General features: G+C 44.7%; 1 protein-coding gene across 3 annotated transcripts; it reads left to right on the top strand.

Moving 5' to 3' along the window:
- The first annotated feature begins 70,122 nt into the window (after positions 1-70,122).
- On the top strand, positions 70,123-121,431 carry LOC143816805 (retinol dehydrogenase 7-like). 3 transcript variants are annotated; one of them, XM_077297659.1, is made up of 5 exons: positions 70,123-70,231; positions 90,294-90,613; positions 98,887-99,145; positions 110,112-110,275; positions 120,870-121,431. In XM_077297659.1, exons 2-5 carry the CDS (start codon positions 90,301-90,303, stop codon positions 121,064-121,066), a joined length of 933 nt encoding a protein of 310 aa, XP_077153774.1. In that variant the 5' UTR covers positions 70,123-70,231; positions 90,294-90,300; the 3' UTR covers positions 121,067-121,431. The 3 variants fall into 3 exon arrangements, with proteins under 3 accessions (XP_077153774.1, XP_077153773.1, XP_077153775.1); XM_077297658.1 differs by having other exon boundaries at positions 70,123-70,261; XM_077297660.1 differs by lacking the exon at positions 70,123-70,231 and adding an exon at positions 81,475-81,540.
- Positions 121,432-129,522: the final 8,091 nt, after the last annotated feature.

Below are 129,522 nucleotides of genomic sequence, written 5' to 3'. Positions count from 1 at the left end.
TTGGGTAGAAGAGAAAAGGAATAGAAAGAATAGAGTTTTGAGTTGTGTATTACAAAAATATATCCTGTGAGCGGCCACCACCGTATAATGGTGCCTCAGAGCCATGTGGTAAATGTAATGGTCGCCATTTTGTTAATGGCCAATGTGTTAAATGTAATAGCAGCCAAAATGGTGGCTCAGAGCCATGTGGTAAATGTAATGGTCGCCATTTTGTTAATGGCCAATGTGTTAAATGTGATAGCAGCCAAAATGGTGGCCCAGAGCCAGGTGCTAAATGTGATAGCAGCCATCTTGGTGGTGGTAAATATAATTCTGACGGCAGCCATCTTGGTGGTGGTAAATATAATTCTGATAGCAGCCATCTTGGTGGTGGTAAATATAATTCTGACGGCAGCCATCTTGGTGGTGGTAAATATAATTCTGACGGCAGCCATCTTGGTGGTGGTAAATATAATTCTGACGGCAGCCATCTTGGTGGTGGTAAATATAATTCTGACGGCAGCCATCCTGGTGGTGGTAAATATAATTCTAATGGCAGCCATCTTGGTGGTGGTAAATATAATTCTAATGGCAGCCATCTTGGTGGTGGTAAATATAATTCTAATAGCGGCCATCTTGGTGGTGGTAAATATAATTCTGACGGCAGCCATCTTGGTGGTGGTAAATATAATTCTGACGGCAGCCATGTTGTGGATGGCAAAGGTGTTAATTCTGAAGGCAGCCATGTTGTGGATGGCGAATGTGCTGCTCCTGGTGGTGAACATCTCAGATTAAGGCTACACGCCACATCACCAAATCCTTGTTACCCAGTAATGACCACTAACGGCCAATACTATATTCCTTCGGGAAGTGAACAGGCTTTACCCATGTTTCCTATCTCTGTTGTTTCCAATGGGGCACCAACCCTTTCCTCTATCACTCCTGTTGTGAATCCAGCAGTCCTCCCACCTGGATCGTCCCCAGCACCTACCCTTTCTACTGTCACTTCCACTGCCAATTTAGCCGCACACCCACATGAGATGCTCCAAGCAGCGGCCTCTCCTCCCAATGCTTCCACAACAGCACTCTCATGCAGCCTACATAACCCTATGCCCAGTACCTCACAGGCTGTCTCGCAGCCAAGCGCACACCTGTATGGGACGGTGGCGACTGTATCAAGGGGGGGGCTCAATGTGGGAGGGGGATACCAATAGCACAGGAAGCACAAAGGGGAGGGAATGTTGGCAACCTATTTTTGAAAAAGAACTTCCTGAGGGACCCTTGTTAGTGGTGGGAAAGGGTGACATAACAACAATGGAGACAGACGCTATTGTTAATGCTGCCAATTCTCGGTTAGAGCACAATGGAGGTGTAGCTAGAGCTATAGTGGAAGCAGGAGGGGCGACTATTCAAGCTGACAGTCAAATCATTGTTGAGTCACGTGGTCAGATAGCTGTTGGGGACATAGCGGTGACTAAAGCTGGCAATCTTCCATGTAGAATGATCATACATGCTGTGACCCCTACTTATGACCCTATTCATCCAGACATTAGTGCTCAACAACTTCGTGCAGCAATAACTCGCATTAATGAGGACAGGACTGTTAAAGCTTTTAAGACTGCCTGCGTCACCTGGAGCCCATACCATGATACTGGAGCTGCCCAAATAGAGCCCTTCATTCCAGGACTGTTACCTCCTCCGGCTCCTCATAAACAAGGGATTACATCTGTACTCGCGGTGCCATCTCTACTCCCGCCTCAGGTGCCACCACCAACAGTGCCAATGCTCATGTCTGAGGAGCCCACCATCTATGTCAAGTTTACACCCCAGCAAGCTGCTACTCTGTTGAACCAAGTTCTAGATCCAGAAAAACAGCCGATGCCTTTCTACAGGAGCATGACGAGACATGGGACTCTGGTGTTGAGTTCTGCCGAGAACCTAAGACAAGGGCCTCGGATGAGTTGGCTGACCTATCAATTATTATTGTTGCCAAAGGTTTCCAGATGCCTCAAAGCTGATGCAGCCATTGTACGATGACCTCAAGACGTCAGCGTTTCCACTATATACTAAATCCGTGGAAGCTTTCTACGCTCTTAAACAGGCCATACAGTCTGCACCAGCTCTTGGAATCCCAAATTATCAACTACCTTTTTTACTTGTTTGTCAGTGAAGTAGCAGGACATGCTTCCGGAGTCCTAGCACAAAAACATGGGGGAAGAACAAGACCAATCGGCTACTACTCTGCCCGCCTGGACTCTGTGTCTCAAGCTTCCCCGACTTGCCTCAGAGCTGTTCATGCTGCACATATGCTTCTGGACAAAAATCCTGATATCATCTGAGGACATCCAGTTCTCTTAATGGCTCCACACGACATAATTGCTATTGTTGGAACCTAAACATCTGTTGGTACAGCATCATATGAGACTCCAATGTTTGCTCTTGGTTCCGGACAATGTCACTCTTGTCCGCTGCAGCATCTTCAAACCAGTCCACGCTGCTTCCTCTTTCCAGGGGGGATGTGGATGATGATACTGATGCTCTCGGAGAAGATGCTCCTACACACTCAGAGGATCATGACTGTCTTGAACAAATGCATGAAGAAGTAGCCTCCCAGAAAAACGTGTCTGAAAACCCACTCCCACATGCTGACCTGACGTTCTTCACTGATGGTTCCAGATTTGCAGATAAAACAGGAAGGTTCCATACGGGATATGCCATGGTTACACATGACCAGGTCATCTCAGCCGGATCCCTACCATCGCACGTCTGCACAAGAAGCGGAACTTAAGGCTTTGAAGTTGGCTTGTCAGGAAGCGACGGAGAAGGTGGTCAACATCTACACGGATTCAAGATACGCTTTTGGAGTGGCTCATGACTTCGGCAGTATCTGGGCAGCCAGAGGATACCTAACGTCCAGTGGAACTCCTGTAAAACATGCTGCTATCATACAAGAACTTGTGGCCGCTCTAGATCTACCTTTGGAGGTTTCAGTAATCAAGATCAAAGCTCACGGGAGACTGGATTCTCCAGAAGCAAGGGGGAACTTCTTTGCTGACAAAACAGCAAAGACCTATGCTGTGGATCCATTTGGGAAAGAAAAAGCAGCGGTGTACGTGTCACAAGACACTGAAGAAGGGACTAAAGGCTCTCTTATGAGGATCATCCATCTACATCAAGACAAGACATCAGATGATGAAAAGAAGTCATGGCAAGAAGGAGGAGCTAAAAAAAGGATGAAGATGGAGTCTGGAGGGTGAACACAAAGGTCTACCCCGTAATCTGTACCCTTCAGTGACAGAATGGGCACACGGTATCACCCACAGAGGCAAGAATCAGATGAAGGACCTAATTTGGAAGACTTATATGGCACCTGGAATCTCTACTGTTACCCAAAAATATTGCAAGTCCTGCCTTGTGTGTGCAACATGCAATCCAGCACCGCCTCAGAAAGTTACTCAGAAACATTTGGCTAAACCACTTTATCCCTTTCAGAAAATTCAGATTGACCACATTCAAATGCCAAAAGTAGGGAAGTTCGAGTATGTACTGGAAGTGACTGACATGTTCTCAGGATGGCCCGAAGCCTATCCAGTAACCAACATGACTGCCAGAGTGACTGTTAAGAGACTGGTGACTGAAGTAGTAAGCAGATATGGGGTCCCAGAGGTAATTGAGAGTGACCAAGTACCTGTGTTCACTGCAGCACTGTCTAAGGAACTATGGACATTGGTGGGAGCTGATTTGGGTTTACATACTCCATATCACCTACACAGCAGTGGGAAAGTAGAAACACTGAATGACGCCTTCAAAATTAAAATACTGAAAGCCAGTTAGGAGGTCAGACTTGGACAGACATTTTGCACGTTGCCTTATACTCAGTCAGAAACACTCCAAGGGGTTCCACTAAACTCACACCATACGAGATTCTTTTTGGGGGGCCTCCAAGATTGGGTCAATATTTTCCACAACAGCTAGCCTTAGGAAGTGATACTCTTGTAAATTATGCAATTGTTGTTACTAAAGAACTGTCAGTAACACATGTACGAGTTTTATCACCCATTCCAGGTCCAGATTCCAGTGACGGTACCCATACTTTCTAACCTGGTGACTACATGCTGGTAAAGAAGTGCATCAGAAAAGACATTCCTGGAGTCGAGATTTAAGGGTCCCTACCAAGTGCTCCTGACTACTCCTACTTCGGTCAGGGTTGCTGAGCGCCTCCTGGATCCATCTCTCACATTGTAAACTTGTTAGACAGTTAGGGACAGAGTAGGATCTGACCTGCTTGTCAAAGTCCAGCTACAAAGGGAGGTTTTCCACAAGGGAAAACATGTCTCAAACTGGTGAAAACTCCAATTCCCCCTCCCGGGCAAGACGGTCAGATCTAGGATGTGTACATCAGGGTTAGTCACATGTGTATTTTACTGTAAGTAACCATGGAGATGGGAGATTGGAGAGTAATAGATCCAACAGGTAGGGAAGTCCCGAGGACATGGGTAATGCGCACCAATATACCTCCGCAGTATACCCATAATTGGTCACACATTATCTGGTGTCAGTAGCATCCATATTGTCATGAAGCTTCTGATGTCATAATAACACTTAACATCGGTGGGTTAGGGAACCACGGTGGGATCAAGATAAAAGAAAAGGTTAATAAAGTATTTAGGGGGGACTGTTGAGGAGAGCCATAAGATCAAATACTTAATTAACCTCAACACATAAGGTAATTGAGAGAAATAACCCATAACATGTATTGTTTAACCTTACATAAGTTTTCCTCAGACAAAGTAAGACACTTAAGATGGCTGCCATCTCCTCTACCAGAGCCGTGTGCTCTGGTATATGAACAATGAAGACACTGAAGATGGCTGCCATTTCCTGTCTCAGCAGACCATGCGGTCTGGTATCCAAGATGACGCCCACTCTGATGACCTCATGGATCCACCCACAGCGACGCCCACTCTGATGACCTCACGGACCAACCCACCTTGATGACCTCATGGATCCGCCCATGGACTTGCTCATGCCCAACCCACTAACCAATGGAATACATCCGATCACTCCCATTTTAGAGCTAACCGAGCCCCCTTACAGGAGATATATAACATTGTGTTTGACTAATAAACTGCCCTTCTTGGAGCTGAGCCATACATTGATCAAGGAGAGTTACAGCTGACTGTGTCTGGTGTATTTCTTTAGTGCACATGATCAATATATACATTAGGCCAGGAGTAGGCAACTAGAGAATTGAACATTTATATTAATTGTTCAACCCTAATAATACACTGACACTATACACTGTATACTATATACTGAGGTCCTGTGTATGTCACCGGTGATCACTGTATTACCTATACACAGACGCTGCATACTAAGTACAGATCTCCTGTGTATAATGGCACTTATGGTGATAGTATTGTGGTTTTTTTTATTATTGATCAGTATTGTAGTATTCAGTCACTATGTGGTGGTAATATGTGGTCTGGTCATGATGTTGTGGTATTCGTTCCTTGTATTTGATATTATTCGATCACTGTGGTGGTAATATGTCATCTGGTCATGGTGTGGCGGTGTTTGGCCTTGCAGGCCGCCGCTCTGCACTCTGATTGGCTGTCAGCCCATATGGCTTTGGACCAAGCGTCATTTTTTCCTTTTGGTCCGCTTTAAAGCACTTTATAATTCCCGTTATTGCAATATTAGTGTTTCTTCAAGTGTTTTGCAGGGAAACACAAGTTTTCTAAGTAAACGTGTTGTTGTGAATATTAAAGAGTTATTGTTTTCTTTCAAAGTTTGGAGGGGGGGGGGGCGCCGTCCTGCAGTCTCGCACAGGGCGCCTTTTGGGCTAAGTCCGGCCCTGGTTGCTGCAATAGCCGTATGCAATAACCGTATGCTTGGATACTGAGTTGTCAGATCTTCTGAGCTTGTTCTCAGCAGTTGTTGTTTCACTATACTGTCCTCATAAACGTTAGCAGGGTGTGCAGTGAGACATGTAGTTAAGCCCCCTGTCTTAAGAAAAAGGCTGTAAAGTTGTAACCTTCTTGTATTAATTGTAGATGTGACAGGAAAGAGTGAAACTATAAGATGCAATAACAGGAGAATTTCAGAATGTATAACTGCACAATGCATAAAACACAGATAGTCTGAAATACACAGTAACATGAGGTATTATACAAGGTGATGATTACCTATTTAATGCAGCAAACATTCTTACAAACACAGGACTGTACCATAGATAGTGACTCACCAACTATGCTTAGAGCAGGCTGCTTACAAGGAGCATGTAGAAAAAAGAGTGATCTGGTTTCTAATACAGGAACAATGGCTTCTGTTCCCTTCACAGTGTCATAATAAGACCACAATGTAACAGGAGCAATCCCACAATGCCCTAGGAACTTCCTATAACATATTGCAAACTAAACTAAAATGTATAACTCAAAACCACCAGCAGATGGTGGTGTTACCTTACAATATAAAATTACAAGACTGATTAATATACACAGAAAATACATTGTGATAACCGAGACACAAAAAAATAACTAAACTTTTATACAGCAATTATATTGCTGGACAGAACAGTAATCACAGGAACACTTTTCATTTACGTTTTCAACTGGCTTATTAAAAATGTTCTGCACAAACCAGTGCAATGTTAAGTAACACACGACCCTTTTGGCATAATGGGAAAACCAAAATAACATACAGCATAGTCTGTGTGGCTGCGTGGGTCCACCCGCTCAGGGGAAAAAAAACACGCTGTTCAGTTCTCTTTGACTTGAGCACCACTCTGGAGCTCTCATCTCCAGACACACTGAACACTGAATGAGTCCAAAGACTCCATATTTAGCTTCTGAAACACACCTTGGGGTGGAGATATGGTGAACATCCTCCCACCCACTCTTCAGCTATTCACTAAATCTAGCCCTTACTATGGCTAATTAACCCCTCTCAACATTAAATGCTGGAGCATTTTCCAAGGTTTACATCACCGAGGCTAATATTCTGAGACATATCTCCCCTCCAGTATTTTACCAGTGACCATCTCTGTTGTGATTCGGTTCGTGGGCTCCCCCGGTGGTCTCTTGTGGTACTGGTGTCCTGCAAGCTTTGCCTTCTCAGTTCACCTGTTCCTATCAGGATGTGGGAGTATCCTATTTAACCTTGCTCCTCAGTCATTCTAATGCTGGCCATCAATGTATCCAGAGTGATTCTGTTGCATGTTCCTGCTCCAAGTTTTCTGCTCAGCTAAGTTGGACACTTTAGTCCTTAAGTCTATTTTTGTATGTTTTGTCCAGTTTGCACTTATGTGAATCTCTGCAGCTGGAAGCTCTTGTTGGGCTGAAATTACCACTCCAGTGGCATGAGTTGTCACATGAGTTAAGGTAATTTCAGGATGGTGTTTTGAAGGGTTTTGCAGCTGACCGCGAAGTCCTCTGTTGTATCTTTCTGCTATTTAGTTAGCGGGCCTCTCTGTGCTAAATCTGCTTTCATACTACGTGTGTCTTTTCATCTGCTCTCACCGTTATTATATGTGGGGGGCTGCTATCTCCTGTGGGGACATTCTCTGGAGGCAAGCCAGGACTGTGTTTTCTTCTACCAGGGGTAGTTAGTTCTCCGGCTGGCGCGCGGCATCTAGAGACAACGCAGGAATGCCCCCTGGCTACTTCTAGTGTGGTGTGTAGGTTTAGCATCGCGGTCAGCTCTAGTTTCCATCACCCGAGAGCTTGTCCGTTTATTCTATGCTTCTGATGTTTCCTTGCCATTGGAAACCATAACAGTATGGCCAGCCCGAATGTTTAATCTATAGGCTGAAGCAGGAGAGAAAAGGAACTGTGTGAAACTTTTTTTTTTTTTTTTTTTCCTTCCTCTGAAGTTGCACTCCAGCTCTAATTGCAGTCTCCGGTTTTCCTCTCCTCTTAACCCCTGAATGGCTCAGACTTTATCTGTTGAAATATGGATCCCCAGAGTCTGGCTACCAATTTGAATAATCTTGCCTCTAAAGTTCAGAATATACAAGATTTTTTGTTACATGCTCCTCGGTCTGAACCTAAAATTCCTATACCGGAGTTTTTTTCTGGAGATCGATCTTGTTTTCTAAATTTTAAATACAATTGTAAATTGTTTCTTTCGCTGAGATCTCATTCTGCTGGAGATCCTGCCCAGCAAGTAAAAATTGTTATTTCTTTACTGCGGGGTGACCCCCAAAATTGGGCATTTTCATTGGCACCAGGAGATCCTGCGTTGCTCAATGTGGATGCGTTTTTTCTGGCTTTGGGGTTGCTTTATGAGGAACCAAATTTGGAGATTCAGGCTGAGAAAGCCCTAATAGCCCTCTCTCAGGGGCAAGATGAGGCCGAAATATATTGCCAAAAATTTTGAAAATGGTCTGTGCTTACTCAGTGGAATGAGTGCGCTCTGGCGGCAATTTTCAGAGAAGGTCTCTCTGATGCTGTAAAAGACGTCATGGTGGGGTTTCCTGCGCCTACTGGTCTGAATGAGTCCATGACAATGGCAATTCAGATTGATCGGCGTTTACGGGAACGCAAACCTGTGCACCAGTTGGCGGTGTCTTCTGAAGAGGCACCACAGAGTATGCAATGTGATAGCTTTCTGTCCAGAAGCGAACGACAGATTTATAGGCGCAAAAATCATTTGTGCTTCTATTGTGGAAATTCTACTCATGTTATATCAGCATGCTCTAAACGAACAAAGAAAGTTGATAAATCCTCTGCTATTGGCACTTTGCAGTCCAAGTTTATTTTGTCTGTAACTCTAATTTGTTCGTTATCTTCTATTGTTGCGGATGCGTATGTGGATTCTGGCGCCGCTTTGAGTCTTATGGATTGGTCCTTTGCCAGGCGCTGTGGGTTTGATCTAGAGCCTCTGGAAGTTCCTATACCTTTAAAGGGTATTGATTCTACACCATTGGCTAGTAATAAACCACAATACTGGACACAAGTGACTATGCGTATGACTCCAGACCATCAAGAGGTGATTCGCTTCCTTGTACTGTATAATCTACATGATGTATTAGTGCTGGGATTGCCATGGTTGCAAACTCATAACCCAGTCCTTGACTGGAAAACAATGTCTGTACTAAGCTGGGGATGTCAGGGAAATCATGGGGACACATCTTTGGTCTCCATTGCTTCATCTATTCCCTCTGAAATTCCTGAATTTTTGTCTGATTATCGTGAGGTTTTTGAGGAATCTACTCTTAATTCTCTTCCTCCTCACAGAGATTGCGATTGCGCCATAGATTTGATCCCTGGCAGTAAATTTCCTAAGGGTCGTCTATTCAATCTGTCTGTACCTGAACATGCTGCCATGCGAGAGTATATTAGGGAGTCCTTGGAAAAGGGACATATTCGTCCTTCTTCGTCTCCTCTTGGAGCGGGGTTCTTTTTCGTAGCTAAAAGCGATGGTTCTTTGAGACCTTGTATTGATTATAGACTCTTGAATAAGATCACAGTCAAGTATCAGTATCCTTTGCCATTGCTGACAGATTTATTTGCTCGCATTGAGGGGGCGAAGTGGTTCTCTAAGATTGATCTTCGCGGTGCGTATAATTTGGTGCGAATTAAGCAGGGGGATGAGTGGAAAACCGCATTTAATACGCCCGAGGGCCATTTTGAGTATTTGGTGATGCCTTTTGGTCTGTCAAATGCCCCTTCGGTCTTTCAGTCTTTTATGCACAATATTTTCCGTGAATATCTGGATAAATTTATGATTGTGTATTTGGACGATATCTTGATTTTTTCGGATGACTGGGAATCTCATGTTCAACAAGTTAGGAGGGTTTTTCAGGTTTTGCGGACCAATTCTCTGTTTGTTAAAGGTTCAAAGTGTGTTTTTGGGGTTCAGAAGATTTCTTTTTTGGGGTACATTTTTTCCCCCTCTTCTATTGAGATGGATCCTGTGAAGGTTCGGGCTATTTGTGACTGGACGCAACCGACTTCTCTTAAGGGCCTTCAGAAATTTTTGGGCTTTGCTAACTTTTATCGTCGATTCATAACTGGTTTTTCTAGCGTTGTCAGGCCTTTGACGGATTTGACTAAGAAGGGTGCTGATGTTGCAGATTGGTCTCCTGCTGCTGTGGAGGCCTTTCGGGAGCTTAAGCGCCGTTTTTCTTCTGCTCCGGTGTTGTGCCAGCCTGATGTTTCTCTTCCTTTTCAGGTGGAAGTTGATGCTTCCGAGATCGGAGCGGGGGCGGTTTTGTCGCAGAAAAGTTCAGATTGTTCAGTGATGAGACCTTGTGCGTTCTTTTCTCGAAAATTTTCGCCCGCCGAGCGAAATTATGACGTCGGTAATCGGGAGCTTTTGGCGATGAAGTGGGCATTCGAGGAGTGGCGTCATTGGCTTGAGGGTGCTAAACATCAGGTGGTGGTCTTGACTGATCACAAAAATTTGATTTATCTTGAGTCGGCCAGACGTCTGAATCCTAGACAGGCGCGCTGGTCGTTGTTTTTCTCCCGGTTTAATTTTGTGGTTTCGTATCTGCCGGGTACTAAGAATGTGAAGGCGGATGCCCTTTCTAGGAGTTTTGAACCTGATTCCCCTGGTGATTCTAAACCTACGGGTATACTTAGGGATGGGGTGATATTGTCTGCTGTCTTCCCAGACCTGCGACGTGCTTTACAAGAGTTTCAGGCGGATCGGCCTGATCGTTGTCCGCCTGGTAGATTGTTTGTGCTGGATGAGTGGACCAATAGAGTCACCTCGGAGGTTCATTCTTCTGCGTTGGCAGGTCATCCGGGAATTTTTGGTACCAGAGATTTGGTGGCTAGGTCCTTCTGGTGGCCTTCCCTGTCTCGGGACGTGCGTACTTTTGTGCAGTCTTGCGATGTTTGTGCTCGGGCCAAGCCTTGTTGTTCTCGGGCTAGTGGGTTGTTGTTGCCCTTGCCTGTTCCTAAGAGGCCTTGGACACACATCTCTATGGATTTTATTTCTGATCTCCCTGTTTCTCAGAAGATGTCCGTCATTTGGGTGGTGTGTGACCGCTTTTCTAAGATGGTTCATTTGGTGCCCTTGCCCAAGCTGCCTTCCTCATCTGAGTTGGTGCCCCTGTTTTTTCAGAATGTGGTTCGGCTGCATGGTATTCCGGAGAATATCGTTTCCGACAGGGGATCCCAGTTTGTGTCCAGATTTTGGCGGGCGTTTTGTGCCAGGATGGGCATTGATTTGTCTTTTTCATCTGCATTTCATCCCCAGACAAATGGCCAGACGGAACGTACTAATCAGACCTTGGAGACTTATTTGAGGTGTTTCGTGTCTGCTGATCAGGATGACTGGGTCTCCTTTTTGCCGTTGGCTGAGTTTGCCCTTAATAATCGGGCCAGTTCTGCCACTTTGGTCTCCCCTTTCTTTTGCAATTCAGGGTTCCATCCTCGTTTTTCATCTGGTCAGGTGGAGTCTTCGGATTGTCCTGGAGTGGATACCATGGTGGATAGGTTGCATCGTATTTGGGGGCAGGTGGTGGACAATTTGGAGTTGTCCCAGGAGAAGACTCAACGTGTTGCTAATCGCCATCGTCGTGTTGGTCCTCGTCTTCGTGTTGGGGACTTGGTGTGGTTGTCCTCCCGTTTTGTCCCTATGAGGGTCTTTTCTCCTAAGTTTAAGCCTCGGTTCATCGGTCCTTATAAGATTTTGGAAATTCTTAACCCTGTGTCTTTTCGTTTGGACCTCCCAGCATCCTTTGCTATCCATAATGTCTTCCATCGGTCATTATGGCGGAGGTATGAGGTACCACTTGTGCCTTCTGTTGAGCCTCCTGCTCCTGTGCTGGTTGAGGGTGAATTGGAGTACGTGGTGGAGAAAATCTTGGACTCCCATGTTTCCAGACGGAGACTTCAATATCTGGTGAAATGGAAGGGCTACGGTCAAGAGGATAATTCTTGGGTTACAGCTTCTGATGTTCATGCTTCTGATTTGGTCCGTGCCTTTCATAGGGCTCATCCAGATCGCCCTGGTGGTTCTTGTGAGGGTTCGGTGCCCCCTCCTTAAGGGGGGGGTACTGTTGTGATTCGGTTCGTGGGCTCCCCCGGTGGTCTCTTGTGGTACTGGTGTCCTGCAAGCTTTGCCTTCTCAGTTCACCTGTTCCTATCAGGATGTGGGAGTATCCTATTTAACCTTGCTCCTCAGTCATTCTAATGCTGGCCATCAATGTATCCAGAGTGATTCTGTTGCATGTTCCTGCTCCCAGTTTTCTGCTCAGCTAAGTTGGACACTTTAGTCCTTAAGTCTATTTTTGTATGTTTTTGTCCAGTTTGCACTTATGTGAATCTCTGCAGCTGGAAGCTCTTGTTGGGCTGAAATTACCACTCCAGTGGCATGAGTTGTCACATGAGTTAAGGTAATTTCAGGATGGTGTTTTGAAGGGTTTTGCAGCTGACCGCGAAGTCCTCTGTTGTATCTTTCTGCTATTTAGTTAGCGGGCCTCTCTGTGCTAAATCTGCTTTCATACTACGTGTGTCTTTTCATCTGCTCTCACCGTTATTATATGTGGGGGGCTGCTATCTCCTGTGGGGACATTCTCTGGAGGCAAGCCAGGACTGTGTTTTCTTCTACCAGGGGTAGTTAGTTCTCCGGCTGGCGCGCGGCATCTAGAGACAACGCAGGAATGCCCCCTGGCTACTTCTAGTGTGGTGTGTAGGTTTAGCATCGCGGTCAGCTCTAGTTTCCATCACCCGAGAGCTTGTCCGTTTATTCTATGCTTCTGATGTTTCCTTGCCATTGGAAACCATAACACATCTCACACAGTTAACACAGTTAATACTTAGGTGATTTAATCCATTGATTCCTCTTGTTTCACTAATGCCTCCAGAAAGTTCTTTTCTATCCAGGGACCCATCAAACAACATAGGTTCAACTGTGGCACTAACTAGCGGTGGACACTGAGTCACACCGGAGCAACACGGCACTTAAGCATCGTGGGAAACTCTATATTCCCCTTTAGGACCGGACAGTCACATTCTACTTATAACCACCGCAGAGAAGGTGGTATTTGCTAGACTCTGTACTGAGTAGCGACACATGCTGCTTTCATAAACTGAAGTACACAACTAAGGAAGGTCTTTCAGACCTAAACGTTTTGGTACTACAATAAATATACGGAGTTGCTTTACACTTAAGTTGAGTGCCATGTTCTTTGTATCTATTACACATGGTGTGGGAACCTACCTGTGCACCTTTGGAGTAGTGCTCACGTCTATTATTTTCATGTCCTGGGTCGGTGTCTGATGTTCTCCTGCTGAGCCTGTGCTACGCCTGAGGCCTGAAAGAGAGGCCGTCCTAGTAAGCCTGTGCAAGATGACCCTGGACTGCATCAACCTGTGATGACCCCTGTCATCGTCTGACGTCTGTCCAAGGTCGGTGTCTGATGTTCTCCTGCTGAGCCTGTGCTACGCCTGAGGCCTGAGAGAGAGTCCATCCTAGTATGCCAGTGTCAGATAACCTTGAACTGCATCAACCCATGATGTCCTCCTGCCTTTGTCTGTTAATCTGAGACGTGTACCCTTCCTTGATGTGCGGAATCGGAATCCTCGCATCATTATCTTTTATACATATTAGTCCAATAATTAAATTTACAAAGAGCACATTCAACAAAATGGTACACAAAAAGAGGCCTCCCAAGTTATTAAACAGGCCACAGAATGTTCAGTTCAAACATATAAATTTATTTATGACAAATGAGATAAAAAATTCATCACTTCAACATATACAATTTCATAATGTAAAGAATGCCTCCAATCCAATAACTGGTTTCATATGCGGTACAGATATTTCAACAATAACAGCCTTATAATAGATAGTAAGGTAAGTCACTAAATAACTTATTCCTTAATTATTGTTAGCCCAATTAATAGGTATTATGTCAAAATGAATTGCCTAAGAGAAAGACCTACTATATTAAAGTGCCAGTGTGCATAGATATATTAGATATATAACTGACTGTCCGAGCAGCCTATAAGGCTTGTATGATAATATACACCTAAGTTAATCAATCATAAATGTGGCCTAAACCACAATATACTGTATATCTATATATATAATTGTCTAAGGGTTTTTCCGTCTGTCTGTCTGTCTGTCTGTCTGTCTTTCTGTCTGTCTGTCTGTCTTTCTGTCTGTCTGTCTGTCCTGGAAATCCCGCGTCTCTGATCGGCCTCGACCATACAGAGACGGGCACAGCATGGCGACGATGATGTCATAATGGAAATCCCGCATCTCTGATTGGTCGAGGCCGCCAGGCCTCGACCAATCAGCGACGGGCACAGTATCGACGTAGATGTCATAATGGCTGCCATGGCGACGATGATGTCATAAAGGTTGCCTCGACCAATCAGCGACAGGCACAGTCTGCCGCGAATTCTGGAATCATCATTGTCCATATACTACGGGGACATGAATATTCTAGAATACCCGATGCGTTAGAATCGGGCCACAGTCTAGTTGTGTATAAGCCTTAAAGTTTTTAATGCTTGCAAAATTGCCAGGCACGGTCTCAACTGTGGCATAATCATCTATATATATAATTGTCTAAGGGTTTTTCCGTCTGTCTGTCTGTCTGTCTGTCTTTCTGTCTGTCTGTCTTTCTGTCTGTCTGTCCTGGAAATCCCGCGTCTCTGATCGGCCTCGACCAATCAGAGACGGGCACAGCATGGCGACGATGATGTCATAATGGAAATCCCGCGTCTCTGATTGGTCGAGGCCGCCAGGCCTCGACCAATCAGCGACGGGCACAGTATCAACGTAGATGTCATAATGGTTGCCATGGCGACAATGATGTCATAAAGGTTGCCTCGACCAATCAGCGACAGGCACAGTCTGCCGCGAATTCTGGAATCATCATTGTCCATATACTACGGGGACATGAATATTCTAGAATACCCGATGCGTTAGAATCGGGCCACAGTCTAGTGAGATCATAATTACCTCTGTACACTCACACAGGACCAGTGAAAACCGCTACGCACGTTTTGATAAGTTCTTCTTCCAGGGGGCAATTCATTATTAAATGTAAAGTGGGCAGTCGTGAATGGATGAAGTTTTGTCCTGGTCTCCCCCTGTACAGCTCCCCTATACACAGTATGATGCTCTCTTATACACAGTATAATGCCCCCTCACTGTATAGTACCACCCACACAGTATACTGACCCCTTAGTAGCCCCCAAACTGTTTGATGGCTCCAACACTGTAATCCCCACACTGTACGATGGCTGTTGTGAATTCTGCTCTTGGGCTCCCTCCGGTGGTTATAAGTGGTAGTGCTGCTGTCTCTGGATTGCACTATTTATCAGGTGTTTCCACTTTTTGTAATTCTGACTGGGCTATTTAGTCTTGCTTGACCCTTTAGTCAGTGCCAGTTGTCCATTGTTCTTGGAGGATTCACATCCCTGCCTGGTCTCTTCTGCTTTGCTGTTCATTTCAACACAGATAAGTTCTGGCCTTGATTTTTTGCTGTCCACATTCTGTGGGCCTTATTGTTCAGTTCTTTTCCATGTTTTTGTCTAATCCAGCTTGGTCTGTATAAGGATTTGTTTAGCCAAGCTGGTATCTCTGGAGATGCAGATATACCCTCCATATCTTTAGTTAGATGTGGAGATTTTGTATTTTCTGTGGTGGATATTTTCTAGTGTTTTAATACTGACCGCATAGTACTCTGTCCTATCCTTTCTATCTAGCTAGAAGTGGCCTCCTTTGGTAAATTCTGATTTCAGTCTGTGTATGTTTTTTCCCTCTCCTCTCACAGTCAATATTTGTGGGGGGCTGTCTATCCTTTTGGGATTTTCTCTGAGGCAAGATAATTTTCAGTTTCTATCTTTAGGGGTAATTAGTCCTCCGGCTGTGTCGAGATGTCTAGGGAGTGAAAGGTACATTCCACGGCTACTTCTAGTTGCGGTGTTAAGTTCAGGGTCTGCGGTCAGTACAGGTACCACCTTCTCCAGAGTATGTCCCATGCTGCTCTTAGGCCACCAGATCATAACAGTACAACTGGCCAACAATGAGTTAATCGCATCTCAGAAGAAGGGAAAGAAAGTGCTGAGCCATTTTTTTTTCTGTAGTCTGTTGTGTTTTTTTTTTTCCTTCCCTCTTTACCTCTGGGTGGCTCAGGAGTTTGGCACTGGCATGGATGTTTAGGGATTGGCTTCTCGTGTGGATCAACTTGCTGCGAGAGTACAGGGTATTTCCGATTATATCATTCAGACTCCAGTTTTAGAGCCTAGAATTCCTACTCCTGATTTGTTTTTTGGGGACAGGTCCAAATTTTTGAGCTTTAAAAATAACTGTAAACTGTTTTTTGCTCTGAAACTCCGTTCTTCTGGTGATTCCATCCAGCAGGTTAAAATTGTTATATCTCTGCTGCGTGGTGACCCCCAGGATTGGGCATTTGCCCTGGAACCTGGGAATCCGGCTTTGCTTAATATAGACTCCTTTTTTCAGGCGCTTGGGTTATTGTATGATGAACCTAATTCAGTGGATCATGCTGAGAAGACCTTGTTGGCCCTGTGTCAGGGTCAAGAAGTGGCAGAATCATATTGCCAGAAATTTAGAAAATGGTCTGTGCTGACTAAATGGAATGAGGATGCCTTGGCAGCAATTTTCAGAAAGGGTCTTTCTGAATCCGTTAAGGATGTTATGGTGGGGTTTCCCACGCCTGCTGGTCTGAGTGATTCTATGTCTCTGGCCATTCAGATTGATCGGCGCTTGCGTGAGCGCAGAGTTGTGCACACTATGGCATTGTCTTCCGAGCGGAGTCCTGAGCCTATGCAGTGTGATAGGATTGTGTCTAGAGCTGAACGACAAGGATTCAGACGTCAGAATAGGTTGTGTTTTTACTGCGGCGATTCTGCTCATGTTATTTCTGATTGCCCTAAGCGTACCAAGAGAATCGCTAGTTCTGTTACCATCAGCACTGTACAACCTAAATTTCTGTTATCTGTGACCCTGATCTGCTCATTATCATCATTTTCTGTCATGGCATTTGTGGATTCAGGCGCCGCTCTAAACTTAATGGACTTAGAATTTGCCAGACGTTGTGGTTTCCCCTTTCAGCCTTTACAGAGTCCTATTCCTTTGAGGGGCATTGATGCTACACCGTTGGCTAAAAATAAACCTCAGTTTTGGACACAGCTGACCATGTGCATGGCGCCAGACCATCAGGAAGATTGTCGTTTTCTGGTGTTGCATAATTTGCATGATGCTATTGTGCTGGGTTTCCCATGGTTACAGGTGCATAATCCGGTATTGGATTGGAAATCTATGTCTGTGACTAGTTGGGGTTGTCAGGGGGTTCATGGTGATGTTCCTTTGATGTCAATTGCCTCCTCCCCCTCTTCTGAAATTCCTGAGTTTTTGTCAGATTTCCAGGATGTATTCAATGAGCCCAAGTCCAGTTCCCTTCCACCGCATAGGGACTGTGATTGTGCTATTGACTTGATTCCAGGCTGTAAGTTTCCCAAGGGCTGACTTTTCAACCTGTCTGTGCCAGAACATACCGCCATGCGGAGCTATGTAAAGGAGTCTTTAGAGAAGGGGCATATTCGGCCATCTTCTTCACCATTGGGAGCAGGTTTTTTTTTTGTTGCCAAGAAGGATGGCTCCTTGAGACCCTGTATTGATTATCGCCTCTTGAATAAAATCACGGTCAAATTCCAATACCCTTTGCCTTTTCTTTCTGATCTGTTTGCTAGGATTAAGGGAGCTAGTTAGTTTACTAAGATTGACCTTCGAGGGGCATATAATCTTGTTCGTATTAAGCAGGGTGACGAATGGAAAACCGCGTTTAATACGCCTGAAGGCCATTTTGAATACCTTGTGATGCCATTCGGACTCTCTAATGCTCCATCTGTGTTTCAGTCCTTCATGCATGATATATTTCGGAATTATCTTGATAAATTCATGATTGTATATTTGGATGATATTTTGATTTTTTCAGATGATTGGGAGTCTCATGTGAAACAAGTCAGGATGGTATTTCAGATCCTTCGTGATAATGCCTTGTTTGTGAAGGGGTCTAAGTGCCTCTTTGGAGTACAGAAGATTTCTTTTTTGGGCTTCATTTTTTCTCCCTCATCTATAGAAATGGATCCGGTTAAGGTTCAGGCCATTCATGATTGGATCCAGCCCACATCCGTGAAGAGCCTTCAGAAATTTTTGGGCTTTGCTAATTTTTATCGCCGTTTCATTGCTAACTTCTCCAGTGTGGTTAAACCCCTGACCGATTTGACGAAGAAAGGCGCTGATGTGACGAATTGGTCCTCTGCGGCTGTTTCTGCCTTTCAGGAGCTTAAACGCCGATTTACTTCTGCCCCTGTGTTGCGTCAGCCGGATGTCTCCCTTCCGTTTCAGGTTGAGGTTGACGCTTCTGAGATTGGGGCAGGGGCCGTTTTGTCTCAGAGGAATTCTGATGGTTCCTTGATGAAACCGTGTGCCTTCTTTTCTCGAAAATTTTCGCCTGTGGAACGCAATTATGATGTCGGCAATCGTGAGTTGTTGGCTATGAAGTGGGCATTTGAGGAGTGGCGACATTGGCTTGAGGGGGCCAAGCATCGTATTGTGGTCTTGACCGATCATAAGAATCTGATTTACCTCGAGTCCGCCAAACGGCTGAATCCTAGACAGGCCCGATGGTCCCTGTTTTTCTCCCGTTTTGATTTTGTGGTCTCGTATCTTCCGGGTTCTAAGAATGTTAAGGCTGATGCCCTCTCTAGGAGCTTTTTGCCTGATTCTCCTGGGATCCTTGAGCCGGTTGGCATTCTGAAGGAAGGGGTGATTCTTTCTGCCATCTCCCCTGATTTACGACGGGTCCTTCAGGAATTGTAGGCTGATAAACCTGACCGCTGTCCAGTGGGGAAACTGCTTGTTCCTGACAGATAGACTAGTAAAGTGATTTCTGAGGTTCATTGTTCTGTGTTGGCTGTTCATCCTGGGATCTTTGGGACCAGAGAATTGGTTGGTAGGTCCTTTTGGTGGCCTTCTTTGTCACGGGATGTGCGTTCTTTTGTGCAGTCATGTGGGACTTGTGCGCAGGCCAAGCCTTGCTGTTCCCGCGCTAGTGGGTTGCTTTTGCCTTTGCCGGTCCCTGAGAGGCCTTGGACGCATATTTCTATGGATTTTATTTCGGATCTTCCGGTTTCCCAGAGGATGTCTGTTATCTGGGCGGTTTGTGACCGGTTCGCTAAGATGGTTCATTTGGTACCTTTGCCTAAATTGCCTTCCTCTTCTGATTTGGCTCCGTTGTTTTTTCAGCATGTGGTTCGTTTGCATGGCATTCCGGAGAATATTGTGTCCGATAGAGGTTCCCAGTTTGTTTCTAGGTTTTGGCGGGCCTTTTGTGCTAGGCTGGGCATTGATTTGTCTTTTTCTTCCGCATTTCATCCTCAGACAAATGGCCAAACCGAGCGAACTAATCAGACTTTGGAAACTTATTTGAGATGCTTTGTGTCTGCTGATCAGGATGATTGGGTGGCTTTCTTGCCATTGGCTGAGTTTGCCCTTAATAATCGGGCTAGTTCTGCTACCTTGGTTTCACCCTTCTTTTGTAACTCTGGTTTTCATCCTCGTTTTTCTTCAGGGCAGGTTGAGCCTTCTGATTGTCCTGGGGTGGACTCTGTGGTTGACAGGTTGCAGCAAATTTGGGCTCATGTTGTTGACAATTTGGTGTTGTCTCAGGAGGGGGCTCAGCGTTTTGCTAACCGTCGTCGGTGTGTTGGTTCACGGCTTCAGGTTGGGGATTTGGTCTGGTTGTCTTCCCGTCATGTTCCTATGAAGGTTTTTTCCCCTAAGTTTAAGCCTCGGTTTATTGGCCCTTATAGGATTTCTGAGATTATCAATCCAGTGTCTTTTCGTTTGGCCCTTCCAGCCTCTTTTTCCATCCATAATGTTTTTCATAGACCTTTGTTGCGGAAATATGTGGTGCCCGTTGTTCCCTCTGTTGATCCTCCTGCCCCGGTGTTGATTGATGGGGAGTTAGAGTATGTGGTTGAGAAGATTTTGGATTCTCGTTTTTCGAGGCGGAAGCTTCAGTATCTTGTCAAATGGAAGGGTTATGGCCAGGAGGATAATTCTTGGGTTGTTGCCTTCGATGTTCATGCTGAGGATTTGGTTCGTGCCTTTCATTTGGCTCGTCCGGATCGGCCTGGGGGCTCTGGTGAGGGTTCGGTGACCCCTCCTCAAGGGGGGGGTACTGTTGTGAATTCTGCTCTTGGGCTCCCTCCGGTGGTTATAAGTGGTATTGCTGCTGTCTCTGGATCGCACTATTTATCAGGTGTTTCCACTTTTTGTAATTCTGACTGGGCTATTTAGTCTTGCTTGACCCTTTAGTCAGTGCCAGTTGTCCATTGTTCTTGGAGGATTCACATCCCTGCCTGGTCTCTTCTGCTTTGCTGTTCATTTCAACAAAGATAAGTTCTGGCCTTGATTTTTTGCTGTCCACATTCTGTGGGCCTTATTGTTCAGTTCTTTTCCATGTTTTTGTCTAATCCAGCTTGGTCTGTATAAGGATTTGTTTAGCCAAGCTGGTATCTCTGGAGATGCAGATATACCCTCCATATCTTTAGTTAGATGTGGAGATTTTGTATTTTCTGTGGTGGATATTTTCTAGTGTTTTAATACTGACCGCATAGTACTCTGTCCTATCCTTTCTATCTAGCTAGAAGTGGCCTCCTTTGCTAAATTCTGATTTCAGTCTGTGTATGTTTTTTCCCTCTCCTCTCACAGTCAATATTTGTGGGGGACTGTCTATCCTTTGGGGATTTTCTCTGAGGCAAGATAGTTTTCTGTTTCTATCTCTAGAGGTAATTAGTCCTCCGGCTGTGTCGAGATGTCTAGGGAGTGAAAGGTACAGTGGGGCAAAAAAGTATTTAGTCAGTCAGCAATAGTGCAAGTTCCACCACTTAAAAAGATGAGAGGCGTCTGTAATTTACATCATAGGTAGACCTCAACTATGGGAGACAAACTGAGAAAAAAAAATCCAGAAAATCACATTGTCTGTTTTTTTATCATTTTATTTGCATATTATGGTGGAAAATAAGTATTTGGTCAGAAACAAAATTTCATCTCAATACTTTGTAATATATCCTTTGTTGGCAATGACAGAGGTCAAACGTTTTCTGTAAGTCTTCACAAGGTTGCCACACACTGTTGTTGGTATGTTGGCCCATTCCTCCATGCAGATCTCCTCTAGAGCAGTGATGTTTTTGGCTTTTCGCTTGGCAACACGGACTTTCAACTCCCTCCAAAGGTTTTCTATAGGGTTGAGATCTGCAGACTGGCTAGGCCACTCCAGGACCTTGAAATGCTTCTTACGAAGCCACTCCTTCGTTGCCCTGGCAGTGTGCTTTGGATCATTGTCATGTTGAAAGACCCAGCCACGTTTCATCTTCAGTGCCCTTGCTGATGGAAGGAGGTTTGCACTCAAAATCTCACGATACATGGCCCCATTCATTCTTTCATGTACCCGGATCAGTCGTCCTGGCCCCTTTGCAGAGAAACAGCCCCAAAGCATGATGTTTCCACCACCATGCTTTACAGTAGGTATGGTGTTTGATGGATGCAACTCAGTATTCTTTTTCCTCCAAACACGACAAGTTGTGTTTCTACCAAACAGTTCCAGTTTGGTTTCATCAGACCATAGGACATTCTCCCAAAACTCCTCTGGATCATCCAAATGCTCTCTAGCAAACTTCAGACGGGCCCGGACATGTACTGGCTTAAGCAGTGGGACATGTCTGGCACTGCAGGATCTGAGTCCATGGTGGCATAATGTGTTACTTATGGTAGGCCTTGTTACATTGGTCCCAGCTCTCTGCAGTTCATTCACTAGGTCCCCCCGCGTGGTTCTGGGATTTTTGCTCACCGTTCTTGTGATCATTCTGACCCCACGGGGTGGGATTTTGCGTGGAGCCCCAGATCGAGGGAGATTATCAGTGGTCTTGAATGTCTTCCATTTTCTAATTATTGCTCCCACTGTTGATTTCTTCACTCCAAGCTGGTTGGCTATTGCAGATTCAGTCTTCCCAGCCTGGTGCAGGGCTACAATTTTGTTTCTGGTGTCCTTTGACAGCTCTTTGGTCTTCACCATAGTGGAGTTTGGAGTCAGACTGTTTGAGGGTGTGCACAGGTGTCTTTTTAGACTGATAACAAGTTTAAACAGGTGCCATTACTACAGGTAATGAGTGGAGGAAAGAGGAGACTCTTAAAGAAGAAGTTACAGGTCTGTGAGAGTCAGAAATCTTGATTGTTTGTTTCTGACCAAATACTTATTTTCCACCATAATATGCAAATAAAATGATAAAAAAACAGACAATGTGATTTTCTGGATTTTTTTTCTCAGTTTGTCTCCCATAGTTGAGGTCTACCTATGATGTAAATTACAGACGCCTCTCATCTTTTTAAGTGGTGGAACTTGCACTATTGCTGACTGACTAAATACTTTTTTGCCCCACTGTACATTCCACGGCTACTTCTAGTTGCGGTGTTAAATTCAGGGTCTGCGGTCAGTACAGGTACCACCTTCTCCAGAGTACGTCCCATGCTGCTCTTAGGCCACCAGATCATAACAGATGGCCCCCTAGATAGACTCCATATAGTATAATGCACCAGATCGTCCTAAATATAGTATAATGCACTCCCCATAGTCCTACTCTATATTGTTTAATGCGCCCCTACAGGCAGACTCTATAGCACAAGGTAGCCCCCATAGGCAGACTCTATAGCACAAGGCAGCCATCATAGACAGACTCTATAGCTCAAGGCAGCCACCATAGGTAGACCATGTAGTAAAATGCAGCACCCCCTGTTGTGAATTCTGCTCTTGGGTTCCCTCCGGTGGTTGTTGGTAGTAATGCAGTTGTCCCTGGGTTGCAATCCTGGGCAGGTGTCCCTGCTGATTGCAGCTCTGACTGGGATATTTAGGTGTGCTGTATTCATTAGCCCTTGCCAGTTGTCCATTGTTCTTGGAGGTTTTGCATCTCTGTCTGGTTCCTCCTGCCCTGCTACCAAATCAGCAAAGATAAGTGTCTGGTTTTGTTTCTACAGCACACATGCTGTGTGCTTTACAATTCAGTACTATTCAATGTTTTTTCTTGTTCAGCTTAGACTGTGTTTGGATATTTCAGTCAAGTTGGATTCTCAGGAGATGCAGATATACATTCCATGTCTTTAGTTAGATGGTGGAATTTTTGTATTATCTGCTGTGGATATTTTTAGGGTTTTAATACTGACCGCTTAGTATTCTGTCCTATCCTTTCCTATTTAGCTAGTGTGGCCTCTTTTGCTAAATCCTGATTTCTGCCTGCGTGTGTCTTTCCTCTAATACTCACAGTCAATATTTGTGGGGGGCTGACTATCCTTTGGGGTTCTGCTCTGAGGCAAGATAGATTTCCCATTTCCATCTATAGGGGTATTTAGTCTTCCGGCTGTGTCGAGGTGTCTAGGATGTGTTAGGTACACCCCACGGCTACTTCTAGTTGCGGTGACAGTTTAGGGTTTGCGGTCAGTACAGGTTCCACCTACTCCTGAGAAAGGCTCATGCGGCTCCAAGGTCACCGGATCATAACAACCCCCATAGGCAGACCCTGCAGAAAAAGGCAGCACCCCCATAGGCAGACCCTGCAATATAAGGCAGCACCCCATTAGCCAAACCCTGCAGTATAAGGCAGCACCCCCATAGGCAGACTCTGTAGTATAAGGCAGCACCCCACAGGCAGACCCTATAGTATAAGGCAGCACCCCACAGGCAGACTCTGTAGTATAAGGCAGCACCCCTATAGGCAGACTCTGTAGCATAAGGCAGCACCCCTATAGGCAGACTCTGTATTTTAAGGCAGCACCCCATAGGGAGACCCTGTAGTATAAGGCAGCACCCCCATAGCCAGACCCTGTAGTATAAAGTGCACCCCCACAGGCAGACCCTGTAGTATAAGGCAGCACCCCCATAGGCAGAACCTGTAGTATAAGATAGCACCCCCATAGACAGACCTGGCTGTAGTATGAGGCAGCACCCCCATAGGCAGTCCCTGTAGTATAAGGCAGCACCCCCATAGGCAGACCTGGCTGTATAAGGCAGCACCCCATTAGCCAGACCCTACTGTATAAGGCAGCACCCCCATATTCAGACTCTGTAGTATAAGGCAGCACCCCACAGGCAGACCCTATAGTATAAGGCAGCACCCCCAAAGGCAGACCTGGCTGTATAAGGCAGCACCCCACTAGCCAGACCCTGTAGTATAAGGCAGCACCCCATAGGCAGACCTGGCTTTGTAAGGCAGCACCCCATTAGCCAGACCCTGCAGTATAAGGCAGTACCCCTATAGGCAGACTCTGTAGTATAAAGCAGTACCCCCATAGGCAGACCCTGCACTATAGGGCTGCATCCCCATAGGCAGACCCTGTAGTATAAGGCAGCACCCCATAGGCAGACCTGGCTTTGTAAGGCAGCACCCCATTAGCCAGACCCTGCAGTATAAGGCAGTACCCCTATAGGCAGACTCTGTAGTATAAGGCAGTACCCCCATAGGAAGACCCTGCACTATAGGGCTGCATCCCCATAGGCAGACTCTGTAGTATAAGGCAGCACCCCACAGGCAGACCCTATAGTATAAGGCAGCACCCCCAAAGGCAGACCTGGCTGTATAAGGCAGCACCCCACTAGCCAGACCCTGTAGTATAAGGCAGCACCCCATAGGCAGACCTGGCTTTGTAAGGCAGCACCCCATTAGCAAGACCCTGCAGTATAAGGCAGTACCCCTATAGGCAGACTCTGTAGTATAAGGCAGTACCCCATAGGGAGACACTGTAGCATAAGGTAGCACCCCATAGCCAGACCCTGTAGTATAAGGTGCACCCCCACAGGCAGACCCTGTAGTATAAGGCAGCACCCCCATAGGCAGACCCTGTAGTATAAGGTAGCACCCCCATAGGCAGACCTGGCAGTAGTATAAGGCAGCACCCCCATAGGTAGACCCTGTAGTATAAGGCAGCACCACCATAGGCAGACCTGGCTGTAGTATAAGGCAGCACCCCCTGTTGTGAACTCTGTTTCCGGGCTCCCTCCTGTGGTCATGAGTGGTACTGTGTGAGTTCTCTCTTTGGGCTCCTCCTGGTGGCTCTTTTTGCTATTTTGCAGGTTTCTGGCAGGATCAGCTGTCTCGTCATCTGCTAGTTAGGTTTCCTATTTAATCCACCTGGTCCTTCATTCCTTGCCTGTTGCCGTTGTATTCAGTGCTATTCTGATTGCTCCTGTCTACATCCGTTATCAGTCTCTCCAAGAGAAGCTAAGTTCTGTTTGCTTATTTTTGCTCATCTGTGTTCAAGATGTTTCCTAGTATATGATGAGTTTTTGTCCAGCTTGCTAATATGTGATTTCCCTGCTTGCTGGTGCTCTGGGGTGCTGAGTTGGTCCCCCCACATCGTTAGTTGGTGTGGGGGTTCTCGCATTCTCTGCGTGGATATTTTTGCATAGGGTTTTTTACTGACCGCACAGATCCCTTGCTATTTTCTGCTATCTAGCGTTAGCGGGCCTCATTTGCTTAACCTGTTTCATCTCTGCGTTTGTCTTTTCCTCTTAACTCACCGTTATTATTTGTGGGGGGCATCTATATCTCTGGGGGATTTCTCTGAGGCAAGTGAGGTCTTTACTTTCTCTTTAGGGGTAGTCAGTTTCTCAGGCCGTGAAGAGACGTCTAGGATTTCAGGAAACGTTCCACGGCTGCCTATAGTGTGTGCGGTTAGGATCAGGTTTGCGGTTAGTCCAGTTACCACATCCCCAGAGCTCGTCCTATTATTTTCTACTTAGCTGGTTAGATTTGTGATCCTAAGCCACTAGGATCATAACAGTGCAACAGGCCAAAAGTGTTAAATGCATCGCAAAAGTGGGATAAGAGAAATCCTGAGTTCAATTTTTTTTTTCTGCTCTGCAGTCTGTCCTGCTTCTCTCCTCCCCTTAATCTCTGGGTGGCTTTGAGTTCTGCTGCAGACATGGATATTCAGGGTCTGACTTCTAGTGTGGATCATCTTGCTGCAAGGGTGCAAAGCATTCAGGATTTTGTTGTTCACAGTCCTATGTCTGAGCCAAAAGTACCTATTCCTGAGTTTTTTTCTGGAGATAGATCTAGGTTTCTGAATTTTAAGAATAATTGTAAATTATTTCTTTCTTTGAGACCTCGTTCCTCTGGTGATTCCGCTCAGCAAGTTAGAATTGTTATCTCTCTGTTACGCGGCGACCCTCAAGATTGGGCCTTCTCCCTGGCACCAGGAGATCCTGCATTGCTGAATGTGGATGCGTTTTTTCTGGCGCTTGGATTGCTTTATGAGGAACCTAATCTGGAGAACCAGGCAGAAAAGGCCTTGCTGGCTCTCTCTCACGGTCAGGATGAAGCTGAGGTGTATTGTCAAAAATTTCGGAAATGGTCGGTGCTTACTCAATGGAATGAGTGTGCCCTGGCTGCAAATTTCAGAGAAGGTCTTTCTGAAGCCATTAAGAATGTTATGGTGGGGTTCCCCACGCCTGCGAGTCTTAATGAGTCAATGGCTTTGGCCATTCAGATTGATCGGCGTTTGCGGGAGCGCAAACCTGCGCACCATCTGGCGGTGTTTTCTGAACAGAAACCTGAGTCTATGCAATGTGATAGGATTCTGACCAGAATTGAACGGCAAAATCATAGACGTCAGAATGGTTTGTGCTTTTACTGTGGTGATTCAGCTCATGCTCAGCATGCTCTAAGCGCACAAAAAACTTTGCTAGATCTGTCACCATTGGTACTATACAGCCTAAATTAATTTTGTCTGTTACTTTGATTTGCTCTCTGTCATCCTACTCAGTTATGGCTTTTGTAGATTCAGGTGCCGCCCTGAATCTGATGGATTTGTCATTTGCCAAGCGCTGTGGTTTTATCCTTGAGCCATTACAGTTCCCTATTCCATTGAAGGGAATTGATGCTACACCATTGGCCAAGAATAAACCTCAATACTGGACTCAAGTGACCATGTGTATGACTCCTGCACATCAGGAGGTGATTCGCTTTCTTGTGTTATATAATTTGCATGACGATGTCGTGTTGTGTCTGCCATGGTTGCAGGCTCATAATCCAGTCCTGGATTGGAAAGCTATGTCTGTGTTGAGTTGGGGTTGCCAGGGAATTCATGGCGATGCTCCCTTGGTATCAATTGCTTCCTCTACTCCTTCTGAAGTCCCTGAGTTTTTGTCGGACTACCAGGATGTATTTGATGAGCCCAAATCCTGTGCCCTACCTCCTCATAGGGATTGTGATTGTGCTATAAATTTGATTCCTGGTAGTAAGTTCCCTAAGGGACGACTGTTTAATTTGTCTGTACCAGAGCATGCCGCTATGCGGAGCTATGTAAAGGAGTCTTTGGAGAAGGGACATATTCGCCCCTCCTCATCCCCTCTTGGTGCGGGATTCTTTTTTGTGGCCAAGAAGGATGGTTCGTTGAGACCCTGTATAGATTATCGCCTTCTAAATAAAATCACGGTCAAATTCCAGTATCCCTTGCCATTGTTGTCTGATCTGTTTGCTCGGATTAGGGGGTCTAGTTGGTTCACCAAGATAGATCTTCGCGGTGCGTATAATCTTGTGCGTATAAAACAGGGCGATGAATGGAAAACAGCATTTAATATGCCCGAAGGCCATTTTGAGTACTTGGTGATGCCTTTTGGACTTTCTAATGCCCCTTCTGTGTTTCAGTCCTTCATGCACGATATCTTCCGAGAATATCTGGATAAATTTATGATTGTGTATCTGGATGATATTTTGGTCTTTTCAGATGATTGGGAATCCCATGTGAAGCAGGTCAGGATGGTATTTCAGGTCCTGCGTGCCAATGCCTTGTTTGTGAAGGGTTCCAAATGTCTCTTCGGAGTCCAGAAAGTTTCCTTTTTGGGCTTTATTTTTTCTCCTTCTTCTATTGAGATGGACCCAGTCAAGGTCCAGGCTATTCATGATTGGACTCAACCTACATCGGTTAAGAGTCTTCAGAAGTTCTTGGGTTTTGCTAATTTTTACCGTCGCTTCATTGCTAATTTTTCTGGTGTGGTTAAACCTTTGACGGATTTGACCAAGAAGGGTTCTGATATGACTAACTGGTCTCCTGCAGCCGTTGAGGCCTTTCAGGAGCTGAAGCGCCGGTTTTCTTCGGCTCCAGTTTTATGTCAGCCAGATGTCTCTCTTCCCTTCCAGGTCGAGGTTGATGCTTCTGAAATTGAAGCAGGGGCTGTTTTGTCACAGAGAAGCTCTGATTGCTCTGTGATGAAGCCATGTGCCTTCTTTTCAAGAAAATTTTCGCCGGCTGAACGAAATTATGATGTTGGTAATCGGGAGTTGTTGGCAATGAAGTGGGCATTTGAGGAGTGGCGACACTGGCTAGAGGGAGCTAAGCATCGTGTGGTGGTCTTGACTGATCATAAAAATTTGATTTATCTTGAGTCGGCCAAGCGGTTGAATCCTAGACAGGCTCGTTGGTCATTGTTTTTCTCACGTTTCGATTTCGTGGTCTCGTACCTTACTGGTTCGAACAACGTGAAGGCTGATGCTCTTTCTAGGAGTTTTGTGCCTGACTCCCCTGGAGTTTGTGAGCCGGTTGGTATCCTCAAAGAGGGGGTAATTTTGTCTGCCATTTCCCCAGATTTGCGACGGGTGTTACAGGAATTTCAGGCGGATAGACCTGACCGTTGTCCATCAGAGAGACTGTTTGTCCCAGATAGATGGACCAGCAGAGTTATTTCCGAGGTCCATTCTTCAGTGTTGGCGGGTCATCCTGGGATTTTTGGTACCAGAGATTTGGTGGCTAGATCCTTCTGGTGGCCTTCCTTGTCGCGGGATGTGCGTTCCTTTGTGCAGTCCTGTGGGATTTGTGCTCGGGCTAAGCCTTGCTGTTCTCTTGCCAGTGGTTTGCTTTTGCCTTTGCCGGTTCCTAAGAGGCCTTGGACGCATATTTCCATGGATTTTATTTCGGATCTTCCGGTCTCTCAGAGAATGTCTGTCATCTGGGTGGTTTGTGATCGTTTTTCTAAAATGGTTCATTTGGTGCCCTTGCCTAAGTTGCCTTCTTCCTCCGATTTGGTTCCGTTATTTTTTCAGAATGTGGTTCGTCTGCACGGCATCCCTGAAAACATTGTGTCTGACAGAGGATCCCAGTTTGTGTCCAGATTTTGGCGGTCCTTTTGTGCTAAGATGGGCATTGATTTGTCTTTTTCGTCGGCCTTCCATCCTCAGAAAAATGGCCAAACCGAGCGAACTAACCAGACCTTGGAAACTTATTTGAGATGTTTTGTTTCTGCTGAGCAGGATGATTGGGTGGTTTTTTTGCCATTGGCCGAGTTTGCCCTTAATAATCGGGCTAGTTCGGCTACTTTGGTTTCGCCTTTTTTTTGTAATTCTGGTTTTCATCCTCGTTTTTCCTCGGGTCAGGTTGAGTCTCCTGACTGTCCTGGGGTGGATTCTGTGGTGGATAGGTTGCAGCAGATTTGGAACCATGTGGTGGACAATTTGATGTTGTCACAAGAGAAGGCTCAGCGCTTTGCTAACCGTCGTCGCTGTGTGGGTCCCCGACTTCGTGTGGGGGATTTGGTGTGGTTGTCTTCTCGTTATGTTCCTATGAAGGTTTCTTCTCCTAAGTTTAAACCTCGTTTTATCGGTCCTTATAAAATTTTGGAAATCCTCAACCCTGTGTCATTTCGCTTGGACCTCCCGGCATCATTTACCATCCATAATGTGTTCCATAGGTCTTTGTTGCGGAGGTATGTGGTGCCTGTGGTTCCTTCTGTTGAGCCTCCTGCTCCGGTGCTGGTTGAGGGAGAATTGGAATACGTGGTGGAGAAGATCTTGGATTCTCGTATTTCAAGACGGAGGCTTCAGTATTTGGTTAAGTGGAAGGGCTATGGTCAGGAGGATAATTCCTGGGTTGTCGCCTCTGATGTTCATGCGGCCGATTTGGTTCGTGCCTTCCATGTGGCTCACCCTGATCGCCCTGGGGGTTCTGGTGAGGGTTCGGTGACCCCTCCTCAAGGGGGGGGTACTGTTGTGAACTCTGTTTCCGGGCTCCCTCCTGTGGTCATGAGTGGTACTGTGTGAGTTCTCTCTTTGGGCTCCTCCTGGTGGCTCTTTTTGTTATTTTGCAGGTTTCTGGCAGGATCAGCTGTCTCGTCATCTGCTAGTTAGGTTTCCTATTTAATCCACCTGGTCCTTCATTCCTTGCCTGTTGCCGTTGTATTCAGTGCTATTCTGATTGCTCCTGTCTACATCCGTTATCAGTCTCTCCAAGAGAAGCTAAGTTGTGTTTGCTTATTTTTGCTCATCTGTGTTCAAGATGTTTCCTAGTATATGATGAGTTTTTGTCCAGCTTGCTAATATGTGATTTCCCTGCTTGCTGGTGCTCTGGGGTGCTGAGTTGCTCCCCCCACATCGTTAGTTGGTGTGGGGGTTCTCGCATTCTCTGCGTGGATATTTTTGCATAGGGTTTTTTACTGACCGCACAGATCCCTTGCTATTTTCTGCTATCTAGCGTTAGTGGGCCTCATTTGCTTAACCTGTTTCATCTCTGCGTTTGTCTTTTCCTCTTAACTCACCGTTATTATTTGTGGGGGGCATCTATATCTCTGGGGGATTTCTCTGAGGCAAGTGAGGTCTTTACTTTCTCTTTAGGGGTAGTCAGTTTCTCAGGCCGTGAAGAGACGTCTAGGATTTCAGGAAACGTTCCACGGCTGCCTATAGTGTGTGCGGTTAGGATCAGGTTTGCGGTTAGTCCAGTTACCACATCCCCAGAGCTCGTCCTATTATTTTCTACTTAGCTGGTTAGATTTGTGATCCTAAGCCACTAGGATCATAACAACCCCCATAGGCAGACCTGGCTGTAGTATAAGGAAGCACCCCCATAGGCAGACCTGGCTCTAGTATAAGGTAGCCCCATAAAAAAAACAGTAAATAAATACTCAACTCTCTTCCTCCCTGTTCCCACGGTGCTCTGAGCTCCCGCTCATCTCCTGACAATGGGCTCTATGACGTCACTACCCGGCGCCTGCTGTCAGTGTCGGCGTCTGTTACGTCAGGTGTTGACAGGGGGATGATGGGAGAAGGAGCATAGTGCTCCTTTTCTCATCAATGCGGTCAGCTGTATCGGCTGTATGCGGTCAGCTGTATCGGCACGTGCAGCGCAATGTTGGCATTTGGGAAGGGCAGCAAGCAGGGTCTGTGGCGGCTGAGCTAGTAGCGTAGCTCTGGGTGGGCCCCCTCTGAGCATCGGGCCTGGGGCAATGGCCCCCTCTGCCCCCCATTAGCTACGCTACTGGCTCAGCTGCCACAGACCCTGCTCGCTGCCCTTCCCTAGTTTGGGTAGGTCCCTGTTACTCTATGTGGTCCAGTGGGTCCATATTCAGTTCCCACGACGTGGGAGGCATCGGCTAGGCCGCATCTGCAGTCACAGTTGTAGTAGAAACACATTACATGAAGTAGGACACTACTGATGGACACAGCTCATGAGGGGAGCATACCTCCACATACTGTACCTCCAGCTCTGTTGCATCTTAGAACATTCTCCACTTGGATTATTAGGTTGGTGGATGTTTGCATGTTGTGGCTTCCCCAATCTGAAAATGAGTTTCCAATTGAACTTTGATTATCCTATTGTTGTGGACTACAGACCACCAACTACTGTATAAATTTGTACTTTACAGTTGTTTGCAGTTTTGTTGCATGTTTGTATGTTTATTTTCTGGTTCCAGGAATGGCGATGGTCATCACATCAAGGTTGCATTATCGTGAAACCTAAAGATTTCAGATGGATAGTGTCTTGTCCCTTGACTTTGAAATCATACAGTGTTGTACTGTATTGTTGTTGTTGCGTTACTATACAATATGCCTTGTCTTTTAGAAGTTTGTCCTGTCTCTCTCCTTGTCTGCTTCCCTGCTTTTGTTGTCAGCAACACCTCCCTTCTTCCTTAGTTTGCATCAGCCATCTTAAGAACCTCATGTCTTGCAGCTCTAGTTCAGAATAGCCTTATTTATCTACTGAAGCTGTTACAGCTACTGTTATCATAGTCGTGTATAACCACAAGAATTCTGCTTGAAAATAAACTATCTTCTGGAATTTTCATATGTGCCTCCCGGAGTTGATTCAACCTATCTGATGAAATCTCTTTGTGTGAGTAATGGTTCACAGAGACAGCCATAGAAATGTTATCTCATGCACCTTACACTCGCAACCTAGTTAAATAGAATAGAATAAATACTTCAAGAAATCGTCTGTGAACAAAGTTCACCATGCAATCCACAAATGCAATTTAAACCTCTATGGGGTGATGAAGTGGCCACCTGCAGTCCAGACCTTTCACCAATAGAAAACATTTTGTGCATTTTGAAATTAAAAATGCAGTAGAAAAGACCCAGGATTGTTGAGCAGCTAGACTCTTACATCAGACATGAAAAGGACAAAATTCCTATCCCATAACCCCAGCACTTGAACTCCTCACCTCCCAGAGGTTTACGGGCCATTGAAAAAAGAAGAGGAGGTGCTACAAAATGGTAGACTTGTTTTAAGAAGGAGAACCTGAGTCATGACTATATAAAAGTTATAAAGATTTTATTATTACATCAAAATTACCAATGATAAACATTTACATTATAAAAACTACTGTGGGTACAAAAGGTTTTGATCCGTAGGTGAGATGAAAGAACAGTGGCCAGAGGCCAGGTAGGATTACATAATAAGAAGTATGCGAACCACCCATAAATTTTAACAACCTACACAAGAGATGTCAGCATCATTTGGCACTCATGTCAAATTGTTTAATTTGTTACCCTGTACCAAATTATAGCAAGAGAACAGTCTGATAATGCTGGGTCTATTGTGAAATCTAGAGTACGTATCTGGTGCAGGGTATACATGTGATACAATAATATTAAATAAAGGGTTAATTACAGATTAGATGAAAGATCCTGCCTGGACTGCGGCCACGTTCCCCAATGCACGTTTCGAGTGGATGTCGCTTCCTCGGGGGGCTAAAGAGGAATAAAGGGATTAAGAGGAATAAATCATCTGCGATCACATCATATTCTATAAGGTGCACCCAAGCAGCAGCAGGCAACTTCAAGCCCTATTGTGCCAGGAGATGCCACTGTCCATGGCTGGCTGTAACAACAAATGAGATCTAACATTTGTACAGTCAAACTTTGTTGAGAGCAGTTGTCAGTGTACTACTGATTTGTGTTATTCTCGTGGTGTCACAGTGGCAGCACCAATCAACTGCATATATAATTAATGTGGCAAAGTAGTGAAGCATTCTGCATCTTTTGGGATGGGGGAAAGGGAAATAGATTTTAGCAAAATTTATACATTTATACAACAGGGGTGCACTTTTGAGGGGCGTTATTATAATCTTATTTGTAATGGCGACATGGTTTTAACACCATTAACAATAAGCAATCCATTTGTAATTCATTTCTAATGACACAGCAGAAAGAGTTTGTGAATTTTATGAAATCAGCTGCAGGAACCGGCATTTTGGACATGCACCAAGTGCCATATGAGACCCAAGCCTAAGGATGAGCCACATCATTCACTTGACAGTGCTTTGTGCTTGTTCCCTCCAGAACAAAATTTACTGGACAGCCACTGGACAGAACCATTTTTATTTTACATGAATACAATCCAGTCATCTCATGTCATTTTTAAAACACCATAGACAGTTTTTAAAGCAATTTTCTAATGTGACGTATCAGCATATTTTTCATATTTTTTTATAACGTAGAGCCATGAAAATAAAAAAATTGCATTTTTTTACACAAAAATTATCTTTTCGCCCACAAATTATTATTTTCACAAGGGTAACAGGAGAAATTAGACCACAAAAGTTGTTGTGCAATTTGTCCTGAGTGCGCCGATACCCCATATGTGGGGATAAACCACAGTTTGGGAGCACGGCAGAGCTTGGAAGAGAAGGAGTTCCATTTGACTTTTTCAATGCAGAATTGGCTGGAATTGAGATTGCCATGTCGCATTTGGAGAGCCCCCGATGTGCCTAATCAGTGGAAACCCCCCACAAGTGACACCATTTTGGAAACTAGACCAATTAAGGAACTTATCTAGATGTGTGGTGAGCGCTTTGAACCCCAAGTGCTTCACAGAAATTTATAAAGTAGAGCCGTGAAAAAAAAAATCCTTTTTATTTTCCTCAAAAATGATTTTTTAGCCTGCACATTTTTTATTTTCTCAAGGGTAACGGGAGACATTGGACCCCAAAATTTGTTGACCAGTTTGTCCTGAGCATGCTGATACCCCATATGTGGGGGGGACCACTGTTTGGGCACACATCGTGTGGGGAAGGAGCGCTGCTTGGAATGCATACTTTGATGGGATGGTCAGCGGGCATCATGTTGCATTTGCTGAGCTCCTGATGTACCTAAACAGTAGAAACCCCCCACAAGTGACCCCATTTTGGAAACTAGACCCCCCATAGAGCTTATCTAGATGTGTGGTGAGCACTATGAACCTCCAACTGCTTCACAGAAGTTTATAATGTAGAGCCATGAGAAAAAAAAATCATATTTTTTCCACAAAAATGATCTTTTCACCCCCATATTTTTACTTTCACAAGGGTAACAGGAGAAATTGGACCCCAAAAATTGTTGTCCAATTTGTCCTGAGTACACTGATACCCCATGTGTGGGGGGAACCACTGTTTGGGCACACGGCAGAGCTCGGAAGGGAAGGAGCGCCGTTTTGGAATGCAGACTTTGATAGAATGGTCTGCGAGCGTTATGTTGCGTTTGCAGAGCCCCTGATGTACCAAAACAGTAGAAACCCCCTCAAGTGACCCCATTTTGGAAACTAGACCTCACAAGGAACTTATCTAGATGTGTGGTGAGAACTTTGAATGCCCAAGTGCTTCACAGAAGTATATAATGCAGAGTCGTGAAAATAAAAATAAAAAATTTCCACAAAAAAGATTTTTTAGCCCCCAAGTTTTTATTTTCACTAGGGTAGCAGGAGCGCCGTTTTGGAATGCAGACTTTGATAGAATGGTCTGTGGGCGTTATGTTGCGTTTGCAGAGTCCCTGATGTACCTAAACAGTAGAAACCCCCCACAAAAGTTTATCGAGTGTCTCTGTAGGATGGAATAATCTTGCCACTTCCAGCAAGGTGATTAGAACAGTCATTCTGCTGGAGAAAAGATCTTTTTGCAGTGACTGGCATGGATCCAGGTGGGCTTTCCCTCAAGTTTCACTGAGGTGAATGTGGTCAGCTGGACTTTAAAACGGGCCGTCAAACCATGGATCTAGGCTCCTTCTCACATGTCTTTTTATGACCACCCAATCACCTGGATTCAGCTGATGTACGTCTGCACTGGCATTAGGATCTTGAATGGATGAGAACACATTAAATCTTTTCTGCAAGGCCTGGACATAGGTTGTCATAGCGCCGTGTTGCATTTGTAGCACCTGTGGGATGTACAGACCAATCTTTGGTGAACTACCAAACAGGACTTCAAAAGGAGATAAGCCTGTCTTTCTACTTGGAGTGTGTCTGACTGAAAAGAGTGCAAGAGGCAAGCACTCTACTCAACTCTTTCCTGTGTCTGCCAAGGCCTTCGAATTTTCAGTTTAAGTGTCCCGTTTAGTCTTACCACTTTCCCACTACTTTGTGGTCTATATGGTGTATGAAATGCTTGCTGTACTCCCAGGGCCTGCCTGACTTCCCTCATTATTTCTCCCATGAAGTGTGTGTCCCTATCGCTCTCTATGGTTTCTGAGACACCATACCTGCAGATCAGTTCTTTCATCAGTTTGTCTGCAGTCGTTTTAGCATTTGCACATTTTACCGGATAGGCTTCCAGCCAACCAGAGAAGAGATCTACACATACTAGGACATATTCATACACTCCTACCTTGGATAGCTGTATGTAGTCAATCTGCAGTCTCTGAAATGGTTAGAGAGGCCTGGGTGTCGTTTTCTTAGGGACGTTTATTGTTTTACCTGGGTTGTGCTGTGCACAGGTGAGGCATGAATGTTCAAGTTTCGCAGCTGCGTAACTGAAACCAGGAGCGATCCAGAAGGCATTTACCATGGTACACATGTGACATTTTGAGGTGTGAGTGGGGCCATGTGTTGCTTGCGCCATGATTGGGAAAAGGGATCTTGGTATATACAATTTATCCTTATTCTCCCATACTCCTTTTGAGTTCAGCTCAGCTCCGATTCTCCCCCAGTGTTCCTTCTCTGTTTGGGCAGCTGGAGGGATTTCAGGACATCTAGGCTCAGTGTGGCTGGAATACGCTGACTCCCCGTCACCGTCCACTGCTCCCTAGGCCGCCTTGCTGCTACTTTAGCAGCCTCGTCCTCCCTTCTGTTGCCCTCTACCTCCACGGAGTCATCGTTTGTGTGTGCTTTCACCTTGATTATGCCACCCTTGACTGGTAACATCAATACCTCCATTAATTGTTTCACCAGCTCTGCATTTTTAATAGGCTTACCGGCTGATGTAAGAAACGTTCTGCTTCTCCAGATAGGGCCATAATCATGGGCTATTCCCCATGCATAATTCGAATCTGTGTAAATATTAGCGACTTTACCTGCAGCAGCTCTGCACGCCTCAGTGAGTGCCTTCAACTCTGCCTCCTGCACCGACATCTGAGGAGGGAGTGGTTCAGCTCGGATTACCTCATGTGAGGATACTACTGCATATCCAGTATAGAATCGCTCATCCTGGTGGCATCTACAAAAATAAAAACCTCAGAATATGTATTAGGAACAGGTTTTTTTTTTCATGAAGTATGTAAAACCCACTGTCTCCTGACTCATCAGTTCCTATGCAGTCATATTCGTGCGTCATGTCAAAGTACTCTTCTTCACCTGCCAACACCGCCACCAATTCCCCCTTTTCTGAATCCACAGGCAGATGAGTGGCTGGATTCAGAACATTATATCTTTTGAGGGTGACATATTCAGGGATTAGTATTAGAGCACATTCAAGTCTGAGCTGTCTAGCCATAGACAGGTGTTTTGGTTGAACTTGTGTGAGTATGGCATTAATGTCATGTGGGAAAAAGTAAAAAGTCAGTGTGAGCTCACATGCCTAGCAGTAATACAGCAGCTCTTACAGCACGGACACACGTAGGAGACCCTCTAATCACTGGGTCTAACTGTGCTGAGTAGTAAGCTATTGGTTTCTGTTTCCCTCCATGTTGTCGTGTCAGTACTGCGGTAGCAAGTCCTCCCTGCTCTGTGCAAACCAAGAAAAATAGCTGATCATAGTTTGGAATGCCTAAGGCCGGGAGCTGACACAATAAGCAGTTTGAGAGAATGGAAGGAATCAGTTGCTTCTTGGGTGAGATTGTAGGAGTTTGATGACAAGCAGTCATAGAGTGGTTGCATCATTTGTGAAGCAGACCTTATCCAACGCCTACAATAGGTCACCAAGCCTAGGAAAGTGCGTAGATGCTGGTGTGACCTGGGCAAAGGGAGATTTTGAATTGCCTGTTTTCTCTCTTTAGTCAGGTGTCTTGTATCTTCAGCAATACATTGTCATAAAAATGTCACCTTTTGTTTCCAGTACTGTAATTTGTCACGTGAGACCTTGCAACCCATCTCTGCCAAAAAACACAGCAAGGACATCTGGTCCGGGCAGCAGAGCAGGAGGTCATCCACGTACTGTAATAGTACAATCTGCGGATGAGGTGGTTGCCACTGCTCAAGGATCCCTGCCATTGCTGTTGAATAGATGGTAGGGGAGTTCTTTCTCCCTTGTGAGAGGACCGTCCAACAATATTGTTTACCTTCGTGAGTAAAAGAAAAAAGAAACTGACAGTCAGGGTGCAGGGGTACAGAGAAGAATGCATTTTATAAATCAATGACTGTCAGAAAAAGGAAATCGCACACAGATTGTGAGCAAAGTCACTTTATCTGATGTAATGAAGCAAGAGGCAGTATTTTATAGTATTCATGTAGCCCTCCCCCCTGTTAGCCCGGGTCATGCTGACCTTTATGAACTTTTTGAATTTACCAAATGGCTGCAATGAAACAAAGAGTGAAAAATTTAAGTGGTATGAATACTTTCCGTACCCACTGTATATATATATATATATATATATATATATATATATATATATATATATATATATATATATATATATATATACACATATATATATATACATATTTTTATATATATATCTTGAAGAATATTTCCTTTGAAAACGATGTGTAACACTTATCCGCGCCTCACCCAACCGCCTCCAAGACTTCTCCAGAATATCCCCATCCTCTGGAATTATTTGCCCCAACACATCCGACTATCAACCACATTCGGATACTTCAGATGGAACATGAAAACCCACCTCTTCAGGAAAGCTTACAGCCTGCACTGCCTCCTCACCACTACTGAAGCTACCGCCTCACAAACACCGGAGCTCCTGCAACCCTCAACCTATTGTCTCCTTCCCCACCATCCTGTAGAATGTAAGCCCGCAAGAGCAGGGTCCTCTCCCCTATGTATCAGTCTGCAATTGTAAGTTTGCTTACTGTAAGTGATATCTGTAATTTGTATGTAACCCCTTCTCATGTACAGCAACATGGAATCAATGGTGCTATATAAATAAATAATAATAATAATAAATTACTTTCTTTATTAAAATTTCTCTTTGTAAAAGCTCATGTTAAAATCGTATTGCAGTCGGATGTAAATCGGATGCTAGTTGTGAAAAATGTAATTATACTCGCATGACAAACGCATGACAAACACATGACACTTGCATTACATTCGTCCGACTTTGCAGGAACAAAATCGGACCGATTTTAAAATCGCTAGTGTGACTCCAGCCTAAATCGGATGCTACTGTAGGTGTGAAAAAACGGATTGTACTCACTTGACACTTGTCTTTCAGTCGTACAACTCTTGGCAGGGAGACTCTGAATGATTTTTTATATGTTTAGTGTGACTCCGGCCTAATAAGCAATTACAAAAAAAATTTTTCTTTGAGTCGTCTTGGTCTTGAACCCATAACCTTAACGTTACAGACACAACCTTAATAAGAACCTGTCACTAAAAATAACACTGTTAAACTGCAGATATGCATGCAGCCGAATGCAGCAGGGAGAAAATGATATTTATTCTCTCTGCCAGCATTAGGTATTCAGTCACTGTAACCACACCCCGGTTCTGACTGACACTGACTTTACATTGAGGCCAGCTGTCAGTCAGGGCGCGGTTACAGCGGCCGCTCTGTATTCTCCAAGCGGTGACTGAGCCAGCGCCGGCACCGCCACCCCATGACGGATTACCAAATACCGGCAGGGAGAATGAAGATCATTTTCTCCCTGCTGCATTAAGGTGCCAGACAACACAATAATGCTGTTAACCTGCAGATTAAGGCTGCAGTCACACTATCAGTATTGGGTCAGTATTTCTCATCAGTATGTGTAAGCCAAAACCAGGAGAGGGTGATAAATACAGAAGTGGTGACGGGTTTCTATTATATTTTTCTCTGATTGTTCCTCACCTGGTTTTGGCTTCCAAATACTAATGTAAAATACTGACCAAACACTAAGGCCGGTGTCACACTCAGCGTATGGAAATACGGTCCGTATTTTACATGCGTAATATGCAGAAATAATCCCAAAATAGTGATCCATGTGTCATCCGTAGGCAGGGTGTGGCAGCTGGTATAACCTCAGATGAACTCGAGCGTGGGAATTTTTCTGAATATTTTCTCACGCTCGAGTTCATCTGAGGTTATACCAGCAGGGGGCGCAGCACCGCAAGTCTAAGTAGCTACGTTCCCCTGCTTTCCATTCATTCCCCAGTTTTTACAGGCAGGGGCGGCTGCATTAGCAAGCTCCTGGCTGTAAAATTATTTAACCCCTTCAGATGGATTTACTGCGTGGGACATGACTGTAACAGCGGAAAGGTATGGGATATTGTTGTTTATTTATTTTTCCTTTTTTACAGAACGAGGGTCATCATTTGGATTGAGCGTTTAATAAACTATTACTACACCCTGTGTCTTTATTTCAATAAAATACTTTTTTCCTAATGCGTGTGTGTTTTATTAACCATTTACTACTATTGGATTAATAATGGAGAGGTGTCTTATTGACACCTCTCCATTATTAATCTGGCTTAATGTCACCTTACAATAGCAAGGTGACATTAACCCTTCATTACCCCATATCCCACCGCTAGGGTTGAGCGAAACGGATCGGACAATTTCAAAAGTCGCCGACTTTTGGCAAAGTCGGGTTTCGTGAAACCCGAGCCGATCCCAGTGTGGGATCGGCCATGCGGTCGGCGATCTTCATGCCAAAGTCGCGTTTCATATGACGCATTCAGCGCCATTTCTCAGCCAATGAAGGTGGACGCAGAGTGTGGGCAGCGTGATGACATAGGTCTCGGTCCCCACCATCTTAAAGAAGGGCATGACAGTGATTGGCTTGCTTTCTGCGGCTTCACAGGGGCTATAAAGGGGCGTGCACGCTGACCACCATCTTACTGCTGCCAATCTGAGCATAGGGAGAGGTTGCTGTAGCTTCGTCTGAAGCAGGGATATTGTTAGGGAGGAAAGATAAACCCCCAAAACCGCTTGTGCTGTAGCGATTTCCACTGTCCAACACCACCTTTTTTTTGCAGGGACAGTGGAGGCTAGATTTCTGTGCATCAGCTCTGTAGCTTATAAGGCTCCCTGATAGCTGCATTGCTGTTTGTACGCCTCTGTGCAAACCAACTGCTTTTTTCAAAGCAAAAATCCTGTTGCTTCTTTCTGCACAGTTCTCTTGTTTTTTTTTGTCCACACTCTTGTGTGCAGCAGTCCTTTTTATTGCTGCCATACTTGTCCTTTGATCATTGTAGGGAGATTGAAATTCTACTACAGCCCTTGTATTTTTTTATATATCTGCCAGCCACTTTCTGCCAATCAAACTGTGTAGTGTAATACAGTGGGCCTGATTTTTTCCTGCATTCTCCCACACATAAAAAGGTAGCTTTATATTGCCACTGAGTGCATCTGCCTCAGTCCTGTTTGTCGCATATATCTGCCAGCCACTTTCTGCCACTCAAACTGTGTAGTGTAATACAGTGGGCCTGATTTTTTCCTGCATTCTCCCACAAATAAAAAAGGGAGATTTATATTGCCACTGAGTGCATCTGCGTCAGTCCTGTTTGTGGCATATCTGCCAGCCACTTTCTGCCACTCAAACTGTGTAGTGTAATACAGTGGGCCTGATTTTTCTGCTGTCTCCCACACATAAAAAGGGAGATTTATATTGCCACTGAGTGCATCTGCGTCAGTCCTGTTTGTGGCATATCTGCCAGTCACTTTCTGCCACTCAAACTGTGTAATGTAATACAGTGGGCCTGAATTTTGCAGCAGTCTCCCACACATATAGAAAGGGAGATTTAAATTCACAACAAGTTTACATACACCTTCTACCTTGTTTTACAGTACCATATAACGGTTGTTAGTTTGGTTACATTTTCCCAAGAATGAGGAAGTCTGGTGGAAGAGGTCGTGGCCGTGGGCGGTCATTGCCAGCTGGTAATGATGGTAGTGGTGGTGGTCGTGGAGCATAAGGTGGTCGTGGGAAAAGCAATATAGCACCTAAGTCTCGAGTTGTTGAGCCAGCGTCTTCGTCTGCCTACACAAGGCCTCGAACGCTCCCATTTCTGGGAGTAGGAAAACCGCTTTTAAAGCCGGAGCAGCAGGAAAAAGTTTTGGCTTTCCTTGCTGACTCTGCCTCTAGCTCTTTCGCCTTCTCTTCGGAAAATGCAAAATTTAAAAGCAGCGCGTCGTCAGTGGATGCTCCCGGTCAGGAACAAGTCGCTTCCTTGTGTCCTTCACCCAGAACAACAGTGAAGGATGCGTCAGGCGATACAACAGGTTACTCCATGGAGCTCTTTACACATACCGTGCCTGGGTTAGAAAGGGAAATTGTTAACAGGCCATGCCCATTACAAGATGAATCGGACATGGAGTGCACAGATGCACAGCCACAGCTAGATTATTATGCTGTTCCATTGACTCAGATCACAACATTGCCCTCGCAGTGTACTGAGCCAGAATCTGACCCTGCTGAGACTATGGTGCCCCGTCCCGAACGCTATAGCACCGGCTTACACGGTGACATAGAGGAAGGTGCACAGGACATAGAAGAGGAGGTGATAGATGACCTAGTTGTTGACCCCGATTGGCAGCCATTGGGGGAACAGGGTGCCGCTGGCAGTAGCTCTGAAGCGGAGGAGGAGGAGCCGCAGCAGGCATCAACATCGCAACAGCTTTCATCTGGCAGGCCCGTATCTGGCCAAAAACGTGTGTCAAAACCAAAAACAGTTGTAGGACAGTGTAGCCATCCGGTTAAAGTAGCACAGTGTGCAATGTCTGAAAAGGTATTCGATAGCAAGAAGAGTGCAGTCTGGCAACTTTTTAACCAAGATCCGAATGATCAGTGCAAAGTGATCTGTAAGAAATGCTCAAGGACCTTTAGCAGAGGTCAGAATGTCAAAAATTTAAATACAACTTGCATGCGTAGACATTTAACCACCATGCACTTGCAAGCCTGGACTAACTACCTAACGTCCCGTAACGTTGTTGCACCCGCTCACAATGAAGCTAGTCAGCAACGCTACATTCCTTCCCTCACTGTAAGCCCACCGTTTACGACACCACCTGCAGTAAATGTGGAGGTATCGTCACAAGGCCAAAGCAGTCAGGGAATCACCAGGTTCTTGGTAGGAAACACTGTATGTAGGCCAACAGCAAGAATACCATCACCAACCCTCTCTCAGTCTGCCATGCCCACCACCACCCCCGCTAGTTCCACCATATGCAGCTCTCCAGTCCAGCTCACCCTACAAGAGACTCTCGTTAGTAAAAGGAAGTACTCATCCTCTCATCCGCGTACACAGGGTTTGAACGCCCACATTGCTAGACTAATCTCGTTAGAGATGATGCCCTACCGGTTGGTTGAAAGCAAAGCTTTCAAAGCCCTGATGGCCTACGCAGTGCCACGCTATGACCTACCCAGTCGACAACTCTTTGCGAGAAAAGCCATCCCAGCCATCCACCAGCATGTCAAAGACCGCATTGTCCATGCACTCAGGCAATCTGTCAGTAGAAAGGTGCACCTCACAACAGATGCATGGACCAGCAGGCATGGCCAGGGACGTTACATGTCCATCACAGCACACTGGGTTAATGTGGTGGATGCACGGTCCACAGGGGACAGCCATATTGGGACAGTTCTGCCTAGCCCACGGTCTAGGAAACAGTTAGCGTTCGCCACCCCTCCTCCTCCTCCTCACCCTCCAGCAGAAGCGAAAGCTCGTCCACAGACCGCAGTCGCACGACCACTCCATCCGCAGCTGCCAGTGTTGCACACGAGGTGTCCTGTTGTGATCCTAGTGGTAGAGGATCTCTGAAGCTCCAGCTAAGTCCGCAAACACAAAATCTAGCTCATAGGGAGGTGGTAACTAGGCTGAGTGAATATCTAATCCTAACACAACAACTAACAGTAGCCGGGGAACGTGCCTACGATGATTCTAGACGTCTCGCACCAGCCGGAGAACTAACTAACCCTTTCAGAGAAAATAAGACCTCACTTGCCTCCAGAGAAGGGACCCCAAAAAGTATGATACAAGCCCCCAACAAATAATAACGGTGAGGTAAGAAGAAAAGACAAACGTAAGTATGAACTAGATTTAGCAAAGTGAGGCCCACTAATTAATAGCAGAAAATAGAAAGAGGACTTATACGGTCAGCAAAAACCCTATCAAAATATCCACGCTGAATATCCAACAAGAACCCCCGCACCGACTAACGGTGTGGGGGGAGAATATTAGCCCCCTAGAACTTCCAGCAAAAATCAAGAATCACATTGTAACAAGCTGGAACAAAATAGCAGTAATGCGGATAAACAAAAATAAGAAAACAGGACTTAGCTTATCTTGCAAAAAGCAGGAGACAGGAGCCAAAAGACTAGACTGGTAACATTGATTCCAGGCACCATACTGAGTTTCCAGGAAGTCTAAATAGGAACACCCAGGCCAAACGACCCAGGTGGGTAAAAACCTGGAGACAGACAATCCAAGTGTCATACCGCTAGAGAACACAAGAGGGAGCCAAGAAATACAATTCACAACAGTGTCCCATTATGGAACAGCTAGTGGTAATCGTCAGCAGGCTGTGTTGGAAATGAAGTGTTTGGGCGACAACAGACGCACCGCGCAAGTTCTGTCCGAGTTCTTGCAGCAAGAAACTCAGTCATGGCTGGGCAGTGTACATAGTTACATAGTTACATAGTTACATAGTTACATAGTTAGTAAGGCCGAAAAAAGACATTTGTCCATCCAGTTCAGCCTATATTCCATCATAATAAATCCCCAGATCTACGTCCTTCTACAGAACCTAATAATTGTATGATACAATATTGTTCTGCTCCAGGAAGACATCCAGGCCTCTCTTGAACCCCTCAACTGAGTTCGCCATCACCACCTCCTCAGGCAAGCAATTCCAGATTCTCACTGCCCTAACAGTAAAGAATCCTCTTCTATTTTGGTGGAAAAACCTTCTCTCCTCCAGACGCAAAGAATGCCCCCTTGTGCCCGTCACCTTCCTTGGTATAAACAGATCCTCAGCGAGATATTTGTATTGTCCCCTTATATACTTATACATGGTTATTAGATCGCCCCTCAGTCGTCTTTTTTCTAGACTAAATAATCCTAATTTCGCTAATCTATCTGGGTATTGTAGTTCTCCCATCCCCTTTATTAATTTTGTTGCCCTCCTTTGTACTCTCTCTAGTTCCATTATATCCTTCTTGAGCACCGGTGCCCAAAACTGGACACAGTACTCCATGTGCGGTATAACTAGGGATTTGTACAGAGGCAGGCAAGGTAGTCAGTGATAACGGAAGGAATTTTATGACTGCCATAGCCCTTTCACAACTGAAACACATTCCTTGCCTGGCTCACACCTTGAACCTGGTGGTGCAGTGCTTCCTGAAAAGTTATCCGGGGTTACCCACCCTGCTCCTGAAGGTGCGAAGACTTTGCTTGCACATCCGCCGTTCGCCGTACACTCCAGCCGTATGCAGAACCATCAGCGATCTTTGAAGCTTCCCCAGCACCGCCTAATAATCGACGTTGCAACAAGGTGGGACTCCACACTGCACATGCCTCAGAGGCTGTGCGAACAGAGGCATGCTGTTATGTATTTGTGGGAGGATACACATACACGGGCAGGCAGTTGGATGGCAGACATGGAGTTGTCAGGTGTGCAGTGGTCAAAGCTACAAGACCTGTGTCAAGTCCTTCAGTGTTTTGAGGAATGCACACGCCTGGTTAGTGCAGACGACGCCATCATAAGCATGAGCATCCCCCTAATGCGTCTGTTGATGCAAAGTTTGACGCACATAAAGGAGCAGGCGTCTGCAGCCGAGGACGAGGGAAGCCTTGATAACAGTCAGCCATTGTTTGCTCAGGGAAGTCTCCTGGACGAGGTGGCGGACGAAGAGGAGGAGGACAAGGAGGATGATGGGGATGAATATTTATGGGAGGAGGAAGCTTCTCAGGGGGCAATAGAAACTGGTGGCGTTGCAAGGTCAGGTACAGGGTTTTTGAGGGAGACAAGTGATGTTGATTTGCCAGAAAGTGCTCCTCAACCCAGCACAAGCAGTGAATTGACACCTGGAACATTGGCCCACATGGAGGATTAGGCCTTGCGTATCCTAAAAAGGGACCCCCGCATTATCAAAATGATGACCGATGACGATTACTGGTTGGCCTGCCTCCTGGATCCACGCTATGAAGGGAAATTGCAAAATATCATGCCACATGAGAACCTTGAGCAAATATTGGCTACCAAACAAGCAACTCTTGTAGACCGCTTGGTTCAGGCATTCCCAGCACACAGCGGCGGTGATGGTTCTCACACGAGCTGCAGGGGGCAACATGGCAGAGGTGTTAGAGGTGCACAAATCAGAAGTGGTGTTGGACAGAGGGGTTTTATGACCAGGTTGTGGAGTGATTTCGCAATGATAGCAGACACGACAGGTACTGCAGCATCAATTCATAGTGACAAGAGACAACATTTGTCCAGTATGGTTACTAACTATTTTTCCTCCCTTATCGATGTTCTCCCTCACATGTCATTCCCATTTGAATACTGGGCATCCAAAATAGACACCTGGCCTGAATTGGCAGAATATGCTTTACAGGAGCTTGCTTGCCCAGCTGCTAGTGTGCTATCAGAAAGAGTATTCAGTGCTGCTGGTTCAATACTGACCGAAAAAAGGACTCGTCTGGCTACCCAATATGTTGATGATCTAGCCTTCATTCAAATGAACCAATCATGGATTTCTAATTATTTTGCCCCACCTTTCCCTGCTGACACCTAGCTTTCCTGTAAAAAGGTCTTGCTTTTGGACTCGTCTTACTGACTGCTCTAATTTCTCCATTTGCAGCTGCTGTATGTCCACCATAGGCCATTTTTACACCTCCCTAAATGTGCTGACTTCCCCCCCGGGGCCGTGGTCACCACTTGGCGCAAGCACCCGTGCGAGTGCCGTTTGGCTGAACAGGCTGAACTGAACAGGCTGAACAGGTGGGCGTGCCCAATTTTGGGCGACGGCACTGTCACAGGGTCCCTCATAGTACAATGAAGTGTCTCTGGCGGTGGTGGTGCACACCCAACGTCAGACACACCGTCGTAACATGAGGGGCCCTGGGCCAGTACCGCCGCCCACGAGAGAGTGTTCCCCCCCCCCCCAGCTCTACCACTTGCAAAATTACCTCTCACTGCTCCACCACTGTTTAGTCTGTGCTGTTAAATCCTTCAATGGCACTGCCAATACCAATTTGTTGACATGATTGATGCTAGTAAAAATATTCAGGGGCCCTGTCCTACATACACCAGTTAATACTTTGCGCCAACTACCACTGTCTGCAAGTCAGCAGAGGAGCCCACCTGTTGTGATTCGGTTCGTGGGCTCCCCCTTTGGTCTCTTGTGGTACTGGTGTCCTGCAAGCTTTGACTTCTCAGTTCACCTGTTCCTATCAGGATGTGGGAGTATCCTATTTAACCTTGCTCCTCAGTCATTCTAATGCTGGCCATCAATGTATCCAGAGTGATTCTGTTGCATGTTCCTGCTCCCAGTTTTCTGCTCAGCTAAGTTGGACACTTTAGTCCTTAAGTCTATTTTTGTATGTTTTGTCCAGTTTGCACTTATGTGAATCTCTGCAGCTGGAAGCTCTTGTTGGGCTGAAATTACCACTCCAGTGGCATGAGTTGTCACATGAGTTAAGGTAATTTCAGGATGGTGTTTTGAAGGGTTTTGCAGCTGACCGCGAAGTCCTCTGTTGTATCTTTCTGCTATTTAGTTAGCGGGCCTCTCTGTGCTAAATCTGCTTTCATACTACGTGTGTCTTTTCATCTGCTCTCACCGTCATTATATGTGGGGGGCTGCTATCTCCTGTGGGGACATTCTCTGGAGGCAAGCCAGGACTGTGTTTTCTTCTACCAGGGGTAGTTAGTTCTCCGGCTGGCGCGCGGCATCTAGAGACAACGCAGGAATGCCCCCTGGCTACTTCTAGTGTGGTGTGTAGGTTTAGCATCGCGGTCAGCTCTAGTTTCCATCACCCGAGAGCTTGTCCGTTTATTCTATGCTTCTGATGTTTCCTTGCCATTGGAAACCATAACAGTATGGCCAGCCAAAATGTTTAATCTATAGGCTGAAGCAGGAGAGAAAAGGAACTGTGTGAAACCTTTTTTTTTTTTTTTTTTTTTTCCTTCCTCTGAAGTTGCACTCCAGCTCTAATTGCAGTCTCCTGTTTTCCTCTCCTCTTAACCCCTGAATGGCTCAGACTTTATCTGTTGAAATATGGATCCCCAGAGTCTGGCTACCAATTTGAATAATCTTGCCTCTAAAGTTCAGAATATACAAGATTTTTTGTTACATGCTCCTCGGTCTGAACCTAAAATTCCTATACCGGAGTTTTTTTCTGGAGATCGATCTTGTTTTCTAAATTTTAAATACAATTGTAAATTGTTTCTTTCGCTGAGATCTCATTCTGCTGGAGATCCTGCCCAGCAAGTAAAAATTGTTATTTCTTTACTGCGGGGTGACCCCCAAAATTGGGCATTTTCATTGGCACCAGGGGATCCTGCGTTGCTCAATGTGGATGCGTTTTTTCTGGCTTTGGGGTTGCTTTATGAGGAACCAAATTTGGAGATTCAGGCTGAGAAAGCCCTAATAGCCCTCTCTCAGGGGCAAGATGAAGCCGAAATATATTACCAAAAATTTCGAAAATGGTCTGTGCTTACTCAGTGGAATGAGTGCGCTCTGGCGGCAATTTTCAGAGAAGGTCTCTCTGATGCTGTAAAAGACGTCATGGTGGGGTTTCCTGCGCCTACGGGTCTGAATGAGTCCATGACAATGGCAATTCAGATTGATCGGCGTTTACGGGAACGCAAACCTGTGCACCAGTTGGCGGTGTCTTCTGAAGAGGCACCACAGAGTATGCAATGTGATAGCTTTCTGTCCAGAAGCGAACGACAGATTTATAGGCGCAAAAATCATTTGTGCTTCTATTGTGGAAATTCTACTCATGTTATATCAGCATGCTCTAAACGAACAAAGAAAGTTGATAAATCCTCTGCTATTGGCACTTTGCAGTCCAAGTTTATTTTGTCTGTAACTCTAATTTGTTCGTTATCTTCTATTGTTGCGGATGCGTATGTGGATTCTGGCGCCGCTTTGAGTCTTATGGATTGGTCCTTTGCCAGGCGCTGTGGGTTTGATCTAGAGCCTCTGGAAGTTCCTATACCTTTAAAGGGTATTGATTCTACACCATTGGCTAGTAATAAACCACAATACTGGACACAAGTGACTATGCGTATGACTCCAGACCATCAAGAGGTGATTCGCTTCCTTGTACTGTATAATCTACATGATGTGTTGGTGCTGGGATTGCCATGGTTGCAAACTCATAACCCAGTCCTTGACTGGAAAACAATGTCTGTACTAAGCTGGGGATGTCAGGGAAATCATGGGGACACATCTTTGGTCTCCATTGCTTCATCTATTCCCTCTGAAATTCCTGAGTTTTTGTCTGATTATCGTGAGGTTTTTGAGGAATCTACTCTTAATTCTCTTCCTCCTCACAGAGATTGCGATTGCGCCATAGATTTGATCCCTGGCAGTAAATTTCCTAAGGGTCGTCTATTCAATCTGTCTGTACCTGAACATGCTGCCATGCGAGAGTATATTAGGGAGTCCTTGGAAAAGGGACATATTCGTCCTTCTTCGTCTCCTCTTGGAGCGGGGTTCTTTTTCGTAGCTAAAAGCGATGGTTCTTTGAGACCTTGTATTGATTATAGACTCTTGAATAAGATCACAGTCAAGTATCAGTATCCTTTGCCATTGCTGACAGATTTATTTGCTCGCATTGAGGGGGCGAAGTGGTTCTCTAAGATTGATCTTCGCGGTGCGTATAATTTGGTGCGAATTAAGCAGGGGGATGAGTGGAAAACCGCATTTAATACGCCCGAGGGCCATTTTGAGTATTTGGTGATGCCTTTTGGTCTGTCAAATGCCCCTTCGGTCTTTCAGTCTTTTATGCACAATATTTTCCGTGAATATCTGGATAAATTTATGATTGTGTATTTGGACGATATCTTGATTTTTTCGGATGACTGGGAATCTCATGTTCAACAAGTTAGGAGGGTTTTTCAGGTTTTGCGGACCAATTCTCTGTTTGTTAAAGGTTCAAAGTGTGTTTTTGGGGTTCAGAAGATTTCTTTTTTGGGGTACATTTTTTCCCCCTCTTCTATTGAGATGGATCCTGTGAAGGTTCGGGCTATTTGTGACTGGACGCAACCGACTTCTCTTAAGGGCCTTCAGAAATTTTTGGGCTTTGCTAACTTTTATCGTCGATTCATAACTGGTTTTTCTAGCGTTGTCAGGCCTTTGACTGATTTGACTAAAAAGGGTGCTGATGTTGCAGATTGGTCTCCTGCTGCTGTGGAGGCCTTTCGGGAGCTTAAGCGCCGTTTTTCTTCTGCTCTGGTGTTGTGCCAGCCTGATGTTTCTCTTCCTTTTCAGGTGGAAGTTGATGCTTCCGAGATCGGAGCGGGGGCGGTTTTGTCGCAGAAAAGTTCAGATTGTTCAGTGATGAGACCTTGTGCGTTCTTTTCTCGAAAATTTTCGCCCGCCGAGCGAAATTATGACGTCGGTAATCGGGAGCTTTTGGCGATGAAGTGGGCATTCGAGGAGTGGCGTCATTGGCTTGAGGGTGCTAAACATCAGGTGGTGGTCTTGACTGATCACAAAAATTTGATTTATCTTGAGTCGGCCAGACGTCTGAATCCTAGACAGGCGCGCTGGTCGTTGTTTTTCTCCCGGTTTAATTTTGTGGTTTCGTATCTGCCAGGTACTAAGAATGTGAAGGCGGATGCCCTTTCTAGGAGTTTTGAACCTGATTCCCCTGGTGATTCTAAACCTACGGGTATACTTAAGGATGGGGTGATATTGTCTGCTGTCTTCCCAGACCTGCGACGTGCTTTACAAGAGTTTCAGGCGGATCGGCCTGATCGTTGTCCGCCTGGTAGATTGTTTGTGCCGGATGAGTGGACCAATAGAGTCATCTCGGAGGTTCATTCTTCTGCGTTGGCAGGTCATCCGGGAATTTTTGGTACCAGAGATTTGGTGGCTAGGTCCTTCTGGTGGCCTTCCCTGTCTCGGGACGTGCGTACTTTTGTGCAGTCTTGCGATGTTTGTGCTCGGGCCAAGCCTTGTTGTTCTCGGCAAGGAAACATCAGAAGCATAGAATAAACGGACAAGCTCTCGGGTGATGGAAACTAGAGCTGACCGCGATGCTAAACCTACACACCACACTAGAAGTAGCCAGGGGGCATTCCTGCGTTGTCTCTAGATGCCGCGCGCCAGCCGGAGAACTAACTACCCCTGGTAGAAGAAAACACAGTCCTGGCTTGCCTCCAGAGAATGTCCCCACAGGAGATAGCAGCCCCCCACATATAATAACGGTGAGAGCAGATGAAAAGACACACGTAGTATGAAAGCAGATTTAGCACAGAGAGGCCCGCTAACTAAATAGCAGAAAGATACAACAGAGGACTTCGCGGTCAGCTGCAAAACCCTTCAAAACACCATCCTGAAATTACCTTAACTCATGTGACAACTCATGCCACTGGAGTGGTAATTTCAGCCCAACAAGAGCTATCAGCTGCAGAGATTCACATAAGTGCAAACTGGACAAAACATACAAAAATAGACTTAAGGACTAAAGTGTCCAACTTAGCTGAGCAGAAAACTGGGAGCAGGAACATGCAACAGAATCACTCTGGATACATTGATGGCCAGCATTAGAATGACTGAGGAGCAAGGTTAAATAGGATACTGTTGTGAATTTGGATTCTGGGCTCCCCCGGTGGCTACTGGTGGAATTGAACTGGTGTCTTCATCTTCTCTGTTCACCTGTTCCCATCAAGATGTGGGAGTCGCTATATAACCTTGCTGCTCTGTTAGTTGCTTGCCGGTCAACAATGTTATCAGAAGCCTCTCTGTGCTTGTTCCTGCTCCTAGACAACTACTAGATAAGTTGGACTCTTGTCCATGTTTGTTTTTGCATTTTGTTCCAGTTCACAGCTGTAGTTTCGTTACTGTGTCTGGAAAGCTCTTGCGAACGGGAATTGCCACTCTGGTGTTATGAGTTAATGCCAGAGTTTTAAAGTAATTTCTGGATGGTGTTTTTTGATAGGGTTTTCAGCTGACCATGAAAGTGTCCTTTCTGTCTTCTGCTATGTAGTAAGTGGACCTCAAATTTGCTAAACCTATTTTCATTCTACGTTTGTTATTTCATCTCAACTCACCGCCAATACATGTGGGGGGCCTCTGTCTCCTTTCGGGGTATTTCTCTAGAGGTGAGCTAGGACTAATATTTTCCTCTGCTAGCTTTATTTAGTCCTCCGGCTGGGCTGGGCATCTAGAATCAACGTAGGCATGCTACCCGGCCACTGCTAGTTGTGCGTTAGGTTTAGTTCATGGTCAGCTCAGTTCCCATCTTCCAAGAGCTAGTTCCTATATATGCTTATGCTATGTTCTCTTGCCATTGAGATCATGACAGTTTGACCGGCCCGCAATGTGTTAATTGTTTGGGCTGAAGCAGGAGAAAAAGAAGTGTTGAAGGGAAATTTTTTTTTTTTTTTTTTTCCCCTCAGAGTTTTGCTGCCTAGCCCTTAATTGCTGTCTAGCTGCTTCTTACCTCCTCTTAACCCTTGAATGGCTCTGTGTCCACCTGTTTGTAATGGATCTTCAGAGTGTAACTGCAGGTTTGAATAATCTCGCCACGAAGGTACAAAATTTGCAAGATTTTGTTTGTCATGCACCTGTATCTGAGCCGAGAATTCCTTTGCCGGAATTTTTCTCGGGGAATAGATCCGGGTTTCAGAATTTTCGAAATAATTGCAAATTATTTTTGTCTCTGAAATCTCGCTCTGCCGGAGACCCTGCACAGCAGGTCAGGATTGTGATTTCCTTGCTCCGGGGCGACCCTCAAGACTGGGCTTTTTCATTGACACCAGGGGATCCTGCGTTGCTCAATGTGGATGCGTTTTTTCTGGCCTTGGGGTTGCTTTATGACGAACCTCATTTGGAGCTTCAGGCAGAAAAAACTTTGATGTCCCTATCTCAGGGGCAAGATGAAGCGGAATTTTACTGCCAAAGATTCCGTAAATGGTCTGTGCTTACTCAGTGGAATGAGTGCGCCCTGGCGGCGACTTTCAGAGAGGGTCTCTCTGATGCCATTAAGGATGTTATGGTGGGGTTCCCTGTGCCTGCGGGTCTGAATGAGTCCATGACAATGGCTATTCAGATCGATAGGCGTTTGCGGGAGCGCAAACCAGTGCACCATCTGGCGGTGTCCACTGAGAAGTCGCCAGAGAGTATGCAGTGTGATAGAATTCTGTCCCGAAGCGAGCGGCAGAATTTTAGACGGAAAAATGGGTTGTGTTTCTATTGTGGTGATTCTACTCATGTTATATCAGCATGCTCTAAGCGCACTAAAAAGCTTGGTAAATCTGTTTCCATTTGCACCTTACCGTCTAAATTTATTCTATCTGTGACCCTGATTTGCTCTTTGTCATCTATTACCACGGACGCCTATGTCGACTCTGGCGCCGCTTTGAGTCTTATGGATTGGTCCTTTGCCAAACGCTGTGGGTATGATTTAGAGCCTTTGGAGACTCCTATTCCTCTGAAGGGGATTGACTCCACCCCATTGGCTAATAATAAACCACAATACTGGACACAAGTAACTATGCGTATTAATCCGGATCACCAGGAGATTATTCGCTTTCTGGTGCTGTATAATCTACATGATGATTTGGTGCTAGGATTGCCTTGGCTGCAATCTCACAACCCAGTCCTCGACTGGAGAGCTATGTCTGTGTTGAGCTGGGGATGTAAGGGGGCTCATGGGGATGTACCTGTGGTTTCCATTTCATCATCCATTCCCTCTGAAATTCCTGAGTTCCTGTCTGACTATCGTGACGTCTTTGAAGAATCCAAGCTTGGTTCGTTACCTCCGCACCGAGAGTGCGATTGTGCCATAGATTTAATCCCGGGTAGTAAATACCCAAAGGGTCGTTTATTTAATCTGTCTGTGCCTGAACATGCTGCTATGCGAGAATATATAAAGGAGTCCTTGGAAAAGGGACATATTCGTCCATCGTCATCTCCCTTAGGAGCCGGTTTTTTCTTTGTGTCAAAAAAAGACGGCTCTTTGAGACCATGTATTGATTATCGGCTTTTGAATAAAATCACTGTTAAATATCAATACCCATTGCCGTTGCTGACTGATCTGTTTGCTCGCATAAAGGGGGCCAAGTGGTTCTCTAAGATTGACCTTCGTGGGGCGTATAATTTGGTGCGAATCAGGCAGGGGGATGAGTGGAAAACCGCATTTAATACGCCCGAGGGCCACTTTGAGTATTTAGTGATGCCTTTTGGTCTTTCTAATGCTCCGTCAGTTTTCCAGTCCTTTATGCATGATATTTTTCGCGATTATTTGGATAAATTTATGATTGTGTATCTGGATGATATTCTGATTTTTTCGGATGACTGGGACTCTCATGTCCAGCAAGTCAGGAGGGTTTTTCAGGTTTTGCGGTCTAATTCTTTGTGTGTGAAGGGTTCTAAGTGTGTTTTTGGGGTACAGAGGATTTCCTTTTTGGGATATATTTTTTCCCCCTCTTCCATTGAAATGGATCCTGTCAAGGTTCAAGCTATTTGTGATTGGACGCAGCCCTCTTCTCTTAAGAGTCTTCAGAAATTTTTGGGCTTTGCTAACTTTTATCGTCGATTTATTGCTGGTTTTTCGGATATTGCTAAGCCATTGACCGATTTGACTAAGAAGGGTGCTGATGTTGCTGATTGGTCCCCTGATGCTGTGGAGGCCTTTCGGGAGCTTAAGCGCCGTTTTTCCTCTGCCCCTGTGTTGCGTCAGCCTGATGTTGCTCTACCTTTTCAGGTTGAGGTCGACGCTTCTGAGATCGGAGCTGGGGCAGTGTTGTCGCAGAAAAGTTCTGACTGCTCCGTGATGAGGCCTTGTGCCTTCTTTTCCCGTAAATTTTCGCCCGCTGAGCGGAATTATGATGTTGGGAATCGGGAGCTTTTGGCCATGAAGTGGGCTTTTGAAGAGTGGCGCCATTGGCTTGAGGGGGCCAGACATCAGGTGTTGGTATTGACTGACCACAAAAATTTGATTTATCTTGAGACCGCCAGGCGCCTGAATCCTAGACAGGCGCGCTGGTCATTATTTTTCTCTCGGTTTAATTTTGTGGTGTCATACCTACCGGGTTCTAAGAATGTTAGGGCGGATGCCCTTTCTAGGAGTTTTGAGCCTGACTCGCCTGGTAACTCTGAGCCCACAGGTATCCTTAAGGATGGAGTGGTATTGTCAGCCGTTTCTCCAGACCTGCGGCGGGCCTTGCAGGAGTTTCAGGCGGAGAGACCTGATCGTTGCCCACCTGATAAACTGTTTGTTCCTGATGATTGGACCAGTAGAGTCATCTCTGAGGTTCATTCTTCTGCGTTGGCAGGTCATCCTGGCATTTTTGGTACCAGGGATTTGGTGGCAAGGTCCTTCTGGTGGCCTTCCCTGTCACGAGATGTGCGAGGCTTTGTGCAGTCTTGTGACGTTTGTGCTCGGGCCAAGCCTTGTTGTTCTCGGGCTAGTGGATTATTGTTGCCCTTGCCTATTCCTAAGAGGCCTTGGACGCACATCTCGATGGATTTTATTTCAGATCTGCCTGTTTCTCAGAAGATGTCTGTCATCTGGGTGGTGTGTGACCGTTTTTCTAAGATGGTCCATTTGGTTCCTCTGCCCAAGTTACCTTCTTCTTCCGAGTTGGTTCCTCTGTTTTTTCAAAATGTTGTTCGTTTGCATGGTATTCCTGAGAATATCGTTTCTGACAGAGGGACCCAATTCGTGTCTAGATTTTGGCGGGCATTCTGTGCTAGGATGGGCATAGATTTATCTTTTTCGTCCGCTTTCCATCCTCAGACGAATGGCCAGACCGAGCGGATTAATCAGACCCTGGAGACATATCTGAGGTGTTTTGTGTCTGCTGACCAGGATGATTGGGTTGCTTTTTTGCCATTGGCGGAGTTCGCTCTCAATAATCGGGCCAGCTCTGCCACTTTGGTGTCCCCGTTTTTCTGTAATTCGGGGTTTCATCCTCGATTTTCCTCTGGTCAGGTGGAATCTTCGGATTGTCCTGGAGTGGATGCTGTGGTGGAGAGATTGCATCAGATCTGGGGGCAGGTGGTGGACAATTTGAGGTTGTCCCAGGAGAAGACTCAGCTTTTTGCCAACCGCCACCGTCGTGTTGGTCCTCGGCTTTCTGTTGGGGATTTGGTGTGGTTGTCTTCTCGTTTTGTCCCTATGAGGGTCTCTTCTCCTAAGTTTAAGCCTCGGTTTATCGGCCCGTATAAGATATTGGAGATTCTTAACCCTGTTTCCTTCCGTTTGGACCTCCCTGCATCCTTTTCTATTCATAACGTTTTTCATCGGTCATTATTGCGCAGGTATGAGGTACCGGTTGTGCCTTCCGTTGAGCCTCCTGCTCCGGTGTTGGTTGAGGGTGAGTTGGAGTACGTTGTGGAGAAAATCTTGGACTCTCGTGTTTCCAGACGGAGACTCCAGTATCTGGTCAAGTGGAAGGGATACGGCCAGGAGGATAATTCTTGGGTGAATGCATCTGATGTTCATGCCTCCGATCTGGTTCGTGCCTTTCATAGGGCCCATCCTGATCGCCCTGGTGGTTCTGGTGAGGGTTCGGTGCCCCCTCCTTGAGGGGGGGGTACTGTTGTGAATTTGGATTCTGGGCTCCCCCGGTGGCTACTGGTGGAATTGAACTGGTGTCTTCATCTTCTCTGTTCACCTGTTCCCATCAAGATGTGGGAGTCGCTATATAACCTTGCTGCTCTGTTAGTTGCTTGCCGGTCAACAATGTTATCAGAAGCCTCTCTGTGCTTGTTCCTGCTCCTAGACAACTACTAGATAAGTTGGACTCTTGTCCATGTTTGTTTTTGCATTTTGTTCCAGTTCACAGCTGTAGTTTCGTTACTGTGTCTGGAAAGCTCTTGCGAACGGGAATTGCCACTCTGGTGTTATGAGTTAATGCCAGAGTTTTAAAGTAATTTCTGGATGGTGTTTTTTGATAGGGTTTTCAGCTGACCATGAAAGTGTCCTTTCTGTCTTCTGCTATGTAGTAAGTGGACCTCAAATTTGCTAAACCTATTTTCATTCTACGTTTGTTATTTCATCTCAACTCACCGCCAATACATGTGGGGGGCCTCTGTCTCCTTTCGGGGTATTTCTCTAGAGGTGAGCTAGGACTAATATTTTCCTCTGCTAGCTTTATTTAGTCCTCCGGCTGGGCTGGGCATCTAGAATCAACGTAGGCATGCTACCCGGCCACTGCTAGTTGTGCGTTAGGTTTAGTTCATGGTCAGCTCAGTTCCCATCTTCCAAGAGCTAGTTCCTATATATGCTTATGCTATGTTCTCTTGCCATTGAGATCATGACAGGATACTCCCACATCCTGATAGGAACAGGTGAACTGAGAAGGCAAAGCTTGCAGGACACCAGTACCACAAGAGACCACCGGGGGAGCCCACGAACCGAATCACAACAGTAACTGCATTTTGCCTATTACTTTTTTGGCCCTACTAACTGTGTCTGCCCCTCGGTGCAATTGTCCTCTGCTGAACACACCAATGCTGCCTGTGTACCGCTGTAACCTATTTAAACCTGCATAGAGCCTCCTTTTTTTATTTTAGGCCTAGTAAGTCTGCGCCACTCCTTCCAATTGTCCTCCGCTGACCACACCAATGCTGCCTGTGTACTCCTGCAACCTATTTAAACCTGCATAGAGACTACTTTTTTATTTTAGGCCTAGTAAGTCTGTCTGCGGTCCCTCCTTGCAATCGTCCTCCGCTGACCACACCAATGCTGCCTGTGTACCCCTGTAACCTTTTTTAAACTGCATTGAGCCAACTTTTTTGTTTAAGGCCTACTACCTGTGTCTGTCTGCGCCACTCAATACAGCTGTCCTCCTCTGAAAAAAGCTGAGCTTCAATTGCCAGGTTTTCAGCCTATAGGAATTTGAAAACTGCATTTGGGCTACTAGTTTGGTTGGGCCTACTAACAGTGTCTGCCGCTCCTTGGTGTTCTCCAGGTTTTTTTTTCCTGAGCTTCAATCTTCAGGCTTTCGGCCTATATCTTTAATATGAAATTGCATTTGGGATACTAGTTTGGTTGGGCCTACTAACGGTGTCTGCCGCTCCTTGGTGTTCTCCTCCACTGAACAAAGCTGAGCTTCAATCTTCAGGCTTTTGGCCTATATTTACCAATTTTAAACTGCATTTGGCCTACTAGTTTGGTTGGGCCCTACTAACGGTGTCTGCCACTCCTTGGTGTTCTCCTCCCCTGAACAAAGCTGAGCTTGAATCTTCAGGCTTTCGGCCTATATTTACAAATTTTAAACTGCAGTTGGCCTACTAGTTTGGTTGGGCCTACTAAAGGTGTCTGCCGCTCCTTGGTGTTCTCCTCCACTGAACAAAGCTGAGCTTCAATCTTCAGGCTTTCGGCCTATATTTACAAATTTTAAACTGCATTTGGCCTACTAGTTTGGTTGGGCTCTACTAACGGTGTCTGCCGCTCCTTGGTGTTCTCCACTGAACAAAGCTGAGCTTCAATCTTCAGGCTTTCGGCCTATATTTACAAATTTTAAACTGCATTTGGCCTACTAGTTTGGTTGGGCCCTACTAACGGTGTCTGCCGCTCCTTGGTGTTCTCCAGGTTTTTTTTCCTGAGCTTCAATCTTAAGGCTTTCGGCCTATATTTTTAATATGAAACTGCATTTGGGATACTAGTTTGGTTGGGCCTACTAACGGTGTCTGCCGCTCCTTGGTGTTCTCCTCCACTGAACAAAGCTGAGCTTCAATCTTCAGGCTTTCGGCCTATATTTACAAATTTTAAAGTGCATTTGGCCTACTAGTTTGGTTGGGCCCTACTAACAGTGTCTGCCGCTCCTTGGTGTTCTCCAGGTTTTTTTTTCCTGAGCTTCAATCTTCAGGCTTTCGGCCTATATTTTTAATATGAAACTGCATTTGGGATACTAGTTTGGTTGGGCCTACTAACGGTGTCTGCCGCTCCTTGGTGTTCTCCTCCACTAAACAAAGCTGAGCTTCAATCTTCAGGCTTTCGGCCTATATTTACAAATTTTAAACTGCATTTGGCCTACTAGTTTGGTTGGGCCCTACTAACGGTGTCTGCCGCTCCTTGGTGTTCTCCTCCACTGAACAAAGCTGAGCTTCAATCTTCAGGCTTTCGGCCTATATCAGATATTAAACTGCATTTGGCCTACTAGTTTGGTTGGGGCCTACTAACGGCATCTGCCACTCCTTGGTGTTCTCCTCCACTGAACAAAGCTGAGCTTAAATCTTAAGGCTTTCGGCCTATATTTACAAATTTTAAAGTGCATTTGGCCTACTAGTTTGGTTGGGCCCTACTAACGGTGTCTGCCGCTCCTTGGTGTTCTCCTCCACTGAACAAAGCTGAACTTCAATCTTCAGGCTTTCGGCCTATATGTACAAATTTTATACTGCAGTTGGCCTACTAGTTTGGTTGGGCCCTACTAATGGTGTCTGCCGCTCCTTGGTGTTCTCCTCCACTGAACAAAGCTGAGCTTCAATCTTCAGGCTTTTGGCCTATATTTACAAATTTTAAACTGCATTTGGCCTACTAGTTTGGTTGGGCCCTACTAACGGTGTCTGCCGCTCCTTGGTGTTCTCCTCCACTGAACAAAGCTGAGCTTCAATCTTCAGGCTTTCGGCCTATATCAGATATTAAACTGCATTTGGCCTACTAGTTTGGTTGGGGCCTACTAACGGCATCTGCCGCTCCTTGGTGTTCTCCTCCACTGAACAAAGCTGAGCTTCATTCTTCAGGCTTTCGGCCTATATTTACAAATTTTAAAGTGCATTTGGCCTACTAGTTTGGTTGGGCCCTACTAACAGTGTCTGCCGCTCCTTGGTGTTCTCCTCCACTGAACAAAGCTGAGCTTCAATCTTCAGGCTTTCAGCTTATATTTACAAATTTTAAACTGCATTTGGCCTACTAGTTTGGTTGGGCCCTACTAACGGTGTCTGCCGCTCCTTGGTGTTCTCCTCCACTGAACAAAGCTGAGCTTCAATCTTCAGGCTTTCGGCCTATATTTACAAATTTTAAACTGCATTTGGCCTACTAATTTAGTTGGGCCCTACTAACGGTGTCTGCCGCTCCTTGGTGTTCTTCTCCACTGAACAAAGCTGAGCTTCAATCTTCAGGCTTTTGGCCTATATCAGATATTAAACTGCATTTGGCCTACTTGTTTGGTTGGGGTCTACTAACGGTGTCTGCCGCTCTTTGGTGTTCTCCTCCACTGAACAAAGCTGAGCTTCAATCTTCAGGCTTTCGGCCTATATTTACAAATTTTAAACTGCATTTGGCCTACTAGTTTGGTTGGGCCCTACTAACGGTGTCTGCTGCTCCTTGGTATTCTCCTCCACTGAACAAAGCTGAGCTTCAATCTTCAGGCTTTCGGCTTATATTTACAAATTTTAAACTGCATTTGGCCTACAAGTTTGGTTGGGGCCTACTAACGGTGTCTGCCGCTCCTTGGTGTTCTCCTCCACTGAACAAAGCTAAGCTTCAATCTTCAGGCTTTTGGCCTATATCAGATATTAAACTGCATTTGGCCTACCAGTTTGGTTGGGGCCTACTAATGGTGTCTGCTGCTCCTTGGTGTTCTCCTCCACTGAACAAAGCTGAGCTTCAATCTTCAGGCTTTCGGCCTATATTTACAAATTTTAAACTGCATTTGGCCTACTAGATTGGTTGGGCCCTACTAACGGTGTCTGCCGCTCATTGGTGTTCTTCTCCACTAAACAAAGCAGTGCCGCCTGTTTACTCCTGTTACCAATTTTGAACTTTATTTGGCCCACTTTATTATTTGGGCCTACTAATTGTGTCTGCCTCTCATTACAGTTGTCCTCCACTGAACAAAGCAATGCCGCCTGGTTAGTCTTGTTACCAATTTTGAACTGCATTTAGCCTACTTTATTCTTTGGGACTATATCTGTGTTTCCTCCTCATCCTGCCCATTGTCCAGCCACTGCTAGATGAGTCTGCTGGTACATTGACCCAGACCACTACATTCCCCTTGCACTCTACACAGCCAGAATCTAACCCTGCTGAAAGTCAGGTTCCCCTTCCCGCATACTATACCACCTTACACGGGGCAAAGAGGAAGGCGCAGATGAAAGTGCAGGTTCCTTCATCAGGTGGGGAGGGCATACTCGTTGGCGGCGTCACTGTCACAGGGCCCCTCATAGTACGCAAAAGTGTCTCTGCCGGTGGGAGGCGCCCCCGCCGTCAAACACAACGCCATACTTTGAGGGGCCCTGTGCCAGTGCCAATGCGAACGAGTGGGCCCCCCCTGCTTGCTCAGGATCACAGCACTTGCAAAGTTGAAATACTGACCTCTCCCTGCTCCACCACCGTGACGTAGTCCGGGCCCACAAAAAACTTGAGCCAGCCCTACCCCCCCCCCCCCACAGCTTTAGCCAAATTACCCCCAATTTTCAATGCCTAACTATTATTATAAGGTAAATTAAGATTCACAAGCTTAAGTGACATGAATTGATGTTTTTGACATTTAAATGGGCACTGTTGGTGTTTTCCTGTCCTCCACTCACTGCCGACTTTGCTTCCCCATTGACTTACATTGGGTTTCGTGTTTCGGTTGATCCCGACTTTGCGCGATAATCGGCCAATTTCACTCGACTCGACTTTTGACAAAGTCGGGTTTCGCGAAACCCGACTCGATCCTAAAAAAGTAAAAGTCGCTCAACCCTACCCACCACTACAGGGGAGTCGGAAGAGAGAGGGGAGTCGGAAGTGCCAGAATCGGCGCATCTTACAGGTGACTGGGGCAGATGTTTTTAGCCAGGGGGGTCCTATAAGCATGGTCCCTCTCTAGGCTATTAATATCTGCCCTCAGTCACTGGCTTCCCCACTCTGGCGGAGAAAATTGCGCGGGAGCCCACGTCAATTTTTTCGGTGATTTAACCCTTTATTTTAACAGCTAGAACCCCCAAGTTTTGCACACAGACACTTGGAACATTAGTAGTGAGGAATATGTTAAAAAATAATCGATATGAAATGGTTTACTGTATGTAAACCATGTCTCGTATCATGTCGGGTTTGGGAAGAACATAGCAAAAGCCGGCAATTGAATTACCGGCTTTTATGCTATCTAGCTCTGTATTAAATATAAAAATATATATATATGTGTCTCACTGACATATATATATATATATATATACTGTATATATATATATATATATATATATATATATATATATATATATATATATACACCCCTATACTATGTGTAGACATTTATTCTATCTATTCTAATAAAACCTGTAAGTGTGATTTTACTGTACACTGCGCTGAATTACCGGCTTTTCTATAGAACACCGGTCCGCATTTCTCGCAAGTCACACTGTTGGTCCGTGTGTAATCCGTATTTTTCTCGCCCGCATTGACTTTCATTGGCGGATTTTTTGCGCAATACGCTGACAAACGCAGCATGCTGTGATTTTCTACGCCGGTAAAATACGGCAGAGAAATATACGGCAGATAGGAGCTGCCCCATAGAGAATCATTGGTCCGTGTGCAATGCGTAGTTTTTGCGCCTCTCATACATCCGTAAAAGTCGCTAGTGTGACCCCGGCCTAATAGTGTGACAGCAGCCTAACAGTGTTATTTCTGGTCACAGGTTCCCTTTAAAGGGAGTCTGTCACCCCCAAAATCGAGGGTGAGGTAAGCCCACCGTATCCTAAGGCCATGTGCACACGCTGCGGATTCCATTGCGGAATTTTCCGCAGCGTTTTTTATAAATCCGCAGTGCAAAACCGCTGTGGTTTTTACTGCGGATTTATCGCGGTTTTTATTGCGGTTTCCGCTGCGGTTTTTCACCTGCAGTTTCCTATTGGAGCAGGTGAAAAACGTTTCCGCGCGTTTTTTTCCGCAGCATGTGCACTGCGGATTTCATTTCCCATAGCATTACATGGTACTGTAAATGCATGGGAAACCGCTGCGGATCCGCAGCAAAATCCGCAGCGTATGCACATACCCTAAGAGATGAGAAAAAGATAAGATAAGCTGCTGTAGATAAGCCCCTGATGCTGGTGGGCTTACCTCACCCTCGATTTTGGGGGCGACAGATTCCCTTTAACATTACAGACAGGCGCTTTAAGTTGGTGAGCCACAAGCTCTAGTGATGCTAATGACAGAATTTTGTGTACTTGATCTGTATTCCAAGATCTGACAACTACAGGCAGATTATACTGATAGAAATTACTGAAAGACGATAATGAAAATCACTTGACAACGAAAAAATTATGTAATTTTTAAGGTGTTTTTTTTTTTAATTATTAGCATCACTAATCAGCACATAACACGGACATATTTGGTGTCCCTGGAATTGCAACGACCCGCACATCACAGCGGTCATAATATTTACGGGAATCAGTAAATGACGTAAAAAAATGGAAAAAATATTTAGAATTGAGAGTCCTCAGTGGTTGATACCTTTTAATGACTAACTGAACAGATGGTAACAAATTGCAAGCTTTCCAGACTACTCCGGTCTCTTCATCAGGCAAAGACTAAAAGAAATTCTGAAGAATCACATATTTTAGAGGCCTCTCTGACATTTCTCGGCACCTGCGCACTGCAGTACTTTGCTCTGCTCTCAACAGGGCAGACAAAATATGCCGCAACAGGAAGAAAAGGACGTCATCGTATGAAGATGGGAGGCGCCGGACCACGAAGCCCATCGGACCGGTCCGCAGCAGGACCGCCCGCCACTGGGTGCGTATAATCTAACTTGCTTTTCTCATCTTTCAGGATACATCGGGGCTTATCTACAGCATTACAGAATGCTGTAGATAAGCCCCTGATGCCGGTGGCCTTAGCTTATAGGTGAATTTTGGGGTGACAGATTCCCTTTAATAGAGAAAAAATATCAATCACTCAATTTTTTTACGTCATTTACTGATTCCCGTAAAAATTATCCCTTTAAACCCATAAAAAAATACAATAAAACTGTAATGCTGAGGACGTGTTCACATGTAGTGTAAATGCTGCATTCTTTCTGCTGCTTTTTTCTGCAGGTGTCTGTACCACACGACGCAGTAAGGGTATGTGCACATGATGTGGAAAACGCTGTGGGTCCGCAGCAATTTCCCATGAGTTGACATTACAATGTAAACCTATGGGAAGCAAAAAACGCTGTGCACATGCTGCGGAAAAAAAACGTGCGGAAACGCAGCGGCTTATATTCCGCAGCATGTCACTCCTTTCTGCGGATTCCGCAGCGGTTTTACAGCTGCTCCTATAGAAAACCGCAGTGAAATCTGCAGAAAAACTGTGGTAAATCCGCGATAAATCTGCAGCGTTTTTGCCCTGCAGATTTATCAAATCCACTGTGGAAAAATCCGCAGTGGACCAATATACGTGTGCACATAGCCTAACAGTATACTCTGATTATTTTGTGTTTGCTGAGTTTCTTTTATGCGTTTTCCAACTTATTTGATGTGAGTTTTGGGCAGATATGAAGCCGCGATTTTAATGCTTTTTTAATAGTAGAGAAAAACATTGATTCTGCACTTAAAAATGCAATGGCCTTTTTTTCTTCATACTTTTTTTAATCAGAAGATGCCTATAGAGAAAAAATGCATAAAAAACGCAGAGTTCAGCAGCGTCTTCAGTCTACAGAGCAGAGATTTCATGGAATCACGTCCACTTTGGTTTGAAATTTAGACCATGTTCACACGTAGCATAAATGCTGCGTATTTTCTGTTGAGCTTTTTTTGCACAAAAGTTCTGGTGTGTTTAACTTTCCAAGCAAAGTGGATGTGATTTAATGAAAACTATTATTTAAAAGTTAGTACCGTATTTATCTATCTGCTTCTGGCCGGCGTCACACTGGCGAGTTTTACGGACGTAAGAGCGCAGAAACTACGTCCGTAAAACGCGCATTACACACGGCACAATTATTCTCAATGGGGCTGCTCCTATTAGCCGTATATTACGGTTCAGTATTATACGGCTTTCTACGGCCGTACAAAATCGCAGCATGCTGCGTTTGTCAGCGTATTGCGCAAATAATACGCCAATGAAAGTCTATGGGGGCGAGAAAAATACGGATTCCACACGGACCTGCAGTGTGACTTGCGAGAAATACGCAGCGGTGTTAGTGAAAAGTCGGTAATTCAATTGCCGGCTTTTTCCTTCTCCTTCACAAACCCGACATGATATGAGACATGGTTTACATACAGTAAACCATCTCATATCCCCATTTTTTTTGCATATTCCACACTACTAATGTTAGTAGTGTGTATGTGCAAAATTTGTGCACTGTAGCTGCTAAAATAAAGGGTTAAATGGCGGAAAAAATTGGCGTGGGCTCCCGCGCAATTTTCTCCGCCAGAGTGGTAAAGCCAGTGACTGAGGGCAGATATTAATAGCCTAGAGAGGGTCCATGGTTATTGGCCCCCCCGTAGCTAAAAACATCTGCCCCCAGCCACCCCAGAAAAGGTACATCTGGAAGATGCGCCTATTCTGGCACTTGGCCACTCTCTTCCCACTCCCTGTAGCGGTGGGATATGGGGTAATGAAGGGTTAATGCCACCTTGCTATTGTAAGGTGACATTAAGCCAGATTAATAATGGAGAGGCGTCAATTATGACACCTATCCATTATTAATCCAATTGTAGGAAAGGGTTAAAAAACACACACACACATGATTAAAAAGGATTTTAATTAAATAAACACAGCGGTTGTTGTAATAATTTATTGTTCTCGCAATCCATTTGCAAACCCTCGCTTGGCAAAATAATAAACGCACAATATACATACCTTCTGATGTCAGATCACGTCCCACGATGTAATCCATCTGAAGGGGTTAACTAATATTACAGGCAGGAGCCCTGCTAAATGCAGCGGTGCTCGTGTCTGTAATCCCCCGGCGAATGAATGAAATGTAGGTCATTGACCTACATTTCCTTCAGTCGCGGTGATGCGCCCCCTGGTGGATGTCCTCATATGACCTGGAGCGTGGGAAAAAGTTCCCAGGCTGCAGTTCATGAGAACATCCACCAGAGGGCGCCTCACCGCGACTCAATGTAAGTACAGATCCAGCTTTCCTTTCAGCACCCGGGGGATTACAGGCACGAGCGAGTGGTTTATCGCAGCTCGTGCCTGTAATATTAGTTAACCCCTTTAGATGGATTACTTCGTGGGACGTGATCTGACATCAGAAGGTATGTATCTTGTGCGTTAATTATTTTGCCAAGCGAGGGCCTGGAAATGGATTGCGAGAACAATAAATTATTACAACAACCGCTGTGTTTATTTCATTAAAATCCTTTTTAATAATGTGTGTGTGTGTGTGTGTGTTTTTTAACCCTTTCAAACAATTGGATTAATAATGGATAGGTGTCATAATTGACGCCTCTCCATTATTAATCTGGCTTAATGTCACCTTACAATAGCAAGGTGGCATTAACCCTTCATTACCCCATATCCCACCGCTACAGGGAGTGGGAAGAGAGTGGCCAAGTGCCAGAATAGGCGCATCTTCCAGATGTGCCTTTTCTGGGGTGGCTGGGGGCAGATGTTTTTAGCCACGGGGGGGCCAATAACCATGGACCCTCTCCTGGCTATTAATATCTGCCCTCAGTCACTGGCTTTACCATTCTGGCGGAGAAAATTGCGCGGGAGCCCACGCCAATTTTTTCCGCCATTTAACCCTTTATTTCAGCAGCTACAGCGCTGAAATTTTGCACATACACACTACTAACATTAGTAGTGTGGAATATGCAAAAAAAAAGGGGATATGAGATGGTTTACTGTGTGTAAACCATGTCTCATATCCTGTCGGGTTTGTGCAGGAGAAATGAAAAGCCGGCAATTGAATTACCGGATGTTCACAGATATCGCGCTGAATGAAATCTAAATACAGAATATATATATATGTGTCTCAATGACATATATATATATATATATATATATATATATATATATATATATATATATATACTGTATATATGTTTTAATTAACATTTGAGCACATAAATCCATCAGATGTCGGTTTTGCAAGCCTGCGCGAAAATCTCGCAGTACGGATGCCATACGGATTACATACGGAGGATGCCATGCGCAAAATACGCTGACACACCCTAACTACGGATCACTATTTTGGGAACATTTCTCCGTATTACGGCCGTAGTACGGACGTATAATACGTGGCGTATTGTCTTACGCCAAGTGTGACGCCGGCCTCTGTCTCCACCTGTTTTACTGGTGTCCTTCCTTTCCCTTTTCTTTCCTTTCATTTACCATTCCTCTTCTTCCCCTTCTACCTCTTAAATGTTTTATATATAAGATATCTTATATGTGTATCGTAACCCCTTTCCCTCGCCTATCCTGTATATACCAATCTCTTTTTTTCTTTTTCCCATTTTTTAAAATAAACCCTAATTTTCCTTCCCCCTTCTCATCCTTAACCCTTTCCACCCTTTATTTTGCCTATATCTTTCTTCCCTTTAAATTTAGTTTTTTTGCTTTCCCCCTTTCTCTTTACCCCATTTACTTAAAAATCCTTAATAAAAACTACTTTAACAAAAAAGGCATTGCCTGTGCGGCCAAGGACGCTGTTGAGCTGTGCTGTTTTGGTGTTTTTTCCTCTCGTCTTCTATATGGAGCCTAAAAAAATGCATGTAAAAAACTACAGTTACATTTTTAAGCGCAGAATCAAAGCTTTTCTGTACTATGAAAAATACATTAAAAACGCATCAAATAAGGGGGAGAAGATTTTATTGTGTAGGTTGGTGCTGAGATTTTCAGAAAACAAAAAAAACGCACTATTTCTGCAACGCGTAAACACGGCGTTACAGACACAAAAAAGCAGGATGTCATAAAGTGACGCTACATAAAGATCAGAAAGTTCTGACGGCTCTGACTGTGAATGAAGAACAAAAAATAATCCACAGCTCTCACGTAGAGATGAGCAAGACACACAGGTGATGTTGTGCTGCCCGTGGTGTTTAAAAGCTACGCCGGGGACGCTGGAAGGTAAGAGATTCACGGACTCCTGTCCAGCTGCCCGGCACCACTGACCTGGATGCTGGACCCGTGAATCCAGCCGCTCATCTCTACTCCCAACTGCCCCAGATACAGCGGACAGTACTCGTTTGGGTCTAAGCCCTGCAGTTTTGAGCATTTGGTGAATGTCCCCTCTGACAACTCCACCTGCCAGGGTAGAAAGAAATGGTAAATGGATGTGAATTGGGGATAAACCACCGCAACAAGGAGGAGACTTGCACCGTCTTCTATTGAAAAGAGAGGCGAGGTGGATATTACGCGCAGGCGCATTGGGACCTCTTGGTCTCAATGAGAAGATAGACATGTCTGTTTTTCTTTGAAATAATATTGGCAATTTATAGTTCCTATATAGTGTGGTGCTTATTTGTAATGTTTTTAACTTATGTGTTATATGTTTTTTTCACTTATATTCTGATAAGCGGTGGTTTATCCACTATGACGTCTGGTGGAGTGGGAGGAGCTAAATAGACTGCACAGGTAAAAGAACCATCCCTACTTCCTTTCGTCGTCAGGACCCGTTGAAGTGCTGTGTGCACGAAACGGCCGTCGTCTGTTTGTCTCCACATCCCTCCCTGCTGCACTATTGTATGTCCGAATAAAAGTATGACATTTCTACTCCACTTTTTTTGCTTTTTCTACGTATTGCAGTCAATATATTGGTTTCCCTATTTTCCAGTAGCCAATCACATTTGGGAGACTCCCATTTTTAGGCATGGAAAACGGATCCGTAAAAAAAACGGATGAAACGGATGGTAAAAACGGACACAACGGATGCAACGGATCCAGTTTTTCGACGGAACCGTCTAGCGGATTCGTCAAAATACTGGATGCGTTGCATCCGTTTTTCACTATTTTTGATGCATCTGTCGATACGTCGCGCCGACGCATTGTGATGGATTCAAAAAACCGGAAGTGTGAAAATAGCCTAAGGCTACTTTCCCACTAGCGTCATGCACTGCACGTCGACAGAAGTGACATGCTGCGGGTTGTAAACCGCTGCGTTTCTGCACGTTTTTTCCCGCAGCATGTGCACTGCGGTTTGCGGTTTCCATAGGGTTTACATGTTAATGTAAACGCAATGGAAACTGCTGCGGACCCGCAGCATCAAAATCGCCGCGGATCCGCGGTAAAAACCGCAAAGTGTGAACATGGCCTTAGAACAGTTTTAGACTAATTTGAGGGTGTTGAATTCAAATCTGATCTTATAATTTCTCTATCACATCACGTTTTTGCGCTACAGGTATATAGCCCATTTTCATGAATTTCATGAAAAATATAAGTAGTGTATGAAAAGTGCCGGTTTATAAGGTTCACTAAGGTAAATTTAGTTTTCATTTAGTCTCCCAATAAATGTGAGAATATATTTGTTTTCTTTGAACATGCATAATTCCCATTTGCTATGATAGGAAAGTAAACAACTTTCTTTTTGGTCTGCAAGGAGGGTACACAAAACACCCTTGTTTTCTGTGCTACTGGGACAGTAGAGCTACAGCAGAGCATTGGGTGAAACCTGAATGGCCTCAGAAACAGAGTTTGGCATCTAGCGATAAGAATGTCATCCATGGTCCTCTAGTGGATAGGAAGAACATTGTCTTTCCTCCCTTACACATAAAACTTGGATTGATGAAGCAGTTCATCAAAACTCTCATAATGTGGTGCAGAATTTTCTAGGGAATAAGAAAGCAGACAACTATGAAGAGATTGTGGAAGAGCTACTAATGAGTCTGCGAAATTTTGGATGTAGAATGAGTATCAAGATTCACTATTTACACAACCATTTGGACTTTTTTTCCAGAGAACCTTGGGGATGTGAGTGAGGAACAAGGGGAGCGTTTTCATCAGGACATTAAAACAATGGAAGAACGGTATCAAGGCCGGTGGGACTCACATATGATGGCTGACTATTGCTGGAGCTTGATGAGAGACAACCCAGAAGTTGTACATCACAGATCAGCCAAGAAAAGAAAGTTCAAATAACTGCCATTTGTCATTCATCTGTGTGCCATATATATGTGTTTTTATATTTTGTAGTTTAATTCTGTAAGTATATTTAATTTGCTGTACATAGACTTTGTAATCTTTGTTATTTCTTGATTAAAAATATACAAAATGTAGTACCGAAAATCATGTGTTTTTATCACAAAACATTCAATAGGAGTAATTTTCATCAAAAATATCTCGAAATCCTGATGTGATAGCCAAAAACGGAGTTCATATTCGTAATCAGCGGCCAAAATTGACTTAAAATATGTTTTAAAACCTTTTGCCAGAAAAATTGCGTTGACCAGTGAATTATTTGATCAGTAGTCCACCCTTATATATTCCAGCACATGCTGTGTTAACATGCCAAAAGACACGTTCAATTTGTCCAATGAGCAGGCACATGTTTTTCTCCTCCCTCTACTTTGTTTCAACAAAATAACTGATCTCATTGCAACAGCAAGGACCAGCAAGGTGAGGTTCTAAAAGAATCTATCACAGAAGGTGTGTGTTTTCTATACCTGCACCATTTGCCACAGTTGTATAGAATTCAAGACATGGAAACTCTAAAGTGTCTTCATTTTAAAGCTTCTACTTCCATGTAATAGTAAATAACTTTTAGATTGAGTGTATTGTATATACAGTGATCTTTAGTATTCATATGCAAAAGGAGTTTAACTAACTATTTTGGTTGTAAGATCCAGCTTAAAGAGGATGTGTTTTGCCTGTAAGGGCTCATTCTCACATGCGAGAAACTCAGAGTCTCGCACGTCAATAATTGGATTGGAGCGTGCGGCCACGTAGCAATACATGCAGCTGCATGCTCCGCTCCTGAGTGCCGGGTATTGACGTGCGGAGTTTATCGCATGTGAGTATGATCCCTAAGACTATGTGCACACGTTGCGGATTTTTCCGCACTGATTTTGGTAAATCCGCAGGTAAACCGTGTCAAATCCGCTGTGGATCCGCAGCAAAATCCGCAGCCTTAGACTGCATTCCCTTGTAGCGGTCCAGCTGTGGCTTCCGGCTATAACAGTCCTGCGCGCATGCTGTTTCTGTACTGTTCCCTGCACATTTGCAGATTTCTTGCAAGAAAATGCCTGTTTCACAAGGAACACTAATGATTATTATGATTGACTGTGTGTTCTTGAAGGCGAAGCAGCTGTTCCCTTGTGCAGTTAAAGGGCTCATACTCACTTGCGTGAAATACGGCCAAGTCTCGCATGGTAACACCCAGCTCTGCTCCCTTGTATTGCTATGCAGCCGCACCCTCCGCTTTGGAGTGCCGACGGCAGAGCCGGTTGTTACCATGCGAGACTCGGCATTATTTCACGCAAGTGAGTATGAGCCCAAAAGACTAAACTAGTACTGGGCTGCTCCAGTCAGAAGCTGTAGTGTGAATGCAACCTAAGGAATCGGACAACACCTCTCTTAGAGTAGTATATCAGTTTGAGTAAATAATGATTCCTCATTGTATGATAAACTTATCCAACCTTCCAGTATGTTTAACCCCTTCAACCCCGAAGCCTGTTTTCACCTTCCTGACTAGGCCAATTTTTACAATTCTGACCACTGTCACTTTATGAGGTCATAACTCTGGAGTCTAGAACACTTCAATAGATCCCACTGATTCTGAGATTGTTTTCTTGTGACACATTGTACTTCATGTTAGTGGCAACACTTATTTGATATGACTTATTTGTGAAAAAATCAGAAACTTGGAAAATTTAGCAATTTTCAAACTTTTAGATTTTTATGCCCTTGAATCAGTTTTTTTTAGGGACCACCTCATATTTGAAGTGACTTTGAGGGGCCTATATGACAGAAAATGCCCAAAAGTGACACGATTCTAAAAACTTCACCCCTCGACCACATTCAAGAAGGCAAAGATGAACATTTAACCTTTTTTCACAAAAATTTTTCCTTGAGAGCCAATTTTTTTTTTTTTTTTTTTACTTTCTCAAAAGTAAAAGAAGAAAATGAACCCCCAAAACTTGTTGTGCAATTTCTCTCAGTGGTGTGCATTGGGGTCTCATACCTCACATGTGGGGAAAAAACACTATTTGGCTGCACGGCATGGCTCGGAAGGGAGGGAGCGCTATATGATATTTTTTATTTTTTTATGTAAAATTTGCTGGGATCATTAGTGGATGCCATATTGTGTATGCAGAGCCCCTGATGTGTCTAAAGAGTGGAAGCCCACCCCCCACAAGTGTCCCCTTTTTGGAAACTAGAGCCCTCAGGTAACTTATCTAGATGTGTGGTGAGCACCTTGAGCCCCAGGTGCATCGCAGAAGTTTATACCGCTGAGCAGTGAAAATTGAAAAAAAAAAATAAGTTTCCTATAAAAAATGTCTTTAGACTCAAATTTTGCATTTTCATAAGGCTTTGACTCCATGGGTGTTTTCCGGAAACAAGCAGTAGTGGATGTTGCTGAGTGAAAATTGCAAACTGCTGTTGTAGTGACCAGTACGGCTACTTTCACACTAGCGTCGTACTCGACGTACCGACGCTAGCAGTGAATGCGCCGCACAACGGGGGCAGCGGATGCATTTTTCCAGCGCATCCGCCGCCCCATTGTGAGCATGCGCGGTCGGAAATGGTGGTCCGTCGGCAGCAAAAAACGTTACATGTAACGTTTTTTGCAGCCGACGGTCCGCCACAACACGGCGCAACCGTCGCACGACGGTTGCGACGTGTGGCAAAGCGTCGCAATGCGACGCTAATGCAAATCAATGGTGAAAAAACGCATCCTGCAAGCACTTTGCAGGATGCGTTTTTTTCAACCAAACGACGCATAGCGACGTGCAGTGCAAGACGCTAGTGTGAAAGAAGCCTACGTTGTACCCATCTCATGCTTCTGGAGACACGCACCCATAAATTAGGTGGGCTGTCATCGGTACAGAAATGCCAAACACGTGGACACTAAATGTGCTTTAGGGCTGTCCCACACGTCCAGATAATTCCGGTACCGGAATAAATCGGTACCGGAGTTATCCGTGTCCGTGTGCCTGGGAACTCACGGAGGCCATACCTGCGGCACACGTGTGCCGCCCGTATGGCGAGTGGGTACCACACGGAGCGTGTGGTACCCACTCTGCATGGTGCTGAAGCTGCGATTCATATCATCCCTGCAGCAACGTTTGCTGCAGGGAAAATATGAAGAATAGTGTTTAAAATAAAGATCCATGTGTCCGCCGCCCCCCCACCCCCTGTGCGCCCCCCCCGCTGGTCAGAAAATACTCACCCGGATCCCCCGTCGGCAGTCGCTCCTTCCTGGTCTGGCCGCGGCTTACTGTATGCGGTCACGTGGGGCCGCTCATTTACACTCATGAATAGGCGGCTCCACCCCTATTGGAGGTGGAGCCACATATTCATGAGTGTAATCGGCCGCATACAGTAGAGAAGCCGCGGCCAGACCAGGAAGGAGCGACTGCCGACGGGGGATCCGGGTGAGTATTTTCTGACCAGCGGGGGGGGCGCACAGGGGGTGGGGGGGCGGCGGACACATGGATCTTTATTTTAAACACTATCATTCATATTTTCTCTGTAGCAAACGCTGCTACAGGGAACATATGAATGGCGGCTTCAGCACCATGTGGGGGGGGACAGCGCTTACTGTAGCGCTGTCTCCGGCACGCCACACGGACCCCAGACGGAGAATGTCCGTGTGAGGTCCGTGTTTTACACGGACCCATTGACTCTATTGGGTCCGTGTAATCCGTGCGCTCCCACGAACACTGACATGTCTCCGTGTTTGGCACACGGAGACACGGTCCGCACACGGTCCGCACAAAATCAATGACATCTGAACAGATGCATTGATTTTTATGGGTCTACGTGTGTCAGTGTCTCCGGTACGGGAGGAAACTGTCACCTCACGTACCGGAGCCACTGACGTGTGAAACCGGCCTTAGTCAAACTAAAGGCTCAGAAGGGAGGGGGGAATTTGGATTTTAGAATGCAAAATTTGCTGAATTTCTTTTGGGAAGTGAGGAGCTATTTTGTTTTTCCAGAGCCTTTGTACTACCAGAATCGTGGAAGCCCCTATATTTCCATTGACAACTGACAGACCTGAGTGGGGGCTTGCTTTATTTTGTGGATTGATTTGAAGCCTTGATTGGGAACATTTTACATAACATTTGGGATCACAGTTATCCGGCGCTCTATGCTGAGCACATAATTTGGGATTTCCATCTAAATTTCCGAGTGATATGACAGATGAAATCCCTGATGAATTCATTCACTATAATGAAGCAGCAGAGTTACTCTAGACTCCATCTGGCCTCTGTTCAGCAGTGTCCTTCTTTTCAGAACTGTAAAAAACTCTGGCGGACCGCGCTTTTATGCTCGCCTAAAATGAGGGGCAGCTCCAGATCACGGCATCCACAGTGCCTCCATCTGACTCATTATAGGTAATCTTCCGCCACGAGTACCATCTGAATCACTTATTTCAGAGATTTACACGGAAGCCCCAGTGTAAGCGCTCAGCGTAGAGCGCAGGATGAATGTGAGCCGAACCTTACTGCAATTTTTGGGAGGAAGAATGAGCAAATCAACAGAAGGTGAAGATTTGGTTTTATTTATTTTTTTACGCTGTTCCTTGTGCTATGTAATTGATTAAATGACTATGTTCTTTGGGTCGGTGCGAGTACAGCGATACCAGATTTATATCGTGTTTTATGTTTGGCTGTTGTTGCACACTAAAGAAAAAAGAAAAAAAAAAAAAACTTTTTTTTTTTTTATTGCAAAACTAGTTTTTGCATCCCCATAATTAGATAGCTATAGTTTTTTCCATATTTCTGCGGACAGAGGCATGTGATGCCTTCTTTTTTGCTGATGTTTTTTATTGTACCATTTTCGGGCACATTACATTTTTTTTGATCGCTTTCTATTCTGATTTTTGGGAGGCAGAAAAAAACAAAAAATAGCAATTCAGGATTCTTTTTTTTTTATGCCATTCCACATATGGTAAAATGGATAAGGCAGCTTTATTCTTCGGGTCATGACAATTACAGCAATATTCCATTTGTGTTTTTTTGTTTGTTTGTTTGTTGTTTTTTTTTACGTTTTAGTGCTTTTTAGACAATAAAAACTATTTTGTAGAAAAAAATTATTGTTGCATCGCTTTATTCCGAGAGCTATAGCTTTTTTATTTTTCCGCTGATGAAGCTAAACGGCGGCTTGATTTTTGTGGGACAAGGTGACGTTTTCAGCGGTACCTTTATTTACATTCGTCTTTTTTATCTAGTTTTATTGCATTGTTTGTTCGGCAGTATGATGCTAAAGCATACTTTGTTTTTTGTTTTTTTTTCAGTGTTTGCTGAATGGGTTAACTAGTGGGGCAGTTTCAAAGCTTGGGTCATTCCGGATGCGGTGATACCAAATATGTTATACTTTTATTGTTTGCTTGTTTTCTTTACATGGTTTTTATTAGAATATTTTTTTATTTTTTGTTTTTTTTTAAGTATCTTTACATTGTCCCACTATGGGACATCAGCTTTAGGCCGGCGTCACACTCAGCGTATGTAAATACGGTCCGTTTTTTACGGCCGTAATACACAGAAAAGTCCCCAAAATAGTGATCCGTATGTCATCCGTAGGCAGGGTGTCAGCGTATTTTGCGCATGGCATCCTCCGTATGTAATCCGTATGGCATCCGTACTGCGATATTTTCTCGCAGGCTTGCAAAACCAACATCTAATGGATTTGTGCTCAAATGTTCGGTAAAACATATATACAGTGTGTGTGTATATATATATATGTGTGTATGTGTATATATGTGTGTATATATATATATATATATTTATTATATACACTCACTGGCCACTTTATTAGGTACACCTGTCCAACTTCTTGTTAACACTTAATTTCTAATCAGCCAATCACATGGCGGCACCTCAGTGCATTTAGGCATGTAGACATGGTCAAGACAATCTCCTGCAGTTCAAACCGAGCATCAGTATGGGGAAGAAAGGTGATTTGAGTGCCTTTGAACGTGGCATGGTTGTTGGTGCCAGAAGGGCTGGTCTGAGTATTTCAGAAACTGCTGATCTACTGGGATTTTCGCGCACAACCATCTCTAGGGTTTACAGAGAATGGTCCGAAAAAGAAAAAAAATCCAGTGAGCGGCAGTTCTGTGGGCGGAAATGCCTTGTTGATGCCAGAGGTCAGAGGAGAATGGGCAGACTGGTTCGAGCTGATAGAAAGGCAACAGTGACTCAAATCGCCACCCGTTACAACCAAGGTAGGCCTAAGAGCATCTCTGAACGCACAGTGCGTCGAACTTTGAGGCAGATGGGCTACAGCAGCAGAAGACCACACCGGGTACCACTCCTTTCAGCTAAGAACAGGAAACTGAGGCTACAATTTGTACAAGCTCATCGAAATTGGACAGTAGAAGATTGGAAAAACGTTGCTTGGTCTGATGAGTCTCGATTTCTGCTGCGACATTCGGATGGTAGGGTCAGAATTTGGCGTAAACAACATGAAAGCATGGATCCATCCTGCCTTGTATGGAGCATCTTTGGGATGTGCAGCTGACAAATCTGCGGCAACTGTGTGATGCCATCATGTCAATATGGACCAAAATCTCTGAGGAATGCTTCCAGCACCTTGTTGAATCTATGCCACGAAGAATTGAGGCAGTTCTGAAGGCAAAAGGGGGTCCAACCCGTTACTAGCATGGTGTACCTAATAAAGTGGCCGGTGAGTTTGTGTGTGTGTGTGTGTGTATATATATATATATATATATATATATATATATATATATATATATATATATATATATATATATATATATATATATATATATATATATATATATATATATTTCTGTATTTATATTTAATTCAGCGCGATATATGTGGAAAGCCGGTAATTCAATTGCCGGCTTTTCATTTCTCCTTCACAAACCCGACATGAGACATGGTTTACATACAGTAAACCATCTCATATCCCTTTTTTTTTTCCATTTTCCACAATACTAATGTTAGCAGTGTGTATGTGCAAAATTTTGGCACTGTAGCTTGTAAAATAAAGGGTTAAATGGCGGAAAAAATTGACGTGGGCTCCCGCGCAATTTTCTCCGCCAGAGTGGTCAAGCCAGTGACTGAGGGCAGATATTAATAGCCTAGAGAGGGTCCATGGTTATTGGCCCCCTGGCTACAAACATTTGCCCCCAGCCACCCCAGAAAAGGCACATCTGGAAGATGCACCTATTCTGGCACTTGGCCACTCTCTTCCCACTCCCGTGTAGCGGTGGGATATCAATTATGACACCTATCCATTATTAATCCAATAGTACTAAATGGTTAATATGCGCCCTCTGCTGGATGTCCTCATGAACTGGAGCCTTGGAGAAGTTCCCATGCTCGAGTTCATATGAGGACATCCAGTAGAGGGCGCATCACCGCGACTCAAGGTAACTACAGATCACCCTGCTTTCCATTCAGTACCCAGGGTTTTACAGACAGGAGCACAGCTGCATTAGCAGAGCTCCTGGCTGTAAAATGATTTAACCCCTTCAGATGGATTTACATCGTGGGACATAACGGAAGGTATGGAATATTGTTGTTTGTTTTTTTAACTTTGTTTCAGGACGATGGTCTTCAGGTGGATTAAGAGTCTAATAAAATATTACAACAACATGTGTCTTTATTTCATTAAAATACTTTGTAATAAAGTGTGTTTTATTAACCATTTAGTACTATTGGATTAATAATGGATAGGTGTCATAATTGACGCCTCTCCATTATTAATATGGCTTAATGTCACCTTACAATAGCAAGGTGACATTAACCCTTCATTACCCCATATCCCACCGCTACACGGGAGTGGGAAGAGAGTGGCCAAGTGCCAGAATAGGCGCATCTTCCAGATGTGCCTTTTCTGGGGTGGCTGGGGGCAGATGTTTGTAGCCTGGGGGGGCCAATAACCATGGACCCTCTCTAGGCTATTAATAGCTGCTCTCAGTCACTGGCTTTACCACTCTGGCGGAGAAAATTGCGCGGGAGCCCACGCCAATTTTTTCCGCCATTTAACCCTTTATTTTACAAGCTACAGTGCCCAAATTTTGCACATACACACTACTAACATTAGTAGTGTGGAATATGCAAAAAAAAAGGGATATGAGATGGCTTACTGTATGTAAACCATGTCTCATATCATGTCGGGTTTGGGAAGGAGAAATGAAAAGCCGGCAATTGAATTACCGGCTTTTTTATAGAACACCACTGCGTATTTCTCGCAAGTCACACTGCTGGTCTGTGTATAGTCCGGATTTTTCTTGCCCCCATAGACTTTCATTGGCGATTTTTTTTTTTTTTTTTTTTTTTTTTTTTTGCGCAATACGGTGACAAACGCAGCATACTGCGATTTTGTACGGCCGTACAAGACCGTATAATACGGATCAGTAAAATACGGCTGATAGGAGCTGGGCCATAGGGAATCATTGGGCCGTGTGTTATGCGTATTTTACGGGTGTATTTTCTGCGCTCATACGTCCGTAAAACTCGCCAGTGTGACGCCGGCCTTAGACTGGTTTTGATACTATGCAATGCTTCTGCACTGCAGGGCATCAGAGCAGCGACTGACAGGCAGGGAGGCCACCCTCCCTGAAGGACACCAGAGTCACGATTGCATTGTGCTCATGGGAGCAGACCGGGAACACACTCCCTGTGCAATGATCCACAATGTCGTTGTCACTATTGACAGCAGCATAAGAGGGGTTAAAAGTCCGTGATCGATGCTAACCCCAATCGTGGGCGTTGCTGCAGAGTATGAGCTCTCATGTAGAGCTGACACCCGCACTCAATTGCTGCGGCGCTCCGCAATTGAGAATTGTGTGTTTGTGTCAATATGGCAGTTTGCAGGAACATAGCACTGCATGTCGGGATGGGATTAAATGAATTTCTTATCATCTGACAAGATCCAAGATCCAGTCCAACAAAACACCAGACCGCGTTCATTTATGGGGCCAAGCAGATGTCCGATTTTCCTTCAGAGCATTTCCTCAGAATCGGACCACACCTTGATAAAACTCTGATCGGAGAGTGATTTGTGTAATCTGCCCGAATCTCTCCGATGAGACCTGCCCTTGGAAAACAAATTCTGTCTTGGTTAGGTGATAAGGGAATGAATGTCCAAGGCACCAGACATTCTTATCAATTTCCTTTATTGGTTACCGCATGCGCAAAAAAAAAAAAGTTATTTTGCGCCCCACATTGCCTTTCTCAAGCCATATAGAGTGAATAAAAACAATACAGAGGCTGTGTGTGGCCGAAATATCACTTTTTTGCACGCTGCAAAAAATAAAGGAACTTGAGGATAACGTCCGATTCCTTAGACATTCATTACCTTATTTTATTGGCAATACGGTAGACAGTTGCATCGAGACAGCACAGACTAAGGAATGGTGCATGAGATTTTACAAATGAACTGGTCATGACACTAGTATTCAAGTCAGTAGAATCCTTAAAAAAGAAAAGAAAAAACTCCTACAGTTTTCACATGAGTCCTTAACCTCTTCTCGATATATAACGTACTAGTATTTCCCATGTCACACAGCAGATGCATGTAGGTCATGGGAAGCTGAATAAAATGATACCTTGGCATGTTTTCCCTGCACCCATAGACTTGAATAGGTCAGTGGCATCCAAATACAAAGTGAAATCGCAAGATGCTTCAATTTTTATTTTTTTTTTTCACTGACAATCTGTTAAGAAAAAAAAAATTCATCAGCACTGCCCTATTGAAAAACATGTCTGTGTGCTATCTGATAAAACACTTGGCCTTAGGCCGGTTTCACATGTCCTGATATTTCTGGTACTAGAGATATCAGTGTCCGTTTGAAACATCCGTGTGCCGCATCAGGACCACACATATGGCCGCCGGGAAGCAGCACTACAGTAAGGCTACTTTCACACTAGCGTTTTTCTGTAGACGTCGAAAAGCGTCGTTTTGTGAAAAAAAACGCATCCTGCAAAATGTCCCATGATGCGTTTTTTTCCCATAGACTTGTATTGGCGACGCATTGTGACGGATTGTCATACGTCGTGTACGACGTATGTGTCGAAAATTGCCGACACGTCGTCGGGAAAAAACATTGATTGTAACGTTTTTTGTCTCCGCCTAAAAAACGTGTCACAGCGCATCCTGCGGCATGTGTCGTTGGCTACAATGGAAGCCTATGGACGCAGGATCCGTCGAGACATGTCGTACGACGCAATGCAGCGCTGCAAAACATTTTTTTACTCTGAGCATGCTCAGAAGCAGGATTTTGTAGCCAATTGGCCAGACACCCCCAAATCTATAGAAACCTGGCCTGGGCCTTGAACCCCACATATGCCAGCAAGAACCCTACAGAGAAGAAGCCTGCCACAAGACTCCAGCCTGCCACAAAAGACTCCAGTGTGCCAGCAAGACTTCTGTCTTCCTCCAAGACTCGACTGACAGCTAGACTCCAGCCACACCCAAACTCCAGCCACCATAGAGCCAGTGTGAGTATTGCCATTTTTGTGTGCGTCTCTGTGCGTGTGCATTTGTGTCTGTATGAGGTACTGACTACAGCAAGAGCTTAAAACCTGAATATAACCTGAGGCCTGCCATCGTCCTGCAACAGCCAGTGCCCTGCTAGAGTCCAGATCCACCCTGAGGCCAGCCACTGTGAAGACATCCAGCTGCAGCCAGAGGACTGCAAGCCTTTTTTATGTGTATGTGTGCGTATGCGTCTTGTTTGGGTCCGCCTGTGTGTCTTTGTGCATCTGTGTGTGTTTGCATAAAGCCTATGTGCTCGTGTGTGTGTATTTTCGTACGGCTGTGTGCTTTTGTATGTATGTCTTCACCTGCCTGCACCTTATGCATTCGCCAATCTTATGCCTGTTCATGTGTTATGCTTGTGTTATGCCTGCGCCTGTGTGCTTTCAGGCATGTTTGTGTGCGTCTTGGTGATTGCATGTGCATTCGTCCATGCCTTTTGGTTAATTCCCTTTTTCTGATGTATTTACCAAGTAATGGTGGTCTGTGCAGCATGTGGCTTCAATGTGTGAGCGTGTGTCTTGTGTGTGTTTTTTTTCTATTTAAAATTGTATTTTTTGTAAAAATAGGATGTATTTTTTATCAAGTATAGTGGTCTGTGCAGCATGTGGTTTCAATGTGTGAGCGTGTGTTTTTTTTTTTTTTTTTTATCTATTAAAATTTTTTTTATTATTATTTGAAACCACCCAGTTGATGTACTTGTATTTAAAATATAGAGCATTTTAGCTCCTTTGTTATGTTTAAAAAAAATTAAAAATAAATAAAAAATAAAATAATAAAATGTTTAATAACGAATGTCCGTAGTATCATTTCAGAAATGAAAATTTAAAAACGGCATATGTACAAGTGGTAACACATGCAATACAGAGTTGTTTGAGGGTTTATTTTAGATTAAAGGTAATACTTTACATTTTTTGGGGGGGAGGTAAATTTTTCAAGGGATTTTTGGAAATAAAATATGTGGTAAATATCTTTTAACATGGTGGGTTCACATTTCAATTTTATTTATTTAATTTTTTTTGTACATGGAAATGGTTAGGTGCACCGGGTGTATTTGTTTTTGGGTTTGGGTGTTCACCTTCCTGAACATTGCTCACATCATTTTAGCAGGGTGGTTATTGTTAAACAGTACCTAGTTCGGGGGGTGGTCTAACTATAAATTCATTATACTTACAGATACACCAGGTACCTCCTACAGGGACCACCCAAACCCACCCAGACATACCCACATCTCTAAATCTTTCAAAGTAAGTTTTGAAGACCCTAAATCTGCTACTTCAATGTGTAGATCAGCTTGCAAGTGTCTTTTAACTTACAGAGCCACCAGGGACCACAGCCACCGGCCATCCCACAGGGACCACTCATTGATCCCACAGCCACAATGTCCTCTTCTGACAGCCCTCCTCAACAGCGTGCATCGGTAAGTTAACCCAAAAATTTGAAATGTTTTTTATTTAAATTTTTGTTAATCACTACATGCATTACTTATGTTTAAACAGGAAGCTGAATCAGATGAGAAGCTGTCAGAAGGGGACGAGACGGGTGGAGAGATGCAAGTTGTGGAGGAACCAAGTGTAAGTAGTGGCGAAACAGTTGCTTCACACATCACACTGCACCAAACACAAAACAGATCTTCATACATAACTAAACACATAAAACATATGCCTACATTAAAGATAATTATTTTCCTTTTTTTCAGTCTCCTGCTGCTGACCTTCACAACACCGTGAAGGTTCTCCCAGCCACTCCCAGAGTCGGCGTAATCGTCGCCGCGGTCGGCCATCAGTGAGTTGTAATTTTTTTGGATTCTATTGGTACTTTTGTGTTTCAGTGTACTAATTTTTTTGTTTTTATTCTTTTTTCACAGTCTTCACAGCGCAGAAGAACTGGATGAGACAATAGATGTGGACCGCCTCATTGAGGAGGTTCGCGAGCAGGAGCCGATGTGGAACGTGGCTGACCGCAGGCATGCTGACACCCATGTCACCCGTCGGCTCTGGGAGGAAGTATGCCAGAATGTGTTGCCGAGGTGGGAGGACCTTCATCCACAGCAGCAGAGCAAAGAATGTAAGTATTCACTTTTCAGTGATGTTTTGAGCTGAATGTAATGTATTGTATTTAAGAATTTTTTTTCCTTTTCATTCTTGTCTTCACAGGTGGAAAGGTTAGGAAGCGGTGGCGGTCACTGAGGGATCGCTTCAAGAGGGAGTTTAACCAGGAGATGCAGCCCCCGAGTGGCTCAGCAGGAAGGAAGACTCTGTATAAACACGGCCCTGCCCTCTCCTTCCTCAGGCAAACCATGCTGAGTAGAGCGTAAGTATTCTACAGCCCACTAAATAACCATGTTAACCTGTCTAACTTTGTTTGGTTTCAGTCAGGGCTTTTCCCTATCAATATATTAATTGTTTTTGTTTTTTCTTTCACAGCACCTTTTCCAGCCATCGGGCGCCTGCATCTGCCTCGGCGGCCTCTGGAGCGATCTCTCAAGCGTCCGCCACCGAGGGCCACGTCGGTAGGCCCCACACCTCTGACCCCTCATCTGACCCCTCTGTCCCCTCCACTTCTGGTGCCCCAAGTACTGGAGCATCATTGCAGCCTTCCTTACTTGAATCTGATGCTCAACAGTTAGCGTTCCCTTTACCCAACCCCTCTGATCCTGCCACCTCTAGACCACCGTTATGTTCGTGGCGGCAGCGACAGAGGGGTCAGGAAAGGAGCTATGCTCCTGAGTTCTTACATCTGAATGCAGCCTTCCAAAGCTCTTTCAAAATTTTGGGAGAGCAAGTGACTGCTGGTTTCAACATGGTGCAATCACGCATCAGTGAAACCAGCCATGAAACCAGCAGTCGCTTGGATAGGCTGCATTCAGATGTAAGTCAATCTCCAGCCAACCTTTTTTTCCAATCCATGCTCAGAAGCATGGAAAAGCTTTCTTTTGAGCAACAGATGCGGGTAATGAATAGCTGCCATGATGCTCTACTTAAGGCCCTGTCCGAACCCCAAACTACCCCCACACCTCCCCACACAGCCACTACATTTCCACCCCAGGCCCCATTTTCACACCAGGCCCCACCCCAGGCTCCATCTCCACATTATGCCCCACCCCAGGCCCCATTTCAACACCAGGCCCCATATCCACACCAGGCCCCCCATTACCAAACCCATTCCCAATACCCAACCCAGTCCCAATACCCAACCCAGTCTCAATTCCCATCCCGGCCCCCAAACCAAATGCCTTCCCCACTGTTTTCTTCCTTGCCCAGCTTTCCTTCCCCATTAAGTATTCCCCCTACCCCAACACCACCCCCCTCTGGTCAGCCTCCTGCTTTTACCCCCCCTTCCACTGCACCCCAACCAAGTAGGCTTTCCCCACCTATCGACGTGGTCCAACCTTCCAGACCCTCCTCCGCTCGTATCTCCACCCCACACTTTGAAGATTTGTAATAAAAACGCGTTGTTTTTAAAAAATGCTACTTTTTTCATGGTACTTTTTGACAAGTTTAAGAAAAAAAAGTTGAAAATAACCCAAAAATGTAAATGTTTTTTACCACAAAAAAAAAATAAATACAATAAAATTCAGTTTGATTTAAATTATACTCTTTGTGTCTGTGCATTCATTGAGGTAATATGGTAACTTAAAAAAAAAAGGTAAAATAAAAATAAACACCACACGTTTGAAAGGTATAATATATTGGGTTTATTACCAAATATTAATTAAATAAATTAAATAACCGTTTAGTACGGTTTAAGTCATGGCTACCATATGGTTTAAGTAGGTGCGGCGCTAGCTGAAAAGCTTCATCACCTACACATACATATGGCATGGGTGGTCCACTTGTTCCCGGGAGTGGTCTGGCTGGTGGTAAATCGTATGTATCTGCATACAAACAACGGCCCATTGGAGAGTTTTTAAAAACTTGTGAGTCGTTGGACCGGCCATAGGCTCCTATGTCCACAGCCAGGAATTTGCAGTTGGCGTCTGCTATAGCCATGTGTACAATGGAGAAGTATTTCTTATAATTGTAGTACTCAGAGCCTGTTCCTGACGGTTTCGCAATCCTGATGTGTTTCCCGTCGACAGCACCAACACAATTTGGGAAATGGCAAATTTACTCAAACTGTTCTGCACTTCTCAACCAGATGTCCATTGATGGTTGGGGGATATACTCCTGCTGTAAAGTATCCCAGATAGCCCGACAGGTCTGTTTCACTATTCCGGAAATAGTGGAAATGCCAAGCCCGAATTGATAATGGAGTGAAGTCAGAGATTCACCCGTAGCAAGGAAGCTGTTGAAAAAAATAAATATGTTAGAAAAAATTGCATAGACCAACAACATTTTAAATTTTTTTGTTTCATGGTAAAGTTTCAATAAATGGCACTGTAGAAATTTTGGTTCTGACAGGACGCACAATAAAACCTGCATGAAACAGGTGTAAAACAGTGGAATGGCCACAAACAATAAAAAAAAAAAACATGCTGCAGAAAATGCGACGCAATGTTTCAGCGCAGTATTTTCGGCAGCATGTTACATGACATTAAATATGAGCAATGACATAAAAAAAGGCAGTGGAATGGCCACAAACAATAAAAAAAATAACATGCTGCAGAAAATGCGACGCAATGTTTCAGCGCAGTATTTTCGGCAGCATGTTATATGACATTAAATATGAGCAATGACATAAAAAAAAGAGGCTTACCGCAGTGTAACCATCAGCCGCTCCGCCGGTGTGATGGCAAGCCTCATCCGTGTGTCCTGCCTTTGGATGACATCCTCAAGTTTTCCCAGCAAATAATCAAAATGTTCCATCCTCATCCATATGTAATTGAAAAATTTGTCTGGGTTGTGCCGCAACTCCAGGTACAGAGTGGACTGGACACCCCGGGTCATCCGCAGTTCATTTATCGGATGTATCCAGAGTCGTCTCCATCGACGTTGCTGCAGAAGCATCCTCTGTCTTTCTGCTGCCGCCTCCTTCTCCCGCACTATAATATCCAGGCGATTCGTCTCAAATATGACATCAGTTACCACACTCGCAATCCTACCAAGTACTCCTTCCATCTCTGCCACTAACTAAAACCCTCAAAGATGGGCTGTAAAAACAGTCAGTATATAGTTTTCCATATTTTCCAGTAGCCAATCAAATTTGGGAGCCTCCCATTTTAAAAACGGATCCGTCGTAAAAACGGATGCAACGGATGGTAAAAACGGATGCAACGCATACAGTATTTCAACGGAACCGTTTAGTGGATTTGCGACGGATCCGTCGAAATGCTGTATGCGTTGCATACGTTTTTCAATAAATTTGACGCATCCGTTTTTTACACAAAACGACGCATTTGGACGTCTGCAGAAAAACGCTAGTGTGAAAGTAGCCTAAGCGCTGTTCCCCTGCGTGTGGTGTTGAACCTGGCTTTCTTCCATTGTCCCCTGCTCTGCCGGTGAGCAGGGGACAATGCATGAAAGGGGAAAAAACGATGTGGCGTCCCCCCTATATTTTACAACCAACCCAGCAAAACTCACAGGTGTGGGCTGCTATTCTCAGGCTGGTAATGGGCTATGGATATGGTTAACCCCCCCCCCACAATCTAGAAAAAAAAAAAAGCAGCCCGCTGCTACACAGAAAAGGCAGATGCACCAATTCTGGAGCTTTGCCCGATTCTTCGCACTTGCCCTGTAGCAGTGGCAAGTGGGGTAATGAGGGGTTAATGTCACCTTGCTATTGTAAGGTGACATTAAGCCGGCTTAGTGATGGAGGTGTCAATAAGACACCTATCCATTACTAATCCTATAGTTGTTAAAGGGTTAATCAAAACACCACACAGTAAGAAAAGTATTTTAATGAAATTAAACAATATACACATTTTTTCCATCTTTAATAGTCTGCCATTCCAAGCGAAGCCTTCGATCTCCTGGAAAAAATGTCAAAATAATAAACCAACAATATACCATACCTGTCCGGCCTACAGTTGTCCCACGCAGTAATCCATATCTAGGGGAATTTACAGTTTACAACCGGGAGTGCTGCTAATGCGATCACTCCTGGCTGTACAAGACTGGGGAATGAATGAAACCCTGGGAGTGGAGCTTCAGTGACTAGCAATGACATCACCGAAGCTGCACGCCCTGGCAGCCTGAACTGAACTCTTTAGCATGGGTCTACATGTTAGTGTCTCTGGTACGTGAGAAAACTGTCACTACACGTACTGGAGGCACTGACGTGTGAAACGGGCCTTAAGGTGATTCTCTACAAAACTGTAGGCAGTATTGGTGTCACGTGTTTACCACTACAGAGAGGAGCCAGAAGACCAGTGTCTGGTTTCTCCTACTCCTGCACTAATTAGAAGCACTTCACCTTCATATTAACCCCTTAACACCCGGAGCTTTTTTCGGTTTTTCGCTGCCCTCCTTCCCAGAGCCATAACTTTTTATTTTTCCGCCAATATGGCTGTGTGAGGGCTTGTTTTTTTGTGGGACGAGTTGTATTTTGAACGCCATCATTGGTTTCACTGTTTTGTACTAGAAAAAAATTCCAAGTACAGTGAAACTACAAAAAAAGTGCAATCCCACACTTGTTTTTGGTTTGGTTCTTTTACTAGGTTCACTAAATGCTAAAACTGACTTGCCAATATGATTCTCCAGGTCATTACAAGTTCATAGACACCAAACATGTGTAGGTTCTTTTTTTTATCTAAGTGGTGAAAAAGATTCCTAACTTTATTAAAAAAAAATTGTGCCATTTTCCGATACTCGTAGCGTCTCCATTTTTCGTGATCTCGGGCTGGGTGAGGGCTTATTTTTTGCGTGCTGAGATGACGTTTTTAATGATACCATCTTGGTGCAGATATGATCTTTTGATCGGCTGTTATTGCATTTTAATGCAATCTCGCGGTGATGAAAAAACATAATTTTGGTGTGTTTACTTTTTTTTTCCTTTCCTTCGCCGTTTAGCGATCAGATTAATCATCTTTCTTTTTATGCGATTCTGAACTCAGCGATACCAAGTGTGTATATGTGTGTGTGTATATGTATGTATATGTGTGTATGTATATATATATATATATATATATATATATACATACATACATACATACATACATACATACATACATACATACATACATACATACATACATACATACATACATACATACATACATACATACATACATACATACATACATACATACATACAAAGGAAAAGCAGCACAAAATAATTGAAAAAAAGTGGACTTTAATGCCTGAACGGCGTGGCAACGTTTCGGATGTGTTATCCTTTGTCAAGCTTGCTGCTTTCCCTTTTTTTGAGTTTATTACTTTTTGACCATTGGATTGCTGGTCGGAAGAGCTCTGCATGCCTTGTAAGGTAGTAATTTGATGCTGTTCCAATTTTTTTTATATATATAATTTTTTTTTTTTTTTTTTTGTTACCTTTAGGGAATGTTTCAATAGTCTCATGATTGGGCTATGGCAGCTCCTAGTCTAATCGGCTACATAGAAGCGATGATCAGATTACCTTTGTTGTAGATTTGCTCACTTGCTATGAGTGGGGACCACTGGGTGGTGCTCACAGCAATCCGGCTCTGTCAATCAGAGGTCTCCAGGAGACCTCCGGTTGTCATGCCAACATACCGGTGACTCATGATCACGTGAAGCGGGTCACTGGTGTGCGTATTTCCGGCACGATTGCCGGAAACGCTTGTTAAATGCAACGGTCAGTTTGACAGCGGCATTTAACTAGTTAATAGCCGTGGGTGGATCACAATTTCACCTGCAACTATTTCGGGCACATGTCAGCTATTTTGAACAGCTGACATGTCCTGGGAAAGATGTGGGCTCAACGCCTGAGTCCAACATCGGTGTACTATTACGCCCGATGTCGGTAAGGGGTTAAATGACGTAAATGTCTTTTGCTAGTGCAGGGGTTAATCTGCTCAGTTGAGAGCTCCTGGAGCCCTTAGGCCAGGGATGGGGAACCTCAGGCCCCAGGGCCATTTACGGCCCCCGATGAACTTACATCAGGCCCCCCGAGCAGATTCTCAGGGACCGCATTCTTGGACAGAGAGCTGTATTTTGATTGCCACAAGCTCACTAATTTCTTCTTGATCTGTTAGCACACACATGCAGTGTTCACTACTGAACACTGAAGGGCATGCAATGAAAGATTACGTCCTGAAACCAGTGCCAATCATGATGCACTGTGTGGGCTGAGTTTGTACGGCCCCCGAAGGATGGTGTAAATATCCAAATGGCCCTTGGAAGAAAAAAGATTCCCCACCCTTGATCTAGGCTCTCAGCCATGCACTGTTAGCCACTCCCATCTCCTGTATAAACTGGGCCCTGGCTAGCACTCCTCGTCAGAGTAGCTTTTGCTACATGGCTGGAGGTTGTTCTTGGTTATTAAAGAAGAAGACATTTGGTGGATTTCTGTGACTGTTGCTAGGTATTGAGGATGTGAGAATTCCCTTTCTTCTCCTACTTTGGTTTAAACCCATCCTCCACTCCCCGATGCATTCCTTTGTTATATGCGAGTATGTTTGGTATTTTTCGTTTCCCCTGTTTGTATTACCTTGTTAGTCTGGTTGGTGTACTATGATATGCTACTACTCCCCTCCTCCCTGGGTGGGGGAAGGGTACAGAGAGCAGATTCAGGAGCTAAGGCAAGGTATGTGGCCCTGGCGTCTTCACCATCAGCAGTAAACCAGCGAACAGGGTGAGCTAGGGCGCCCCTAGTGTTAGGGACAGGGAATGAGCCCCTGGTCCCGGGACACCCGACAAGAGTCGTGACAATTGGTGCTTGTTCTCAACCACAGCAATATTTGTGCATGATGTCAATACCTCCTACCGAGTTTGGGGAACTGACCCATAAGTTCAGGGATATGTCGTGACTTCAACTGTGTCTGTAGGACACCAAGTTGAACCTAAAGGTGGAGCAGAGAACCATCCGATCCTTACTCCACCATTCAGTCTAGTTAGAGAATAAAGTGTAATCGTCCTTTAATTTTTATTTCATAAATCAATAGTACGCATGTAAATAAGAAACTTTATAATATATACTGAAAAAACTGTATCCTCAAAAATAAAATAAATTAGAGCTGTTGTAATGTTGTCACATGCAGGTGCTTCTCACTAAATTAGAATATCATCATAAAGTTAATTTATTTTGTTCTTCAATACAAAAAGTGAAACTCAAATATTATATAGAGCCATTAGATATAAAACAGAGTGATCTATTTCAAGTGTATTTCTGTTAATGTTGATGATTATGGCTTACAGCCAATGAAAACCCAAAAGTCATTATCTCAGTAAATCCAGCTGGGAGAGGCTAAGGATAAACTTGCAAACCAACTCCACAAACAAATCTCCTGAACAACTCTCCAAACATTGAACTCTCTCCTCCTTCATCTCTAAAGCAGGTAATGAAAACTATAACTGGCAATACCCAAGTGCCAGTGGCCAGCATAAATACCAGAAGGAAATGGCCAACACAGATCAACTGAGGCAATTGGAGAGCTCCAGGAGATCAATGGAACTGATTAACCCTTGCGGTGATAAAGCAAGGAAAAAACTGCGCTGTTTAATAGGATAGTGAAGCAATTCTAATAGCTGCAGGAGTTTGTGTAACCTGACGCCACAATGTTCTCTAGCCTTTCTCTGTCGCAGTATCCCCGTGAGAAATATACCTTAATTTGCCCCTACAGTAATAATGTCCCCCATCCTGGCCCCATATTGCGGCTTTCAATACAAAAATAGCGAGAAAAAAAAAGTTTCCGCTGCCACCCTCTGAATAGCTGGTGGCTGTTAACTATTGCCACTGGCTTTTGCTCAGCAATAGATTTCAACTGAACGTGTGTCCGAGGACGCACGTTCAGTTACTTAACCGTCTGAATCCTGCCCCTGGGGCCCAGTGAGCAGCACACTATTCTACCAAAATCTAAATGCAATGTAAATTGTACATCTGCAGTTCACAACCTAACTGTCCCTGTGTTATTGTCTTACAGCGCAATCATGTGGCTCCCTCTACTGGTGTTATTGGGTTTAATCCTATTGTATAGATGGCACAGACAGAGTCGGATCCTAGGAAATCTCTCAGAAAAATATGTTTTCATCACTGGTTGTGATACTGGATTTGGAAGACAGTTGGCTAAACAGCTGGATGGACGAGGAATGAAGGTTCTGGCGGCTTGTTTAACAGAAGCAGCAGCTGAGGAGTTAAATCAGGAGACCTCCAGTAGACTCCAAACTGTCATTCTTAATGTTACTGACAGCAAAAGTGTGAGTGCTGCTGTCAAGTGGGTTGAAAACACTGTGACTGACAAAGGTAAAAGTGTAATAAAAATCACTTATTACGTCATAGGTACATTGTTAGAAGATGCACTGGTTTATTAAAAGATGTACTCTTCTTAAAGGGAACCTGTTATGTCAAAAAGCCCAAATACTAAGAGGAAATTAACTTTATTCCTCCCTGCAGCCTCTGGCTTTCAGTCGTAGAGGAGGAGCTTTAGTCACCGCTCTGACTGACAGCTCGCTCTGTACTGATGCAGTGCTGAGTTGGAGACTAGATTATTCTGGTGACTCTGCATGTGACTGAAGGTTTCTCCCATAGACCAAGACTTGTCAGACACCCCTAGTAGCGCTGGGAAAAGCCGGCTGGGATTTGCGCTTGATTAGCCTTGTGCTGGCCAGATCTTCTAAATATATTCTCCAGCATATCGGAGAAACCTATGCCTGGCTGCAGATGTGCTGCCAGGCTCTGATTGATGCTGCACATGGCGTTGGCAGCATGAATCAGATGACAAGTTCCCTTTTTAAAATGGTTTTCACACGATCAGCTGTTTAAAAAGTGGTAAAGGGGTTCTTCAAGAAATTTATTAAAATATATAATAAACATTTTTCTAATTTACCTTTTATTTAGCCAAGTGTATGCTTTATCTGCTGCACGCTATCAGGATTTTATACATGTCAACTGCCAGGGCATGCAGAGCAAAGGCAAAATAAAGTACCGTACTCCTGTATGCTTGAATTGTGACAAATTTTCTTAAATTTAAAATGTGATGTCAAAACTGTCTCTAATAAGAGCAACTTTTCACTTTTATAGATTATAAAAAATTTTAAATGTATATAATCACATTTACTGTGACTTTGCAAAACCATCTATGACATTTCGGCTCATCCTGAGCCTTGTTCACATATGGTCAGTGTTTAGAAGGAAAGTGGCATCAAAGTATACACCAAATGGTGCTGGCAACAGCAAGGAGCAGAAAGAATCTGCTTGGGTAATATGGCAGCTATGTTTGGGACGGACTGTGTGAAGCAAGAGACATGCACTAAAACTGTCAGCGTGACGGAGATGGACGTTCATTCTCAGTCAGCTAAAGAAAGAAGACCATCTCCTTTATTCCGCCTCCACTCCTCCATGTCCTGTCAGGCTGACCGAGATGGACGTTCATTCTCAGTCAGCTAAAGAAATGAGTTCATCTTCTCCTTTAGTCCACCTCCACTCCATGTCCTGTCAGGTTGACTGAAGAGAGGAATGTTCGTTCACGATGTCTGACAGGATGCTGCTGTGACATGACCTCTGTCTCGTGCTTCTTTCAGCCCGTAGTCCTACTACGTGTCCTCTGAGACCATAGGACAGGTTATGATTGAAGGTAGCTGCCATCTTGAAATCCTGCTAGAGTGCAGTAGATAAAGCAGACTTTTTTGCTATATAAATGGTATTCAGAAAATATTTCAGATTTAAATGTGTATTATTTATTTTAGTAAATTTCTCTGAGGAAACCCTTAAATCTTTGTGCACTGCTCTGAAGGAATGACCATCCACCAGCTCTTAATGCAAGGAAATGTGATCTTCTTATACAATTGTTCCGTGGCTGCTACATGTCAGGTATGTAAATTATTATTATTATTATTATTTATTGTTATAGCGCCATTTATTCCATGGTGCTTTACAAGTGAGGAGGGGTATATGTAGCGCCCCCACTGCCGCAGGGCCGAGGGGTACCCGGTACCGGGCCTCTGAGTCTCTGCTCTGGGGTTGTCACGGTGGCTAGGCCCCGGTCCGTGACCCTGCCGAGGGGCGTACAGTGATAGGTATGATATGGATGATGGTGGTGGTGAGGCTGTGGTGGTGCGGTGCGGTAAATGACGAGGACACCAGGTTGCAGTCTCTTTACCTCTTTACTGAAGATCTCTGGGTCCTCAGTCCGGAATCCGGATAACCAGGCTGCGCAAGTCCGGCCGGCCCAATGGCACCTCCGGAGTTCTCTTAGCAGGTGGAAATCTGTGCCTTCCTGCTAGCGCTATGTGTTGTGGTCCTTCCCTGCTGTGCTTACAGAAAGTCCCCACAACTGTTGTGTCTGTTTCTTAAGTTCCCTCACAACTCGATTAGATGATGTTCTGCTAATCCTCCGTCCCTCCCTGGTGTTCTGGTTGGGACGGCACCCGTTTGACGGGTAGGCTCGGAGCTCTTCCGGGACCCTAGAGTCGCCCCTCTCCACAAGTTGCCCCCCAAGACTGCATAGGTGATTAAGGTTAGACAGCCCGCCTTAGACTGACTGTCCTGCCACTGTTTGGAGTATTGCTTGAAGCTGAATGTTATAATACTCCCTCGGCGTTCCGGCCACCGGTAGTGCGCCTCAGTAGGATGTTGCTTCGGTCTTACAGCACGACTCCTACTGGTATTTCTCATTTTGCGTGATCTCGTTTCTCACTCAGCACAATCTATCTCGCTTCTAATCCTTCCTTGGGCACCGCCGCTATCCTGAGCAGGCACGGTCCCGTTACGTTCGTTCAAGTCGCCAAGCCTCTGTCAGGATCCCACCCCTGACAGAGACCCTACTGTATCTTCCCCCACAACACCCTCTGCCACAAGGTGTTGCCTGGTTCCAACCCAGTCAGCTTTCTGATCTAACTTCCTGCCTGACCCCCAGTTTACCCACTATGGTGGGGAGTGGCCTAGTGAATAGAACCCTTAGCTCCCCCCGGAGGCCCGGCTGTGAAATGTATTGGTGTCTGTGATACCTGATCAGATGAACTCCTTCAGTGCCATCGGACGCACCATAGCTCCCCATAGTGGCGGAGCCACAGCACTGCAACGACCAGGACTCTGGGGCGCTGCACTCCCCCCCTGGTTAAACACAGTACTCCGGGACTGGGAAGAAAACAATACAAGTTAGCAAAAAGACATACAGTTTTGTTGAGTGCAATAACAATAAGCATATTTAAACAGAGCTTCCCTTTATGGGAGGTGAGGACACTTGAACGTTACAAACATGGTTAGATATCATAGCAACATGCTATAGTTAACTTTCCTTTTACCCAACCGGGTATTCTACTAAGTGCAAAATTGTTGAACAATAATTTAACATTGCCTTTAAGGACATACACTCTGTATCCACTAAAGACCTTCTTATAATCACATTATAAGGCAATTTAACTTTTTCATTCTCCTTCTTTAAATCTGCAGGACCGCCTGTCCTAACGGCACCAGACCTACTGCCTCTCCCTTCTATGCAGGACCGCCCCGTTCAGCCCGGGCCTACTGCCTTTTCAACTACTATACACAGTATAGAGCATAACATTACTTTCAGTTTAAGAGCACCGAGCCATTTTTACCTGACTCCTCTGAGGACTCAGGGTTCACCTTCTATCCCAACTATCTATCAACATTATCACAAACAGTTTCTTTTATCGAACATTAAACCTTCTCATTATCTTTCTCACTAACATGCATGCTGGACACCACATCTACCCGTACGGGCCCACTGCATCCTTCTTCTATCTTTCACTTTTTTTTCGGAGAACTTCATCAGCATTTCTTTACAATTAACTAGTTGGATACATATAACTTTCTCATATAAACATTATCATCACTTTCTTTCATCAAACATTACTGCTATCTCTTAGCCTTTAAAGCAATATCACCATTTAAGTGCACAAATGAACATCCCCTTTAAGAGGGAACCAAGTCTCTATGAGGTAGCATATCTTCTCAAGCTACCAGTCCATACTCAGCAAAGGTTCCAGTGTGGTATCTTCACAAAGAGTCCTTCTTTAAGTAAAACCAGTAGGGAGCACCTTTAATAAGGTGCAAACTATGTACAAAAAGTTTGTATCATGCACTGTTCATGATTGCGGCAGTTCTTTTCAACTGGAAACTTGTGCAACAAAAACTCAGAAAAATAAACAAAACAATAGGGATCCCGGGTCAACAAAAGGATCCCTTTAAGAGTTTACCCTGAACGGGTTTAGCAGCAAAAAGCAGGGAAACAAGCAGTTAACTATTTACATATCCATGGCATCGAGGTTTACTCTCGCTCTGGCGGCCGTAGCTCCGCATAGACCTCGCTCGGCAAGGTGATCGGCGAGATCAGGGCCCTTAAGAAGTGCTCCATACCCGTGGCCCAATCCCAGGGTGTAAGGCGCTGGAGTCTATAGGTCCCAGGGAGAGGGGGTGCTGCGACGGGGCCTATCAGCAGGGCTTCTGTTGGCGAGGCAGGGTCGTTCTTCATACCTGCTTCAGATGCGGTCCCTCCGGTGCCGATCTGCTCCGTCTCCGCTGGGATCTGGAACGCTGGTTGCAGGGCCTTGCGCTGCGGCGTTGTCATCTCCGTTTGCAGCATCTCACTTTCCGGCAGGGCCTTGTTTTCTGGCTTCGGAGCACTGGAACGTCCTTCTTGCTCCGGACCAGATGAGGCTGCCGACAGATGTCTGGTGAGACTCCCGATGATTGGTCTTCTTCCACCCGGCCTCAGTGCTCAGCTGCGTCCGCAGGAGTTGGTGGATCAGCTCGTCCGCTCCGGTCTGCAGGAGGTCAGCGTCAACTGTGGAGGTCTGGCTGCGGTGCCTCTCCGGGTGGCTGGGGGAGTCCTCTGCTCCGACCCCACGCTCCGGCTCCGGGCGGCTCGCCATGGCGTCCTCCATGTCGCTGACTAAATCTTCCTGGTCCTTTTCCCGCTCTCTCCTTCGTGGGCGGTTTTGTTTTCTCTGTCTCTGCCCACCATTGAGGATCAGGAGGCGGATCTCGGCTGCTGACGGACACGTCCTCAAGGGGCCGAGATATTTAGACTGGGCGGCCATTGTCTTTCGCGCTCTTCAGCTTGCTTACGCCCACTTCCACGCCCTTCTTCTTCTCCTGCGCTCTCCTTAGCGCTGTAATGGCGGCGGTTTTGGCGGGAACTTCTGGCGACAAGTGGCACCACACAGTGTTTGCAATAAAGTACAGTCCCAGCACAATAAATCACAGTTCCAAGGCACACATGACCTGATTCTTCAGGCTTAAGTAGATCCTGTTCGTGACGCCAAGTTGTAGCGCCCCCACTGCCGTAGGGCCGAGGGGTACCCGGTACCGGGCCTCTGAGTCTCTGCTCTGGGGTTGTCACGGTGGCTAGGCCCCGGTCCGTGACCCTGCCGAGGGGCGTACAGTGATAGGTATGATATGGATGATGGTGGTGGTGAGGCTGTGGTGGTGCGGTGCGGTAAATGACGAGGACACCAGGTTGCAGTCTCTTTACCTCTTTACTGAAGATCTCTGGGTCCTCAGTCCGGAATCCGGATAACCAGGCTGCGCAAGTCCGGCCGGCCCAATGGCACCTCCGGAGTTCTCTTAGCAGGTGGAAATCTGTGCCTTCCTGCTAGCGCTATGTGTTGTGGTCCTTCCCTGCTGTGCTTACAGAAAGTCCCCACAACTGTTGTGTCTGTTTAAGTTCCCTCACAACTCGATTAGATGATGTTCTGCTAATCCTCCGTCCCTCCCTGGTGTTCTGGTTGGGACGGCACCCGTTTGACGGGTAGGCTCGGAGCTCTTCCGGGACCCTAGAGTCACCCCTCTCCACAAGTTGCCCCCCAAGACTGCATAGGTGATTAAGGTTAGACAGCCCGCCTTAGACTGACTGTCCTGCCGCTGTTTGGAGTATTGCTTGAAGCTGAATGTTATAATACTCCCTCGGCGTTCCGGCCACCGGTAGTGCGCCTCAGTAGGATGTTGCTTCGGTCTTACAGCACGACTCCTACTGGTATTTCTCATTTTGCGTGATCTCGTTTCTCACTCAGCACAATCTCTCGCTTCTAATCCTTCCTTGGGCACCGCCGCTATCCTGAGCAGGCACGGTCCCGTTACGTTCGTTCAAGTCGCCAAGCCTCTGTCAGGATCCCACCCCTGACAGAGACCCTACTGTATCTTCCCCCACAACACCCTCTGCCACAAGGTGTTGCCTGGTTCCAACCCAGTCAGCTTTCTGATCTAACTTCCTGCCTGACCCCCAGTTTACCCACTATGGTGGGGAGTGGCCTAGTGAATAGAACCCTTAGCTCCCCCCGGAGGCCCGGCTGTGAAATGTATTGGTGTCTGTGATACCTGATCAGATGAACTCCTTCAGTGCCATCGGACGCACCATAGCTCCCCATAGTGGCGGAGCCACAGCACTGCAACGACCAGGACTCTGGGGCGCTGCATATACAAAATAAAAACAAGTACAATAATCTTAAACAATACAAGTCATAACTGGTACAGGAGGAGTGAGGACCCTGCCCGTAAATGAGTGGGTTCCATGTAAAACATAGGACAGATGCATCAGAATAATACAATGTCTGGTCATATAGGGACTGTATGTACAGTGCAGACCAAAAGTTTGGACACACCTTCTCATTTAAAGATTTTTCTGTATTTTCAGGACTGTGAAAATTGTACATTCACACTGAAGGCATCAAAACTATGAATTAACACATGTGGAATTATATACTTAACAAAAAAGTGTGAAACAACTGAAAATATGTCTTATATTCTAGGTTCTTCAAAGTAGCCACCTTTTGCTTTGATGACTACTTTGCACACTCTTGGCATTCTCTTGATGAGCTTCAAGAGGTAGTCACCGGGAATGGTCTTTCAACAATCTTGAAGGAGTTCCCAGAGATGCTTAGCACTTGTTGGCCCTTTTGCCTTCACTCTGCGGTCCAGCTCACCCCAAACCATCTCGATTGGGTTCATGTCTGGTGACTGTGGAGGCCAGGTTATCTGGCGTAGCACCCCATCACTCTCCTTCTTGGTCAAATAGCCCTTACACAGCCTGGGGGTGTGTTTGGGGTCATTGTCCTGTTGAAAAATAAATGATGGTCCAACTAAACGCTAACCGGATGGAATAGCATGCCGCTGCAAGATGCTGTGGTAGCCATGCTGGTTCAGTATGCCTTCAATTTTGAATAAATCCCCAACAGTGTCACCAGCAAAGCACCCCCACACCATCACACCTCCTCCTCCATGCTTTACGGTGGGAACCAGGCATGTAGAGTCCATCCGTTCACCCTTTCTGCCTCGTACAAAGACACGGTGGTTGGAACCAAAGATCTCAAATTTGGACTCATCAGACCAAAGCACAGATTTCCATTGGTCTAATGTCCATTCCTTGTGTTCATTAGCCCAAACAAGTCTCTTTTTCTTGTTGCCTGTCCTTAGCAGTGGTTTCCTAGCAGCTATTTTATCATGAAGGCCTGCTGCACAAAGTCTCCTCTTAACAGTTGTTGTAGAGATGTGTCTGCTGCTAGAACTCTGTGTGGCATTGACCTGGTCTCTAATTTGAGCTGCTGTTAACCTGCGATTTCTGAGGCTGGTGACTCAGATAAACTTATTCTTAGAAGCAGAGGTGACTCTTGGTCTTCCTTTCCTGGGGCGGTCCTCATGTGAGCCAGTTTCTTTGTAGCGCTTGATGGTTTTTGCTACTGCACTTGGGGACACTTTCAAAGTTTTCAAATTTTTCGGACTGACTGACCTTCATTTCTTAAAGTAATGATGGCCACTTGTTTTTCTTTACTTAGCTGCTTTTTTCTTGCCATAATACAAATTCTAACAGTCTATTCAGTAGGACTATCAGCTGTGTATCCACCAGACTTCGGCACAACACAACTGATGGTCCCAACCCCAATTATAAGGCAAGAAATCCCACTTATTAAACCTGACAGGGCACACCTGTGAAGTGAAAACCATTCCCGGTGACTACCTCTTGAAGCTCATCAAGAGAATGACAAGAGTGCAAAGCAGTCATCAAAGCAAAAGGTGACTACTTTGAAGAACCTAGAATATAAGGCTACTTTCACACATCAGGTTTTTTGTTTCAGGCACAATCTGGCAAGTTATGAAAAAAAGAAAAAAAAAAAAAGATCCTTTTTTTTACGCTGGATCCGTTTTTTTCTCAGAGTTGTATTAGCACTGGATTGTGCCTGATGGCTACACGTTTCATCCGTTTTTTTCCGGATCCGTCCAAATAGTCGTTTCGGGTGGACGGAGAAAACGTCCAGATGTACTTTTTTTTTTTGTGCGGTGAAAAAAAAAAAAAAGCGCACAGTGACGGAACCGGCCAAAAACGCACGAAACGGACATGTGAAACAATGATTCCGGCTTCTGGATCCTGTTTTCAAAGCATTTTCTATTGAAATTATGCAGATCTAGTCATGAAAATACAGAAAAATCTTTAAATGAGGTGTGTCCAAACTTTAGGTCTGTATTGTATGTAGATACCCCCTCAAACATCTGCATTCTCTAGCATGGTGAGTCTTCATAAAGCATTTTATGTTTGTTGGTTTTTGTTTCTTTTCTTCCAGGTCTCTGGGGACTGGTGAACAATGCTGGCATTTTAATCCCTGTGTGCCCTAATGAATGGCTGAAAAAGGAGGACTTTCAAAAGATTCTAGATGTCAATCTTCTAGGGATGGTAGATGTAACAATCAATTTGCTCTCCTTGATCAGAAAATCCAAAGGCCGCATTGTGAATGTTTCTAGCATTGCAGGAAGGCTGGCATTTTGTGGAGGTGGATATTCCATATCTAAGTTTGGGGTTGAAGCTTTTTCAGACATTTTAAGGTAAAACCATTTATCTAGTGCATCATGGAACCTAAACTTAGTGTGGACATGAAGCATTGTGTGATGTTATACTCTCCTCACCACTTATTGTTTGTTACCAAGTCAAACGTCTGAGAATATCTGAGGTGGTATACCTAGCACCCTGCAGATAGTCAAATAAATGCAAGCGAGAATGAACTGGTACTAAAATTCTGCCCTGGCAATTCAAAACTCACAGGCCCATGCTGTCCCACACCCCCCCCCCCCCCCCCTTCCCCAGATTAGGGTCTCTATCACTAATCGTACCCTGCCTGGAGGAAATCAAGTTACTAATGCATATATTTCTAATAATACTGCTATATCAGATTAATATTAAATAACTACCACAACAATATTGCAATATAATTTTAGTTCCCATCATGAGTTTTTGGTGAATTTTTGACCTTGCGTTTCTTCACTGCACAAAAAAACGCAGCATCTTACAGTTCCAGCAAAGTGGATGGGATTTTTTGTAATCTTGTAACTTCTGTGCTATATTTTTTTTTTTTTTTTACTCCGCATAAATGGAATTGCATTAGGTATGGAAAATCTGCAGGTAAAAAACGCATGAAATCCGCACATGACTGTATCATTAAAGGTTTGTCAAAACTGAACACCAGGAAATATAAAAAATTAAGCTGCTTTATTCACATGACATACCAAAAACAGACAAAAAAAAGTCAAGTGCTATAAAAAAAACACAAGTTGCCTAATCAAAAGCTCATCGTAGGAATGTAGCCTAACAGACAAATACCACCAGCCCATAACCAAATAGTGCTTGGATATGCAGCAGTGATAAAGATACCATGCTAAACAATAATTAAAACTACTGTACTAGGACTATATAATGGTAACATCCGTTCTACACCAGTGCCCTGCAGACCACGTGTATATGGTACAGGTTCTCATTAGTGGTATTCTCGAAGATCAACATCCTTTATTTTTTTATTTTTTCTTTCCATTCAGCCCAGACCTCCATGACCACTTCTTCCATTTGTAACTTGTCCCTGCAAAAATCTAACACAGAAATATTTGCCTTTTTTGCTTTTCTAGCCCTCTTCTCACATTCCCCATACAAACCATATAATTCTATGTCCAGTGCCCTAGACCAGTGTTCCCCCAACTCCGGTCCTCAAGAGCCAACAACAGGTCATGTTTTCAGGATCTCCTTAGTATTGCACAGGTGATGGAATTATTGCCTGTCCAGATGATGTAATGATCACCTCTTCAATACTAAGGAAATCCTGTTGGTGGCTCTTGAGCACTGGAGTTGGGGAACACTGGACAATGGTAATGCCTCTCATTGCCTTGCACAGTAATAGTACCCTCCTGTGCCCTATACAAGAATAATATTCCCTCTGTACTTTAAGACACCGAGAGGGATATGTATTGGGGTAAAATAAAAAGTGCCACTACTGAAGCCTCTTGGTGTTCTCACCCTCTATGATACTCTATAGCGGCTTTGGAAGGAGTATTAAGTTCCAACATTTCTCCACCTACACAGTATAATGGTTGCCACAGACACACCACCACCCATAGTATGATAGGCCCCCCAATACATTATGATGGGATCAGTGGCATAGCTAAGTGTTCAGCTCAGGGGGAGGCAAACTTGTAAGTGGTCCCCTAACAAGGTAACCCTGAGTACAACTGTGCTGGCACCCTCTAATAATGGGTATAGTGGAACCTCAGCAGGTGGCCAGGCTGCTATTGAAAGGAAATCACTATACAAAGACCAACACTGATATTACTGATATACAGTGACCATGTAGTGGTGGATACTGATGCTACAGAACATGAGATTATAGTACAGTTATAGGTGGTGATTTACAGAGGATGTTCTTTCTGATGGAGTTGTTCACTTTTTCCTCAGTTTCCATCTAGCCCAGACTGACGTGACAACTTCTCCAGTCGGGATTAGTCTGCAGCGATTATAACAAAGATACATCTGACTTCTCATGTTTCCAACACCGTCCCCATCTATTCCCAACCTGCACAAACCCCTCAACCCAATGCTCAGATGCTGCTGCCGTATGTGTCTCTACTACTACACATCCTGTTTGGCACAAAAACAGTGCTCCTGTTATTGCCCATATAAAAATGCCCACCACTGTGCCCCTTACAAAGTAAAATGCCTCTTTTGTGCCCATTATATGGTAAAACAAATCTTTAGAATATATTAATGACCTGTGCAAGTGCCTTAGAAAACAGTGCCCACATTTTGCCCCCTAGAAAGTCATAATGTCCCCTGTAAGCCACTTTCACAGTCACAATACCCCAAGTGCCCCTATAACAGTGTCCACTTAACATTAGTCCCCTCGGGCTTCCCCTGTACAGATCCTCTACACAGCATGATGTCCCCACAGTTTCCCTCTATATGGTATGATGTCTTTACAGCTCCACTATAAACCGTATAATGCCTCCTATAGGATGTCCCCACTGTAGCCTCCACGCTGCAAAATGACCCCGAAACTGTATGTCATCCCCCACAGTAGTTTCCAAACTATGATTGTCTCCACTGTAGTCCACGCAGTATATTTTCTACCTTAGCAGCCCCTAGTCTTTAAGAAGGCCCACTTAGTAGCCTCAGTGTTGTATCATGTTCCCTTTAGTAGTGCCTATGCAGTATGATGGTCCCCTTAGTAGCTCCTACTATGTATTATGACCCCCTTAGTAGCCCCCACTCCGTAAGAGGGCCCACCTAGTAGACCTAACACTGTATCATGGCGCCTTTAGTAGCCCGGCACTCTTGTGTAGATAAAAAGTATGGTAACTTTATTTTTCATGGAATAAAATCCATAACAAGGAAAAACCAACACATTTTTTTTCAGCACAGTGTGTGCTCTTAATCATGGCAAACAATGAATTCCTGAGGTTGTGTGTGTGTGTCTCTCTCTCTTCCCCCCCCCCCCCCCCAGACTTCACTTTTCTTGGTGATGCCATCATTAGGCCTGTACACCTGATCTCCCAGTGATCTGACTACTCTACCCTTCTGTGTGCCTTTTTAGTAGCACCGATGCTGTATTATGGCCACCAGAGTAACCCCCATGCTGTATGATGGCCCCCTTGGTAGGCCTCACACTTGTTATGGCCACTTTTTGTAGCTCCCCCCTGTTATGACCCCCATAGTAGCTCCCATAAATAAGGACAAAATCATACAATCTTAAATGAAGAAAATAAACCTTATATACTCACCTAAACCCACCGAATCCGGCAGGCAGCGGCATGTCCCGGGCAGTCAGATACAGTGACGCCATCGCACCGAGATTCTGACATTCCGTACATGGTGTATCGCCCTCCCTTTTGGTTCCCCCGGTAGTTAAGCTACTGGATGGGATCCTCAAAGCCCACAGAAATAAACGTAGCATATCCAGGCTCCCTGTCCACCTCTTTCTGCTGTCTCTTCTTCAGTCTTCCATCGACATCTCTGCATTGCGTCGCTCGCATCCATTGCATCACGTTGACCAACATCCCTTGTGTGGCATCAGAAGTAATCTGCGTTCTCCTGGGGTAAGTGACTCCAGCACATCTGATAACAGTATTGGCGTACTGAAGACGCAGATACTGTTAGCAGTATCACAACCCATATAGCCATCTAGCATTTAACATATTTGCTCGCCAGCCAGTCTGGCCCTTAATATAAGCATGTTGTGGTGTGTGTTTATGAGCATTCTTACCATAAGGCAGCCACACTATTTAACCCCTTAACAACATATGACTCATCTTTTATGATAGATAATGGCTGTGATAAACGGCCATCATCTGCCTCTAGCAGCTCTGCTCCACTCGCGGCTGTTAACCTGTCAAATGCGCTGTCAATCTGTGACAGCGATACTTACAGGGCGCCATCAGGAGGGAGCTCAAATCTATACACTATGATGGCCAGGGGTCTGCTGAAGACCCCTATGCCTGTCTTGACTGAAAAACTGAAAGCCAGCCAGCTGGTATCCATAGGAGACTCTGATTTTTACTATATACAGCAATACTGTGGCATTGCTGTATATACAACCCATAGCAAAAATTATGTAATCATCGGCCTTGGAGGATGTTCATTCAGTTGTTTGGTTTTTTTTATTAAAAAAGCAGATCACAGACATGGCACAAAACTACAGTAATTTCAAATGACAACTTTCTGGCTTTAATAAATACCAAAAAAAGTTGTAGTCAGTATTTGTTACTTTTTTAGAACAAGCATAGGGGGAAAATTATGGACTCACTCAATTATGTGGGAAAAAAAGTATGGAATCACCCTCTAAATTTCAATTCCCAAAACTAACACCTGCATCAAATTAGATCTGCTCGTTAGTTTGCATCTAAAAAGGAGTGATCACACCTTGGAGAGCTGATGTACCAAGTGGACTGACATGAATCATGGCTCCAACACAAGAGATGTCAATTGAAACAAAGGAGAGGATTATCAAACACTTAAAAGAGGGTAAATCATCACGCAATGTTGCAAAAGATGTTGGTTAGTGATGGTCGAGTATACTCGTCGTTCGGGTTTTACCAAGCATGGTCGGGTGATCTCTGAGTATTTGTTAGTGTTCGGAGATATAGTTTTCATCGCCTCAGCTGAATGATTTACAGCTATTAGCCAGCTTGATTACATGTGGGGATTTCCTAGCAACCAGGCAACCCCCACATGTACTCAGCCTGGCTAGTAGCTGTAAATCATTCAGCTGAGGCGATGAAAACGAAATCTCCGAACACTAACAAATACTCGGAGACCACCCGAGCGTGCTCGGGAAAACCCGAGCAACGAGTATACTCGCTCATCACTAATGTTGGCTGTTCAGTCAGCTGTGTCTAAAATCTGGAGCAAATACAAACAACATAGGAAGGTTGTTCAAGGTAAACATACTGGTAGACCAAGGAAGACATCAAAGCGTCAAGACCGTAAACTTAAAGCAATATGTCTCCAAAACAGGAAATGCAGAACTAAACAAATGAGGAATGAATGGGAGGAAACTGGAGTCAAGGTCTGTGACTGAACTGTAAGAAACCGGCAAAAGGAAATGGGATTTACATACAGAAGAGCTAAACGAAAGCCATCATTAACTCCTAAACAGAAAACAACAAGGTTACAATGGGTTAAGGAAAAGCAATCGTGGACTGTGGATGACTGGATGAAAGTCATATTCATTGATGAATCGCGAATCTGCATTGGGCAAGGTGATAATGCTGGAACTTTTGTTTGGTGCCGTTCCAATGAGATTTATAAAGATGACTGCCTGAAGAGAATATGCAAATTTCCACAGTCATTGATGATATGGGGCTGCATGTCAGGTAAAGGCACTGGGGAGATGGCTGTCATTACATCTTCAATAAATGCACAAGTTTATGTTGATATTTTGGACACTTTTCTTATCCCATCAATTGAAAGGAAGTTTGAGTATGATGAAATCATTTTTCAAGATGATAATGCATCCTGCCATAGGCCGGCGTCACACTGGCGTTTTAAACTGCCGAGTGCAATGCGATAAAAAATCGCATTGCACTCAGACCAATGTTCAGCTATGGGGCAGCTCCCACCACCCGACTTTTTGTCGGCCGTTTTCCTCGGTCCGAGACAATCGCAGCATGCTGCGATTGTCTCGGACCGAGGAAAACTCTCGGCTCACTCGCACCCATATAAGCCTATGGGTGCGAGTGAGACAGCACACACCACTCGGATATCATCCGAGTGCTGTGCGTTATAAGCGGACACCAGCAATGAAGGAGATGGAGAAATTCATTTCTCCGCCTCCTCCGCAGCTGTGCTCCGATCCTCCCTGTGCGAGAGAATCGGAGTACAGACGCATGACACTCGGCTCCTGCTCTGCTGCGAGCAGGAGCCGAGTGTCATTAGCATATTGCATCCGATGATCTTGCATCGGATGCAATACGCCAGTGTGACGCCGGCCATAGAGCAAAAACTGTGCAAACATTCCTTGAAAATAGACACATGAGGTCCATGTCATGGCCTGCAAATACTCCGGATCTCAATCCAATTGAAAATCTTTGGTGGAAGTTGAAGAAAATGGTCCATGACAAGGTTCCAACCTGCAAAGCTGATCTGGCAACAGCAATCAGAGAAAGTTGGAGCCAGATTGATGAAGAGTACTGTTTGACACTCATTAAGTCAATGCCTCAGAGCCTGCAAGCTGTTATAAAAGCCAAAGGTGGTGCAACAAAATACTAGTGATGTGTTGGAGTGTTTTTTTTGTTTTTCATGATTCCATAATTTTTTCCCACATAATTGAGTGAGTCCATAATTTTTTCCCCTATGCTTGTTCTAAAAAAGTAACAAATACTGACTACATTTTTTTTTTTTGTTCTTGATTTTTTAGTGTTTATTAAAGCCAGAAAATTGTCATTTGAAATGACTTTAGTTTTGTGCCATGTCTGTGATCTGCTTTTTTTTAATAAAAAAAATACTAAAAAAAAAACAACTGAATGAACATCCTCCAAGGCCGGTGATTACATAATTTTTGCCAGGGGTTGTAGCAAAAGCGATCGATGATCACAAGTTCCCTAAGAGGACTAACAAATACAGTTATATATTTAAAAAAAAAAAAAAGTTCAAATTGCCTCTTTTCCCTTATTAAAAATTAAGAAATAAAAAGAATTCAATACATACTTGATATCCCTGCACTTGTAAAACTCAGATTTTTCAAAATATGAAATTAATCTATTCGGTAAATGTCTTAACGAGAAAAAAATAAATATATCAAAACTCCAGAATTCCAGTTTTTCGGCATCTGAAACACAAAAAAAAATTAAATAAGAGGTGATCAAAACATTATATCTACCCCAAAAGGATATCAATAAGATCAACGGCTCGGCGCACAAAAACAGATGTTCATAGAGCTCCATTTCCCGAAAATTGAAAATCTTACAACTCTTGAAAAATTGGTGTCATGAGCATTTTTTTTTCTAATTTCTGAAAGTTATTTTCGACACTTAAAACAAAAACTATGCATGTTTTGGTATCTCCATAATCGTACTGATCTGGAGAATCCTATTCCATTTTTTTCGTATTTCTCCACACATGGAATTTTTTTTCCCCGCTTTCCAGTACATCAGAAGATAAAATGCATTCAAAAGTACAATTTGTAACAGCGAAAAACAAGCCATCACAATAAGTTATGACTCTTGGTATAAGGGGAGGAAAAAACTGAAAGCGCAAACGTGAAAAATTGCCTCTTCCTTATCTGGTTAATTAATGTGGATTAAAGGTGGCTCTTTCCTAACAGATTTATTTTTTTTTTACAACTTATTCTTGATGTACAATAACAAATGTATTGTGGTACCGTGTTAGCCTGAAAAATCGATGTGAATACTTTTCTGCCCAATGACGACAAAGTATTCTGGGAGTGATATCTTAGCCAATATAGGTATCACTCCCAGAATACTTTTGTTGTCATTGGGCAGAAAAGTATTCACAACAACCAGCGTCGGACTGGCCCACCGGGATACCGGTGAAATGCCCGGTGGGCCCCGACCCAGAGAGGAGGAGGAGGAAGAAAAAAAAAAAAAAGACGCGGGCCCTTTAAATCTTCAGGCGGCGCCAAACGCCGCCACGACCAGGGGCCCCCACCCGGTGCCAGCGCTGGCATAGGGCCCCCCTTTAATACTCGCCTCTCCTGGTTCCTGCGGCAGCTGCAGCGTCTTCAGCGCCCTCTGACTCTGCGACATCTCAGGGCAGAGGGTGCGAAGACGTCATCACTGCGCGCTCAGTCTCTCTGTCCTGAGCGTTGCAGAGCCGGTGAGACGCTGAGTGCACCGGACCTGCGCTGGGAACGGGAGAGGTGAGGATTTTACTTTTTTTTTTTTTCTTTGTCTGACTTATGGGCTGGAGACACTGGGGCAGATTGCTGGACACACTGGGGCAGATTGCTGGACACACTGGGGCAGATTGCTGGACACACTGGGGCAGATTGCTGGACACACTGGGGCAGATTGCTGGACACACTGGGGCAGATTGCTGGACACACTGGGGCAGATTGCTGGACACACTGGGGCAGATTGCTGGACACACTGGGGCAGATTGCTGGACACACTGGGGCAATGTTTGACACACTGGGGCAATGCTGGACACACTGGGGCAATGCTGGACACTGGGGCAATGCTGGACACTGGGGCAATGCTGGACACTGGGGCAATGCTGGACACTGGGGCAATGCTGGACACTGGGGCAGATTGCTGGACACACTGGGGGCAGTGCTGGACACTGGGGCAGATTGCTGGACACACTGGGGCAATGCTGGACACACTGGGGCAGATTGCTGCACACACTGTCCGGGGGCAATGCTGGACACACTGGGGCAGATTGCTGGACACTGGGGCAATATGCTGGAAATACTGGGGCAGGTTGCTGGACACACTGGGGCAGATTGCTGGACACACTGGGGGCAGGACTGGAGGCATGGGCAGAATGTAGATACGGGGCATGATTGGAGACACGGGGCAGAATGAAAGACATGGGGCAGGATTGGATCATGGGGCAGGATGGATACGATGGAGACAGATGGGGCAGGATGGGGAGATCATATGGGGTAGAATGGATACTCATGAGGGCAGGATGCGAGAACATATGGCTGGAGACAGGAATGAGATAAACGGGGCCAGGGTGGGGAATATTATTACCATAGGGGCTAATTAAGGGATATTATTACTGCAGTGATGTATTTATTTTATTTTTTGAGTATACTGTTTTAAATGGGGGGGCGGTCCTGTTACTGTGCAGAGTGACACTATATCGCCTTTTTTTCTTCATGTGGTGTAATGTAGAAGTTGGGAAAAATTAAGTAATGTGTTCTGCAAGCGGAGCTCGAGATAACTCTGTTATTTCCTGCAGAGACAAGTCCTGGCTGGAAGAAGTGATGGCGGTCTGTGCTGGATGAAAGATGAAGGACTTCACCTAGAGACGTCACTGGTGAGTCAGTGTTACCTATACACTGACACTATACACTGTATGCTATATACAGAGGTCCTGTGTACAATGTCACCAGTGATCACTGTATTACCTATACATTATATACAGAGCTCCTGTGTATAATACCACCAGTGATCTCTGTATTACCTCTACACAGACACTGCATACTAAGTAAAGATCTCCTGTGAATACTGGCACTTATGGTGATAGTATTGTGTGTTTTTTTTATCACTGATCAGTATTGTAGTATTCAGTCACTATGTGGTGGTAACATGTGGTCTGGAAATGGTGTTGCGGTATTTGTCCCTTGTATGTGCTATTTGGTCACCAAGTGGTGGTAATATGTGGTCTTGACATGGTGCGGTGGTATTTGTCCCTTGTACGTAGTATTATTCGGTCACTATGTGGTCTGGTCATGGTGTGGTGGTATTTCTTCCTGTATGTGGTATTATTGGTCTTGGTATAGTGGATTGTGTTGTGTATGGCGGTCATTTGTTCTCTCTGATATTAATTAGGAGAAGATTCTTTATTTCCATTAGAGTTTTAATGCTTTGTACACAGCGGCGGAGATGCACTTACATCCTGTGGAAAAAAGTAATCACCTCTCCACAGGATGTGATAACGTATTGATTGGTGGGGGAGGTCTGACTGCTTGGACCCCTTCAGCAAAATGTGGAACTTTTTATCCCCATTAGACTGGAGTGGCATGTCCGACTAGATCACTGATCCGTTCATTCACTCTGTGGCTGCACTTGTTTTTTTCTGGAAGCCCCAAAGAGAATGAATGGAGCTGCGGTCAGAAATCCCACCTGCCGCTGCATTTTAAAATAGTGATAAAAGTGTCCTGTCAGGGATAAAACTTCCCCATTCTTCCGATCGGTGCAGTTTCTAATGGTCGGATATAACACCTATCCTGTGGAGCCCATGGATCAGTGATAACTTGTTTTAACCAAGAACCCCATTAATGTAAACTACCGTAATTATACATCCCAGTTATTGGGGCACACGGTAGATGTGCAGCAGCCGCCGGTGTTTTACAGCCGATGCTCCACTATAATGACAGATATTTGCATATAGCTGTAGGGTGGGCCCCTAGAGTCCATTCCTCTGGTGGGCCCCAGACACCCCAGTCCGACCCTGACAACAACTTATTCCTAAGATTTTATTCTAGAACAAAAGGGGATCGGTTAGATACCACTGTTGCTACTGATCCTGGTATCTAAGGGATCAAAGAGATTTGCTAAGGAATTTAATCACCCTATATGCTCCCTGGTGCCTCTGCTCTGTGGTCATGGGGTGCTTATAGTGGCCATTACCTAATAAAGGCCTCCAGGGGTGTAAGTATAGTCGATGTAGAGGTTTCTGTTGCACCCAGGCCTCTGGAGTATATCTGTGCCCTAAATGCCATCTTAGGCTACTTTCACACTTGCGTCATGCACTGCACGTCACAATGCGTCGTTGTGGCTAAAAAACGCATCCTGCAAAATTGCTTGCAGGATGCGTTTTTTGTCCATAAAATAACATTAGCGACGCATTGCCACACATCGCAACCGTCGTGCGACGGTTGCGTGGTGTTGCATCGGACCGTCACCAAAAAACGTTGCATGTAACGTTTTTTGGTGCGTCGTGTCCGCCATTTCCGACCACGCATGCGCGGCCGGAACTCCGCCCCCTCCTCCCCACACCTCACAATGGGGCAGCGGATGCATTGAAAAACTGCATCCACTGCCCCCGTTGTGCGGCGCTTTCACTGCTTGCGTCGGTACGACGCAATTCGTTGTACGACGCAAGTGTGAAAGCAGCCTTAGCCCATGTCAGAGGACGAATACTGTCAGACTGGTTATAGTTGTGCATCCTTTGGAGACTTTGCATTGGGACTCATGAGTAGATAACTGACCATAAAGTATTACACACTGGAAGATCCAGTCTCCTTGTGGAACCAATTGAGTGTGTGTGCGTGTGTGTGTGTGGTGGTTTTTTTTTTTTTTTTATGTTTTAAAACAAAAAATGTTTTCTGTTTATTTAATGCAGACGAGAGCTCAAACGGTTTGGTGTTAAAGTCTCCATCATTGCTCCTGACTTTTTTAAAACTAATATATTGAATGCAACCCAATTAAAAGAAAGTACTACAAACATCTGGAAGAAGTTACCCATGAATCTAAGAAATGACTATGGGGAAGACTACTATCACAATTGTAAGTGTGATTTGTTCTAAATGAAGGAACATTTTAGTTACGATAGCTGAAAATAGAAAATTTATATAACTTCTTAAAATAGTTGGTTCTTCCATACACCTCTGTGTCTGTAACCGTTCCCGCTGCTCCCTTCTGGTCACAAGTCGACAAAGGACAGCAATTCCTGGCATACAAATACTGATATAAAACACTGACCAAATACTGCAGGCTGTTTTCACATATTTGCATTTGATCAGTAATTCCCATCAGGATTTATAAGCCAGACTCATGAGTGGAACATACAGAGAGGAAAACCGCTCACCAGTTCTGTTTTGCAGCCATTCCCGCTTATTACTTACAAATGCTAATGAAATACTAACCACAACTATTGATGTGTGAATAAGTCATGAATTATTACCATATCATTTTCACAAGAAATGTTAAGCTCTATGACGAGCATTGTGAGGATACAAATAAACTGTATGAGACCTCCTATGTCTAGTTGGAATGTGGCCTGGAGTATGCATATTGCATACTCGCCGGTCACATGACCACTTAGTCTCTCGGCCTGCACCACGCATGTCAGAGTATCTGCAATATTTTGTGAAAAACATCGACAACCCTTAACCCCCTTCCTGATATGCTCCTGCACTCCAGCAAAACGGCGTGATGACCACGTAGGCTCACTCTGTGCGCTACCGCAATCAAATGTTGGTTGTCAGCTCTATATGGGCAACCTCCATGATCGGAGTTGGCACTGATCCCGGGCGTTTAACCCCCTCAATATTGACAGCGACATTGCGGTGCATTGCAGAGAGAGGTTGTGCCGATGGTCTCCATGGTGATTCCAGGCCAAAAGATGGCAGCGGTGTCACCCAGGCGCACGAGCTGACACATCTCCTTCCTGCATCTGAGACGCTGCTCTAATGCTCTGCAGTGCAGAATATCAGATCAGCGATCTGTCAGTTATACGGTTGATGTCCCATCCTGGGAAGATGTGTTAAAGAAAAAAAAATGTGTAAAATATTTTTTAAAAATAACAAAATAAAACACACACATATATATATATATATATATATATATATATATATATATATATATATATATATATATATATATATATATATATATATACAGTTAGGTCCATATATATTTGGACAAAGACAACATTTCTCTAATTTTGGTTATAGACATTACCACAATGAATTTTAAACAAAACAATTCAGATGCAGTTGAAGTTCAGACTTTCAGCTTTCATTTGAGGGTATCCACATTAAAATTGGATGAAGGGTTTAGGAGTTTCAGCTCCTTAACCTGTGCCACCCTGTTTTTAAAGGGACCAAAAGTAATTGGACAATTGACTCCAAGGCTATTTCATGGAGAGGTGTGGGCAATCCCTTCAATATGTAATTCTCAATTAAGCAGATAAAAGGCCTGGAGTTGATTTGAGGTGTGGTGCTTGCATTTGAAAGGTTTTGCTGTTAAGTAAACATGCGGTCAAAGGAGCTCTCCATGCAGGTGAAACAAGCCATCCTTAAGCTGCGAAAACAGAAAAAACCCATCCGAGAAATTGCTACATTATTAGGAGTGGCAAAATCTACAGCTTGGTACATCCTGAGAAAGAAAGAAAGCACTGGTGAACTCGTCTTCTGTGGGTGCCCAGGTATTTTTGTATTGATGAGTTCACCAGTGCTTTCTTTCTTTCTCAGGATGTACCAAGCTGTAGATTTTGCCACTCCTAATAATGTAGCAATTTCTCGGATGGGTTTTTTCTGTTTTCGCAGCTTAAGGATGGCTTGTTTCACCTGCATGGAGAGCTCCTTTGACCGCATGTTTACTTAACAGCAAAACCTTTCAAATGCAAGCACCACACCTCAAATCAACTCCAGGCCTTTTATCTGCTTAATTGAGAATTACATATTGAAGGGATTGCCCACACCTCTCCATGAAATAGCCTTGGAGTCAATTGTCCAATTACTTTTGGTCCCTTTAAAAACAGGGTGGCACAGGTTAAGGAGCTGAAACTCCTAAACCCTTCATCCAATTTTAATGTGGATACCCTCAAATGAAAGCTGAAAGTCTGAACTTCAACTGCATCTGAATTGTTTTGTTTAAAATTCATTGTGGTAATGTCTATAACCAAAATTAGAAAAATGTTGTCTCTGTCCAAATATATATGGACCTAACTGTATATTCCAATAAATACATTTCTGTAAAAACTAAAAAAGTTACGCAGATTTGGTATCGCCATGTTCAGAATGACCTGCCCTATAAAACTGTCCCACTAATTAACCTCTTCAGTGAACACTGTTAAAAAAAAAAAAAAGTAAAGCATAGGGCTTTTTTTGCCTCTTTTTTTTTTAATCATACTGCTGAACAAAAAACGAAATAAAACTGTATCAAAAAGACTAATGTAAATAAAAATGGTATCTCTGAAAACTTCATCTTGTCCCGCAAAAAACAAGCTGCCATACAGCTCCATCAATGGAAAAATAACTTATAGCTCTCAGAATAAAGTGATGCAAAAATAATTATTTTTCTATAAAATAGTTTTTGTGTAAAAGAGCCAAAACACAAAAAAACCCATAAATGTGGTATCCCTGTAATCATACTGACCCAATGAATAAAGCAGCCTTATCAATTTTGCCATATGCAGGACATTAAAAAAAAAAACAAAAAAAAAAACACTAAATTACTGGTTTCTGTTCATTCTGCCTCCCAAAAATCAGAATAGAAAGCGATTTAAAAAAATGTAATGTGCCTGAAATCTGGTACCAATAAAAATGTCAACTCGGCCCGCAAAAACAAGCTCGCATAACTCTTTAGGCAGAAATGAAGAAATATGTAAAAATTATAGTTAAATCTAAACATGAAGATGCAAAAACTAGTTTTTGCAAAAGTGTGGTTTTTTTTGTTTGGCTGCTGTAGCACTTAAAAAAACAAACAAACAGAGAAATCGCTATAAATTTGATATCGCTGTAGTCACACCAACCTGAAGAATAAAGTCATCTAATCACTTAACCGCACGAGGAACGGCGTAAAACATAAATAAAACCAATTCTTCACCTGCTGTTGATTTGTTCATTCTGCCTGCTAAAGGTCGCAGTAAGGCTAATCTCAAATTTTATCCTGCGCTCTGCACTGAGTGCTTACAAGGGGTTTCCTCTGAAATACATGAATTACACCAAGCCCCCTATAATGAAGATTTTCTATAGTGAGGTAGAGGTAGATGGAGGCACTGTGGATGCCATCTGACCTGTGATCCGGCGGTGTCAGCCTTTTTAGTATTGCATAAAAGTGCGGTCCGCCACAGTTTTGTGCACTTCTGAAAAAGACACTCCTGAACAGAGGCCAGACAGAGTCCACAGTAACTCTGCTGACTCATTATATTGAATGGATCTCTCAGGGGTTTCATCTGTCATGTCACTCAAAGATTTAAAGGGAAACTCCAAAGTAGAGCGCCAGATAAAGGTGATCCTAAATGTTATGTAAATTATTCCCAACAAAAGCTTCACCTCAATCCACAAACAAAAAAAGCAAGTCCCCACTCAGGTCTGTCATCTGTTAACGGAAATATAGGGGGCTTCCAAGTTACTGGTAGTAGAAAGGTTCTGGAAAAGCAAAATGGCTCCTCTGTCATGGTTCCCAATGGCAAGGGAACGTAAGAAACATATAAGTAACGAACGAGCTCTCGGGTGATGGAAACTCGAGTTGACCGTGAGCTAAATCTACCACACAACTAACAGTAGCCAGGGAGCATACCTACGGCTTCCTATATGCCACGTGCCAGCCGGAGGACTAACTACGCCTGGTAGAGGAAGAAACAGACCTGGCTTACCTCTAGGGAAATACCCCAAAAGATGATAGCAGCCCCCCACATGTAATAACGGTGAATTAAGAGGAAAAGACATACACAGTATGAAAGTAGATTTAGCAAAGAGAGGTCCACTTACTAGATAGCAGAAGGATACAAAAGAGGACTTCACGGTCAACTGAAAACCCTTTCAAAAACCATCCTGAAATTACTTTAAGACTCCTGTGTCAACTCATGACACAGGAGTGGCAATTTCAGCCCGCAAGAGCTTCCAGCTACAGAGAATTACAAAAACTGCAAACTGGACAAAAGGTACAAAACAAAAGGACAAAGTCAACTTAGCTGATCAGCAGACTAGTAGCAGGAACATGCAACCGAAGGCTCTGGTTACAATGATGACCGGCAAGGAAATGACTGGAGAGCAAGGCTAAATAGGAAACTCCCAAACACTGATGGAAGCAGGTGAACAGAAGAAGCAAAGTGCAAACAAGTCAACAGTACCACCAGTACCACCAGCAACCACCAGGGGAGCCCAAAAAGCGGATACACAACAGTATCCTCCCCTTAAGGAGGGGGCACCGAACCCTCACAAGAACCGCCAGGGCGATCTGGATGAGCCCTATGAAAGGCACGAACCAAATCCGAGGCATGAACATCAGAGGCAGTTACCCAAGAATTATCTTCCTGACCATAGCCATTCCATTTAACCAGATATTGAAGTCTCCGTCTGGAAATACGGGAGTCCAAGATCTTCTCTACGACGTACTCCAATTCACCCTCCACCAGCACAGGAGCAGGAGGTTCAGTAGAAGGAACCACCGGTACCTCATATCTCCGCAACAACGACCGATGGAACACATTATGGATAGCGAAAGATGCCGGGAGGTCCAAACGAAAGGAAACAGGGTTAAGAATCTCCAAAATCCTATAAGGACCGATGAACCGAGGCTTAAATTTGGGAGAAGAAACCCTCATAGGGACAAAACGGGAAGACAACCACACCAAGTCCCCAACGCGAAGGTGGGGACCAACACGACGACGACGGTTAGCAAACTGCTGAGTCCTCTCCTGGGACAATTCCAAATTATCCACCACTTGTCCCCAAATCCGATGCAACCGATCCACCACCGCATCCACTCCAGGACAATCCGAAGATTCAACCTGACCAGATGAAAAACGCGGATGAAACCCTGAATTGCAAAAGAAAGGAGAAACCAAAGTGGCAGAACTAGCCCGATTATTAAGAGCAAACTCCGCCAACGGCAGAAAGGCAACCCAATCATCCTGATCCGCAGACACAAAACACCTCAAATAAGTCTCCAAAGTTTGATTAGTTCGCTCCGTCTGGCCATTGGTCTGAGGATGGAATGCAGACGAAAAGGACAAATCAATGCCCAACCTGGCACAGACTGCCCGCCAAAATCTAGACACGAACTGGGTACCCCTGTCAGAAACGATGTTTTCCGGAATACCATGCAAGCGAACCACATTTTGAAAAAACAGAGGGACCAACTCAGATGAGGAAGGCAACTTAGGCAATGGCACCAAATGAACCATTTTAGAAAAACGGTCACACACCACCCAGATGACAGACCTCTTCTGAGAAACAGGGAGATCCGAGATAAAGTCCATAGAGATGTGCGTCCAAGGCCTCTTCGGAATAGGCAAGGGCAACAACAACCCACTAGCCCTAGAACAACAAGGCTTGGCCCGAGCACACACATCGCAAGACTGCACAAAAACACGCACATCTCGAGACAGGGAAGGCCACCAGAAGGATCTAGCCACCAAATCTCTGGTGCCAAAAATTCCCGGATGACCTGCCAGAGTAGAAGATTGAACTTCCGAGATGACTCTAGTGGTCCACTCGTCAGGAACAAACAGTCTACCAGACGGACAACGATCAGGTCTATCCGCCTGAAATTCTTGCAAAGCACGTCGCAAATCTGGAGAGACAGCAGACAAAACCACTCCATCCTTAGGGACACCAGCAGGTTCAGAATTCCCAGGAGAGTCAGGCTCAAAACTCCTAGAAAGAGCATCTGCTTTCACATTCCTAGAACCCGGTAAGTACGAGACCACAAAATTAAACCGGGAAAAGAACAACGACCAACGTGCCTGTCTAGGATTCAGGCGCCTGGCAGACTCCAAATAAATTAAATTCTTGTGATCAGTCAAAACTACCACCTGATGTCTGGCACCCTCAAGCCAATGACGCCACTCCTCAAATGCCCACTTCATGGCCAAAAGCTCCCGATTACCAACATCATAGTTTCGCTCGGCGGCCGAAAATTTTCGCGAAAAGAACGCACAAGGTCTCATCACTGAGCAGTCGGAACTTTTCTGCGACAAAACCGCCCCCCGCTCCGATCTCGGAAGCATCGACCTCAACCTGAAAGGGAAGAGAAACATCAGGCTGGCGCAACACAGGGGCAGACAAAAAGCGGCGCTTAAGCTCCCGAAAGGCCTCCACGGCAGCAGGGGACCAATTGGCAACATCAGCACCCTTTTTAGTCAAATCCGTCAGAGGTTTAGCAACGCCAGAAAAACCAGCTATAAATCGACGATAAAAATTAGCAAAGCCCAAGAATGTCTGGAGACTCTTCAGAGAAGTAGGCTGCGTCCAGTCGTAAATAGCCCGAACCTTGACAGGGTCCATCTCAATAGAAGAAGGGGAAAAAATATACCCCAAAAATGAAATTTTTTGAACCCCAAAAACACACTTTGAACCCGTTACACACAAAGAATTCTCCCGCAAAACCTGAAAAACCCTCCTGACCTGCTGAACATGAGACTCCCAGTCATCAGAAAAAATCAAAATATCATCCAAGTACACAATCATAAATTTATCCAAATATTCCCGGAAAATATCATGCATTAAGGACTGAAAGACAGAAGGTGCATTAGAAAGGCCGAAAGGCATTACCAAATACTCAAAATGGCCCTCAGGCGTATTAAATGCGGTCTTCCACTCATCCCCCTGCTTAATTCGCACCAAATTATACGCCCCACGAAGATCAATCTTAGAGAACCACTTAGCCCCCCTTATGCGAGCAAACAAATCAGTCAGCAAAGGCAACGGATACTGATATTTGACTGTAATTTTATTCAGGAGACGATAATCAATACAAGGCCTCAGAGAGCCATCCTTTTTAGAGACAAAGAAAAAACCGGCTCCTAAAGGTGATGAAGAAGGACGAATATGTCCCTTTTCCAGGGACTCCTTAATATACTCGCGCATAGCAGCATGTTCAGGTACAGATAGGTTAACACAGTTCAGAGAAAAAAAAAAAAAAACGGAACCCGTAGAAGCACCTAGAGGGTGCGAAACGGCCGTCGTTCGGCTCTCGCATGATCTGTTCTGTACACCCCCGTGCCGTGAAATTGGATTTCAAATAAAGTAACCTGCAAGGAAATCGATCGGTGAGTGCGGCTTTCTTTTCTCCTTTTGGTCACATACAGATAGGTTAAACAAACGACCCTTTGGAAATTTACTGCCAGGAATCAGATCTATGGCGCAATCACAATCCCTGTGAGGAGGGAGTGAACCAATCTTAGGCTCTTCAAAAATATCACGATAATCAGACAAAAATGCCGGAATCTCAGATGGAATAGATGACGAAATGGACACCATAGGAGTGTCCCCATGAGCCCCCCGACATCCCCAGCTTAACACAGACATAGCCTTCCAGTCAAGGACTGGGTTATGAGACTGTAACCATGGTAATCCAAGCACCAAAACATCATGTAAATTGTACAACACAAGGAAGCGAATCACCTCCTGATGGTCTGGAGTCATACGCATAGTCACTTGCGTCCAGAACTGTGGTTTATTACAAGCCAAAGGTGTAGAATCAATACCCTTCAGAGGTATAGGGACTTCCAGAGGCTCTAAATCAAACCCACAGCGCCTGGCAAAGGACCAGTCCATAAGACTCAGAGCGGCGCCAGAGTCCACATAGGCATCCACGGTAATAACTGATAATGAACAAATAAAGGTTACAGACAAAATAAATTTGGACTGTAAAGTGCCAATTGAAATGGACTTGTCAACCTTCCTAGTACGCTTAGAGCATGCCGATTATAACATGAGCAGAATCACCACAATAGAAGCATAACCCATTTTTACGCCTATAATTCTGCCGCTCGCTTCTGGACATAACTCTGTCACATTGCATTTTCTCTGGCGTCTCTTCAGAAGATACCGCCAAATGGTGCACGGGTTTGCGCTCCCGCAAACGCCGATCAATCTGAATTGCCATTGTCATGGACTCATTCAGACCTGTAGGCGCAGGGAACCCGACCATAACATCTTTAACGGCATCAGAAAGGCCCTCTCTGAAATTTGCCGCTAAGGCGCACTCATTCCACTGAGTAAGCACAGACCACCTACGAAATTTTTGGCAGTATATCTCCGCTTCATCTTGCCCTTGAGATAGGGCTATCAAAGCTTTTTCAGCTTGAATCTCCAAATTAGGTTCCTCATAAAGCAACCCTAAAGCCAGGAAAAACGCATCCACATTGAGCAACGCAGGATCCCCTGGTGCCAATGAAAATGCCCAATTTTGAGGGTCACCTCGCAGCAAAGAGATTACAATCTTAACCTGCTGGACAGGATCTCCTGAGGAGTGAGGTCTGAGAGAAAGGAATAATTTACAATTATATTTGAAATTCAAAAACCAAGATCTATCTCCGGAAAACACCTCTGGTGTAGGGATTTTAGGTTCAGAAATAGGAGCATGTATAACAAAATCTTGTAAATTTTGAACCTTCGTAGCAAGATTATTTAAACCTGCAGCCAAACTCTGAGGATCCATTTTTAAACAGGTGAGCTCAGAGCCATTCAAGGATTATAAGGAGAGAAAGGCAAAGGCTGTAATTAAAGCTGAAATACAACAGATCCAACTATGGAGCAAGCATAGAGGAAAAAGGGAAAAAAAAAAAAAATTTACAGACTTCTTTTTTCTCTCCTTTCTTCTGCCAATAAGTTTAACACCGGCCGGTCATACTGTCATGGTTCCCAATGGCAAGGGAACGTAAGAAACATATAAGTAACGAACGAGCTCTCGGGTGATGGAAACTCGAGTTGACCGTGAGCTAAATCTACCACACAACTAACAGTAGCCAGGGAGCATACCTACGGCTTCCTATATGCCACGCGCCAGCCGGAGGACTAACTACGCCTGGTAGAGGAAGAAACAGACCTGGCTTACCTCTAGGGAAATACCCCAAAAGATGATAGCAGCCCCCCACATGTAATAACGGTGAATTAAGAGGAAAAGACATACACAGTATGAAAGTAGATTTAGCAAAGAGAGGTCCACTTACTAGATAGCAGAAGGATACAAAAGAGGACTTCACGGTCAACTGAAAACCCTTTCAAAAACCATCCTGAAATTACTTTAAGACTCCTGTGTCAACTCATGACACAGGAGTGGCAATTTCAGCCCGCAAGAGCTTCCAGCTACAGAGAATTACAAAAACTGCAAACTGGACAAAAGGTACAAAACAAAAGGACAAAGTCCACTTAGCTGATCAGCAGACTAGTAGCAGGAACATGCAACCGAAGGCTCTGGTTACAATGATGATCGGCAAGGAAATGACTGGAGAGCAAGGCTAAATAGGAAACTCCCAAACACTGATGGAAGCAGGTGAACAGAAGCAGCAAAGTGCAAACAAGTCACCAGTACCACCAGCAACCACCAGGGGAGCCCAAAAAGCGGATACACAACACTCCTCGTACCCCAAAAGAAAATCAGCAAATTCTGCACTCCCAAATGCCTTGTGAGCCCCACACTGCAATGACCATTTACAATTTTCACTTAGCAAAATCTACTGCTGCTTGTTTCTGAAAAACACTCATGGAGTCAAAATCATCACTACACCTGTAGATAAATTCCCAAAGGAGTATAATTTCCAAAATGGGGTCACTTGATGGGGAATTCTGCTCTTCTAGTACTTAGGGGCTCTGTATGTAAAGTTCTCAAATTATGCTAGCAAAATTTGCGCTCCAGGAGGCAAACGGCACTCTGTCCCTCCCGAGTCTTGTCGTATGGCTAAGTAGTACAGTACAGCCACATATGGGGTATTTCTACATTCAGCAGAAATTGTGGGACAAATTTTGGTGCCATTTTTACCAGTTACCCAGTATGAAAAATGTAAAATCTGGTACAAAAACTAAATTTTTGGTGGTAAAAATGTACCCCTAGATGAATTCATTGAGGTGTAGTTTGTAAAATGGGATCTCTTATGAGGGGTTCTGCTGTTCTTGGCACCTCAGGGGCTCTACAAAAAAATGGTTTTGTAAATTTTGCTAGAAAATTGAGAAATTGTTGGACAACTTTTAACTCTTTGTAACTTCCTAACAAAAAATTGTTAAAAATTTTTTGCTGATGTAACGTGGAGATGTTCAAAATTGTATTTATTCATAATTTTGTGACATAATTTTTATGCCCTTAAATCAGAGTTAAGTTTTCAAATTGCAAAATGTTCCAAATATCCGATATTTTCACAAAGAAATGCAAGTTTTATCAAACATATTTTACCAGTGTCATGAAGTACAATGTGTTACGAGAAAACAATCTGTGAATCGGTGGGATTCGCTGAAGCGTTTGTTATCACATATAGACCTGACAATGGTCAGAATTGTACAATTTTGGCCTAGTCAGGAATGTGAAAACAGGCTTAGGGGTGAAGGGGTTAAATATTGCCAAATGATATTGAAATAAAAATGCATGTTTTATATGTACTGTATTTCTATGTTGTATGAAACTTTTTAAAATCTTCAATCTCTCTGCACAGACTGTAAATTTCTCGATGTTATCTGCTCGAAGACTACCCCCAAACTTACAATTGTTACAGACTGTATGGAACATGCCCTGACTGCTGAGCACCCGTGGACCCGTTATTCTGCCGGACCTTATGCCAAATTCTTCTATATGCCATTGTCTTATCTTCCAACATGCGTAACTGATTACATACTTGGCTCCAAGCTTTGAGTTTATTACATGAATGATTACTCTGCATGGTTGTATTGACTAATTTAAGACTTTCATCTCCCAAGAAAACTTCTGCTATTTTTCAATAGTCAATGTTTCTGTGCATGATGGATGGAGGACACAAGGCCAACAAAACCATTTAGCAGTTAAATATTAGATATGCTATTGACAAGTTACTCTGCCAATAACTGCCAAGGTAATGCGGGGACTACACAATATTTGGCAGGGACCCAGGTCATGTGGCCACTGGTCGCTGTATACTGATACAAAGGACTCAACTGGTTCCACCATTTTGCTGGTCGCAATGCAACTCATTCACTTGTTGTTGTAATGTATCATCACAATAAATAATTATTTCACGCTGACATCTCCTATGAAAATACTTTTTGTGCATGGTGGTAAACTTCTATGACATAACCCCTGGTCAGCAAATGACATATAAGCAACTGAATGGGCTGAACCTGTCATAAACCATTAACCTTTCCCCAACCATTAATATAATGATGTAGCCCTTTAAAAGATAAAACCAGTCGATTCCTTTCTGATCTTAAAGCACTGCTACAGCACAGAGAAATTTCCAGCTTCATGCTGTATTTCCGCCCTCCCCTGCCTGATTGCTCTGGTATACGGCCACTGACCTGACAAAGGACCTGTCAATCAGCCAGAGGAGGGTCCTGCTACATAGGAAATATAATGTGCAGCTGGAAGTACATTGTCGCACCCCAAAACACTTCCAGACAACTTCAAAATGTGATTTCTCACTGCTGGAGCAGTGCTTTGGGATCATGAAAAGGATTGACAGGCTTATCTTTTAAAGGACTAGAATATATATAATTTTTTTTTTCTTTTTGTTAATATGAAGTTATCACTACTCATTAGAATAGAAGTTTAATGAGATATACTGTAAGGAAAAGGATGTGGGAAGAAGCCCACAAAAAAAGTATTGAAATCCGCACTTTAGAGGAGGCCACATCCACCACGACATTCTATTTTAATAATTATTTTCTGAAAACCAGATCGCCAGGTCATTTCCCCTCACTGAATAATATCCAACAGGGCCATTGGCCATGAAAAGCTTTGAGGCAATTGCCATCATGTCCAATCATGTTTTCCTTTTTCATAATCTTGTTAACCTCTTCTGTGTACCACCTGTATACAAGCAGTCTTCCAGTATCTGGTCAGCGCCTGCCTGTCTGTGCCATCCATTCTTGCCTGTTCCAGCTTGCTACCCCTTGGAGGGTCAGCTACTGTTTTGTCTGAGGTCTTTTATAGAGTAGCACCTGGCGTCCATCTGGAGCCAAGCCTAACCACCCCACCAAAGAGTCAGGTGTTCGCCTAGTGACGCCCATCCAGGCTCTCCTTGGTCTACGGCACAGTGGTTCCACTACCACATGCGTTACTGGTATAGAACTAGTTTACAGTGATCTGAGCCTATAGTAACTCCGCTAACATCTCAATTTTTACATAATATTGCTGCTACATGTTCCATCAATAATGTGTATAGGAGGGGTGATAAGTGACACCCTTGTCTTGTCCCATTTTTAATAGAAAATGTGTCAGATAGAAGGCCATTTACCCTAACTCTCACTTTAAGGTCAGTGTATAAGGATAGAATTTCAGATAACAAGAAAGTGCCCAACAGAAACAAGGCACATTGGGTCCCCCTTTTATTTTTGCATGTGAAATTAACGTTTTATGTGTTATCACAAGCTTCTCTAATGTTAATGAAGCCAACCTGATCATTGATGGCAATTGAGGGTAGGCAGTGGGAGCGCCGTGTTGCAATTATTTTAGAGAATATCTTGACATCTACATGAATGACAAAAATTAGGGAGGCATTTGATTCTTTTCCAGGCTTTGATACCAATGTTATGTGAGCCTCAAGCAATTGGTGGGGCAAAAGGGGAGTCTTTTGAGTTGTACATTTTTTTTTGCCAAAAATGGTAATAACTGGGGTGCAAACATCTGATAAAATCTATTATTGAATCCAAATGGCCCAGGGCTCTTTCCGATAGGGAATGGTTTAATGTCCTCTCCTATCTCTTGTTCAGTAAAAGTTTTGTCTAGTACCTAGTGTTAACCACAAGCTTTAATAGCAACAAAATGCTTCAGTTATGTCTGAGGTTATGAATTTCTGACCCAGGTGCCCCTTTTAATTTCGATATGTATATCCATTGCATGTGAGAACCTCCTTGGCAATGAGCAATCATTTATCTGGGAATTCGTACGAGTACCTTCGCATGCGATCTTGGTATTTTGTATAAGTGTGCTCTATTAAAGACCTTGGCTCATTTCAAGAGTTAAAAGGTCTGTGTATACCTGGAGAGAGGCAGATCACTTATGATGTTTGTCAAGGAGATAAATCCACTCAAGCAAATGGGAGACTTTAGCTGCTCCCCTTTTTTTTTTTTTTTCTTTTTTAGCCTGGATCCATATTTTAATAGTATTCCTATGAGGATGCATTTGAGTGCTTCTTATTGAAATTGTAAGGCAGTTTCATCATGCTCATGAATATTTTTGAAGGAGCTTATAGTCTTACGAAGGTCTGAGACACTACATAATTATATTTAATGGTTTAGGGGAGGAAATATTTTCTGCCAGATTCCCTTTAGTGATTTTGTTAAAGGGACAGTCACTCTTCAGGTATTTTAAATATCCGCTGACTATGGTTTCTACCTCTGAGACCCAAACTAACTAATCTCAATAATGGGGCTCCGACTTGTACTGTCATTGGGATGATGCTGCACCAGCTTGGCTCTCTCCATTTACCTCCATCAAAGTTCCAAAAATGGCTAAACATAAACAAGCATATTTTGTAATTTTTCAGAAGTGACAGAAGATAAATGGAGAAAGTCATATAAGTGGGCCATCTCTCCATTATCTGTGGAGTAAGAGGTCCTGTTCTTAAGAAAGGTATGTGTCCAAAGCCAGAGCTAACAGACAATACTCTGTACTCCTCCTTCTAGACCTGTCCTCTGCTTTCGACACAGTTGACCACTGCTTCTACTACAGATCCTCTCCTCTTTTTGGCATCGAAGAACTCGCCCTATCCTGGATCTCCTCATACCTTTCCAACCGCACATTCACAGTCTCCCACACTACCTCCTCATCCCACACTCTCTCTGTTGGAGTCCCCCAAGGCTCTGTTCTAGGACCCCTACGCTTCTCAATCTATACACTTGGCCTGGGACAACTCGTAAAGTCCCATGGATTCCAGTACCACCTGAGAAGAAACCAGATTGTATCTTAATTTCCCAGACAACCATGTTTTTGCAAAACCAAAAGAACTGGCTTTTTATCTGTATATTGGCTTGTGAATTCAAGTGTTTATGTCTGGTGGGTGAAGAAGACAGACTTGCCAACTGATATACTATCTAACATACTGTGTAAAGGTACCGTCACACTCAGCGACGCTGCGGCGATATAGACAACTTGCCGACCTAAACTAGATCGCTGGAGCGTCGCTGTTTAGGTCGCTGTAGAGACGTCAAACACAGCAACTCCAGAACGATGCAGGAGCGATCCAGTGACGTAACGGCGACTCACTTCTCGTTCTCACTGGTTGTTAGCTCCATTACATCCATTGTTGGCGTCATTGCTTTTGATGTCAAACATGACGATACACGCCGACCTGGCAACAAAATAAAGTTCTGGACTTCTAGCTCCGACCAGCGATGGCACAGCGGAATCCAGATCGCTGCTGCGTGTCAAACAACGAGATCGCTATCCAGGACACTGCAACGTCACGGATTGTTGTCGTTCTCTTTGCAAAGTTGCTGAGTGTGATGGTACCTGTCTGTAATAGTGACTGTACATTGAGTGTGTTAAGGCCCCGTCTCACTTAGCGACGCTAAAGCGATCCCAACAACGATACGACCTGTCAGGGATCGTTGCTGCGTCGCTATGTGGTCGCTGGTGAGATGTCAAACAGTGAGATCTTACTAACGATCGCAGCTGCGATCTCACTGTTTGACATCTCACCAGCGACCTGTAGCGACCTGTACAACGATCTCACATGGGAGCTATTATGACGATTAAGTGTCTGAGTCGTCAACGAGGTCGTTGGTAAGGTGTCAAACACAGCGATGTGTGCTACCCAGCGGGACCTCAACGATCAAAAAAAGGTCCAGGCCATTCCGACACGACCAGCGATCTCACAGCAGGGGCCTGGTCGCTGCTACGTGTCACACAAAGCGAGATCGCTACGGAGGTCGCTGTTGCGTCACGAAACTTGTGACTCAGCAGCGATCTCGCTAGCGATCTCGCTTAGTGAGACGGGGGCTTTAAACTTTGTTTATTGATGTGTGCTTATATGCTAATAGTGCTACTTAATCCCATCACCATTGTTTACTTTATCTTGATGGTGGACTGAAAGACCCTGGGTAATTCTAAAATAGCTTACATGCCTTGGGTATAAAAAGACTCAGAGATCACATCCTGTGAGACTGAAGTAAAGGCCCCGTCTCACATAGCGAGATCGCTAGCGAGATTGCTGCTGAGTCACAAGTTTTGTGACGCAACAGCGACCTCAGTAGCGATCTCGCTATGTTTGACATGTACCAGCGACCAGGCCCCTGCTGCGAGATCGCTGGTCGTGTCGGAATGGCCTGGACCTTTTTTTGGTCGTTGAGGTCCCGCTGACATCGCTGAATCGGTGTGTGTGACACGGATTCAGCGATGTCTTCACTGGTAACCAGGGTAAACATCGGGTTACGAAGTGCAGGGCCGCGCTTAATAACCCGATGTTTACCCTGGTTACCATCGTAAAAGTAAAAAAAAAAAAACAGTACATACTCACCTTCTGGTGTCCGTCAGGTCCCTTGCCGTCTGCTTCCCGCACTGACTGAGATCCGGCCGTAAAATGAAAGTACAGCACAGCGGTGACGTCACCGCTCTGCTGTTAGGGCCGGCGCTCAGTCAGTGAAGGAAGCGGACGCCGGGGGACGCGAAGGTGAGTATGTAGTGTTTGTTATTTTTACTTTTACGCTGGTAACCAGGGTAAACATCGGGTTACTAAGCGCGGCCCTGCGCTTAGCAACCCGATGTTTAACCTGGTTACCCGGGACCTCGGCATCGTTGGTCGCTGGAGAGCGGTCTGTGTGACAGCTCCCCAGCGACCACACAGCGACTAAACAGCGACGCGGCAGCGATCAGCATCGTTGTCTGTATCGGGGGCCTTTACACAGAGCTACCAGCCAGACATTCTGCAAACCACCCAACAGACAAGAGAAAGGACTGCAGCCAATTCATCATGGCCCCATCACGAGGGACACTGATCTATGATTCTATAGGAAACAACCTAGGGGTTTTCGGCTCCGGTTGGAAGGACACAGATCTGATCCAGTGACCATCTCTGAACCATGGATATGTTTGGAGAAAGCCAGGTTTGGGACCCGCTGGTCGCCTGGTTCCATGGAGATGGTCAGATAAGCCAGGTGGTGACTCTCGTGTCAACTGGCTTTGGACCTTGTATGGACTCTATGGACAGTTCTTGGTCATCTCCCTATGCTTGTCATTACCTTTTCTCTGTGCGTGCATCCACAGATGGAATAGCGACCCTGGGAGCTCTGACATCATGTCATACTGGAAATACGTGGAGACGCAGTGATCTTTTATATGCGCCCATGTAACCAAGCAATTCCAGCCATGGGGGGATTGTTCTGTTTGCTATTGTGTGCTGTGGTTCAATAAAGTATTGCCACACTGTTTTACCTTAACCCTGTGTTGTCTGTGTAGTGTATTGCCCACTGGGAGATAGAGCAGGCGTTCAATGGTATGAGCCGTGGTCCATGAAGTCTTGCTAAAGACAGCCTAGCCAGCGGACGAGAGCACCCACTGAGCCCGTTTCTCCACACCACCTTTATGCTGATGACACTCAGCTCTACCTTTCTGGCCCAGACGTCCCCTCTCTGCTGTCCAGAATCCTGGAGTGTCTATCAGCCATATCCTCCTTCTTCTCCTCTCACTTCCTCAAACTCAATGTGGACAAATCTGAACTCATAATCTTTCCTCCATCTCATAGATCTTCCTTACCTGACCTATCTATCGCAATTAATGACATCATGCTTTCCCCCGTACCGGAAGTCCGCTGCCTCGGAGTAACCCTTGACTCTGCCCTGTCCTTCAACCGCACATCCAAGCTCTTTCCACCTCCTGTCGCCTCCAGCTCAAAAATATCTCCAGAACTCATCCTTTCCTCAACCGTCAATCTACTAAAATGCTTGTGCATGCCCTCATCATCTCCCACCTTGACTACTGCAACATCCTTTTCTGTGGCCTCCCTGCTAACACCCTTGGGCTATGTGCACACGCTGCGGATTCCACTGCAGATTTTTCCGGACTGATTTTGGAAAATCCGCAGGTAATCCGCACTGTGGACTTCCTGCGGAATTACTGCAGATTTACAGCTGTTTTTTTTTTTTTTTTTTTGTGCGGATTTCGCCTGCGGTTTTACACCTGCGGATTCCTATTATGGAGCAGGTGTAAACCGCTGTGGAATCCGCTCAAAGAATTGATATGCTGCGGAATAAACGCTACGTTTCCTCGTGGTTTTTTTCCGCAGCATGTGCACTGCGGATTTTGTTTTCCATAGGTTTACATGGTACTGTAAACGCATGGAAAACTGCTGCGAATCTGCAGTGGCCGATCTGCAGCAAAATCCGCAGCGTGTGCACATACCCTAATTCTGCTGCCCGACTAATTCATCTATCTCCTCGCTACTCCTCCGCTTCCCCCCTCTGAAAATCTCTTCACTGGCTCCCATTCCCTCAGCGTAGTCAGTTCAAATTACTAATACTAACCCACAAAGCCATCCATAACCTGTCTCCTCCACATATCTCTGAACTAATCTCCCGATATCTTCCCTCATGTAATCTCCGGTCCTCCCAAGACCTCCTTCTCTCCTCCACACTTATTCGCTCCTCACCCAACCGCCTCCAAGACTTCTCCTGAATATCCCCCATCCTCTGGAATTTTTTGCCCCAACACGTCTGACTATCAACCACATTCAGATCCTTCAGGCCATGTGCACACGTTCAGGATTGTTAGCGTTTTTTTCGCGTTTTTTCGCTATAAAAACGTGATAAAAACGCGGAAAAAAACGCTTACATAAGCCTCCTATTATTTACAGGGTATTCCGCATTTTTTGTGCAAATGTTGCGATTTTTTCCGCGAAAAAATCGCATAGCGGAAAAAAAAGCAACATGTTCATTAAAAATGCGGAATTGCAGGGATTCCGCACACCTAGGGGTCCATTGATCTGCTTACTTCCCGCACGGGGCTGTGCACACCATGCGGGAAGTAAGCAGATTATATGCGGTTGGTACCCAGGGTGGAGGAGAGGAGACTCTCCTCCACGCACTGGGCACCATATAAGTGGTCAAAAAATAAGAAATAAAATAATAAACAGTCCTATACTCACCCTCGATGTATTCCCGCCTCCTCGCACGCTGCCGTTCGGTTCCTGTAGCTGGTGTGCGCTGAAGGACCTCGCCGAATGACGTCACTGTCCTGTGATTGGTCGTGAGCGGTCATGTGACCGCTCACGTGACCGTGACGTCACGGGAGGTCCTGTGCGCACAGACCAGCTAGAAGAGGAGCCGGACGGCCGCTGAGGAGATGTCTGGGTGAGTATAAGCATTTTTTTTATTTTTTTTATTATTTTTAAACATTCTATCTTTTACTATAGATGCTGCATAAGCTGCATCTATAGTAAAAAGTTGGTCACACTTGTCAAACGCTATGTTTGACAAGTGTGACCAACCTGTCAGTCAGTTTTCCAAGCGATGCTACAGATCGCTTGGAAAACTTTAGCATTCTGCAAGCTAATTACGCTTGCAGAATGCTAAAAAAACGCGAAAAAAAACGCAAAAAAAAAATGCGGATTTCTTGCAGAAAATTTCCGGTTTTCTTCAGGAATTTTCTGCAAGAAATCCGCAACGTGTGCACATACCCTCAGACGGAACCTGAAAACTCACCTCTTCAGGAAATCCTACAGCCTGAACTGACCCCGCTGCCTCCTCACCACTACTGAAGCTACCGCCTCACAAACACCGGAGCTCCTGCAACCCTCAACCTATTGTCTCCATCCCCACCATCCTGTAGCATGTAAGCCCGCAAGGGCAGGGTCCTCGCCCCTCTGTATCAGTCTGTAATTGTTAGTTTGCTTACTGTAAGTGATATCTGTAATTTGTATGTAACCCCTTCTCATGTACAGCACCATGGACTCAATGGTGATATATAAATTAATAATAATATAATAATAAAATAGGACCAGTACCTCTGATAGTTATAGCATGGGTACATATGCCTATATCTATCACTTTAAAAATGCCATTAGGGATGAGCAAGCACTAAAAAAGGATGGCTGCTCGATACTCGAACAGAGCAATTCCTAATACTCAGATGCTCGTTTTGAATAACAAATATAATGGGAAATCTGAGCATTTTACCAGCAG

The sequence above is a fragment of the Ranitomeya variabilis genome, chromosome 3 (assembly GCF_051348905.1).
Source record: "Ranitomeya variabilis isolate aRanVar5 chromosome 3, aRanVar5.hap1, whole genome shotgun sequence".
NCBI classification, from domain to species: Eukaryota; Metazoa; Chordata; class Amphibia; order Anura; family Dendrobatidae; genus Ranitomeya; species Ranitomeya variabilis.
The sequence above is the reverse complement of the archived record's forward strand: the minus strand, read 5'-3'. Positions and strand labels throughout refer to the sequence as shown.

Excerpts from the sequence above, each read along its gene's own strand:
- LOC143816805 (XM_077297659.1), top strand. The coding sequence starts at position 90,301 with ATGTGGCTCCCTCTACTGGTGTTATTGGGTTTAATCCTATTGTATAGA. Across the intron at positions 90,614-98,886 it reads AAACACTGTGACTGACAAAG|GTCTCTGGGGACTGGTGAAC; the intron begins GTAAAAGTGTAA and ends CTTTTCTTCCAG. Across the intron at positions 110,276-120,869 it reads GGAAGACTACTATCACAATT|ACTGTAAATTTCTCGATGTT; the intron begins GTAAGTGTGATT and ends CTCTCTGCACAG.